This window comes from Phoenix dactylifera, chromosome 3, assembly GCF_051530095.1.
Source record: "Phoenix dactylifera cultivar Ajwa chromosome 3, Ajwa_hap1_PhDact_Kaust_v1.1, whole genome shotgun sequence".
Lineage (NCBI taxonomy): Eukaryota > Viridiplantae > Streptophyta > Magnoliopsida > Arecales > Arecaceae > Phoenix > Phoenix dactylifera.
In genome coordinates this window covers 685,810-810,949 of record NC_143192.1, presented here as the reverse complement: position 1 = coordinate 810,949, position 125,140 = coordinate 685,810, and the positions used below count along the sequence as shown (strand labels likewise).

General features: G+C 39.9%; 7 protein-coding genes, 1 long non-coding RNA gene and 1 pseudogene across 22 annotated transcripts; 3 read left to right on the top strand and 6 right to left on the bottom strand.

Annotated features, from left to right (window-relative positions):
- Positions 1-16,359: 16,359 nt before the first annotated feature.
- LOC103720458 (aspartic proteinase CDR1-like) lies at positions 16,360-18,222 on the bottom strand. The gene has a single exon (XM_008810164.4). It carries the CDS (start codon positions 17,644-17,646, stop codon positions 16,360-16,362), a length of 1,287 nt encoding a protein of 428 aa, XP_008808386.3. The 5' UTR covers positions 17,647-18,222.
- A 2,566-nt stretch (positions 18,223-20,788) lies between these two features.
- On the bottom strand, positions 20,789-22,069 carry LOC120104501 (aspartic proteinase CDR1 pseudogene; annotated as a pseudogene).
- Positions 22,070-25,828: 3,759 nt separating this feature from the next.
- On the bottom strand, positions 25,829-26,494 carry LOC149767853 (uncharacterized). Its single transcript, XM_089929355.1, has one exon. It carries the CDS (start codon positions 26,492-26,494, stop codon positions 25,829-25,831), a length of 666 nt encoding a protein of 221 aa, XP_089785481.1.
- Positions 26,495-33,880: 7,386 nt separating this feature from the next.
- LOC103720456 (maltose excess protein 1-like, chloroplastic) lies at positions 33,881-41,255 on the bottom strand. Of its 4 annotated transcripts, none has more exons than XM_039123917.3 (10): positions 40,948-41,255; positions 40,711-40,866; positions 40,324-40,614; positions 40,150-40,239; positions 36,517-36,618; positions 36,317-36,435; positions 34,904-34,966; positions 34,762-34,823; positions 34,190-34,277; positions 33,881-34,071 (listed from the first exon to the last, which is right to left on the bottom strand). In XM_039123917.3, exons 1-9 carry the CDS (start codon positions 41,191-41,193, stop codon positions 34,195-34,197), a joined length of 1,212 nt encoding a protein of 403 aa, XP_038979845.2. In that variant the 5' UTR covers positions 41,194-41,255; the 3' UTR covers positions 33,881-34,071; positions 34,190-34,194. The 4 variants fall into 4 exon arrangements, 2 of the variants coding, with proteins under 2 accessions (XP_038979845.2, XP_088573464.2); XM_088717338.2 differs by having other exon boundaries at positions 40,324-40,560; positions 40,948-41,228; XR_005510792.3 differs by lacking the exon at positions 36,317-36,435.
- Positions 41,256-50,034: 8,779 nt separating this feature from the next.
- LOC103720453 (xylulose 5-phosphate/phosphate translocator, chloroplastic-like) lies at positions 50,035-54,429 on the top strand. 2 transcript variants are annotated; one of them, XM_008810159.6, is made up of 2 exons: positions 50,035-51,526; positions 52,015-54,429. In XM_008810159.6, the coding sequence occupies exon 1, from the start codon at positions 50,164-50,166 to the stop codon at positions 51,484-51,486; it is 1,323 nt and encodes a 440-aa protein (XP_008808381.3). In that variant the 5' UTR covers positions 50,035-50,163; the 3' UTR covers positions 51,487-51,526; positions 52,015-54,429. The 2 variants fall into 2 exon arrangements, with proteins under 2 accessions (XP_008808381.3, XP_088573463.2); XM_088717337.2 differs by having other exon boundaries at positions 52,003-54,429.
- Positions 54,430-54,575: 146 nt separating this feature from the next.
- LOC103720452 (protein NUCLEAR FUSION DEFECTIVE 4-like) lies at positions 54,576-59,670 on the bottom strand. Of its 2 annotated transcripts, none has more exons than XM_008810158.6 (3): positions 59,080-59,670; positions 55,729-56,699; positions 54,576-55,415 (listed from the first exon to the last, which is right to left on the bottom strand). In XM_008810158.6, exons 1-3 carry the CDS (start codon positions 59,389-59,391, stop codon positions 54,920-54,922), a joined length of 1,779 nt encoding a protein of 592 aa, XP_008808380.3. In that variant the 5' UTR covers positions 59,392-59,670; the 3' UTR covers positions 54,576-54,919. The 2 variants fall into 2 exon arrangements, with proteins under 2 accessions (XP_008808380.3, XP_026665555.3); XM_026809754.4 differs by lacking the exon at positions 59,080-59,670 and adding an exon at positions 57,286-59,052.
- An 8,073-nt stretch (positions 59,671-67,743) lies between these two features.
- Positions 67,744-83,261, top strand: PUB4 (RING/U-box superfamily protein with ARM repeat domain-containing protein). Of its 6 annotated transcripts, none has more exons than XM_008810157.5 (5): positions 67,744-68,054; positions 71,679-71,959; positions 72,954-73,070; positions 73,196-75,211; positions 82,932-83,261. In XM_008810157.5, the coding sequence occupies exons 2-5, from the start codon at positions 71,684-71,686 to the stop codon at positions 82,989-82,991; spliced, it is 2,469 nt and encodes an 822-aa protein (XP_008808379.1). In that variant the 5' UTR covers positions 67,744-68,054; positions 71,679-71,683; the 3' UTR covers positions 82,992-83,261. The 6 variants fall into 6 exon arrangements, with proteins under 6 accessions (XP_008808379.1, XP_008808377.1, XP_088573462.1 ...); XM_008810155.5 differs by having other exon boundaries at positions 73,184-75,211; XM_088717336.2 differs by having other exon boundaries at positions 67,820-68,048.
- A 1,325-nt stretch (positions 83,262-84,586) lies between these two features.
- Positions 84,587-86,910, top strand: LOC148714176 (uncharacterized). 4 transcript variants are annotated; one of them, XR_016399715.1, is made up of 3 exons: positions 84,587-84,942; positions 85,737-86,231; positions 86,358-86,910. It is a non-coding gene; the product is annotated as an uncharacterized LOC148714176 (long non-coding RNA). The 4 variants fall into 4 exon arrangements; XR_016399716.1 differs by lacking the exon at positions 84,587-84,942 and adding an exon at positions 84,986-85,206; XR_016399717.1 differs by lacking the exon at positions 84,587-84,942 and adding an exon at positions 85,220-85,479.
- Positions 86,911-89,834: 2,924 nt separating this feature from the next.
- LOC103720449 (coniferyl alcohol acyltransferase-like) lies at positions 89,835-91,815 on the bottom strand. 2 transcript variants are annotated; one of them, XM_039123914.3, is made up of 2 exons: positions 90,149-91,815; positions 89,835-90,048 (listed from the first exon to the last, which is right to left on the bottom strand). In XM_039123914.3, the coding sequence occupies exon 1, from the start codon at positions 91,670-91,672 to the stop codon at positions 90,200-90,202; it is 1,473 nt and encodes a 490-aa protein (XP_038979842.2). In that variant the 5' UTR covers positions 91,673-91,815; the 3' UTR covers positions 89,835-90,048; positions 90,149-90,199. The 2 variants fall into 2 exon arrangements, with proteins under 2 accessions (XP_038979842.2, XP_088573457.2); XM_088717331.2 differs by having other exon boundaries at positions 90,221-91,668.
- Between the last annotated feature and the right edge of the window lie 33,325 nt (positions 91,816-125,140).

Genomic DNA, 125,140 nt, shown 5'->3' with positions numbered 1-125,140 from the left:
GTTGTTCTTTTCTCTACGCATGGAAGTTCGATTTCAAAGCTAAGCCGATCATAAGGCCATGGAAAGCAAGCCCCAGTCTTCATCCCTCCAGCTCTACTTGCGGCATAATCTCGAGCGCGTCGTTCCATCATCTGCTGCTGCTGCTGTAAGAAATCCCGCAGCAGATCACAGATGCTGCTAGTGGTTGCTCTCGACTTGTCCGTTGCTCGTTGGCCGTTGCTGCTGCCCTTTGTCAGTTTTCCACTTTCTGGTCTTTGTGAGCTGGTCGACGTAGCTGTGTTTTTACCATCCTCGTTATCATTGTCAGAAAATCATCGGAGGATCTGTCCCTGTGTAGCCTCTTCTGTTCCTTCTTTGACTGGGAGGCTCCAGACTCAGACTCAAAAACTTGATGCTTTCTTAATTGCAACGTTCAGTAAAGACCACATGCAGTTCTTCGAAGAAAGGGCGTTGTTTCGGCGGAGCTGATGGTGCGGGACCTTCGGAGTCTGGTTAAACTACAACAACCGGTCGAGGTATTTCCCATAGTGGAGGGGCTTATGACCCTCTGCTTCAAGTCCAGGAGGACCAGGCTGCAGCAATGGCGGCTGGCCCGTGGTTGGTGGCGGGCCTGGAGACATGGCAGCCCGGCTTCATCCCTGGCACCCATACCGTGAGCCGGACGGTCATATGGATTCGATTGCCATGTCTCCCCATCGAGTTTTGGGACAGAGTCCATACTCGAAATAGCAGTGGTAGCGGAGCGGCTCATGGAGCTCGACGGTGTTTTCAGCGAACGACGGCGGGTTGGATATGCAAGGGTGAAGGTGGAGGTCGACACCCTTCAGCCCTTGTCACCTGGGACCTTTGACCAGGGAGGGGATACGAGGTACTGGCAGGCTTTCATCTACGAAGACCTGCCAGCCTTCTGCTATCGATGTGCTCGGATCGGGCTTCAGTTGGGGAACTGCCGATTCCATGGCCTTGAGACAAAGATGGAGAAGCAGGGGGCTCCGGGATGGCGAAGGGCTCAGGCGTGCCATCTGGGGATCCGAAGGCTGGTGGAGCGGAGCCGGAGGGCTGGCCGATATTCGGCCCATGGATGGCCACTGCTCAAGCGCGGCGCAACAGGGGGCATCATGAGGAAGACGAACGAGTTCCTCCCTGAGTCGACTCAGGGGCTGAACCACTTGCACTCAGGACCGAGTCCAGCAAAGAAAGGGCCAATTGCACCCGAGTCTCTGTCGATTGCGCCTGAGTCTCTGCCGGATTCTGAGGGTTGGTAGATGAAAGACTAGATGCCCTATAAGCCAATCATTTGATGGGTTTCTCTTTATAATCCTCCAAATCATGTACTTTGACACTCGATATATATCAATAAAGGCATTGTGTTTCATCATTTGCTGCTTATCTATTTTATTATTGGATGATGAACCCCATAAATTAGGACATTGGTTTTAGGGTTATGATGAGATCATACCAGTGAGACCTAAAATCCTAATTTAGAATATTTCCAGTCAAATTGGTATATTGAGTCGGGGATCAATATTACCGGAAAGACTGGCACATCTTATGTATGCTCAATGTAGAGGGTGATTGATCTCACAATCACTTGTGTGAGACACTAATACAAAGATGTGGGTGCTCATTAGAGGAATGAGTTCACTGAAATGACCAGCCATGAGAACATCTTATGGATTCTTACTTAATTATCAAAAGATGGTTCTCATAGTGGGAGTTGTGCAAGTGATCCTTAGACCTGAGATCACCATGGTACCTTGTGCACTTAAAGCTATATTTTGGTTTACCCTCATTCACGACATTGCGTTGTGTACGGGATATTCTGGATATGGTGGATTTTGTACGAAGGTTGTGAGTAGGTCAACAAGGAATCAGTCACTTCTAGTAAGAGAAGGTAACATCCTACTTACTCTAATCTTATGATGATTCAAGAAGCCTTTGATCAAAGCAAAATGAATATTAGAAAGAGTTTCTAATGTTTCATTGTTTGAATTATCATATAAAAGATTGAGAGAGACATGAATAAGTGATTGAGTTTGATTTTGATCCATACTCGAGCACTTATTCAGGATGTAGTATGACTGAGGGATTGAATTGCACAGTAACTTTCCACTGAAGGGTATGTTTGGATTTGTCCAATACATTCCTCATCTTCCGGGTAGACATGATACGTTGCTAGACGTCAATCATGTCTTGTGGGTTGATCGGATCAAAGAGTTTGATTAGATCAAAGCATCAGAAAGGTTCTGATTGCTAAGTCAGGTTTAGCACTAAATTGAACCTAAATTGGATTAGAGGTATTCTAATCAGGTTAGGTCAACTTGCACCTGCACCTACTGCTGGCTAAGATAAGGAACCCAATGGGTCACACACAAGGGAATTGATCAAGGGTCTAATTGGATTAGATCATGTTTGCAAGATGAACATGCTAGCACGTGTTGCAAACCCTAGCTCCTGATTCAAATTAAATTCGAATATGATTCTTAGATTTGGTTGATCTAATATGATTAGATCATGACCTAATATGGGTTAGCCAAGAGTTGAAACCCATTTGACTTTAATTAGACCTGATTTGATTAGGTTTAATGTTTTCTTTAAGTTGGTTAAACCCAATTGGATTGGGTTTGATAGGGCCTTCACTTCTGGACCATTGGATCGCTTCCTGGATGAAGGATCTGGTCCACTGGTTGGCGCCTTCATCTGGACCATTGGATGGCTTTCTGGATGAAGGATCTGGTCCACTGGTTAGCGCCTGAATCTGGACCACTGGATGGCTCTCTGGATGAAAGATCTGGACCGTTGCTCAGCGCCTGAATCTGGACCACTGGATGGCTCTCTGGATGAAAGATCTGGACCGTTGCTCAGCGCCTGAATCTGGACCATCGGTGATGGCATCTTACTTCTGGACCATTGGATGGCACCCTGGATGATGATGTCTTGATCTGGACCATTAGATGGCACCTAGATCTGGACCATTGGCTTTGGTTCACTGCATTTGGGCCCTTGGATCATCAGGATTTAAGAGGGAGATGTGAGAAAGAAGTTGATACACCCTTCTCCTTAGCACCCCATCATGATGGGATGTATCTCTTCGCACATGCCTCATCATGATGAGGTGTGTGGATGGGATGCATCCCTTTATGATGCATCCCTCCATCTCTTATAAATAAGGAGGTCCTTTGGGGTTCTAAAGATCATCCAAGAAAAAGCCTCTCCTTCTCTCTCCCTTATCCCTTCTTTCTTACAAGTCTCTCTCTTTTGTCCTAACCCAAGACAAGAGGGTCTTCTTTAGGAAAAAAAGGCTAGTGAATGTTTTAGAGGTAGAAAGGAAGAAGTGAAGAAAAATCAGCCAATTAAATCCTTTGGAAGGATTGAACAATTAGAATCAAGTTTGGTGGAGCTAGAGTCTTGAACCCATTCCTGTGTGGATCAACATCGGAGGGTGAACATTTGGGCACCTTAGGACATCTTCAGATATATTGGATATAGCGTGATAGGTATTCTTCTATACCAAGATTATATTTTCTACATTATTTGGTTATACTATTAAGGCGATCTTGGCTTATTAGGGTTTCATATAATGGGTTTTATAAGAAAATTTTATAATCCCGTATCTTCCGCTGCGCCCTAGGGCACTGGGAAACCCTAACAGTGGTATCAGAGCCACCCTTAATCAGTTTAACCAAATGATAATACATGCTATTATCTTGATGCTATGAGATAGCTAGGTTGTTTGTATGCATGATTAGTTTATGCTATGAGGAAGTGTTATATTAATGTTGTAGCATAGTATAATTTCTAGTGCTAAATTATAGAATGTGCAATGAGACCAATATAGTAGTATGAAAACTTTGGGCTGACCCATTCTGGAACAATCGACTCAGTTGGTGTCTAGGAAGGAAGCCACAGGTGGTTACTTAATTAGGACCTCACTCTCTGAGTGAGGGGTGCCTCCCACCTGCTTTCCTGGCCAATTATTTGATTGTCCTTTATGGTTGAGCTTAATGTTAGTAAGATACTACTATTTGAAAGCCCTCACTAAATTCATAATTAAGTCGTAGTGTTAATTGCTTTAAGCTGAGCCATTCTGAATCAATTGACTAAGTTGGTGTCTAGGAAAGAGGCTACAGGTGGTTATTTAATTAGGACCTTACTAAGTAAGGAGAGCCTCCCATCTGCTTACCGGCCAACTATTTGATTGACCTCCATGGAAAAGCTAATTGCTGATATAACACTATAAAGGTCCTTCCTTCATGCTTAGATATTATTATGTCAATATCCACGCTAGCTTGTTGTGATTCCCACAAGGCTAGTATTAGGGATTGATATTGTAATATCTTGGTGCATATGATGCATATGGCATATTTTAATATGTTGCCTTGTTGTGATTCCCACAAGGGCAGCATTATTCAAATATGACTGGATAAAAATGAAGGGTTTGACTTAACTAGACACAATAGTTTGTTGTGATTCCCACAAGACTATATGTGTGCTAGAGGACAGAATAAAGTTGAGAAATGCATGGGATGCAATTGGAAAGAGTTTCCTACCTTTGAACTTATAAGGGCTTGTTGTGATTCCCACAAGGTCTTTTATAAGGAATTTGGATCTCAACCCCACTAAGAAAATTAGTATTTTCTCGTTCATCATACTTGAGGGTTATGATATTCGATAAAAATAGTGGAAGTAACAATTAGATAAAAGTCCTTGTCTGATTGAATACATGTCATCATGATTGGTCTGCTTATATTAGTGTTCTTTGTAATTATAGATTAATTCTGCAAAAATGGCATCTTCACTCTCACTTAGAGGTATCTTAGATACAAACAAATTGACTGGTCCCAACTATGTAGATTGGTTGAGAAATTTAAAGATTGTTCTCACACAAGAAAAACTTTCCTACATTCTTGAAACCCCGGACTTAGGGTCAGCAGGGGAAGATGCAACTGAGGAGGAATTGGCCACATATCGTATGTGGAAAAATGACAGTTTGACTGTCAAATGTATCATGCTTGCTTCTATGAATAATGAATTGCAGAGGCAGCATGATAGCATGGATACTCACTCCATACTCCTTAACTTAAAGGAGTTATATAGTGAGCAGAGCAGAACTGCTAGATATGAGATATCTAAACAGTTGTTCCGTGCTAGAATGATCGATGGATCGTCTGTGCAAGACCACTGTTTAAAGGTTATAGACTTAATCACTCGATTAAGTCAACTTGGTTTTGCTATGGACAGTGAGCTCAGTCAGGATTTGATCCTGCAATCACTACCCGACTCATTCTCGCAGTTTGTCGTGAATTATCACATGAACAAACTGAATTCCTCCCTGCCTGAGCTTCTGAATATGCTGAAAACAGCAGAGTCTCACATCAAGAAGGACAAGGGTCCGATCCTTCTTGTTGGTGAGAGCTCAAAGAAGAAGTCGGGCAATAAGGGTTCAAAGAAAAAACTAAATCCTAAGAGTCACATCAAAAAGAAGAAGGGAAAGAAAATCTCTGGATCCGGTACCTGTTTCCACTGTGGCAAGACGGGGCATTGGAAAAGGAACTGCAAGACCTTTCTTGCAAGTGTGAAGCCTGATGTAAGTGTTGCATCAAAAGGTATGTTTTTATTACATGCCAATATGATATTAAGTTCTTCTGATTCTAATTCATGGGTATTGGATACCGGTTGTGGTTCTCACATAAGCAAATCTTTGCATGGACTGCAGAAAATTAGAAGACTGAACAAAGGTGACTTCGAGCTATATGGCGCTGGAGGAGAATCCATCCAGGCTGAAGCTGTTGGCACCTACATACTGGAGCTACCCTCCGGAAAGTTCTTGAAGCTAGAAGACTGTTATTTTATGCCAAAAATCATTAGAAATGTAATTTCAATTCCTTTGTTGCTTAAGAAAGGATTCGAAATAAATGGAAAGAGCAATGGTTGCTCTATTTCTTTATCTAATGAGTATTATTGTCATGGCACTATGAAAAATGGTCTTTTAGTATTATGTCTTAATAATGTTATGTTTCATATTGGCAAAGATAATAAAAGAAAAAGAGAAAATATTAATAATACCCTCCTCTGGCATTACCGATTAGGTCATATTAGTGAGACAAGGTTACATAAGTTGTATAAAGATAAATTCTTTGACCCTTATGATTTTGAATCATTAGGAACTTGTGAATCTTGTCTTATGGGTAAAATGACCAAGTCTCCATTCTCGGGACATGGAGAAAGGGCAAGTGAGTTGTTAGAACTCGTACACACTGATGTGTGCGGTCCTATGTCAACTCAAGCTAGAGATGGATACTCTTACTTCATCACATTTACTGATGACTTATCAAGGTTCGGTTTTGTGTATCTAATGAAACATAAATCCGAAGCCTTTGATAAATTTAAAGAGTATCAAAGTATGGTCGAAAAACAAACTGAAAAGTGTATTAAAATCCTTCGATCTGATCGAGGAGGAGAATACCTTTCTAGTGAATTTTTAGACTATCTTAAATTAAAGGGTATACTCTCTGAATGGACACCTCCATATACGCCACAATTAAATGGTGTAGCTGAAAGAAGGAATCGTACCTTATTAGATATGGTACGGTCCATGATGTGCTTCACAAATCTTCCAATTTCCTTCTGGGGACATGCCCTAGAAACTGCTGCATTAGTATTAAATAGAGTACCATCTAAGTCTGTATCTAGCACTCCATATGAGATATGGAAAGGAAAGAAACCTAATCTTAAGTATCTTAAGATATGGGGTTGTCATGCTTATGTCAAAAGAAATTTTGCACATAAGCTAAGTGCTAGATCGGACAAATGTATATTTGTAGGTTATCCTAAAGATAGTTTAGGATATATCTTGTATAATCCTACCGAACAAAAGGTATTTGTTCTTAGGCATGCCACTTTCTTGGAAAAAGAGTTTTTTTTTAGAAAAGGGCAAGGATAGGAGAATTGAACTTGATGAAGTTCAAGACCTACAAGGTGAGACACATAATAATCCTCAACCAGATATACCCATGGAAGAGGTACAGCCACTACACACTACTCCTTTTCGAAGGTCAGAAAGAGTGCGAAATGCACCTGAGAGGTATAGATTTATTATTGAGAATGATGAAGCCCACATCGTTGATAACGATGACCCTCTGACCTATTCGGAAGCTGTCAAGAGTAGGGACTCTGACAAATGGTTGGACGCCATGAAATCCGAGATAGATTCTATGTATACAAACTAAGTGTGGACTTTGGTTGATGCACCTGAGGGAGTGATTCCAATAGGGTGCAAATGGGTATACAAGAAGAAGATAGGAGCTGATGGCCAAGTAGAAACCTACAAGGCCAGGCTAGTGGCAAAAGATTTCAGGCAAAAACAAGGCATTGATTATGATGAAACTTTTTCGCCAGTAGCTATGCTCAAATCTATTCGGATTATGCTTGCTATAGCTGCATACTATGATTATGAGATCTGGCAGATGGATGTCAAAACTGCCTTCCTTAATGGTCACCTTGAGGAAGAGGTCTATATGACACAGCCAGAGGGATTTGTCTCAAGAGGGAGAGCAAATCAAGTATGTAGGCTTAAAAAATCCATTTATGGATTAAAGCAGGCATCTAGAAGTTGGAACATCCATTTTGACATGATAGTCAAAGAGTTTGGCTTCATTAAAAATATAGATGAACCTTGTGTGTACAAGAAGACTAGTGGGAGTGCTATTGTCTTCTTGATATTATATGTGGACGATATATTGGTCATTGGAAATGATGTTCCAATAATGCAATCGATCAAGACTTGGCTATCAAAGAAATTTTCCATGAAAGACTTGGGTGAAGCATCCTATATACTTGGTATAAGGATCTATAGAGATAGATCTAAAAGGATGCTAGGTTTGTCCCAGTCTAGGTACATAGATAATGTGCTGAAGAGGTTCAGCATGGATGGAAGTAAGAAAGGTTTCTTACCCATAGGACATGGCATACAACTCTCTAGGAAGATGTCTCCTAAGACATCTGAAGAGAGGAATAGAATGAGTTCTATTCCCTATGCTTCAGCAGTAGGGTCGATCATGTATGCTATGTTATGTACCAGGCCTGATATAGCTTATGCCTTAGGTATGGTAAGTAGATTTCAGGCAGATCCCGGGGAGGATCATTGGAAAATTGTGAAAAGCATTCTCAAATACTTGAGAAGGACTAGAGATGTTTTTCTGATTTATGGAGGATCAGAATTGAAACTAGAAGGCTATTCAGATTCTAGCTTTCAATCTGATCCAGATGATAGCAAGTCAATCTCTGGATATATCTTCACTTTGAATGGTGGAGCTGTGAGTTGGAAAAGTTCTAAACAGCAAACTGTAGCTGACTCAACTACTGAGGCAGAATACATAGCTGTTAGTGAAGCTGCTAAGGAAGCAGTCTGGATGAAGAAGTTCATCACAGAGCTGGGTGTAGTTCCTGAGATTGCCGGACCAGTCCCAGTTTATTGCGATAACACTGGAGCAGTTGCACAGGCTAAGGAACCAAGGTCTCATCATAGATCCAAGCACATTTTGAGACGCTTCCACCTTGTTCGAGAGATAATCGAAAGACAAGACATCAAGATTGAACGAGTAGACACAAAGAACAATATAGCAGACCCATTTACTAAAGCTCTACCACAGCAGCAATTCAATCGTCACCTCGATTGTATGGGGTTAAAATATAAGGGCGATTGGCTTTAGTGCAAGTGGGAGATTGAAAGACTAGATGCCCTATAAGCCAATCATTTGATGGGTTTCTCTTTATAATCCTCCAAATCATGTACTTTGACACTCGATATATATCAATAAAGGCATTGTGTTTCATCATTTGCTGCTTATCTATTTTATTATTGGACGATGAACCCCATAAATTAGGACATTGGTTTTAGGGTTATGATGAGATCATACCAGTGAGACCTAAAATCCTAATTTAGAATATTCCCAGTCAAATTGGTATATTGAGTCGGGGATCAATATTACCGGAAAGACTGGCACATCTTATGTATGCTCAATGTAGAGGGTGATTGATCTCACAATCACTTGTGTGAGACACTAATACAAAGATGTGGGTGCTCATTAGAGGAATGAGTTCACTGAAATGACCAGCCATGAGAACATCTTATGGATTCTTACTTAATTATCAAAAGATGGTTCTCATAGTGGGAGTTGTGCAAGTGATCCTTAGACCTGAGATCACCATGGTACCTTGTGCACTTGAAGCTATGTTTTGGTTTACCCTCATTCACGACATTGCGTTGTGTACGGGATATTCTGGATATGGTGGATTTTGTACGAAGGTTGTGAGTAGGTCAACAAGGAATCAGTCACTTCTAGTAAGAGAAGGTAACATCCTACTTACTCTAATCTTATGATGATTCAAGAAGCCTTTGATCAAAGCAAAATGAATATTAGAAAGAGTTTCTAATGTTTCATTGTTTGAATTATCATATAAAAGATTGAGAGAGACATGAATAAGTGATTGAGTTTGATATTGATCCATACTCGAGCACTTATTCAGGATGTAATATGACTGAGGGATTGAATTGCACAGTAACTTTCCACTGAAGGGTATGTTTGGATTTGTCCAATACATTCTTCATCTTCCGGCTAGACGTCAATCATGTCTTGTGGGTTGATCGGATCAAAGAGTTTGATTAGATCAAAGCATCAGAAAGGTTCTGATTGCTAAGTCAGGTTTAGCACTAAATTGAACCTAAATTGGATTAGAGGTATTCTAATCAGGTTAGGTCAACTTGCAGCTGCACCTACTGCTGGCTAAGATAAGGAACCCAATGGGTCACACACAAGGGAATTGATCAAGGGTCTAATTGGATTAGATCATGTTTGCAAGATGAACATGCTAGCACGTGTTGCAAACCCTAGCTCCTGATTCAAATTAAATTCGAATATGATTCTTAGATTTGGTTGATCTAATATGATTAGATCATGACCTAATATGGGTTAGCCAAGAGTTGAAACCCATTTGACTTTAATTAGACCTGATTTGATTAGGTTTAATGTTTTCTTTAAGTTGGTTAAACCCAATTGGATTGGGTTTGATAGGGCCTTCACTTCTGGACCATTGGATCGCTTCCTGGATGAAGGATCTGGTCCACTGGTTGGCGCCTTCATCTGGACCATTGGATGGCTTTCTGGATGAAGGATCTGGTCCACTGGTTAGCGCCTGAATCTGAACCACTGGATGGCTCTCTGGATGAAAGATCTGGACCATTGCTCAGCGCCTGAATCTGGACCACTGGATGGCTCTCTGGATGAAAGATCTGGACCGTTGCTCAGCGCCTGAATCTGGACCATCGGTGATGGCATCTTACTTCTGGACCATTGGATGGCACCCTGGATGATGATGTCTTGATCTGGACCATTAGATGGCACCTAGATCTGGACCATTGGCTTTGGTTCACTGCATTTGGGCCCTTGGATCATCAGGATTTAAGAGGGAGATGTGAGAAAGAAGTTGATACACCCTTCTCCTTAGCACCCCATCATGATGGGATGCATCTCTTGGCACATGCCTCATCATGATGAGGTGTGTGGATGGGATGCATCCCTTTATGATGCATCCCTCCATCTCTTATAAATAAGGAGGTCCCTTGGGGTTCTAAAGATCATCCAAGAAAAAGCCTCTCCTTCTCTCTCCCTTATCCCTTCTTTCTTACAAGTCTCTCTCTTTTGTCCTAACCCAGGACAAGAGGGTCTTCTTTAGGATAAAAAGGCTAGTGAATGTTTTAGAGGTAGAAAGGAAGAAGTGAAGGAAAATCAGCCAATTAAATCCTTTGGAAGGATTGAACAATTAGAATCAAGTTTTGGTGGAGCTAGAGTCTTGAACCCATTCCTGTGTGGATCAACATCGGAGGGTGAACATTTGGGCACCTTAGGACATCTTCAGATATATTTGATATAGCGTGATAGGTATTCTTCTATACCAAGATTATATTTTCTACATTATTTGGTTATACTATTAAGGCGATCTTGGCTTATTAGGGTTTCATATAATGGGTTTTATAAGAAAATTTTATAATCCCGTATCTTCCGCTGCGCCCTAGGGCACTGGGAAACCCTAACAATAGAATCCCAAGAAGCTTACCCAGCATAACTCGCTGGAGAAGAGTACCGAGGCCGGTGACTCGGCCCCGAGTCTGGTGGAGGCCACTGTGACTCACCCAGAGTCGACACCGAGTCAAAACCAACCTAGTGGAAGCCAAGCCCAGGACCAAGGCCTAGGTCCAGGCCCAAGCCGGGCGATGGATCAAGCGGTGGGGCCGCAGGAGCTGGGCCAGGTTTGCTGAAGCAGGCCAGAAGCCCGACAAGGAGGAAACCGATGGCAGTCGGGCCAGCCTGCTGGGGACCCCCCCCCCCTCATGCCGGGTAAGGGCCCGACACACCCGTTGGGCGACTGGCTAAGGTTCCAAAGTTGGAGCCTCTCACCGGTAATTGGGGGCGGCCTCCAGGCTTTCGGAGGTGATGCACGGGGAGGCGGAGCCGGCCGAGAGCGAGCGTTCATTGCCCCCACCTCTCAGCGTGGGCTGGCAGGCCACATGGACACTGCCATGAATGGGCCTCCCCGGCGGGAGGTGACGAGCCCAGACACGGCCAAGGAAAGGGAGAGGCTAGACCCCACCATGGTGGAGGCGTGCGGGGAGGAGTCTGGCTTGGTGCAAGGCCCTGGGGCTACGAGACTCGAGAGGGTGCCCCGGGAAGAAGGCCAGGTGGGTGTCACGGGCAATGGCTCTGGTGTGCCCTCTCACGAGCCGTCGCATGAGGCCGTGGCCCAACAACTTAGGCGGGCGCTAGAGGGGCCAGCGTGAGGGAGAGGAGGATAAGGGAGTGGCTGGGGCGAAGCAGGACCAGGAGGGTGCAGCCCGGGCCATCACCCCCCAAATCATGATAAAAAGATCCTCTAATGGAACTGTCGAGGAGCTAGAAAACCATCTTTTAGACCAGCTTTCTGTAGGCTGGTGCATTTGCACGACCCCGAGATTTATGTCATGTTTGAAACCCAATTGTTGGAGGCTAGTTTGCAGTGGGTGAGGTGGTCCATCTCGAGATCCTGGGGGAGCTATGCATTGGAGTCACAAGGCCTATCAGGGGGCATTATTGTGTTATGGAGGTTAGGAGGCTGCAGCATCGACATATTCTACAAATGTAGTCAGCAGGTGGTTCTGGTGATCTCTGAGGAGAATGGGTCTCCTTGGGTCCTACTGGCTACTTATTCTAGTATGGACTATAGGGAGAGAAGAACTCTATGAGAAGACGTCACCAATCTCATCCAGCTGGGGCACCCGGTGATGATGGCGGGGGACTTCAACTGCATTGACGACCTGGAGGAGAAGTGGGGTGGGGGTGGGGGGTGGAAGGCTTTTAGCAACAAGATCGAGATCAGGGAGTTCCAGGACTTCATCCTATCCAATGGGCTTGCTGATCTCGGTTTCACCGGTCCAAGATCCACTTAGTGCAACAATAGGCTGGGGCAGGTGCATGTTTGGGAGAGGATCGATAGGGCCTTCGCTTCGACCAACTGGATCCAGAGGTTTCTGGACTTCTAGGTGCGCCACCTACTCGAGATTGCTTTAGATCACTGCCCTATCTTGGTGAGTACCTCACATGTCTTTTCGATTCATAATTCTTTTTGTTTTGAGAAGGTTTGGCTTTCCTACCCGCGGTCATAGAAAGTGGCGAGGGAGGCGTGGTGGACGCTAGTTCAGGAAGATGTGATGTACAGAGTGACTCGCAAGTTGGAGCTGACCAGGCGCCGGCTGCTCAGATGGAATAGGACGGAGGTAGGGAACACTTCAGGATGGTGGAGGAAACTAAAGGCTCCATTGCTAGACTCCAGGCTCTAGAGGACCACGGGGGCAGCCTTTCACATGTAGAGCAGAGGGAACTAAGGGGATTGCTGGTCAAGCATCACTCCCTACTCAGGAAGCAGGAGGTTTTATGGAGATAGAAATCCAGAGTTCAGTAGATTATGGAGGGTGACTAGGACACAAAATTCTTCCACCAGTCGACCATCATCCGGCGGCAGAGGAATCAGGGACATCAATGGATAGGTGATAGAGGACCCAGATACTATCAAGAGGACCATGGAGCAATTTTTTCGAGCCAGGTGGACAAAGTCAGTGGGTGGGGCAGGTGGAGATTGTGAGTCGGGCCCAGTGTCGAGGGTGTCTGGGGACGAGAACACAGCTCTGGTCATGCCGGTGTTAGATGTGGAGGTCCAAAAAGCCCTTTGGTCTTTGGGCGAGGATAAGGCCCGGTGCTCGGATGGCTTCCCACCAGTTTTTTTTGGAGAAACTGGCACATCATTAGGCAGGAGGTGACGACGGCTATCTAGCAGCTCTTTTCATCGGCGATGATGCCCGTTGAGTGGAAGAGGACCTTCATCACCTTGATACTGAAGAGGCAGGATCCGATAGAGCCGAGCCACTACCGGCCGATCAACTTGTGCACCACCTTGTACAAGATTGTAGCGAAGGTCCTAGTCCAAAGGATGAGGGGTATCCTACCGATACTCATTTGCCCTAAGCAAGGTGCTTTTATTGGGGGGCGGTCCATCTTAGACAACGTTCTCATTGCTCACGAGTTCATGTTGGATCTTCAGTGGGTGCCGGGATGCAGGAACCTGATGGGTGTCAAGCTCGATATGGAGAGAGCATACGACAGGATGCAGTGGGACTTCGTGGCTTGCTGCTTGGAGGGATTTGGCTTTCACCCAGTGTAGATCAGGTAGATTTAGGGATGTATTCTGACCCCATCTTTTGCTTTACTGATAAACGGCTATCTCTCGTAGTACTTTAAGTCATCGGTGGGGTTGAGGCAGGGATGCCCTTTGTCCCCACTTCTGTTCATCATCTGCGTAGATTCCTTTCTAGAGTGCTCCGGCAAGCATCGATGATGCAGGAGGTGGAGGCTTATAGTTCAGTGGCAAGCTCGGCCTAGATATCACACCTCCTGTTTGCTGAGGAGTTCTTTTACTCTTCTAAAAATGATGGCATCCAATTGACGGCATGTTATAGTCTGCAGTTAGTTTACTTCTAGGTCATTCTAGTAAGGTGATCACTGGCACATGTAGTTGCAAGTATATTTTTAGTGTGATTTTAGAGGTAGTTTCTTTCAGAGCCGCCAAATCATTAGCATATCCTAATGATCGCATATTGTAGTTAGGAGTTAGTCTCTTGCAAGGCTTTTCCCTAGCCAATCATGGCCATAGTCTTAAAGACTAAAAGAGGGAGCAGATGATTTACCTATATTGATTTGGAAATTCTTTCTTTATTAATTGCATTACATATTTTAAAATTTATGGTGATAAACATATTTTACATCATGTATTTATCAAAATATTTTGGTTCTAATTGAAAATCTTATATTTTGAAAATTGATACTTTGAGCATATTATGCTTGATCCATCTGTAGGTAAAGATGACTTCTAAGCTCTAGCTCAATCATCTCTTCTTATATTTTTCAGATGCTGAAAAATAGATTGGATATGGACTATAGGTTGTGCTAAAAGGAAATCAGGGGCTAGTCGACCTTATATGTACTTTGCTTAAGTTAATGAATTGATAAGATAGTTGTATGTTTTTATTTTATAAGATTCTCTAAACATCATTCTAAATTTTGTTATGGTATAAATATTCTTGCTGTAGTAATATCACTACATTAAATTTGAGCTGATATTAAAGTATATGAAAAAAATGCATGCCTTATATATCCTATTGCAATTTAACCCCGAGGAAGTATGGTAGTCTACCACATGTTTGGTCCATGCCTACAAGTCGGGGTGTGACAGCTTTATTGGATGGTGGAGAAAGAGGAAGGTAAAAAGAGTGAGGGAAAGTTGTTACAGGGGTAATCAAATTTAGTTTTTTTTCTTCCTTACAAAAATAAAAAGAAAACATATCTATAGATGTTGTGCAAAGATCTTTAGTTCATCCATGTGATCAAAATGAAAAGGCTCAGGTGTTGGTGCTGGAACAATGTGTCATTTTTGTGGGAAGAACTTAGTCAAAATTAGGAGGGAGCTAATAAACTAATATTTAATGAACTTGAAAGGGGAAGGACACCCGTTTGGGGGAAGAGGGGGAGGGGAAATGGAATGGCCCCTATAAAAAGAGAGTAGGCTATTACCCATACCTACCCTATACTTGCCTCAGGCAGGATGGGTAGAGTCTTGGGGTGGGACAAGGCAAGTAGAGTTAGACGAGGCTTGTTGGACAGACTTGGTATGGTGAGGCTAAAGAAGCCAATTGTTTGTTTTGCTTCAAGGGGAAGATTATGAAGAGTTATATATATGTAGGTCGAATTTAAGGTAGATTTTTCGATTATCCGTAGCCGGTAAAACCTACTCCATTAAACTTGGGTCGGGTACTCGATGGGGTAGTGTAAATTGCGACCCCTAGTAGAAGAATATCTTCTTTGGGGTGCTGGCCAAAATGTGATGTGCGCACAGGCTACATGCAGCAAGTGGTAGGAGAATCCTTGTCTTTTACGTAGGATTTAGATGGTTTGGATGGTTGCTCAGGTGTTTGACACATGCTACAGCTCAGCTCGATAGATAAATTTCAGTTCGATCCTGCCACTGAGTAAACTACGTACCCTCCTTCTTTCTTATATCTACTAGATTGGCCTTTATAGACGGACACACGTATATTCTCGGGCTAAAAAGAGAATGAGGATTTTTTATTAAAAACATATTTAATTCTCAATTTTGTAGAAAAAGTTTAAATTCTTTCTTAGAAAATGATAAATATTTAAGAGTTTGAAAACTCTAACCATGGATGTAAGTACAAAATAACTGATATCCATAGTTAATTATGAAATATTCACAACACATCTGTTTAAACTATCACATCTCGTACTTAGACTCGGGAATAGAATCATCCAAGAACCCCAAACTAAATATTTTCTTGCAGAAATAATTAATCTGACTATTTTTTTTTGCAAAATTGATTACTAAGTGAATTTTTTATGCAAAATCTAAGAAAAAGGAAAAATCATTTATATATTTTGGAAAAGAAATTTATATATGTTTCCTGATGTTGGATAGAGCTCGATGCTCGGTTCATGGTAAAATATATTCCCACATAATTTTAATCATATATTCCGAACCCAAGTAATGCATGGGCTAGAGAGTACCAAAATGAGTGATCTTTTTCTAGACATTTTTAGTGGTATAGATATAGAAAGAATTAAAATGAGTGAACTCTATTTGTTTTACATAGAAATTTATTATGAAATATTTCCGTGCAGATTAATAGATTGAAAGACAAAAATCCATAAACTAGTGAACGTAGACACTGAAGGGAAAACATCGATAGCTAATAAGAACCCTTCAGAACTTGGTGCAATCCGCGGGAGCAAAGGAGAGCTTCTGGTTCTCGAGATCATAGCCAATGTTGAAGTTCTGCTGAGCAATGTTGCCAATGATCCCAAGCTCCTCGGTCGGCACGATAGCAAGGCACACAGTATTCTCGTGATACAGAATGAACGTATTGACGGAGCTCAATGTCAAAGCCGCCCCCTCGAACTGGAACGTGATATCCGGGAGTTGTACTTCCCGGCTTTTGCTGACATCGAAGCACAGGTTGAACAACCCTTGGGGATCTTTTACCGTCGGGAGATCGATGATGTTCGTCAACTTATCCTCCAATGATTGCACCAGGCTTGAATCGAGCATCGTCAGGGTCGTGCCTGAGTCGACTATAACATCCCCGCTATTCACCGGGATGCTATCGCCGTCGACGGTAAGGCTTTGGAGAGAAACGGTGTAGAAAGTGTTTTGCCGACCCGGGATAATAGGAGTGGATACCATATGCCGGCCCGAGACTACCGCGTCGGCACCAAAGCTGATCTTGCTCGAGACGGATTTTTCGGAGTGAGGAACCAAGCAGTAGGAGAATTTCTTGTCAATGACGGAGCCCAGCTGGGAAACCAGAGACAAAGGACCGCCGCCGAGGCCGACAAGCCCGGCGGTTGCGTTGCTGAAGCTCCCTTGGCTATCATGCGAGCATCCGAACGCCACCTTGGGGATTTTGACGGGGCGGCCGCCGGCGACGTCGAAGGTGAAGGTCTCGGATGCAAGATTGCCGGAAGTGTGCGATCCATCTCCGTAGCTGTAGGTGTACTGGCACGTGGAGCTGTCGCTCGAGCAGCTCGGACGGGGGAGATTGGCGCAGGCGTCCGCCTGGCATGAGATGTCGCGGTAGGTGGAAGATTTTGTGGGATCGAAGAGGGGGGAATCCTGCGGGTAGCAGCCTTCGCAGGGCTCGCAGTCGGTCCAGGTAAGGTCGCTGCCGGTGTCGGCGATGGCGAAGAACTTGTTGGCCGGCGTGCCGATGTTGACCTCCATGAGGTAGGCCGCGATGTCAGAGACGACCGGGGACTGGTAAGTGCCATCGGAGGCAGCCAGGGAGAAGGCACGGCGGAGGTGGTCGGCGCGGGCAATGGATTGGCGGGCGTTCTCGAGGACCCGGTCGGATAGAGTTTTCGAAGGGTCGTAGAGTGGGGACTTTGGAGAGTCACGGTGGATGAGCTCGACGGTGAAGCCTCCCTTGGCCGAGGCCAGGAGAGGGAGGAAGAGGAGGAGGAGCGAGGAGAGAGCAAGAGAAGAGGAAGCCATTGTCTGATTTCTGGATGTGTTGGCGGAGCTGGTGAAGTGGTGGAGTATTTAAAGCCGGGGAAAATGAAGGGGTGTGCTCCGTGTGGAGGGATATCAGAAGGTGAAAGGATTCGCCGGAGATCGATGCACAGGCATGAATGCAGTGAAGCTGGACATTCTTCGGTCAGCCTGCATGGACCTTCTATCTTCGGCAACGTTCCATTCTGGGCCTGACATGGTAATGGGATTGTTCCTAATATGACGATTTGATTTTATTATTTCTTTCCTGTACATGTATGCCGACTTGATCTGACGTACGTCTGTACGATGTAAATAGGCACTTGATCTGCCGTCTGTTCGCCTCGTGGGGAAGGGGCAAACTTGGAGCGAGGGAAACCTGGAAAATCCAGGTCCTATTTGGTATTTATTTTCGGTAAATCAATATTTTTTATATTTGTTGTCCAGAGGAAAATCCGTTGATTTTTTCCCATAATTAAATTTCCTTCATTTGGGAGAAAGAGAAGTGAAGAAAAGCTATTACACAAAGACATTAAAGACGTTACCATGACTTACCTATATTGATTAAAAACATTAAAGGCTAAAAGAAGGAGGAGATGATTTACCTATATTGATTTGAAAATTCTTTCTTCATTAATTGCATTACATATTTTAAAATTTATGATCATAAAAAATAAATTTTAAAATATAGGATCAAGCATTAAATGATTTACTTGGGCATGAATTGAATTATTATTGCATCAAAATTCATGTTGATTTAATCACTTTTCATGTTTGCAATCTAATATGGCTATGATCACATGGGTTCAAAATAAAGTCTCTTTCCAAACCTCCAGTGCAATCACTGGCACATACCAATTGACGGCATATTATAGTCTGGAGTTAGTTTACTTTCAGTTATTCTAGTAGGGTGAGATGGCTGACACTTGTAGTTGCAAGTATATTTTTAGCGTGATTTTAGAGGTAGTTTCCTTCAGGGCTGCTAAATCATTAGCATATGCTAATGATCGCATATTGTAGTTAGGAGTTCGTCTCTTGCAAGGCTTTCCACTAGCTGATCATAGCCATAGTAAAGGCTAAAAGAGGGAGCAGATGATTTACCTATATTGATTTGAAAATTCTTTCTTAATTAATTGCATTACATATTTTAAAATTTATGATCATAAACATATTTTACATCATGTATTTATCAAAATATTTTGGTTATAATTGAAAATCTTATATTTTGAAAATTGATGCTTTGAGCATATTATGCTTGATCCATCTAGAGGTAAAGATGACTTCTAAGCTCTAGCTCAATCATCTCTTCGTATATTTTTTAGATGCCGAAGAATAGATTGGATATGGACTATAGGCTGAGCTGAAAGGAAATTAGAAACTAGTTGACCTTATATGTGCCTTGTTGTAGTAATATCACTACATTGATTTTGAGTTGATATTTATATGTATGATAAATGCATGCCTTGTATATCCTATTGCAATTTAACCCTGAGGAAGTACGGCCACCTACCACATGTTCGGTCCATGCCTACAGGTCGGGGTGTGACAACTTTATTGGATGGTGGAGATAGAGGAAGGTTAAAGGAGTGAGGGAAAGTTGTTACAAGAGTAATCAAATTTAGTTTTTTGCTTTCTTACAAAAATAAAAAAGAAAACATAACTATGGATGTTGAGCAAAGATCTTTAGTTCATCCGTGTGATCAAAATGAAAAGGCTCAGGTGTTGGTGTGTCATTTTTGTAGGAAGAGCTTAGTCAAATTTAAGAGGAAGCTAATAAACTAATGTTTAATAAACTTGAAAGGAAAAGGACACTCATTTGGGGGGAGGGAGGGAAAATGGAATGGCCCCAATAAAAAGAGAGGCGAATAGAGATGGCAACGGATCAGATGTGGATCGGATAGGCCATTACCTATACCTGCCCAGTACTTGCCTCGGGGCCAGGCAGGGTGGGTAGAGTCTCAGGGTGGGACAAGGCGAGCAGAGTTAGACGAGGCTTGTTAGACAGACTTGGTATGGTGAGGCTAAAGAAGCCAATTGTTTATTTTGCTTCAAGGAGAAGATTATAAAGAGTTATATATATGTAGGTCGAGTTTAAGATAGATTTTTTGATTATCCGTAGCCGCCCTAAATCCGCTAGGATGGGGTAAAACCTACCCCATTAAGCTTGGGTCGGGTTGGGTCGGGTACCCGATAGGGCAGTGTAAATTGCCACCCCTAGTAGAAGAATATCTTCTTTGGGGTGCTGGCCAATATATGATGTGTGCATAGGCTACATACAGCAAATGGTTGGAGAATCCTTGTCTTTTATATAGAATTTAGATGGTTTGAACGGCTGCTCAGGTGTTTGACATATGCTACAGCTCAGCCCGATAGATAAATTTCAGATCGATCCTGCCATTGGCTATAAACTATCCTCCTTGTTTCTTGTATCTACGAGATTGGCCTCTATAGACAGACACACATATATTCTCGGGCTAAAAAGAGAATAAGGATTTTTTATTAAAAACATATTTAATTTTAATTTTCTAGAAAAAGTTTAATTTCTTTCTTAGAAAATGATAAATATTTAAGAGTTTGCAAACCCTATCCATGGACGTAAGTATAAAATAAGTGATATGCATAGTTAATTATTAAATATGCACAAGACATCTATTTAAACTTTTGCATCTCGTACTTAGACTCCGGAATAGAATTATCCAAGAACCCTAACTATATATTTTCTTGCAGATAAAATAAATCTGATTTGTTTTTTTTTGCAAACTTGATTACAAAGTGAATTTTTTATGCAAAATTTAAAAAAAAAAGGAAAAATCCTTTATATATTTTGGACAAGAAATTTATATATGTTTCCTGATGTTGGATAGAGCTCATTCGGATCATAGTAAAATATATTCCCACATAATTTTAATTCCGTACCCAAGCAATGGGTGGGCCGAAGAGTACCAAAATGAGTGATCTTTCTTCTAGACATTTTTAGTGGTATAGATATAGAAAGAATTAAAATGAGTGAACTCTATTTGTTTTACATAGAAATTTATTATGAAATATTTCGGTGCAGATTAATAGATTAAATGGAAAGACAAAAGTCCATAAACTAGTGAACGGAGACACTGAAGGGAAAACATCGATAGCTAATAAGAACCCTTCAGAACTTGGTGCAATCCGCGGGGGAAAAGGAGAGCTTCTGGTTCTCGAGATCATAGCCAATGTTGAAGTTCTGCTGAGCAATGTTGCCAATGATCCCAAGCTCCTCGGTCGGCACGATAGCAAGGCACGCAGTATTCTCGTCATACGGAATGAACGTATTGACGGAGCTCAATGTCAAAGCCGCCCCGTCGAACTGGAACGTGATATCCGGGAATTGTACTTTCCGGCTTTTGCTGACATCGAAGCACAGGTTGAACACCCCTTCGGGATCTTTTACCGTCGGGAGATCGATGATCTTCGTCAACTTATCCTCCAATGATCGCACCAGTCTTGGATCGAGCATCGTCAGGGTCGTGCCTGAGTCGACTATAACATCCCCGCTATTCACCAGGATACTATCGCCGTCGACGGTAAGGCTCTGGAGAGAAACGGTGTAGAAAGTGTCGTTAAGACCCTGGATAAGAGGAGTGGATACCACATTCCGGCCCGAGACTACCGCGTCGGCACCAAAGCTGATCTTGCTCGAGACGGATTTTTCGGAGTAAGGAACCAAGCAGTAGGAGAATTTCTTGTCAATGACGGAGCCCAGCTGGGAAACCAGAGACAAAGAACCGCGGGCGAGGCCGACAAGCCCGGCGGTTGCGTTGCTGAAGCTCCCTTGGCTATCATGCGAGCATCCGAACGCCACTTTGGGGATTTTGACGGGGCGGCCGCCGGCAACGTCGAAGGTGAAGGTCTCGGATGCAAGATTGCCGGAAGTGTGCGATCCATCTTCGTAGCCGTAGGCGTACTGGCACGTGGAGCTGTCGTTTGAGCAGCTCGCATGGGGTAGATTGGCGCAGGCGTTCGCCCGGCATGAGATGTCGCGGTAGGTGGAAGATTTTGTGGGATCGAAGAGGGGGGAAACCTGCGGGTAGCAGCCTTCGCAGGGCTCGCAGTCGGTCCAGGTAAGGTCGCTGCCGGTGTCGGCGATGGCGAAGAACTTGTTGGCCGGCGTGCCGACGTTGACCTCCATGAGGTAGTCCGCGGTGTCAGAGACGACCGGGGACTGGTAAGTGCCATCGGAGGCAGCCAGGGAGAAGGCACGGCGGAGGTGGTCGGCGCGGGCGATGGAGCGGCGGGCGTTCTCGAGGACCAGGTCGGATAGAGTTTTCGAAGGGTCGTAGAGTGGGGACTTTGGAGAGTCGCGGTGGATGAGCTCGACGCTGAAGCCTCCCTTGGCCGAGGCCAGGAGAGGGAGGAGGAGGAGGGAGGAGAGAGCAAGAGAAGAGGAAGCCATTGTCTGATGATTTCTGGATGTGTTTGCGGAGCTGGTGAAGTGGTGGAGTATTTATAGCTGGGGAAAATGAAGGGGTGTGCTCTGTGTGGAGGGATATCAGAAGGTGAAAGGATTCGCTGGAGATCGATGCACGGGCTGCATGCAGTGAAGCTGGACATTCTTCGGTCAGCCTGCATGAACCTTCTATCTTCGGCAACGTTCCATTCTTGGCCTGATATGGTAATGGGATTGTTCTTAATATGACGATTTGATTTTATTATTTCTTTTCTTTTTTTTTTGGTAAATGCGGCATTTATATAGCTCTAACTTGAGTACATCCTGCCAGAAAGTAAAAAGTATAAAAGAGAGGGAATATCTCCTATAGCTGTCCATAGAAAATCTCTGGAGTGCCGAGCGACGAAGGAGGTGACCCAGTCTGCTGCTCTGTTCGCCTCCCGAAACAAATGTACTGCCTGCAGCCCACCCATCTCCTGAACCAGCCTGCGAGTCTCTCTGATAAGAGGATGGCCATCCCCATATCTATCCACACCTCGGATCCAGTCAATCACCACAGAAGAGTCCCCCTCGAGATACACCCTCTCGGCTCCAAGGGTCCTCCTCGCATATGTCAGCCCCTCCCATGCAGCCCGAAGCTCTGCCCCTACAACAGTAATCACAGGAGTGCGCCGGCCTCCGGCTGCTACTAGTCTGCCAAAAAAATCTCTGATCACGAATCCGATACCTCCAGATACACCATCCACCGATATACCACCATCGAAATTCACTTTGAGATGACCAAAGGGTGGGGGCACCCAAGAAACAAGGGCGAACCTGGGCGCTATAACAGCAGAAAGAGTGCCCCAGATGTCCCTGGCCATCTCAGAAGAGAACAACGTGGTAGCTGCGGTGACCTCCCTCGCCTGCAATACAGCTCTCTCCACCACCAGCCTCGGAAGCGACCGCCTGCCCTCAAATATGCCAGCATTCCTGTCCAACCAGATGTGGTAGGCCAGATATGCTCTGAGGATCCCCCCTCCCAAAGTCTGGGACTCCACATAGAAACACTCAGCAAATGGATCATATCCTATACCGACTCCACCACTTGGGATAAGGGAGCAGGTGATCTACTCCATATCTCTCTCGCCCTAGGACACTGCAAAGGAGCATGATCAATAGTCTCCTCAGTCTCCGTACACACCCCACAGAACTGGGTGACCCGCACTCCTCGCCGAACTAGCAAGCTTCTGGTTGGTAGGCATCCCCATGCCACCTTCCAGATGAAAAGCGCCACGCGCGGGTGAATCCGCATCCTCCAAATCCATCCTCCCTCAATCTGCCGAACCGGCTCCCTACTGTACAAAGCGTGGAGATCCCTAGCTCGTATCCGCGTCCGGCCTGATGACCTCCAAACTAACCTGTCAGGCTCCTTCCGGGCTGGTACCGGAAGGGCCAGAACCAACTCTGCCAGCTGCTCCCCAAACACCTTCCGAATCAGCCCAGTCCTCCATCGACCCCCAGCAGAGTCCATCAAGTCACATACTCTGTATCCACTCAACCTTGTCGAATCCACCATGATCGGCAGCCGGCTGATCGGCTGCTCAGTCACCCAGCTATCCTCCAAAACATCGATAGATCGCCCGTCCCCGATGGCCCATCTAATCTCCGGAAGCACCAACATGGCTCTGGCACACATCTCCCTCCAAACCGGTGAGTGGTGACGGCCAGCCCGTATCCCGGGCAACAAAGGACCATACTTGGCCCTCATCAATGAGGACCACATGCTGTCGGGCTCCAGCATAAATCTAGCTACATGCCGTGCCGCTAAAACCTCCCGCCTTACCACCAATGACTACACCCCCAAACCTCCCAATCTGGTCGGCTGACACACAACCTCCCATGCCAATAAGTGAATCCCACCTCTACCCCTACTCCTCCCCCAGATGAAGTTCCTAAAGAGCTGCTCAAGAGTCCTCAGAAATGTCACTGGAATGAGAGAGTTGGATAGAAAGTAAGTAGGGATCGAAGTAAGGACTGACTGAACCAAAGTAATCCTCCCCATCATCGATAATGTATGCATCTGCCATCCCTCCAATCTATGTCTGATACTAAGCTCCAAAGAGGAGCAGTTTCTGCTGCGTAGTCGCTGACCTGAAAGAGGAATCCCCAAGTATCTCAAAGTACCATCCTGCTCACCTACCCCCAAAATCTCCAAAATAGAATTCTTCACTGCCAATGTAGCCTTCGGGCTAAAGCAGATAGCTGATTTTGACAAATTGATACTCTGACTCGACACTGCACAATAGTCCCGAAGTATCCTACTGATGACTCCTGCGGCCTGTCAAGACGACCGGGCTAGCAATAAGCAATCATCGGCGAATAGCATGTGAGAGATCGGAGTAGCCCCCTCCACTGGCCTATAGACCTCTAACTCACTCATAGACACAGCAAATCAAATAGCTCTCGAGAGTGCATCTGCACAGATAATGAAAAGCAGGGGGGAGAGAGGACATCCCTGTCGCAATCCTCTAGATGACTCAAAGAAATGGGACGGCATGCCATTCACCAAAATAGCAAAAGAGGGGCCCCGAACACATTCCATGACCCAGCTAATCCATCTCACAGGAAAACCAAACCCCTGCAAGGACTGCTCCACAAAATTCCATCTCATCCTGTCGTAGGCTCTCTCTATATCAAGCTTGATCCCCATCAAGCTCCTCCTCCTTGGGGCCCTACGAAGATCAAACATAAACTCCTGTGCAATAAGCACGTTGTCAGTGATACTCCGCCCTCCCACAAAAGCCCCCTGCTCTGGACTAATCAGCCTCGGGAGAATGTCCCTCAACCTAACGGCAAGTATCTTTGATGTAGCCTTGTACATGGTCATCCACAGGCTAATCGGGCGAAAGTGCCCCGGCTCGGTAGCATCCTGCCGCTTCGATATCAATGTGATAAACGTCCTCTGCCAGTCAGCAGACAATGTAGCTGTGCTGAAAAACTGCTGTATGGCTGTCGTCATGTCCTGTCCCACAATCGACCAATATCTCCGAAAGAACAACGGAGGAAAGCCGTCCGGCCCTGGAGCTTTGTCCCCCTTAAGGGACCAGACCGTCTCCCTAATCTCCCTCTCCGATACTGGCTTGATCAGTGCTGCAATCTCCTCCTCCGTCACCCCTGCCAGAGGCATCGGAATATCTACTGGGCCCACACCCCCTGTCTCCTCGATCCACCTAGCCCTGAAAAAGCTCTCCAAAATCCTCGATATCATATCCGGATCCTCCAACAACTGCCCATCCTCACCTCTGATGGCTCTAATCCTGTTCTGATGCCTCCTGATCAATGTCGCCTGATGGAAAAATCTGGTATTCCGATCCTCCTCCAAAATCCACTGTACCCTCGACTTCTGTCTCCAGAGTATCTCCTGCTGTCTGAGAAGAGAATCATGCAACGCCAAATGTGATCTGAGCTCCCCCATCTCCTCCTCCGATAAACCTCTACTCTGGGCCTCCTAGGACTGAAGTCTGGTAATAGCCTCCTCTGAATCCTCAATCCTCCTGAAAATATTCCCCACCTCCTCGTGGTTCCACCTCCTCAATCGTCTTCTTGTCAGTTTCAGTCTCCGGGACATCCGGTACATAGCATCCCCCCTGACCGGTACACTCCATGCCTCCCTGACCATCTCCCAAGATCGCGGATAGCAAAGCCAAAGCTTCTCAAATCTAAAAGGAGAACATACATGAATAAATGCCTCAGTACTCACCAATAATGGATAATGGTCCGACGCTATCCTCGGCAAATGTCTGACATGATGCTCTGGGAAGCACTGAACCCACCCACCAGTAGCACAAGCTCTGTCCAGTCTCTCCCATACTCGGTACATCCCTGCTGATTATTGCACCAAGTGAACCGCGGACCCGAAAAGCCCAAATCAACCAATCCATTCGAGTCGAGAAAATCTTGAAACTCCTTAATTTTCCTTTTGTAAGTGAAGGGATTCCCTCCCATCTTCTCCTGGGCACTGACAATGCAGTTAAAATCACCTGCCATCAACATAGGTTGACCCTGCCTGATCAGTTGAGAAGCCTCCTCCCACAAAATCCTCCTCTCCCTAAACTCGGTACTAGCATACACAGCTGCAAGGACCCATGGATTGCCGCTACCCTCCAAGATTACCATAATCACCTCTTGAGTACAAACATTAAAAATGTCAACTCTGCATTTGCTCTGAGCCCAAGTGACAATAATACCTCCCGAGAGGCCTTGAGATTCCACTGCATAGAACCCCCAAGACCTCGGCACTGCCCTCCTTGCCTTTTGTAGGCTCCTCCCCGATAACCGGGTCTCTAGTAAAACAAAAATATCCGGGTTATGCTGATGCACCAATCTGCGGAAAGCCGGGGCAAAGGAAGGTTTTTCCGCTCCATGGCAATTCCATAGGATAACTTTCATGATACACTCGATGAGGCTGCACGGTCCACTCCCCCAAGACCGCTACCAACATCTACCTTCACGCTCCTCTCCCCTTCAATCTACATGACATTAGGATTTAACCCCTTAGCTGAATCCATCATTTGAAGCAACAATTGGAGATGCCTCCCTTCACTATTCAATAGTGCCAAACGGCACGCCATGTCAACAGACCCCTCCTCACGGCCCTCTGCTTCCCCCCGCTGCCCACTGCCAACTCCAGCACAGCCAGACTCCCCTATCTGCACAAGACCCTTCATTGATGAAACTCGCTTCACTGTTCCTTGTGCCGAATGGCACACTACAGGGTCAAGGGGCTTTGATGGGCGCTGGTTAGCACCTTCAACCTCCGCACCGACCTCCCCAGACCCACCATCAGTGCCACCATTATTTGGGCGTGCTAGCCGGCACGCCTTGCTCTTTGTCCTCCCATCAAGGCCTGAGCCGTCCCCCACTCCTAGCCCATCATCCCCTACACCCAGCGATGGCAACCTCCCATGTCCGGTCATAGGCTCATCAACCTCACCGGAATCCTGCCTCGTCACCGTCCGCTTCCGCCAGTCCGCCGCTACCGGCACTGCCCGAGCCACACCCCTCCAAGGTTTCTTGGGTGTCCACGGCTGCCGGTTCCTCTGATTATCTCCAGTCTGGAGATCAGCTGTTGCCGCCATAGGTGGTGCCGAACTTCAGCTCCGCCGGCGATCCCCATCCCCCCTACACGCCGAACGGGAGGCTGCCAAATCCTGCACCCCTGGAAGCACAAACTTGGATGAGGACGAAGATGCCGGGCCGTCTAGAGTCTGGGTCGACCGAGTCTTAGGGAGGCCGAATCCACTAGGCCTCTTGAACGGGCTTGGACCCGGTCCGTAGGGCGCCCTTTCCTTAAAAGCACTTGGGCCTGGCCCGTTGGGCCCCTTCGTCGGACCGTCTGTAAGGCTCCGCCCAGTGGGCTCCTACGGCTGGACCTCCACTGGGCCCTTCCCCTCCCTGCTCGAATGGAGGACCATCATCCCAACTGTCCGCCCTCCCAATGGGATGCCGTTTGAAGCCAAGCCTCCGCCCGATATGTCGCCCGCCTTCGCCATCTCCGACGACCTCCGCCGGGCCACTTTGGATAGATATTGCCACCCCTCCGAGTCCGGCGTAGCGATGGGCAGACTCACCCCCTTTCTGGTTGGAACAGGGGGGCCCTGTGCCGAGCCGGAACTGGACGGGACCGCTGGCTTCTCCTTCCGGCTGTCCACCTTGGGCATCCTCCCTTGTCCGAGGCAGTGAGTGGCCAACCAAGGGCCATACAGCAAAGGTTCCTCCTTCCCAAACTCCGTTCCTCCCACTGGAATGGTAGCCTTCAGTAGGTTTGTTCTTTCTCCATCATTCCCTTCTCTGTGGCTTCCTCCTATCTCCTCCTCACCCACCGCGGCAGAGTTTGAAGCGCAGTTGACCCTTCCATGGCCAACCTGCCCACATCTGAAACAATACTCTGGCAGATTTTCATACACGAATGCCTGCCAGAATTTTCCCCCACAATCCTCCGAACTGCCATTGACGAACATGCCTGGCTTCAAGGGAGCGCTAATGTCCAGCTCTATCTTCACCCTTGCGAAGCCCCACTTCTTCCCCTGATCCGTGGCGCCGTCCAGGGCCAACGGTCTCCCTGCCTTCGCTGCCAAGCGGAGTATTATCTCCTTCTCCCAGTAATCTAGTGGCAAACGAGGGAGTATTATTTCTTTCGGGTACATGTATGACGACTTGATCTGACGTCTATCCGCCTCGTGGAGAAGGGGCAAACTCGAAGGAGCGAGGGAAACCTGGAAAATCCAGGTTCTATTTGGTATTTGTTTGCTGTAAATCAATATTTGTTATATTTGTGGTCTAGAGGAAAATCAGTTGATTTTTTTTACATAATTGATCTTCGATTGTTTCCTTCATTTGGGAGAAAGGGAAGCGAAGGGAAGCTATTCCACAAAGACATTAAAAACATTACTATGATTGCTATGCAAAGATGGAAAGATATATCCATATGTCATTAATTACAGTATATCTCATATTTCCATAGCAAGTGACGACATTTTCTAATCGTTCGAAAATTCCCATAAAGTAATTTTCAAAGTTAAATTCAAATGCAGATTCAGCCGTCAAAACTCAAAACCAAACGTTCAATTCCCACTGGCTTGGATGTGGATGCAGATGTTGCATAATTATGTCCAGCCCATTAATTTTGTACGCAATTATAATCTAACTTGAAATTACAATTATGTAAATTCGAGCTAGAAATAAAATAATGACACATCGTGCATTAAATACACAGGATACCAGAGTATTGCAAAACTTGAGTACAGGCTTTTTGTAGGATCACTACAGCAAAAATTAGTTTTTCCGACTCTTTTCTGCCGACGCAAGAAAGAAGCGTCGGCAATTTTCTGAGCATACAAAAATTTGCCGACACTTTTTAGTAGCGCCGGTGGAGATGAAACTAAGACGATGCTAGGTAGCGTCGTGAAAAGCAAATTGTAAGATAACGCTTCTGAGCATCGTCGGAGGCCAAAAAAAAGCGTCAGTAGAATCCTACTCACTAAACATCCTACTTAACACTAATTTTTCTCTTACAACTTTGGGCCAGACGACACTTAAAAGCATCGTCGGACGCCAACCTAGGCCTAGATGACGGGTGAAGCCTATGGTGTATGACCACACTTATAAGCATCGTCGGACACCATCCTACTTGCCCCCCTTATAAAATGCCACGACCCTAGAATCCTGGAAACCCTAGGTGGAAGCTCCCCAACCCCCCTCTTCCTTCTTCTCTCTGTCTTGGTGAGAAAATCCCTAGATATAGCCGTCTACGGGCTCTGGATTTGTCTAGGTAAAAATTTCACCAGATTTGTCTTGCACTCGGGATCCCCTTCCCGTGTTCGGTGTCTTCATTTTTCCGACCTAGGTTTTTGATTCTCGAGTCATCTTTCTCTATTTGTTTGATCGATTCGAGTATTAGAGGTTTTGGAGTTATATGTTCTGGTTTTAGAGTTATATGTCATGCATGTCTGAATTCTTTTCAAGAAGCTCTACTATTTTTTTGGCCGACGCCCTCCCAACCGATCCCCGAGAAATTCCAAGATCTCTGTTCTCTTTGGTTCCACATTCGAGGGATAGGCACTCGTGGTTCAGAAAACGATCCAAGAATCTTATGAGATGGCGAAGCCCGAAGATATTTGAGACTATGAACTTCTCGCATGCACTAATGTCAAGCTAGAAAATATTTGAGGCTATGAACTTCTCGCATGCACTAATGTCGGCCCAAAGCATTTTTCAGAAAATTTAGATGAATCCCCTTTAATTTCCCATGTTAAAACATAGGAGATTTTCTCCATCTATATCTCTCACTTTTATATGTATGGCATGTTAAAGCACCTCCTTTAGTTTCAATTCAATCATGTATTATAAGTATGCCACCTTATTAATTGGACCCTCTTAGCCTAAATCCAATATATGTATATAAAAGATCAAATAAAATGTTCCTATTAAAAGTGAAGCATCTATCAATGTCAACATAATGGCAAAATATATTCAAAATATATAGCTACCAAATTCGATGGGCGATAAAACCAATTTAAAATAGCAACTGCATTTGTACTACATTTTCGGAGAACACTTCAGATTTTAAGTGTGGAGTAGTCCACTTAACCGAGAAGGCTCAACTATATGGTCCCCTCGTCAAAACTAATGCACTTTTAACAAGATATGCAATTGCATAGATATCTATATATTCTAGAGTACGTAGAATTGGATTTTGGATGAGTGCTTAGCATCTAGTATAGACTTCCTATCAGACCCCCTCCATCCGTTTCTAGTTAATTACGTTTAAAAATGAGAAAACAAGCATACCTGACAGTCCTTAGAGCTTGATACAATCAGTAGGAGCAAAGTGAAGTTTCTTCTCCACCAGGTCATAGCCAACATGAAAGTTCTGCTGCACCTTGTTGCCCAAGATCATCATTTGATGGTCGACCGTTCACGCTCACCATGTTCAGCTTGCTCAATTTCACCGTCGCTCCTGTGAATTGGAATGTGATATCCGGGAAGTCTGCCTCTAGATGTCCTCTGATATCGTAGTATAGATCGAAGAACCCATCCACATCTTTCACTCGGCGGTAGGGCACCATCCCCAGCAACCTAGTTGTCAGCTGCTTCAGTGTCTTCGACCGGAGGAACGTCAAAGTGGTGCCGGAATCTACTATCACATTTCCCGTAAACAGGAATAGCTTGTCATCACTAACACCGAGAGCCTCAAGAACGACAGTGTAGAAATTATTGCCCCATACTGGTTGGGCACGAGAGGCGTGGATACTGCATGCGGATTGGACACCGCAGCGTTGGATCCAAGAGTTAGCAGGCTCGTTGAGGAGGATCCCTCGGAGTACGGAACCAAGCAGCCGAGCAGCTTCGTGAGGGTGAGAAGATCGGCATCCCATCAAAAGGGATGAAAGCATTTAGTAGATTTTCTAGGATCGATTGTGCGGAAAGGTCAATTATATCTACTTAACTATCTAAGTAGAATGATATGTTTCCTCCGTATAAGGTTGAGCTACTACGACTTGTACAAGTAGAGAATTGTCAATGATATTGTATGTTAATTTGCTAGCTATTATAATTATGTAATTTGATTTAATATTTATAATATTATTTACTTTGGTATAAAGTAAGTTTGTGCTCCCTCCAAAGTGCCATGACTGGGTGCTGAAGTCCCTTAACCACAATGAAAACAATTAGAGAAAAAGTTGAAGATGGATTACAAGAAAGAGGGTGTGACAGAAGAGGAGGTTGCTCGTAATTGTCCTTCTAATGTATACCCTCATCAGTGGAGGGAGCTTGTTCACTACTGATTTTTCGAGAGAGAACAGGTTGTGCATGAGTCCAATATCTTAAATTTTATTTATTATTAATGTAGATTGCAAATATACAGATCGAATATATTATATTGTTTACTTTTTTTAATAGACATATTTCGATATTGGTAGAGCTGCACAAGCATCTCAGGCGGTTTCTCGCACATTTGACTCCAAAAGTTATACGAGGCGTAGAGATGAATTCATATGTTCTTTAAAACTGTCATATTTCAAACTCTTTGCTAGATTTATTTATTTTATATTGAAATATCTATGCTTCTTAATGAAACTATATATTATATATCATATACCATGCACCATATTCGGAGAAATTCAGATATGAAAATAGATACGGACAAATATTATCTGGTCTACTTTCACACCTATAGAATAGCATTTGGAAAAAGGTCCTAAATTCGAGATACTTATGGGACCTACAACCTGTTTCAGCACTAAAACGATCTTGAAGTTTAAATTATTTACTGCACCAGCTAATGCATATAATTGGACACAACCAGTTGCCGGTGGACAAATCCAAGCCATTTCTATTGAATCGGACAGTCGGGAATATATGAAGCATTAAAAGAACTAACATACCCTTTGGAGCACTGTAGCAAAACCCATCCTCTTTTTGATATAGATTGAGCTCAAGTCTCCTGTTTAATTATATGCAGTGCATTGGATATATGATTTCTCTGCAACAATAAGTGGTGGATGGTTTCCCCTAATGTTTCTTGGCCTTCAGAAACAAGTTCGGTTAAGCATATATGTAGTATTATCCATGTGATGGTAGCATTTAATTATAAAATTCGGTTAGGTAGCTGATTTTGTTAGTCAATTTTTGCAAGCATAAGGATGCAATATCTTTGCTTCATATAATAACATCTTTTTTGCTCAATGGATATCCATTTGCTTCGAATATAGAAAATTGAGGTGATTAGATTTGCATGGATGCAAACCTTAAATTCCGTACATGATATAGAAATTAAATAATATAGAACGGATACCAGAAAATTATCCCATTTGTTCTAGCATGATAAAATCATGAAGTTTATAATGGCAACTCCAACTAACCAATGGCATTAAATTATGTCATTTCTTTTAAAAGATTAATGTATGCAGTTCCCCCATGGCTCAATCACAATTCATGCCTTTTGATTAGAAGCACAACCAGGGAAAAATAGCCTTAGAGCTTGATATGATCAATGAGAGGAAAAAAATAACTCTTTTCTACTACATCATATCCAATATGAAAATTTTGTACAGTATGTTTCCTAAGATCATCATTTGGTGGCTGATCATGACCATGATTGCAAGGCACAAAATACGCTCAATGAACTGAAATGTGATATTTGGGAACTCAACATATAAATTGATATTGAAGCATAGATCAAAGAACTCATCTGTGCCTTTCACTTGTGGAAAGGCCACCTTGGCCAACAACCAAGCTATCAATTATTCCATCCCTTCGATGGAAGAGTTTGTTTGGATATTTCTATAGAATTGGGCTGAAAATTCCATAGAAACCAAACATGTTGGCTCATCTAACTTAGCTTTTCTAATAACCTATTCAAATTCAATCCATATCCTAACCTTTAGACTAAATGAAGGAATAAAGATCTATGAAGATTTTTTTTATTCCCACAAGATTTGGCTAAGTATAGCTTGGTTGATACAGAGCTATGCTTAAATGAACGGACAAATCTACGAATCTTACAAGATTCACATCCCAATCATATAGAAATAACCAATCAAACCCTAAGAACTCATTTAGTTCACGAAAAAAAGAAGGGAAGGTATGGTCAAACAAAAAACAAAAAAATACTTCTTGTTTGGTTAGATTTCAAAGGAAAGGTAGAAAAGTAGCATTCCCATGAAAATAAAATTCTCATATTTTATGGAAAAGAAAAACTCATGAAGGGCATAAAAAACCTACTTTCTCACCAGTTGAAAATTGGAATCTTTTTTTTCAGAAGTACCCTTCAGCCATCAAAACCCATGGGTAAAATCTCTCCATTTATTCAGAATATAATAAATATTTCATACAACATTCCTAGAAAAGTAGATGCTCAACCAAACATAAGCCACTCTACAATGTGTCACTTTCTCATGATCAACCAAACATGTCAAAACCATTTTCTCAGACATCATATTCCTAAGAATCATCTTTGCAGAAAAAATATTCCAATAAGAAAAAATTCTTTCGGCCAACCAAAGAAGTCCTAAATGGGAGTGGCTCATCATCACCCACAAGGAAAGCCTCAAAAGCTATGCAGTGAAAGTATCAGCATATCCACCCTACCCAAGAGGTGTGATACTGCATACGAATCAGAAACTACAGGATTGGCAATGAGGGTTCTTCGGCTTGTTGATGAGCTCCCCGAATAGAAATCAAATTCAACAATAACCACTAGGATGTCTAATAGATAGTCAAAATACGTACAAAAAACAAAAAGGGACAATACCAGCTCCATGAAGAGTGCACTGTTCGAAAATAACCATTCATAAGGTCATAGCAAATTATTAAATTACTATATTACAAAATTTTATATCAGCTGTTCACAATATTCATGCTGAAGGCAAGCAGTTACATTGGTAAATAACTGCCACAGAAGCAAACTCACTCGACATAGGGTCTCCAACATCTTTGGCTCCATGCAGCTTTCCACAAAGCAACTATAGAATGGAATAAGGCCAGAATGTCAACCTGAAGTACTGGACCACAATCTGGCAAAAATAATGGCCAACAAACAATAATCCATGTAATGTTGCAGTAATACGCCATGGGCAGTACCTGTATCATGGTCCAAATACTAATTCCTTTAAGGTAGTCATTGGCGAATTGTAACCGTAGGCTACCGTATCCCTCCAGAGAGCCATTCCTGATTGAAAATGGTAGACTCAAATCAAATAATACACAGCACAACCAATAATAGAAAAGAATTACAAGATGTTTTAGCCATAATCAGTTGTCCTGCGATCAAAGCACTTCCAAGTTCTAACAAGAGTAATACATATCACAGCAGCACAGACCCAGTTTTGTTAATTATTGATCGCATTTGTCAGTGATGTTTCAGGGTGGAAAGCCAACAAAGGGGTGTCGCAGCATTCTAATCAAGGGATACTACAAGTTGACATACTCCTCTCAATCGTTCAAATTTTGAAGTGAAGGTTAAGCAGCCTTCAAAGAAAAGCTATACCAAAGCAACATTTCACCAAATCTCTGTTTTCATGAATCAGCAAGACTTAAAACAACATAACTAATGGTCATGCGCGATACACTAAATTGAGTTTGGGGATAATGAACTAAAAATGTGTTAATAGATACCATGAAAGCATAATGAGGTTAGGAGTAGAGAAAGAAACCTAGCCATGTAAACAAGCCAAGCGTTGCTGAGAAGAAAAATTCCCTGCTGATACTATTGAAACTGGAATGATGGATCAAAAATATAGAGTTAGTAATCAATCAGTCGCATTCTTTCAAAGCTATTAAACAAAGACAACCTACCAGTACGTGCAGGCCAAGTTTCCCCAACCAAGAAGAAAGGTTGCCCAAGCTGAACCAGTAAACCTGCAATCCAAATTATTACTAAATCACAAAACTTCAAAATAAATTGCTTATCAAATTTAAACCGAAGAAGAAATTAAAACATATATATATTCTCTCTATTTCTCTTATTCAACATATGTCAGAACAGCCTTACTAAATATTCTATATTCCGTCCCTCAAAATCTACTTTGTTGAAAAGCTTATAAAATCTGCTTTTGTGTTTATCCAAGACCACCAAAGGATACAACCCTTTGTCTAATACATAGCAATTTGTTCAGCAACCATAACGTACCCCCTTTATAATATTTTCCTTTCCTTCCCATTGAAACCCTGTCCAAGACCAGGGGAATTTTGTCCTGCCTGCATGAGCTTAAACTACAAAATAATATGGTAGGCCATCTTACCTGCCAATTGGCCTTCTAGGTTTCGAGGCAGGACCTCTCTATCTAAAAGTTGTCATGGCCAGGGATTCAGGACCAACTCTTTGAGGGTTTCTGTCAAGTTTCCAGTCAGTCATGAAATTCTGTTTGATTCTTAAGCAGCCCTCTTGAGTTGGATTTTGCTCCATAGCACTCATTTAATGGGAATGGGCTTGGACAATGATAGTGGTAATGACAAGGATGATATATTTTCCCTATCAAGAAATAACTTTTTCCCTAAGTGCATTGATTACTTTTCAAATTAAGGCTGACACTCTACCCTTCTCCAAAAATCTGAGTCTCTTTTCATAATTAGTGATACAATCATGAAACAAGTAATAGGTTTCTGACTAACCTACAAAATTGTAAAGCCTGTTGAGGTGATTGAATATGTGGAGGGCAGCCAGAGAAAGATATCAGAGGCAAAGTCACTGTGACAGCATAAGACTTTTAATAACAAATATAAGATAGACTCTGACATACCAAGAAAGTTAATATTATCTTTCAAGTATCATGGCAACTACATTGGACTGAAAAATCCTACTACGAGGAATAACCTGAACTTGCTAGAATAGTTCATAAAAAAACTGCAATCAGAGTGAAATTATCAAACAAAGTATAAGCTCTGAAACAAATTTGTAATCAAATAGAAGAATTATGTAATTGTTTGCATATTGTCAGCAACATATAACCAAAGTAAGTTGGTCAACAAGCCTGTTCTCATGGTCTAAAAGAACACCATTATCAAAAAACTAAAGGATGCAAAGATCTGAATTATTAAAAGGAACATATGAATCACAAGCACACAAGTATCTCAATTAAACAAATGCTTATTTTGGGTCTTTGACATCTATATGTCAAAAAAATCACTTGTATATACTTCGTAAAACACTGAACTAAGTCTAATAACTGGAGATACAATAGGAAGCAAAGACTCAAGAAGATGGAATACCACATCAGATCACGAATAAATAAAGCTCGTGGAATCATAAGACCATTTCCAATCATTGCAAGCAACATTGTGAAAGCTGATAAACCTTTAATGTTATCTGGGTGCAGATAATTTGTCCACTGCATAAACAGCTTCAAGGTTAACGTTCCAAGTAACAGGTGGTGGAATATTAAAGAAATCAAACTAGAGCATCTCCGTACCATTTGTGCTACCGGCATCCACATGAAAAGCAGAGTTGCAGTCCATCCAGATATTGAACCAACAAATTTTATCCCTCCATCAGAAAGTTTCCCAGTCCGTGCCTGCATGTGTTAGTAACACAATCAAAAGGGGCACATGAACTTTAAAACTTAAAAACTAATTTTAGAAACTTCTTGATGGAACAATAAAAGAATCACAGTACATAAAGTAGTATTATATTCAAGCAAGGATTCAAGTTCCGGCGGGACGTTCTGTGGGACACCGTGATGGGGCACCATCCCATGTATCGGGACAGGACCGTCCCGCCATCATCCCAGCATTCTGATCAGCACATCTTGCAACATCCCCTGTCCCAAGTATCAGGACGAGGCGAGATGGCGGCGCATCCCGTTCCATAAAAAAACCGGGATAGCCCCATTTCACAGGATTTAAAACCTTGGATTCAAACAATATAACTTCATTAACAATTCTTATATTGAATAATTAGAATACCTATTTTAAAGCATAATCAAATACCGAAGATAGGAATAAACAGTAAAGAATGAGAAAAAGTCAGTGCTTCATATAATAGGTTTCTTTTCTTTCTAAGCCATAACATCAAACATTCAACCACAGAACATTTTCTGGATGGTTGATATGGGGTCCTGCAAGCTAAAACTGGTAATCAACATTTATCCATACCAATCCCTGCCATGAATGAGTTGTATCACCATTAAAAATTAAAAAGACCCGAAAGTATCAGATACACTGACCACTGTCTAGCCAAAAATTTCATCACACTCATGTTGGAAAAAAAAAGTTACATGTAAGTAATGTACCAGTTCATAGAAGCATTAGAATATTAGCAAATCCAAAAAATCACACAATTGTAAAGGAGGTAAATCAAAATAAAATTAAAGGATATAGAACATTAGCTTTAAACAAAATTGTTGCTGCGTCATATGGATGTTAAGCATTAAAGAAACAGCTCTTCATAAGTTTAGCTAACCAGAAGGATAAAATTGAGTAGGGATATTGCATTGTTCATGGGTTAACTTTCTTTGGAAGCACCGAGCAGCATATAAGCTGATACAAAATAAATTTCAAACAATGAACTTATTTAAAAAAAGGTGGTCTACTGCATTGATCACAGGCTTTATTGATGACCCTCAGGTTCTCTTCTTTTTTACTTTTTCCCTTGTTGTTTGAAGCTCTAAGCATCCCTATTAATAAAAGTAATGACCAAGAGAAAGCAGAATATCAAAAACACATAAAGCCAAGCCCATGAAGGATACATGCAATCTCAAATCATTAACTTTCTCCCGACCTGGCACACAAGACAAGGGACAACTATCTAAAACTTCTGACTGTCTTGACTGAGGAAAGGACTATTCTAATCAATTAGTGAATTATCATTTGCAATGATGTGAGAAGAAATGTCAAACTTCCACAGACTCAACAACATAGAAAATAGATCATACTGAACCTTCTCCAACATATTTAAATAAAAGGCACAACAGACTAGATAAAAGAGCAAATTAATTAAAAGAAGAACCAAATAGCTTTGTACTAATCTTATCTAAACCAAGTTAGCCTAAAATACATCGTTGTGGCAAGCGAGAATCTGATCAAACCCATAATGAATAGGAAATGCAAAAGAGAGTTTATCTCTTGGGTGAAGAAATTATGCCTAGACCAAATGACTTTATAGTGATTACTGGCAGTTTACAGACCTAATCAGGAATATTATGGATCTTCCCAAAAAACATTTAGGAAACTGATAGCTTACATAGATAAACTGATAGCCTCCCTAGATAAACTGATAGCCTCTCAAACTAGCAAAACTCGTAACTCTATAGGGCCCCGCATAAAACATATAAAACTCCATCAAAACCTCTTCAAAACACAATCCTAGTGCATTTAAAAAAATTTTAAACTGACCTAGGCTATGAAGCATGGACAAGGATATGAGTTACAAATACACCAACATAAAATTTGAAAAAATGTGATAAAAATACAGCTAGGGTATATGACTCAGTATATAAGTATTTGCTACATATCTGTGTGAACAAATATCCATAAGGCATAGTGGGCTGTCAAAATATAACATAATTCATCAATAAACTCATGACTTCCACAAACTCATGACTTCATCAATAATCAAATCTATACACCCTAGTTCGTAGTCCATACTCCATACTATAGTATGGGCATCACAAAGCTCAAATTAATAGTTCATTAGCAATAAGCTAACGTTCATAAAAAAAAAAAAAAAAGAAAGGAAAAACAAAACCTCCACCTCATTGCCAGAGATATCTAACAACATCTCAAATGTATCCAAGAAGTACGTTAAGCATTTTTTCTTTGTTCAAAAATAGGATACTTGGCATAAGTATCGGGCACAGATCCCAAAAGTATCCAAAGAGTAAAGAAATTTAGTACAAATACGGGCATGGCATGGAAATTGAAGAATTCATGCTTCCTAAAACCTAGGCCTAGATTAGGAGCTGTAGAGAATATTCCTCCACAAAATAGAATCACAGTCTCACCACACAAATGGTTTCAAGTTTGTGTATGAAAATCATTACAAAATAGATCATACTGAATCTTCTCCCAAAAGGTTTAAATAAAAGGCACAACACACTAGATAAAAGAGCAAATTAATTAGAAGAAGAACCAAATAGCTTGGAACTAATCAAATCTAATCAAGTTTAGCCTAAAATGCATCATTGTGGCAAGCAAGAATCTGATCAAACCCATGATGAACAGGAGATGCAAATGGGAGCTTTATCTCTTGGGTGAAGAAATTATGCCTAGACTAGATGAATTTATAGTGATTAGTGGCAGTTTATGGACCTAATCAGGTACATTATGGATCTTCTCAAAAAACATTTAGGAAACTGATAGCCTCCCTAGATAAATACACTTCTGGGACATCTTCAAGGACAATATAGATCTGTTCCAGGAAATTCACAAGTGGATCAAAAGCCTTAATTTCTTATTCAATATGATGTTAAATCCAAAGAAAGGTTTTATCAAAATTACAAAAATTCAACCTTTCAACACATCAAACATTTTGCCGACATAATTCTGAGAAGTCCCAGGCAATAAACAAAAGTTAGAATGACCTGGCATCACTTATACCGTAAAAACAACAAATACTGAAATGGTACCATCAGGAGCAAGAATACCAAAGAAGAAGACTGTCAAGGTTTAACGTGTAACTAATAAATTTTGTTAGGGCATTAATAGTGTGATGGAACTTCCTCTTCGAAGATCAAGAACCTTTTGGGTTTTTCTTTGATGATGTTAAACTTAAAGGATTTTCTAGTTTTGCATCCGTAATAGTTTATGATATCCATACAAGAATCTTTCCCTACATAAAAAAACCTTCCAACCAGATATCTACAATAGATAAAAAGGATGTTTTGCTATCCGCTATACATAGTCAGGTTGACCACTATGGGTGCTGATAAGTTATCAGCTTACAACATCAACGACCTGTCACGATACAACTATCCTTAATAACCTACTAATGACATACTCTTCACCAAAGTTTGCTTATTATCAAGTTCCAGACCAAGTAATATATCAAGTTCCAAAGCAAGTAATAAGTAAAAGTGAAAAAGGGAACTCCTGGATTTACAACTTACCATAATAACAGCCGCAACTGCTATAGTACCAGAAAACAACCCAGGGAAGATGCTGTTTGGGACATAGGGAAGAAACGTAGACCACATAACCTGCAAATCCACAATGCACGGGATCAAGGGAAGAAGAATTGAACTGCATTAACCCCGTTCAGAACCACAGGCTTCGATGTTCACCTGAGGGAGAACGGCGACACCTCCAATGGTAATGAAGTCCTCCCAGATACGCCAGATCCCGTCATGAAGCCAGCCAAAGTAATTGAAGAAGTTGAGAACAAGACCAGAGGCAACGACAGCCGACGTCACCGCAAACTGAGGCAGGGGCATGGCCTCCGCCATCGCAAGCTGCGCGATCACCACGTAGGTCGACAGAACTCCCAATGTCTGAACGAGAACGGCCTCCGTCTCCTTCTTCTTCGCAAAGTAGGACAATAACGAGAGATTTCCCAACAACCCAGTCAGCATCCCCTGGCACAGTTCTCCAATTTTTCGAACTCTGTTCTCAAGAACTTAAGCAAGAAAAGAAGGATCTTTGTGGAGAGGAGGAAGGTAGAAGTCACTCACGAGCCAGGGGACGGCGAAGAGGGCGGCTTTGTTGCCGGCGAGGAGGTTTCGGGCGTTGAGGACAATCTGGGGAAGCTGAAGGAGGAGAAAGGGGACGTTGGCGGCGCCGGCGAACTTGGCGGTTAGCGAGTCCCATTGCCGGAATCCAGAGGAGCCCTAGAAGGAGAAGATTTCGACAAGATAAATAACACTTTTCGAAGGTGGAAGGGCGGGAGAAGACGGCATTGGGTCTTATACCTCAACGGAAGGGCGGTTCGGGGAGTCGGAGACGGCGGAGGGCGGCGAGCGGCGGAGGAGGAGGAGAGGGGCGGGGGGAAGGAAGGTTTTTACGGGTTTAGGAAGATCGTGGTGGGATTTCAGGAGCCGTAGAGAGCGGAGGGAGGACAAGAAGCAAGGCTGAGAGGGACGGAGGGAGGGCGGCAGTGGACGGACGCCCGGTGGCCAGAGGCGCAGCGGCCGTGGCGCCACCGCTGCGAAGGCCATCTGGCGTCCCCAGAAAGAGAGAGAGAGAGGTGCCGAGGAGTTTTTGGAGGAGTGATGGACGGATCTCGAGGTGGCACGTGGATAGAGGATCTAAGTGGTTGGGCTAAGGAGAGACACGTAAATGGGAGAGATTATGGGTTGGACCAGGTCCACCAGTCAGCTGGTGGACCAGTCCAACCTGGATGCAGCGTGCACAAAAACAAATAAATAGAAAAACAAAGTACAATACAGTTACTTTCCCTCTCTCTTTCTTTTTTTTTTTTTTTTTTTCTTTTTTAAGTACAATGGCGGTTTGTACCGATCGGGTGTAAGTATGACTAACAATGCAGTTACTTTCATATTGCTTCATAATTGCAATAGTCCACTAACTCAACGGCAGCGGATCTGATCTAATTAAAAATTATACCATGAAGGAAGATGAATGAAGCGACTCAAACCCACTCAGACCAACAGTAATAATATGTGAATGATATACATACATGTAGGATGTGCATAGTTTGAGGCAATTTGGTTTGGTGTTATTTTTGAAATTGACTTATTTTAAGTTATTTTTTAAAAATTGAAATTGAAATCAAATCATTAATATACAAAAATCGATCCAAACAAAACTGAAAAATTTATTGGAACATTTTAAGCTGGGAAAGGAGCTTAGAAGAGACTCTTCGGTTCTATTCAATTAGACAGAACTGGAGGGCGATCTGGGAGATGGGTAGAGATATAAGTCGATCGAGCAGGGCGAGAGGCGGATCCGGTAATATTGTTGCTCGCAGAAATCGAGCTCTTCGCATTTGAAAAAAAAAAATGTAAATTGTGATCCAAATCTTTGATTGAAGGAAGGAATCCATTAGCAATAACCCTAATGGTGATCTAATGAACGCATAATCCGAAACAAATTCCTTCTGCCAAAGAAAGCAAACCTGAAATTTATAAAGTTGAATAAAGAAAACAACAATGGCGACTATCAATTCCAAGTTCATAGAAAAAATCAAAACCCTAATGGAGCAAAATCATCAAAATGGCAAATTGAAGAGATGGAAATCAAATCAAAAGGGACTATGTTGTGCTATTTTCTCATAACAAGAAAAAATAGAAAAATGCTAAGATTGGGAGCACAGGTAGAGACTAACATGGAGAACAAAGAGAGATGTTACAAATCCTAAGATCATCCTTGAATAGGAGAGAGGCGCTTCCCTCTGCCTCTTTGCATGGCGAAGGAGGGGAGAGAACTTGCTTTCTTTGGCTAAATTTCCTAGTAGGGGAGGAGAGAAGAGAGACAAAAAATTAGGTAAAGAGGTGAGGGATGGAGCAAGTCAAGACTCCACTCTGGTAAGGGAAAGGCAAAGGATGGCTTCAAGTGATAAAGCGGTGGTAGAGCCCACAATTTAGGGGCAACTAGGGCTTTTGAGCACTTGAACAGGTAAAGCCAATACTAAACCAAAGAATTGACTTAAAGATACATATTTATATGGGTTGATTCGATTTAAGTTGGTTGTCTTGAAACTTAAATTAAAACCAAACCGATGTTTCTAGTTCAAAAAATTTCCAAACTAAACCCAAACCAAATGTTAAAAAACCTGACCCAAACTATATTGAAATGACCAATTTAGGTCAGTTTGCAGTTTCTTTGCACACCCCGACATATATGTATGTAATGTATATAAGAGGTTGGCTTAGCTAATGGATCTCCACTCAAATCCGATCATATTTAAATTAGATGATGAGATACCACATTGTTTATTTAAGCTATTGGATATAATTAACTAGCTCTAAATTTTTTAACATAAAAAACCATGTGATTTAAAGATCCTTAACCTATATATCAAGTAGTCAAAAAGACATAAATTATTTCATGCTACTTAAATTATTCAATTTTTGACCACTTGATATATAGGCTAAAGGTCACCAAATTATATGATTTTTTATATGTAAGTAATTTAAAGATAGTAGATCATATTCAATGATTCAGATCATCAATGTGGGGCTGCTATCATCAAATCTAGATCATGCTATTGGATCCTAGGTCAGAATACTTGTTTAAGATCATGACTTTCCATTTCGTATTAGATCCTTCTATCAGTATCGATACATGTATCAATTGTCATCGTGTCATGCTATTTTGTAGCACCGATAAAGGGAGAGTTGGAGAGGGAGGAGAGGGAGAAAAAGATAGAGAAAGAGAGAAGGAGGGAAGGAGAGGGAGAGGGAGGAAGGGAGAGGAAGGGGGAGAGAGAGGGGTCAAGAGAGATGGTGGGTAATTGCAACGTCGTCACCTCGAAGACTTATCAACTGCCATTCCTTAGAATTATCCAATATATTCCTTAAAAATTTCTTAATTGTTCATTTTCATGAAACATTATCAAATCCAGGTAGGCATACAATCATTTTAATGGAATTCGTCTAGAAACTGACAAGACCTACTCTAAAGGCCAAACCATAAATCTCTCTGCAAAATTGATTTAGATGTAATTGACAAGTTTTCAGAAAAACGTGCATATTTAAAAAAATGAATAAGACTTCCTGGTTCTGATTATAATGACACAATTTGGTTGGGTTCTAGTCATTATTAGCTCCTTACCTCAATGGAGCTAAAATGCCACATTAATCTATTGTCAGTTAATCAGCAAACAAGTTCAGTGCCAACTATAGGGCCATCTTATTGCCTTCAATATTTTGTAAAATTCCAACTATTAACAGCCATATTTTTTTGCTCATGTTCCACAGGCTATCTTAATGAGTTCTATTAGCCTCATTTAGCTGAGCTCTATCCTATATTTCTTTTATGAAGTAGCTTTGCAATTTGTTGCACCCAAAACCTATAAGTCCTATGGAATATGGAAGAGAACAAAGGGGATTAAATTACAGGGAAGGTGTAGTGTCAGTTGGGGTCTCTTTTCAACCTTCAAGGGTCCTCTAGGTCTTTCACGTGAATTGCTTCAAGAAGGTTAGTTCCTAAGACCATTTTCTGTCAATTCTTTTTCTGCTTCTTTTTCCAGCATATATCATACTCATCTTTAGAAAAAAAATACTGGTATTAAAGTGGGCACTTGCAATATTTCTTATCCTTCAGTTTTTTTCCCATGTGAAATTTTGTGACTTTCAGAAAGCTTTATTTATTTTATTTCAACAAAAGGTTGAAATTACATTCTATGTTAGTGATGCCAAATAAGTATTTAATGTTACTCTTTGGAACAGACTAACCGCTCGTCATTGGCCAATTTTATCCAATTGACCTACTCAACACTTTGCAAATATAAGGTTTACTAGTTAAAATCTTCATCACATCAATTTTATTACATTCACCTTAGTCTATGATGCATTGCTTAAAATTTGCCTCAATGTCCAAGACTTTATAATTTGGATCTCTCAAATACATCCCTTTGGATGCTCTTCTCTATTCTTCCTCCCCAAGGATTGATTCATAATTCACCACCTATGTTGTCAACTAAAAAAGATCTGAGAATTCTTGCCCGGCAAATTTTCTCCTTAATTCCAAATTTAGGTAGTTCTATGCAATCTTGACATATTTGACCTCGCAGAGTAAGGTGTAACATCCATTCATGGCTCTTTTGGATCTAGCCATGTAACTTTTGACGGACTTCTTAAGTTAGCAAGATCAACTACCGATACCACGAGCTCTATTCAATAAAACTAGGAATGTTGGCTCTCTGGTTTTTGCCAAGTAAAAACAAAGTTGATGATAAATTCACATACCACGAGAATGCCGATCCAGTTAGGGTATCAACAAACAACTTGAGCTTGAGGAAATCATTGTTTCCTGCTTTGCCATATTGGACAGAGAACCAATCTACGTGATCCATAGTAGAAAGATTGTCTTCTCCCAAGAACCTTAAGAATTCAAGGATTTTGTATCCCCTAGGAAATTCATAAGCTTGGTTATACTAAACTAGATAGAGTTTTTTTTATAAATTAGCCACATTACTGGCCGATAGGCACAGCCTAGCTGGTCCCATATCAGGTTAGCCAGTTGGGTTATATTTTGTAGGAAGTTGACTTAAATTAGAACAACATTATGGCATTGAATAGGTTGAATTGCTGGACCTAGAACTAACTGATAAAACAGGCTTCAATAGATGTTGTGAACTCCAAAATTCGCCTGAGATTGCCCTCAGCCTAAGGATTCGGCATACATTGATAGTTTGGAGGTTCTAAAGTTAGCCTAACGTTGATTGATGCATTAGCAATAGTTTGCCAGGATTGATTTGTAATATCCATATTTGCTGGCAAAACATCATCTCTATTATCTTGATCTTTAAGCCTTAAGGATTCGCCAGCATAGAATTTAGCCTTTTCCTTCTCATAAGTCATATATTTTTGAAAGTCAAGTTTCTCTAGTGTCCTAATACTTCCATATTGTAGATGAGAATCGCCAACTTGTTCATCACATAGGGTTGCTATTAGCCACATTTATAGCAAAGTTGACTGGCATATTTTGTGGTGTCCGATATTGATCGAGATATAAATCAAGCATAATGGAGACAAGTTCCTCAACTTACTTTGTAATCACTATTGAGGAAGACTCATGCTGCGCCTCAAATGGGCTCACCATAATAGCCACTTGGCTTGTAACCATCTCTAATATCTCGTTGGCTTTTCCATATGAAATATGAATTGCGAGATAATATTATGTTAAGGATAGGCCAAGACTAAGCTAAACCCACTTGAGGGAATTTGACTATCGAGGCCATCATCCCTTAAATGGCTTGAGCCAGTTTGTCCATTAGAAACCTCCACTCTAGGTTGAGCCCACAGACTCTATTCGAATAACTTGATCTGGGGTGTGTGGAGTTTATCAGTAGTGTGTGAGTCGAACTTCTCATAGAGCTTGATAGCTGAGCATCACTCCTCTTTTTTGATGGTATCATGTAGCTACTTGTATCCCATTGGGTGTGCCAAAAATGGTTTCTCCACTAGATCTCTCCTCTTAGTGCAGGAGAGAGGGAACCAATGAAAAGCTAGACTAGATATCATGTCCTAAGTGTCAAGACCAGAAAGAATAGATGGCAATGGGTTCCACTACCTTAACCTTCAAGGACTTTCACTATTGAGGTACTTCCTTTTTAGGAAAAGAGAATGGTAACTATAATATAGGCTACTAGGGAGAAAAAACAAAACCTAAATGATAAATAGCAATAATGAAAATAATTGAAAAAGGTAAAAATTGAATTGCCGATTATTCATTGGTGAAGGATCTTTCATGAGATTGCAAATTAGTATTTATACATTCTTTCTTTAACCACTAGATAGTTGTCTCTCTTCTATTATTCTTGATTAACACCACTATAACCACTTTCTTTGGATAGTTGTTGCAGTCTATTTTGATCTCAAAAACTATTTATCTTCACTTCTCACATCTTGTCTTCTCGTTAACCATTTCAACAAATCGGATTTTCATCCTGTATCAGGTTGATGACTTCTCTTAGAAACATGAACAACATAGAAGATAACTAGCTTTTAATTTAAGGCAACCTCTCTTTACTCACAATCGGCCTAAGTTGCACCACAGTTCATCTATAGGACAGCCTATGCCTTTGAATGGCTCACTACATAGCCTAGTCTAAGTAGTACTCTTTATATGCCACTCGGTCTATCTAAGGTGATGCCATGTGGTAACTCGATCAACCTACAAACCTGTATAATTTTCTAGTCTATCCCTTAACTATCATTGAGCCTCTTAAAGCCTTGCCATATGGCATCATCTTAGCCAGTCTTCATATCTTTTATCAAGATGTGGTGTAAGCAAGCCTATTATCCAACACTTTGATGTTGTTAATAAGAGTAAAACATTTCTTATTTAATTGATACTGCCATGTGGCTATTATCTAACCAATCATTAGGCTTCCACTATACCTTAGGATGTGGTGTAAACATAGAGACACGATCAAACATATTGAATTCAACGATGCCATAACTTGAAATGTTCTGAAAACCATTATTTTGCAAAATTGTCATAGTTAATAATCAATTATTCTCAAAAGCAATTGCATGAGATCTTTTATAAAAGAATGTCTGACATGGTCCACGACTCTAATAGGCCATCAAAATCATATGGCTAAGAATCTAATAGTATTATACTCAATGGTCATATGAGAATGCTAGAATAATGGGGGACTTAATTGCAAGAGGTAACTTGTGTAGAAATAAGAAGATTGAGTGGTCTTATTTTATTCGCCAAGAGATTCGATAAAGCAAATTGGCTCATGAAGTTAATATCTAAGTAGACCTGAAGAGGTGGGTATTTAGTGAGGAGATAATATCTAAGTGGACCTGAAGATGTGTGTATTTAGTGAGGAGTTGACCTATCCTGGTAAAGTATCTAGCATATGCCATCAATTTCTAAATTAATTGGAAAAGAATCCCAAATTATTATTCTCTCACAGATTAGATGAAGAAAGATCCAAACTTAATTGGAGAAGGGATTGTACGAGGAAAATAGTTTGGATACAGAAGTTGAACTAGTTAAGAAATATTGAACTTGAGCAAACTCTCTCACCACTTGAATAGGATCCAATTGGAGGCTGACTAACCAAGGTAGGTGGTCGGCACCATTGCCAAGATAAGCACCATGTAGATGGAGGCAGCCTCCCTAGTAGTCAGCTCCATGTATGACTCTAGAGAGGGGCCTCCAAGTAAGGACACCACTTCACCATCCTCGTCTCCCCTTTGTATCAAAGTCGGACTAGGATTTTGGGACATCCATGTAAAGAAAGACCTAGGACCTCCCCTCGTCTGTAAAAGGAGGGGCATCCAAGCTAAGCCTCCATATACCACATATACAGAGAGTGGTGCAAGCTATGGTTTCCCATCTCCATTAGATTGAGTGTGAGAGAACGGGAGAAGAATTATGGGACAAGCTTTTCTTATAGAGTATCCCCTTGGCTTGTGGTTCTTGCGACTCAAAGCAAGCTAAAACTGTAGATCAATATGTGGATTGAAATAGCTAAGGATAGTGATTCTCAGAAGGTTATGTACTTTCGTGATCTTAGTATCTGCTGACAGATATATTTCTTTTATATTATATGTGTAATCCATGTATAAATGATGATTTATTGAAAAAAGTGATCATATTCCATATTTTGTATTCTATTACGCTGCATAAAATCATACTAGATGGACCATGATACCTTTTATTATCACCCTTCGTGGCTTAGTGGCAGCTACAATGGATTTGCTAGGTATGGATGAGGATGCTTGATGGGCATAAGTTCACATGAATTTAATACTTTTTTTTTATAGTAAGAGAGCATAGCACATATGCAAACAAAAGAGTTTACAGCGTATTACAACATCAGAGTATACATGCAACGAGCTCCCTGTTGGAGTTTCAATTAAAAAAATTAAATTTTCTTATTTTTTAAACTTTAGTTGTTTTAAATGCTTTAAAATATTTTTTTTTGTGAGACATCTTTTTTAGAAGAATTGTGACTCTTTAAAACAGAACGTTGGTTTTCAAAAAAATACAATATTCTTGAAACAGCACGTATCTTTGGAACCAACGCAACACTTTGGTCTTCTGGATAGAGTCTAATTTCTCCATGATTAATCACAAAACAATTCAATCCCTCTCTCTCTTACTGGTACTCTAACTCTCAAAAGTTTCTTCCACGAACAGAGAGTTCTTCCACCCTTCAACTTTCTGTTTTCTATCTTTTTTTTCTTTATTGGACATTTGAAGGAGTTGATCGGGTCAAGCCTCTATAGCGATCATGCTCATTAGAAGAGGATCAAGCTGAGCTAGGTTGTTGTACCTTAGAGACGAAATCGCCGCAAACCTACACGTAGGAGGCGATCACGTTTTTAGGACAGTGTATATCACATGTCTTGATTCAGGCAAGCTCTTTTTAATATTTTAATTTTATTCTAGTAGATTATTCCTTTATAACACTTCTATAAAATAAAGATATAGTAATTTTTAAGCAAAATATTTCTAATACTCTCAACGGTTAACAGTCTATTACTCTGGATATAAGACAACCCATAGAGATCGGTAGACAGCCAGCTAGGACCAAAGAACAAATTTTATGGCTTTAAAGTCGTTGCAACCGTTTACATTGGAATCAACCAAGTTTGTCATCTAATGGATTAGATGCTGAAGAAAGTGACAATGCAATAGCTAATTCATCTGATTTGTGAGAGAGATTCATAAATACATGAGAGGCATTTAGCCAATGACAATTAATTGTCATTAATTCACGAAAAAGAATGCTATATAAGAGAAATAATAACCCCATTATATAGCATTTTGGCTGATTATTTAGGCAAAACAATATTTATAATTTGAAATATTAACACTATCTTTTTCTTAATTAAATAAACAATTTGTTTGTTTAGATTATGGGTTTGCTATTTAGCCTTGCAAATGTCCGACATTAATACTTAATTTCGGGGCTAAAGTTAGGAAATGATGGTAAATATTTTCATTAAAACACAAAGTAACAGTTTTGGAAGGGGTGTCCGTAGCGGTACAATTATTTGATTATATAAGCTTCGGCAAAGCCTTTATTGCATCTTGCACCTTTCAGGAACTTGAGGTCCATCGAATGGACGGTCCAGATGGAGAGTACTTATAATCAGCCAATAAGATCTGATCTCCCGCCGTTATTCAATAGAAGCTAAATTAGAGAGTTTATTTTAGCTACCACGTTATTGAGTTCGCTGGTCTCGCATGTCCTCCCTTGATCTAAACCGTCAAATTTCCGTGATTTCAATAAAGCATCATCATCCGTCCATCCAATCATCCATCATCAGAACCCAGGTTTCCATGCCTGGCTCGCGTTCGATGCCTCGCGGAACAGCTAGTCCCGAGCTAAAAGGAGCGACATCTGATTTGATTGCCCAGAATCCTTCCTGGTTTCTCTTTCTCCGTCCATCCCTCCCTCGCCGTTCTCTCTCTCTTCCGTTTCCGAGCCATAACGTCGAACAGGTATCGGGCAAAAAGTAGAAGGCAACAAGATGCTATCCCTGCAACTTCCCTTTTCATCATGCCCTCTTCTCCGGCACACCAAAACCCAATCCCCCGTCCACGGATCCCGCATCCTGAGACCTCATTTCCCCCCTCGCACCACCCTCGGCTGTCTCCGCGCTCCCACCCGTTTGCGCCCCTCTGTCCTCCTCCAAACACCCACCCACCGATCCCCCATTCTAATCCCCAGAGCCGCAGCCGCAGCAGCAGCAGATGGAGACCCCGATGCTCCACCAGGAAAGGAGAAGCAAGAAGAAGGCATCAGAGAGCTGAAAGATGGAGAGGACTCCATCCCAGATCTAAATGAAGATGACTCCACCGGTAAATCCATGGCGGAGAACGAACGCAAATCCAAAACCACCACCCCGAATAGCAGTACCTCATATCTGGCCGTGGTGTTCGGCCTGTGGTACTTCCAGAACGTCGTCTTCAACATCTACAACAAGAAGGTCCTCAACATCTTCCCCTACCCCTGGCTTCTGGCTTCCTTCCAGCTATTCGTAGGCTCCCTCTGGATGGCCTTCCTCTGGGCCTCCCGCCTCCAGCCCTTCCCCAGAGTCTCCAAGAGATTCTTCGCCGCCCTCCTCGGCCCCGCCCTCTTCCACACCATCGGCCATATCTCCGCCTGCGTCTCCTTCTCCAAGGTCGCCGTCTCCTTCACCCACGTCATCAAGGCATCCGAGCCCGTCTTCTCCGTCGTCTTCTCCGCCTTCCTCGGCCGCTTCTACCCCATCCAAGTCTGGCTCTCCGTCCTCCCCATCGTCGCCGGCTGCTCCCTCGCCGCGGTCACCGAGGTCTCCTTCAACGCCCAGGGCCTCTGGACCGCCCTCATCTCCAACGTCGGCTTCGTCCTCCGCAACATCTACTCCAAGCAGAGCCTCCAAGATTTCTCCCACATCAATGGCCTCAATCTCTACGGCTGGATCAGCATCGTCTCCCTTCTTTACCTCTTCCCCGTCGCCGTCTTCGTCGAGGGGTCTCGGTGGCCGGGCGGCTTCCAGCGGGCGCTCGCGGCCGTGCCGTCGCCGTGGACGTTCTACTGGTGGGTGCTCCTCTCAGGAATTTTCTACCACCTCTACAACCAGTCGTCTTACCAGGCGCTCGACAAGATCAGTCCGTTGACGTTCTCGGTCGGGAACACCATGAAGCGGGTGGTGGTCATCATCGCCTCGGTGCTGGTCTTCAGGAATCCAATTCGGCCGCTGAATGCTCTTGGGTCGGCCATCGCGATCTTGGGGACTTTCTTGTATTCACAGGCCACGACGATGGGGAAGAAGGAGAACAAAGCGGTTCCTGAGAAGAAGACTAGCTGATCGGCAAATGCTGCCCATTGAGGAGTCTGGCTCTACTCTGGTGACAACACCATCTCTTTTACCTCCTTTTCTTATTGTTATTCTTTTGTTTCTCATGCCTTTTTCTGCAACCTAGCCATGACAATAAGATGGTTTTTGATCAAATGTGAAAAGAGAGAGGGATACCCAATGTGATTGTGGGGATCTCATCTCTCTTTTCCTGTTTCCTTAGTTTTTTAATGTATTCGAATATTCGGATACTATTGGTTTTTTGAATATTCGGATATTGCCTTAATTTTTTTATTTAAAAAAAAAGAAGTCTATAGCCTCATGCTTTGACAGTGATTTTTTTTTTCTTCTGTTCAGATATTATTCTATTATGTTGTTCGAAAAAGAGTAGAAATGATTTATGCTTCTAGACTAGACGATTCGAGTTAACAATAGATAATATAATCAATATTTCCTTATCCATCTTTAATAACACCAATGCTTATCCAATGCAACCTTGAGCACAATTTGATGATACTTCATGCCAAGATCTTGCTACAGCTGCCAAGCATATATCTGATGCATAAAGAACAAAACTCTGTGGTGCGCTTGAACCATGTTTCGCTGCCTTGGTTGACATATGGCCCTCTGGAGCACAACTTGGAATTATCTTGGTTGTAAAATTTCTTTTTCTGGGAGATATATTTGGTATCTTACATTTTCCCTCTCTAAAATCCAATGGACAAGGTCAAATTAAGTACTTTACCATGTCCTGTTATGTTGTCAAATTTTTTTCTCTGTTAGTCATACTTTTGTTGCTGCAGATTGGCGAATATGATGAGATTATAGAGTAGAGGACTATTAGAGAACCAATGGCAATAAAATATGAACTGTTGAGCTGCACACTTAGCAGTACCTGATTTCTTGTGCAGTCAATAATTAAAAATATTATAGATAGCTAAGAGAAGCAACAAGAGGAAATGCAAGATTGAAAATTTTTAGAGAAGACAAATAATCATTTCGAGTAAAGGATAAAGATTCTACTGATACTGTGAGCATTCATATTTTGGTTTAGCAAATGTGTGTATGTGTGTGTGTGTGAGAGAGAGAGAGAGAGAGGTGCTGCAGATAGCTTTGACTGTTGAGGAAGCTTGACGAGAAGGGGTTCGGTGGAAATGAATGGAGAAGGGCGATGATTTAAACCATTTTGTTCTGATGTTTTCGAGGTTAAACTTGAGGCTGTCAAGAACCTACAGCCTTCTTTTTCCTCCTTTTTTGCAAGTGTTAATTCTACCCCATAGGCATGAGACTGGATTCGTACTGAGGCCTAATATAATGAAGGCAGGTAGCATGGTTTTTGCTTTCAGATCTAGGGTAATGCATGCATATGTTTTTGGAAAAAAAGGGAAATATAAAGAGTGCTTGGTCTCAAGAATGTGTTGTTAAGAGAACTACATCTGACAAATTAACAGTTGTTTGTGAGGTTCTTATATGCAACCAAGACAATGTTCTTGTCAGTTATTGATGGAAAAGAGTAAGGAATTCTCTCTTGCTGGACATAACAAAACTACTGTAAGTAATAGATGAGGTTACCTTAAGATGAATATGGTAAAGGTCAACAACACCTATGGATGTGGCTGATATACTAGTTGAAATTGGAGGACAAGTTAAAAGTGTTACAGCAAGAAAGAGGGCAAAATAGGGATGTACGGCACATCAATGATGAGTAGTAAATTTAATTATATAAAGGAAACTCAGGATGTAGCAAATAGATTCTAGAAATTAGTTGAATGGTGATCTGGAGATGCAAAATGAATCCATGGTATAAATGATGGCTGATTAGCAGATGTGAAGGTTAGGTTTTGCAGAAGGCAGAGTTTTCAATACTGAATAGCTAGGAGTTCTAACGAATGTATAAGGAGTCATCACCTGTGAGATTGAAGTCGTCAACGTGGAAAAAGATAAAAAGTATATAAAATGTTATCAAATTATGACTAATTCACCCAGTTTCATCATACTTGAGACTTGTACCATAGACCTGTTTGTTGATTCAACAATCAGTCATCATCTATAAGCTTCCTCCTATTAAGGAGTAATTAGCTTTATTTTTGAGAAGTTTCTTTTTTTTGAAAAAATGAAGTTGGATCCTTCACTTGTGACTATTAAGCTGTTTCGTCAATACATTGGTCAATCCAACATACATTTTTTTCCCACCAACATAAATCTGATAAATTGAGAAAGCATTTTTTGGTCCCAGAGAGATGACCACTCATTAAAGAGTTGTAGTCCTCGGAGATAATAGATGCAGTGGAGGAATGCTTGTTCGAAAAAATTGTGACCTTTCTTTCTCATCAACAAGCCCCAAGAGCAACATGAGCACCACAGGTTGCAGAGCTTTTGTAAAATTCCTTCTTCACCAAAGAAGGCATAGGAAATCAAAACTCAATTGAGGATGAAATACTCCAAGTGATGTGCAAATAGCTTTTCAGATTGATGGGGAGAAATAGCAAATGGAAAAAGGTGCTTTTACCATGGCCGGGGCTTTTTGACAAAAGGATGCAGCCACCCATATTTTTTCCCAGTTTTCTTTGCAGCATATCTCTTGTATTAAGTTTTTTTTTTTCCAGCATAGCCACATGAAACACTTACTCTTTAGCGGGGCACAAAGTTTCCATAAAGAGCTCGCGAATTTGCTTCTAATTCCTCTGGTGTTTAAGAATTGATATAGGGAGGCAGTAGAGAAAGGATCCATTGCTGTTTAAATTCCACACCACCTGATCCTCTTCCTAGGATAAAGAAACTATATAGCTTATGGGATAAAAGATGATTGAATTGTGTCTCAGCCTCTCTAGAGTGATGAAGTGGCAATCTAATTTTCTATGAACTTGTTCTTGCATTGAAGTACTTTGCAACCGATCCATTTTTTTCCGGCGACTAACCTTATATAACAAAAAGAAATTAACCTGGAGAGAAGCATCACAAATCCAATTATCTTCCCAGAACCAACCTTAAAGCGAACTCCATCCCAAAACCACTGTAGAGTATTGATGACATCTCATCAAAGTTTAGGCCTTCCAACTTAGCGAAAGCTTGACTTTTTTATGGTATGCGAATTGCACTTGTTTTCTCCAAACACCTAGGTTATAATTAAGAAATCTCCATCCCTATTTTATTAAGAAAATGGGAAGCAGAGTTCTCTTTTGGCGCACAATTAGCTGGCTGTGCTAATCACCCTTCATATGTTGAAATCTAGTGTCTCCTAATGTTTAGAAAACGGTCCATTTAATCAGAAGTTGGATCCGTTTTGCCTTTACTCCATTTACAATATATATCCTTTCCATGCGTCATAATTTAGGGCAGCGCAATCTGGCTTCAGACAAGAACACCTACACTTGGTGCTTCTTGCCCCCTTGGTCTGTGAACCTCTCTAGTAAACACTAGCACCTCTCTCGAGCTGCATCCCTTCTCATCGGAAATCCTCGCCACCCCTGCTCTGCGGCATTGGCTGGCCATGCTCAGCCTGGTCGTACGCCGTCCTGGTCCTCAAAAACAAGAACACACTAGAGAGCAGCCCGACCAAAGTGATGCAACCCCACCCCAAGAAAGTCTTAGCATAGCATTTCCTCCCCATGCACACCACCATGCCATCGCCAAGCTGCACCCCCCTGAAGCTTGAATTCCCATTGGCATCATACACCAAGGCAGCAAGCAAGCCATAGAGCAGAGATCCCAGAGGGATGTTGGTGATGAGGATGTTGTGATTGACCCCGACGCTGTTGGGCCCGAAGAGCTCCGACGTGACCGCCACCGCGGCCGCGAAGATGAACCCCGAGCTCAGTCCCACCAACGCCGTGCCTGCAAGCAGAGCATGACCGTCGCCCGCCTCCGCCAGCAGAAAGAAGGCCAGCGGCATCGGCACCAATGCTATCGCCAACCATCCCGTTCGAGCAAAGTACACCTTCCTGCGAAAACAAATCTCATCAGCCTGTTTGATGCTGCTGCTATTTGTTCCCTAGAACTACCGTCTGCTACGAGCTAGGCATGTGTTACTTACTTAAGACCGATATGTTTGATGAAATTTAATTAGGAAGAACGCTAACGCTAATATATATATAGTTAGCCGTCTGTAACTTTGGAAGTGTCAGGTACAAGAAGCTTTTAATTAGTACACTCCAAAATGGAGTTCCATTCGTAGAGTTGGCAGCATATATAAGGTTGCATCTACGAAAGCTTGAGTTATTAATTAAAGGGATGCGAGGGAAGAGAGATACGAACCCGCGAAGGAAGTCAGGGGCGGCGGAGAGCAAACGGCCAAAGAAGGAGCATGCGGAGTAGACGGTGACGAACAATGTGGTCTTGGACTCCCTTCCCAGGGACTGGGCAATCTGGCCCAAGTTGTTGCAGTAAACGAGCCCCACCGTTGCGCCGCAGAAGTAGGCCACGTAGTATAACCAGAAATCGATCCGGGTGATGAGCCTTTTGGCGCTGTGCTCCTCGCCGATCGCCGCCAGCCGGTTCTTCTCCATCACCCCTTCGCAGCACCGCCACCGCTGCGACCACCATCGCCGCGTCTCCTCCTCTCCAACGACGACCCTATCATTGCTGCTGCTGCTGCTGCTGCTGCTGCTGCTGCTATCATTCTCATGGATGTTGCTGTTTGTGTTGGTGCCACGGATAAGCTCCTTGCGAAGATCCAAGTCCTCGATGCGGCTGAATGGAGAGTAGTGGACATCGTCGGCGCCCGAGCGAGAGTAGATGGTCCGCCGAACCCAATGGCGAGCGCAGACGATGCCTGGAATGCAGAGGGGGACGAGGAGGAGGATGATCGCACCGGCGAGGAGGAGGCGGGCAAGGACGGGCCGGTTCGAGGAGACGGAGTTGAGGAGGAGGAGGTAGAGGCCTGTGAGGAAGGAGAGCACATTGAGGAGGAGGAAGACGTGGAAGTCGCGGCGGGTGGCGTCGGGAGGCAGGAGGAGGAGGTGGGTGGGGGGCTGGCGGAGGATGGGGAGGAGGGCGGCGGCAGAAGCGAGGACAGGGAGGGTGGCGTTGAGGAGGAGGTAGGTGGAGGAAGAACCATCCAAGGCATTGGATGCGAGGGTGTACAGGGCGGCGCTGACGCCGTTGAAGCTGATGGTCAGGGAGAGCGCGAGGGAGCGGTTCACCGGGAAGTTGCGGATGCACAGCACGAAGCACACGGTGTTGAACCAGCAGATGCTGCATCCGGCCAGCAAGCATAGCAGAAACACCTGCAAACCCATGCATGCAATTGCTTCATTTCAAAACATATATATATATATATATATATATATATATATATACCTACTTTCTCATGCCAATTAGTGTCATACTTTGTCATGCATGCCAATGAGAGGAGGGGAGGAATAAAAGATGGGAGAAGCAAAACCATAGACAAGCTCGGGCACCGAGATAATTTATTAGTGTCATACTTCTTAAAGTTATAATATCTTCCTGTCCCAGTCCCACCTTAATCCCACAGGCATATGTATGTGTATGTCATGGGACCGGGGTTGTATTTATCTTTTGCATGAAAGAAAATTTTGCCTTCCTTAATTTATGAGGAATCCATCGTTGGATCACCCACCACACAGATCTCAAAATGCTCCGAACTACATCATTCATCTGGCTGCATGAATTTCAAAGCGGCCGGTGGAAGATCTAATTAATGGTGGAAGGAAGGCACAGAAAGGATACACCTTCGACCAATAGGTAGATAGATATGTATCAAACCATCATCTTATAATTACCATATTATGACCATCCATTTGGACCATCTAACCTCCACCTTGCCTATGATAATGATAAACGCCTTACCTTTATCATGCATGATACCAGATGCAAGGGGAATTAATATTAAGGTTGGTGCTCGTTAGCTCCTAAGCTACCGTCGAGATGGTCCAAACAGTTGGTACCGATCCTTAATTCGCAAGAGAAAGAGTGAGTCACAAGATTGCAGTGCAGGTCATTTGATGCTTGACCGAACCAAGTGCCAGGTGCCTAACCCATGCGTCATATCCTCAAACATCTCGAGTGCCAAAAAAAAATGTGCCTTCCATCTTAAGTCTCAGCAACAAGTCTCTCTCGCATTTTATCAGGTAGTGCGACTGGCAGTTGGTTGCCGTGGTTCCGAACGAGTCTTTTCGGACGCTCCTACCCGTCAAACAGAATGGAATCAAGCGGACGTCGAACTCGAAGTCCATCAGCAGGCGCTTCCCAGCGGCGTGGCCGGCAACGTATCCATGCATTGATTCCAAGACCAAAACTATCCTTAATAATATCAAGTCTCAACGGCGTCAGCTCATTTAGACCCTCGCTAAGTTTTCAATGGCTGTAACCCATTTTGGGAACAAATCCGACCGTTGATGCTGATCGGACGGATGCAAAAAAGGAAGCTCGTCCATCTCCTATATCGATCTAGGGATTCACGAACGTCATGGTGACCAGAGGATGACATGACTGATGGGGTCCGCGTGTATCCATTCTCCCCACAGGTACCAAGATTGAGGGAATCCCATGATCGCATGGTGGATAAGCCGCCCACGTGGCAGTACAATAACCAAATTCCGGCGTCGCTAACAATCCGGTGGCGGTATCTAACTGATGTTACATATAACACCTTGACTATCTACACTATTACTTGTGGATCCCGGGCTTCCAAATTTACCACCTAGTTACATGATTTTTTTTCCTCTTTTTTTTTTCCGTTTCTCGAAACATGGAAGCTCTACTTAGGAAATATGACACAAGCAAATAAATAACACCCATACATAAATGAGAGAAGATAAGTAAATGGATAGATTGAGAATACTATGATGCCACCTCTTTGAAAAATGCAGCATAGTTATGTCTATCTATCGATAGAACTAAGGTATCACAACACAAATTGCTATGCCCTAACATGCTAGATTTTTATTAATTTAAAATTTTGTTATAAATATTTTTAAAAATATTTATTAACCCTTTTATTGTATCATTCATATTTGATATTCCGGTGATAATTTATTCACTAAGAGATTAAAACATCCATCAACTTAAACTTTCTCACCTTTCAACTTGGGTACGAAGAACCTCTGATGAGAACACATAAACAATGTTGTCTTTTAAGGAGCCCTAGAGAATTATATCAGTACAAAGTGCCCCCAATTGAGAAAAGCGAATTCATGTCGATGTAATTGTATTTATAAACTCTAATATGCAACCTCCAACAAAATCCTCCTCGTTAGTTTTAGCTTCCCACTATTATTGTTAAAGGGTACTAATTTTAGTAGATACTTCTTTAGGTTCAAGCTAACCTATTATAGCGTTGAGTGCACGCTGCATAATCACCAAGTGTTTGACCTAGTAACTTTAAAGACAGGAGTTTATATGTAAAAGCCCCCTCCAAAAAGAGAACCAAGTATAAAGAAAGGAAAAGTTGGTTTGACTTTTCACCAGACCGTGCCAGAATTGCTGGATAGAAAACTAATCCCTTCGCTTCGAAGCCCAGAAATTATAAAAATATATAATTAAGTACGAATTGGTTAACGGCTAAAAAAAATAAAATGAAATTAAAAAAAAAAAAGAACGATGGAATCTGTGAAGTAAAGTGGGAAATGGGGAGGGACTCACGGGGAGGTAGGGGAGGGAGAGGCGGCCGGTGAGGACGAGCCACTGGGCGGCGTAGGCGGCGGCGCCGATGGCGGCGGCGAGGAGGAGGACGGCGGGGAGGGGGAGGTAGAGGAGGGCGAGGCCGGAGGACCAGCCGAGGGCCTTGCCGAGGTCGGAGGCGGTGGCCAAATAGGAGAGCTGGACCTGGGAGATGCCCAAGGCGGCCTTGAGGTCCGACGAGTAGGCCGAGAAGTCGAAGTTGGTCCCCGTGAACGCCTGGATCCACACCGTCGCCACCAATATCATCCACTTCCTCGACTGCCCCCCCGCCATGTAAATATATATATATATATATTCCCGCTCTTGATTTCAATCAATTCGATTCTTCTTCTTCTTCTTCTTTGGATTGGGATTCTGTGGTTTTGGTTTTTGGGACGCGAAGCCAAACGCCGGTGGGAGGCCTCAACCGTCCCTCTCGGGCTTTAAATAGGCGTCGACGCTCTCGGCCTCTGGGCTCTGGGTTCCGGTTTGGTATCGTTGTTGCGCCGAGGGATCCAAATGTGCTGCTTTCCCGATTTCCTCCGAAGGGACTTCTGCTGACACGATAGCATTTATGGGATCCGATTGGGTCGCGTTGGTCGGTTCAAAATTTATCAACATCTATTTGAAAATTACGGGTTTTATTATGAAATACCCTCCTAAAAATTTACATTTATATAAATACCCTCATAAATTTATATTTATATTTATATCTTTATAAATACTGTTTTTTATAAATATCTCTTAGCATAACGATTGTTCTAACACCATTAATAAAAATCATATTTATTTTAATGAAAAATCAAATAGAATTATGAAATTATCTTTTTTTTATCTCCGAATTCATTGGGAATCATGATCCGCTCGCGATCGACTTCTTCCTCCCGCAATCGTCCTGCTTGCATGATCCTCTGAAACAACAGTATTTCACGGTGTAAAAAAATACTATTTCATCGTCTTCCTCGATTCAATTCTCCACCGCCATTGATCCTTCTTCCTCTCTTCCTTTTGCCGACTCTTTCCTCGCCGCTCATTGTCCAAGTCCCTCTCATCATCGGTCTTTGCCCTGTCGGAGAACTCGTCGCCGCTCCCTTCCCTTCACTAAGATATGTTCGTTGCTCCCTTCCCTTCGCCGAAGATCGAGTCTCGCCGCTACCCATCTTCTCGCTGCTTCTCAATCTTTCCTTTCCCGAATCTAGTTGCCGTCGGGAGCTCTCCATGGACTCAATCCATCTTTCAAATCTCCCCTCTCTACTTACCTATCTTGGTTGCGGAAGCTGTTCCAAAAATCAATCGATGGACTCTAAGCAAACAACTTAAAGGTATTTCAATGTCATCTTGTCCTCTTTTCCCTCTTGTTGTTGTCTGCTATTTTTTTTTCTATTTAACTGAACCTAAAAAGAAAAATACATCATTGCGAGTGTTAGAAGAATAACAATGATTGTTATAGCCTATCAATACAAGAGCAACACTTCAGATCTTGAGACTTATATTAATTTATGATATATTAATTCATCCTACTTGTATAGAAGCATAAATGCATGACTCTAATCAGTCTAATGGCTATAACAATAATTAATAAATGCAGAATTAGCTATAATATTAACTAATAAATACAAGGCTATCACATTAACTAGTGTGTCTAAATTCTTTCCATCTACTAGGATTTTTGTTTTGTATATATACCCTCCTAAATATACAAAATTACAAAAATATCCTAGTAAAGTTGTTATTTGCTTATATAGTTTCTTTTTGCATGTCTACCCATTAAGGATATTTTAATTATTTTAATTTAAAATTATTAATTTTTTAACGACGTCGTGGGTATATATGGCAAAATAAGGATAAGAAATGGTAGAAAAGTAAGATAAGTGTTTTACGAGGGTATACATGCAAATATCAATTTTGGAATAGTATTTATGCAAAATCTAATATTCAGGTATACATGCAACAAAAACCAAAATTTACATATGAATCTCATATATTTATTAAACAGATAATCTATATAATCTCTTTATTAAATAAATCAAATCAGATTAAATAGGTTTTAAATGGACTAATTGGATTTAAACAAGTTAATAGGTTGAGTGGATCAGATTAAATAGAACTAAAATAAGTTAAGTAGATTTTAAATAGGTAAAACATATACAAGAATCTGGTCATAATCCGATATAATTATTAAAAGGGTCAAAATAGGTTAAACATGTCAAAAATCTAAATTTAAACCCAACCCATTTAATAAATAGATTTAGATATGTTAATTCATTTATGGTCCAAACTCACTTATGTTAAATCAAAGCCCGCTTAAAGTAGATCATTTGTAGGTTGAATCGGTATGTGGGATCATAAATTGTTACCTTTAGAGTATTTTTGAACAATTGGATTGTTATTAAATTTGGCAGATCCAATCCAAAGTTATTTCTGAATACTTATAAATATAGGCATAATCGACCCATAATCCTATAGTTTTTATTTTAACGTAGTAGTTCCTGAAAAATGGCATTTCGTTTCACAAAAAGCTGTCAATTGACTTTTCACACGAAAGACCTAACAAATGGAGGGCACGCTGTAGTTGCAGGGTGGGTACATTCAATCACGACCATCATCGTGGCCATGGGCGGCTGTGATTCATTAACCAGCCTTTGCAATTCAACATTGTACTGGGGTGGATCCGAACCAGATTTTTATGTTGACTTAGTAGTTCATGAAAAATGACATTTAGTTCCACAAAAAAACTGTCAATTGACTTTTCGCATGAAAGTCCTAACAAATGGACAGCATGCTGCAGTTGCTGGGTCGGTACATTCAATCACGACCATCATCGTGGCCATGGGCGGCTGTGATTCGTTAACTAGCCTTTTAAATTCAACAATGAACTTGAGTGGATCCCAACCAGATTTTTATGTTAATTTAGTAGTTCATAAAAAAATGACATTTAGTTCCACAAAAAACTGTCAGTTGACTTTTAACATGAAAGACCTAATAAATGCTTAGCATGCTGCAGTTGCGGGTGTCACTCCTTAAAGCCAGAGGATAACAGATGTTGCATACTTATACAGTGGACCATAAAAGCATGTAACGTTAATGATCATAATAAAAAAATAATAATTACTAAATATTTATTTAATCAAAAACTTATCTAAATTATACTTACAATAGTTCTATAGTGGAATAAGTCAACATTTGCATATTATTAACATAAATCAAATAAATTACTCTAACTAATCTGATTAAAACTCTAATAATTGAAAGTATCTTCAAAAGAATTAGCACACTCTCCTAGCCTCGAACAATCATGTATCCATATCTAAAAAATAGAGAAAATATAATAATAAGTGACACTAGCCCAGTAGGCAACATAACACCCTAAAGTCGGGTTAAGCATGCTAAATAATTAGTTAAAAGCACAAAATATTAATTAGAAAATAAATTATTTCTTGAATAATACATATTTCTTTTTAAAGTATATTATTATTATTATAAACTAATACTATAAACCCAACATCAGGCTATGGTTACGTAACTCAGTGACATGGGTCAGAATGTACAAAGTGGTAAATATCACTATTATTAACCACCAGTGGTATATTGTCTAAATACCAATATTTTAATCATTGGCCGTGTGGTGTCAAAACCAGTTTTTCAAATATTACAAGTCGACAGAGCCAACGAATAATCTCTATTTGCAGGGCAAGATCATAGCCATGCTGAGAATACATACATATAAAACATATTTCATAAATTGCCTAGTCATATTTTTCAAAATTCATAACATAACACATAATATAACTTAAAATAATTATTATCATAATAATAACATATCTAACCTATTTAACTAAGCATAAAATATATATCATAATCAAATTTAATAAACTAATTATTATTTTACTAAAAATTCAAAAAACACATTTTGAAGTATTAGGTTACTTAGCTCTTGTCGCTTCAAAATTTCACTCTAGTTAGACGGGTCAAGTTCACCTGCTTTAGTATTATTAAAATATAATTGCTTTTTATCAATATCTTAAAAGCCAAACAAAATCAAAATTAAAATACTATTCGAGATACAGCCTCATGCCAAATCAGATCGATTAGGTGGCAGTGTCCGACTGCCCAGGTGGGTCCAAACAAAGAGAATTCAACTAGTCAGGTAAAAGGTCAATAGTGGCCAAATTTTAAAAGATCTAGCTGGGGCTAAAGTAATAGATTGGTCTACCACCCAAGAACTGGGGCGGTTCAAGGTCTTCAAACTAGGTCAACTTGGATCCGAGCAATAAGAAAAGCAAGACTTACACTAGGATCCCTGAGAAAGAAGAAGAAAAGAGAGAATCTCAGATCGAATTCAGTCAGGGGCTTGGGTTTGGTTTGTCGATGGTAGAGGCCATTACAACATCTAAACTATGGGCCAAGAAGAAGGTAGCAGCAAGGGAAGTAAATCTCTTTTTTTTGAATTAATACATAATAATAAAATAAGAAGGAAATAAGAAATGAAAAGAAGAACAACAAAACGAGAAGGAAGAGAAGGAAAGAAAGAGGAGAGGAGCCAAGGAAGGATGGTGGCGGCCAGACCTGGGTTGTCGACGGCCAACCGTCGCTAGCAGGCGGCGGCCGACAAGAAAGGAAAAACTAAGATCATTTTCGGTTTTAGTTTGGCCCGAAACAAAGGAAGGAAACAACTCGATTGGCTTCGATCGAAGGAACAGAGGGAAGAGAGCTTACCCACGGGTGGCGGAGATGAAGGATCTTGGCCGAGGAGCTTGGTTTGGCGAGCTAGTGGCAGCGGTGCTCGAAAAAAAGAGAAGATGTCTCAAAATACAGAAAACGGGGCTCATTGAAGAAGGAGCTTCGGACGGGCACTAGGCCGGGGTGGCACACCGGCCACTGAGGAAGGAGAAAAAAGAGAGAGGAGAGGGCTCGGTGGAGATCATTTTACAAGTTTGTTACTTGTTATGAAAGGAGATCATTTTTTATTATGGATATTGAAGTTGTGATAACTTTTCAGGTCTAGTATAATCTTTAGAGCTCTGCCCTAAAGAGTGTCTGACTATGCCACATGCCCAAACTCGGATCGCATGACACATACGTAAATCAATTTTTTGTCTGATTCCACTTTGATTTTGTTTTTAAGTGAACATACAACAAATATGATCTTCCATGCTTGATCATATCACACAACTTATGCATGATGGGTAAAAACCATGAAGCTCTAACTAATAATAATGTAATCACAAATAAATTTATATAATGATGGTGAGAGAGGTGGTCGGAAGGAGCCGGGTCGCGCGGGAGGGGGAAGGGCGCGCGATCGGGAGAAACAGGGATGCGCCACCTGTTCTCTGTTTTTGGCTTTTTGTGCGCGCGTGGGGGCGGTGGAACCCGTCCTCTGTTTCAGATTAGGAAAAAGGTACGGCCTTTGCAGGTGGACCCGAGGGCAGCTGGGCCGGGCCCAGATAGTACATCGGGTCACGTGTGCCCTCCAATGATTTGCGGCTATGAGCCATTTAGTACCGTGTTTATTTGTACTGACTCACACGTACCGATCCAGCCCATGGCCTGCTCAACTAAACCCACCTTTTCGCATGGGCTGGGCCAATAACTTCATGGATTGCATCCAACTTCGGTCGCAAATTTTTGGCCTAAATTTGAATTAGACTAAGCTTGGGCCAGTGGTTTGTGCATCCAGTCCGGCCTGACATGATATTTATATAATATGTGTATATGATGGATAGTGAATCACATATATGGTATAAATATAATACTAGTTTTGCAGCATTATCCCTATTGTTAGATTTTTTACTGATTAGCGTAAATAAGTAATTATTATGAATATAAGATGATACTATTATCCTTTGCACAAATATCCTTGAAAAGAAGCAATATATTCAGTTTATATTATAAAAAGTCGCATTCTTGAATATATTTTCTTAGAGGTATTATTATGAAAGAATAATAAAACTATTTTTATGCTTAAAATTGTTATTTAGTGACACTATCAGCTAAGAAACTACTTAGAATAATGATTTGGAAGGAGTTTATATGTACATATTAAGTTTGGAGGATATATATGTAAAAAACAATATTTGAAAATATAAACATATGCAAAAGCTCCATATATTTTTGAACCTATGATATGGTTGCTCCGAAGCCTCTCCACACTTTAGTTGGTTAGACAATAATCTATTTGAACCATGTACCTCGTGTAAAATCATAATGCTATGAGACAACTGAGGTCCTAGCTATCCAGTATTAATTTAACCATATGATTTTGCAATGAAATATTGAGCATATGTTATATTCATAATTTTTTAAATAAAAATAAATGACAGTCGCCGCAAAATGAAATTCTATAATGTTCATAATCTTCGGTTTATAAAATATCTAGAAGTTAACTCATATTTGAATGAGAGAACCAAGAGAAGCGCACTTACTAAGTGGAAGGGCATTTATTTTCATTATTCTTTTAGATCAGAGTAGAGCCAACCGCAAGCTGGGCCTCATGTTTAAACTATATTTATTTTTAGTCGGACTTCAAGTTGGGCTTATTTACCTAACGTGGCTCGTGATCAACTCTACATCAAAGAGGACCTTTAACAACCGGTTGGCTACGGGTGGCGCTTTTTCTAGGGCAAGAAGGTAGTTAACGATTAGGTTGCAACCCTGGGCTCCGTAGACCAAGCTAAAGCTCATGCAACCAGAACTTTGTTGATCGGGTCGAAACAAGGACTAACATCATTCTAAATTGAACCCTTGCTCTCTTGTGTCTTAGTCTTGGGCAAGAGATGGATGATGCCATCCAAGCAGACACTCGATCCTCCTATCATTGATTCCGGTGGAGTGGTCAAAACTTCTCGAACTTTCTTGCATGCAGGTCGGCGCTCCAAGCGACGACCATTTGAAACATTCCAACGATCGATAATTTCTTATGTTTCAAAGCCTCTCCAAAATTTCCTATGCGAATTTAAAAGAGAAACGGAAATATATTTGCTCTTGTTCGCTGGTTTGGTCAACGATCTTCAAGCTTACCGAGAAGAATAAAATATATGATCTCAAAAAAGTCGGCTATGGAGTTCGCTGGTTCAGCGTCTTGACTCTTCAACGATTCCCATGTCAAAGTCCTTATCCAGTGGCTTAGATTCATACCAACATCCCGCGCATGTGAACACACCACAAGTGTCTTGAAAGAATGCTTGCCCCCAGTCATCTCCTACTTGGTCCGGTAAATGGATCCCTTGATTAATTTATGGATACTGCTAGTGCGCTTATTTCCGACTTCTCGCCACCAACTCATTTTTGCCGATGGATGGTGTGGACTTACCAAATCGAGACCATCGAGAAATTATATCCTCTACCGCTTGCACCATATGACTGTGCACCATGCCAATCATATCATTTTATTCTTTCTCGTAGACCCTATCCTAATTCCTAGGGGTGACAATCGGGTCAAGTTAGATGCAGATTGGAATTGGATGCAGATCGGATCTAAAATTCAACAACTCCAGCCCAACCTGTATATTAAATAGATCAAAATTTCAAATCTGAATCCAGGTTGTTTATTAAATAGGTAAGCCGACTTGACCTACATAACCCATTTATTAAACAGGTTAAACTGGTTTAACGTGTTAGACGGAAGGTTAAATGGATTTAAACAGATTAAGCGGGTTGGGTTAAATAGGTTAGAAACAGGTTAAGTAGGTTTCAATTTAATCAAATAGGTTATAAACATGTTAAACGGGTCAGGTCATAATTCGACCCTATTATTAAATGGGTTAAACAGATCAAAGCTTTAAACATGAACCTAACTCATTTAATAAATAGATTTAGACGGACTGACTTATTTACAACTTAAATCTATTTATGTCAAATCCAAATATGCTTAAAGCGGGTCATTCGCAGGATAGATTGACATGCATAAACATGCATCCGACCTTTTCTAAGTTTTGATAAACAAAACTAAGCTATTAATAATACTTCCATCATGACTATTTTCTGGATTTGTCGGAAGTTTCTTTCCAGGAATTAAATTTTCATCAATGTAATGGATGAAATGCAGTAACTTTGAATGATGCAAAAGTAAAACAATTAATATTTATGCTTTTTTTAAAAAAAATTGAAGGGCTGTAGGCAACTAGCTAGATAATGGAGTTTATCCTTCAAAATTGAAGGCGAGATTCAATCTTAAGTTTCTTGGTCCAACAGCCAAGAACTTCACCTATTTGATAAAAATCTAAATTCCAATTAGAAAAATTTAGTGGCTCATGTTATTATGTTTGAAAATCTTGATTTCTCTAAATATACAATAAATCATGGTATCATCTTTAGTTAATTAAACATGCTTTATTAATAATAATTAATAAAATAGAGGTGTAAATGAGTTGAGCCGAGCCAACCAGCAAGCTGCTCGAGCTTGGCTCAGTATATATATATAAAAGTTGCTTGAGCTGGTTTGAGCTCGAGCGAGCTTGACTTCAACCATTCAAGCTCGACTCACATAATATCAAGTCGAGCTCTTACCAACCCAAGCTGAGCTTCCCTAATATTTTTGCAATTGGCTCATTCAAGTCCTAATTAAGCCAAGCTAGGACCTGATCATTTGTATCCCACAACGATATCTAGTCCTAAGCTTGATATATATTGAGCTCGACTAAATGCCAGGGTGGCGGATTCACACCGAAAGAAGTCGGGGTAAGAATATCATCGTCGGTGTGCGTTAACCGAGTCTCTCTCCACCCCTTTCCGCTTAAAAATAGGAGAAGGTGAAAATCGAAGCTGACGAAAAAATTCCCCCACTCCCCTCCTTCCTTCCATTGAAAGCCCAGATCCTTCTACCAAAAAAAATAAAAATAAATAATAAAAGCCCCAAATCCAACACCCCCTCCTTCCCTCCCTCTTTGAAGGAACGCCGGCGAAGTTGCCTTCGGCGGCGGCGGCGACGGCGGCGACGGCGAAGCAGAAAGGTGAAGGTTAGAGCCCTCATCCCCTTCGTTCCCTTTTGCATTTCTCGTCTTCGTTTCGTTTCATTTCGATCTCTCCTTAATCCGGAACATATTCGTTCGGATCCATTATTAATGGGTTCCTTCTCTCATCTACCTATTCAATCTTTGGTGCCAATTGTTTTGCCTTTGTCGATTGGTGCGGGAAGCCGATTGTTAGGGTTCCGTCTCGCTTCTATATCAATTTTAGCCGCGAAATTGTTGTAAAGGTATCGTTTTGAGACGTAGCAGGATTATTTATGGTTTGGGGTGATTCTAGGGCTTTGCGTTCGTTTGGGCTGTGGGAAATTAATCAGATTTTTATATTTTTTTTTCCTGACTTTTTGACTGGGGAAATGGTTTAGCTGGAGGGTCAGGGTGCTTTTCTCGTTCATTTGAATTGAAACCTTGAAATCGTTATGAAAGAATGATTTTTGGGGGTGTCGAGCCCTCTTCTTGATGGTTTCGTTGGATATATAGGGTCTCTGGTTCGTCTTAGGCTAACTTGATGGGATTTTGTTGATTTTTTTCTTTTAAATTTTGAATGGCAAGTAGTTTGCTTACACGCCAGGATATGGGATTTCTGGTAGAATTAGCTACGCGTTGATATTGGAATTATGGTTGTGCTTAGAATTTGTGAGGGTGTTAGCATTGGTAGAGTAGGGTTTTGGTCCCTTTGCTGTTGGGAGGGCGTCTTGAAAATTTTGATGTCTGTATCCAAATCTGTTCGTTTGTGCGGTCCTGCGGTTCATATTTGATTATATGAGATTTTGTACTTATTGGCCTGTTGGCATTTTGTAGTCTATATTCGTCGCTATTGTAGTGATAATTGATTCATAAGTCATGGTCTTATTCAAAACTTTGATCTATATGAATTGAAATTTGATGACCATAAGTGGCGGTCAATCAAGGATATGAGATAGGTATGTGCAACTGAAATTTGAGAAGATTTAAATGTTAATTTACAAACACCAAACTCTGTTATTCTGATAGAAACATTTTTCAGATGCATTACCGAACACTTTGACAAGATATAAAATGGGTGTGTTCGCTTGATATACCATAATGCAATAAGGGGAAAAGGCACAATATGATATTCATCTAAGAAGATAATCTCCAGAGTTAATGGCCTCGATTAGAAATTAAGCACTCAGATATTAGAACTCTACACATAACCCCTAATTTTATCTTTTCTATATATTTCAAACACGAAATAAAGACAAGGAATATCATTTATAACCCCTAGGCCTTGACACGCCAAAATAAGACATGATGCTTTGGAGAAGCTTATCTTTTCAGCTTATTTTGACTATAAGTGATGCTCTTGGTTCTTGTATTTCAATGATAGTTTGAAAATCTGTGGCACAAATTTGATTGTTAATTCCTCCTGGTTATATATGTGGACTACCACTTGATACTTTGTCCATTGGTAGGATGTATTTTTAAGTGCATGTGCACATATAGACACACACAGGGAGAGAGAAAGAGTGCAAATATTTGGAAGTCGGATCAAGAGCGGTTTAGGACAAAGAATGAGCATTGGAGGGTTCAAGTGGGATAGTGATGGGGGGGCAAGCATGTGGAAAGCATTGCAAAGATGAGTTATAAAGTTTCCATGATCTAAAATTACATCCTTAAGCCTGTTAAACTATTTCAACCATTTGACCTCTTCAAAAATCAGCTTTCTTAAGTTTTATACTTTTAAAGGTTTTGAGATAGATGACATTCGAATGGACAAGTGCGTTATTCTATAAACCTTTCCATGATATCATAATGAGAGTTAGAGAGGGAGCAAATGGGAAGAACTGCTCGCAAAACATTTTTTGCAAGCATTAAAAAAAGTGCAAGATGTGGAGAGCATAGGAATTGCTGTTTAATAATCGCAGTGAGACAAAAGATTATAATTTTGCATCAATATATCCAATAGATATTAAAAAAGGTAACACTAACAGCTATGTGAAGGAACAATTTTGATGCTTGGCTAAAATAATCAGATCTTTACCCGCATAATTAAGCATCCGAACTCTGGAAATGGATGTCAGGGAACTTGAAGCTTTCCACTGTAAACCTTGATCTTGTATGGTTTTTTAGTCTACTAATTTAAGGATTGATTCCTGTGTCATCAATAACCTACAATGATGTGATTGGATATTGATTATGGTACAAGATTGTGTAATGCATAATATGAGGATGACTGCAAATCTGAGAACAATTTTCAGATGTACATTGAGCATACCCCCCCCCCCCCCAAAAAAAAAAAAAAAAACACCACAAATGGGGTTGAGCACTTGATGAGTGCAACCCTATTCTTTTCCCTCTAGCATATGCTCGATGGTCACACAACTAACGATTTGCCAAATGCCAACCAAATGCTTTTCTTCCCTTTCTTAAGGATAGGAAGTTAGGAGAGAAATCACTTCTTTTCTTGAAGTTCAGCACTTGATGAGTGAAATCTTATTCTTTCCCCCTAGAATATGTTCAATGGTTGAGCAACTAACCATTTGCGGTGCCAGCAAAATGCTTTTTCTCTTTTCCTTATGGGTATAGATTTAGGAGAAATCACTTCTTTTTCTTGAACTCGGAATAAGAATTTTTCATACTTTATGAAGGATAATGATCCATGAAAAATTTGTGATAAAAATTGCTTCAAAAAGAAAATATTAATTTTTAATCAATAAAAATTCCTAATAACAATCCCACTGAAAGCTAAAGTGGTGAATGGTTCAGGAATTACAAAAGATCATTGATATCGTAGTTAAAAACAATCAAGAATGGTAAATCATTATCATGTTGTAGCTCACCAGAAAATTTATACAACATGGAAAGAACAAACTTATAGGTTATATATATTTATCAGCTTTGTGACAAATCCAGCTTATAGTTGCTTGAGCCTTGAAGCCTTGAACCAGCAGTGGATGGGCAAGTGCATTGGGGGGAAAAAGCAGGGAAGTGGATGTCTAAGAAATTTTTAATATGAGAGAGTCTAGGAAATGTTTGCATTGAATAGTGGTGCAAAACTAGCCAAATGACTACTTCTACCAGCTTTATATAACAAATGTTATTAACAATTAGGAAATCTAAAAGTAACAACTGAACTTGAAAGACAATAAATTCACTGAGGATGCCAACCCATAGTCCACCATATAAATACTCAAGAGAACAAGTAAATACACTATCTGATGCGTTATAAACGTATATGATGGTTGCTTAAGAGAAATTGTATATTAGTTCTTAACTCTTTTTTGATAGATGGGAAATTACTCTTCATTAGATGCTGTTTTTACCATTTAGGTTGATGAAACCAAACATACATGACTGTCAATTTTGTGAGGCTCTTGATTGTACATTTTATAACAATTTTTTTGTCATTTGCCTCAGATTCATTTCACTTTCCAGTTCAGTGTGAGTAGCAGAATTCATGGCATCAGACACGAATTACAAAAAATAAATAACTTCTTTTGGTATACTAAATTACTCAAACTTGTTGTGCAGATGTCCTTTTGTAAGAATTTCCTGGAGCTGGAAGTTCTTATTTTGTTCCAAGAGGGAGTTACAAGTTTCTATACAGATGCATGACTGTTTTGAAGTATACTCATGTTTTTGCTTTTGCAACAGGTGTAATGGAGATATCATTGCTAAAGACACTGCTCAGTAGCATTGCACGCTTTGATCTTTTGTCATCTAGTAACTCTATAAAATCCGAGCTGGTTCAAAGATACTTCCAGAAAATTGATGAAATCTTGGAGTGTTTGAAACCTGTGCTTGATCAAGCTGTGGCTTCTGAGATATCATCAGATGGGAATCTAATTAAGCTGTTGGAAGAACTTGATGGTGTTGTCAATGAAGCCAGAGAACTTATTGGGAGCTGGCACCCTACCATGAGTAAAGTTTATTTTGTATGTCACCTTGACCTGGTTTTGGAAACTTAGCCTATTTTTTCTGGAAGAAATCATTTGCTGCTGTTATTAAAAAATGTGTCTTACCAATAACTTTTTGGACTGTTATCTTTTCGATGTCTCTCTTTGCATGAAAGGTAAGTTCTGTGCACATAATAAGCTGATTTCTTCATTGTATTTGTTCAGAACAATTCATTTAATGTTATTGTTGTCACCATTCAACTGGAAATGTTTTTTCCTGGATTACACAGTGAAATTTTAGCCAGATTCTGCCCCCAGGTTTTAGTTTTGATTCATATCAACTCCAAGCTTGACATGTCTGCAGCAATGTTGGAAATGTAAAATATTTAGTTTGTTAATTTAGAGCTCGCTATTTATGAACGCCTTCTTCCTCTAAACAAAGCTAACATCATTATAACTTGCTAGATAACAATTTTAACTTGTAAGAGGACAGTACTGGATTGCGTATCTAACCTCTGCAATTGGAGAGTAAGCTATTTAAACGTGGGCTGGAAGAATGTGGAACTGGATTATAGAGTAATTTTTGAAGCCATTCGTTTTTACTAAATAAAATATTAAAACATGAGAAACACCTTCTGCAAAATGTAAGGATTGTTAAAACTTCTAAGGTCATTAAGGACTGAAGGTTATATGCTCATATTTTGTTTTTCTGCTGGTGTTTTTGGAGAAAGACTTCTTGTTTTTAAGTTCAACTATTTATATACTTTTACAGCGCTCTAGGCAGCTTGATCCTCTATCATCAAGTAGCCCCCACCCGATCAGATCCTCCATAAGTGATATATGATGTTAAGTTACTTTATCAGTAATGTCAATACCTTTCGTTTCATGCATTAATGACACATCACTATCAATTGGCTTTCATATGCTAAATTCAATGAGATATGTGTGTAATGAAGAGCATGTTGCTATGGTAATGCCCAAAGAATCATCAATGCTGTTATTTTCTAACTGGAATTTGAATTGCTGTTCCCAGGTCTTGCAGATTGAATCCATAATAACAAATATTCAAAAATATGCTATTGAAGTATGCCAACTACTTAATTCTCTGCTTCCATCTGTGATAGTTACTTCTACTTCAACATCTATCGAGGTAATGAGACACATATGAAACTTGAACTGCTCTTTATTCTTCCATCTCATCGTGATATATTTAGCTCCGTTGTCTGTTTTTTGATTGAGGTTTCTTTGGACCAACCATTTCAGCATTGTGTGCAGAAAACTCAGCATATGCATAATGACCAGATATCAGATGTCATCAAAGAGGCCTTAAGAGATCAGAGGGAGAAGATTACTCCTAGGCCTGAGCATTTGGATAAAATTTCAAACTCTTTGAGCTTGTCATCTAATCAAGAATTGCTGATGGAGGCTGTTGCCCTTGAGAAGCTTAAAGTGAAGGTTGGCAATGGCGAAAACCAAGTAGAACAGATTGATCATATGATTGCACTTGTCACTCATATGCATGAGTGCCTGGTTAAAATAAAACAGGTGCACAGCATTAATGGGGTGCTGATTCCTGCTGATTTTTGCTGCCCACTTTCCCTAGAACTGATGTCTGACCCGGTGATTGTGGCATCTGGCCAAACATATGAGCGGGCTTTTATTAGAAAATGGCTTGATCAAGGTTTCAATGTTTGCCCCAAGACGCATCAAACACTCGGTCACACTAATTTGATTCCCAACTATACTGTCAAGGCATTAATAGCCAACTGGTGTGAATCAAATGACATCAAGCTTCCGCATCCCGTAAAACTCGTGAATATGAATCACCCTTCATCTTTTCTTAGCCCCATTGATTCAAGTAGTAATGATTGCCATGTTCCTCATTCTGGTCATTCTCCAAGGACTAGCCATCCAAGATCACCAGAATCTGACAGGTGTATAGTGAGTTCACATAAGGATTCGCACTCGTCCAATGGAGTCCTCAAAGACAGTTCTCTGCACGAGAAGCCTTTGTCTTCTCAACATAGTTCCCTACCTGTGGCAGCACCTTTGCAAATTGCAAATGGGTGTGATGCAAATATTGCAAGATTATCACCTAGCTTGGGAGAGAGGCATGTTGATTCTGGTGGCCAAACTGCTAACGAACCCGAACAGGATTCTCAAGCCTCCGTAGTTGATGAGCAGTTACAGGGCCATAACCGAAGTGTCTCAGCCTCAAGTGCTGTTTCAAGTAATGATTATCTTCCAGGTACTGGAGATGCAAATGTGGTGTCACAAGTTTCCAGTGATCTTACACATGACAGCAGTGATACCTCAGGAGAAGTTACACGAGAGACTCCGGTTTCCTCCACTCCTCAGAGAGAACCAGAATTCCCTCCAAGGTTGGGTGAGGCTCGTTCTAGAAGCCAAACCATTTCTCGACGGTCATCTATCCCCAGGATCATAACATCTTCATCTATGGATTCCAGGCCTGACCTATCTGGTGTTGAGACCCAAGTTCGAAAACTGATTGAGGATTTGAAAAGTGATTCAGTTGATGTGCAGAGAGCTGCTACAGAAGAGCTGCGCTTTCTTGCTAAACACAACATGGAAAATAGAATTGTAATTGCAAAATGTGGAGCTATAAGCTCGTTAGTTGATCTGCTTCGTTCAACGGACCCTAAGACTCAGGAGAATGCTGTAACAGCACTTCTGAACTTATCGATCAATGACAACAACAAGACTATCATTGCAAATGCTGGTGCCATTGATCCTCTTATCCATGTTCTTGAGGCAGGGAATCCTGAAGCAAGAGAGAACTCTGCTGCAACCTTATTTAGCCTTTCAGTAATTGAAGACAATAAGGTTAGGATTGGACGATCTGGTGCTATCGGACCTCTGGTTGAATTATTAGGAAATGGGACTCCTCGAGGAAAGAAAGATGCTGCAACAGCATTGTTTAATTTATCGATATTTCATGAGAACAAGGCTCGTATAGTGCAGGCTGGGGCTGTGAAGCACTTAGTAGAGCTGATGGACCCAGCTGCTGGCATGGTTGATAAGGCTGTGGCTGTTTTGGCAAACCTTGCGACTATAGCAGAAGGGAGGGGAGCAATTGGTCATTTAGGTGGAATCCCTGCCCTTGTGGAGGTTGTTGAATTGGGATCTGCAAGAGGGAAAGAAAATGCTGCTGCAGCTTTGCTTCAACTCTGTATAAATAGCAATAGATTTTGTACTCAAGTTCTCCAAGAAGGTGCCGTGCCACCACTAGTAGCATTATCACAGTCAGGGACACCACGAGCTAAAGAAAAGGTATTTTCATTTCATCATCATTTATTTTTTTGTGTTTGTATGTACATAAGCATGTTTTATGTTTTTTGATAGGCGCCTCTTCTGTTTATATTTCCAAAATTTTCATCATTTTAGATTTATGAATCGGAGATTAGTTCTCATATATAAATTTTCTCAATATTCGGCCACATGTAAGTGGTAGTATTGTTGCTGTTCTATGATCTCTTTGATTAATGCAACCTTTATTTTTTTAATGTCTTTCAATTTCCCTTCCTCCTTTATTTCCATACTTCTGGTATAGAAGTTTCTGGAATTCATAAGTGGTATCAAAGTATTGGTGTCTTTTATTCTTTGATCATTCCAACTTTCCATTAGTTTTAAAAATATATTTGGATAGCTCTTTGGAACCATTACTACTTATGATCTATACTTTTTATATATTTTTTGTAGTTTTGTTTGGCATACTTTTTTAAAGGCAATCTGGTTGAAGATATATCATTATTACATATGAATATGTGGTTGTAGAGTTTTTGCTCTTAAAATAAGAGGAATCTTACAAAGACATACCACTTCTATTCTTTAACTTAGTGACAGTTTGATTGTTGAACTATATCAAAATTAAGCTATCAAATGGCACATGCACAGATGCACTGCATGTGCACAAAATTTCCTAGTACATCAAATTATGTGCATTGGGTGTAAGGCAGTATACGTTTGAGAAGGGAGTGAGGTTTATTGAAGATGGTAAGATTATTTTCGTTCTTTAGAAGCCACTGGAAAGGACACCTGGAGGACTGAACTAGAGGAACCATATATTTACCACTTATATTTCAGATGACTGAAGTAGCAAGCACTGAAATTGCTGTTAAATGAGAAGAAAGTTTAGGAAAATGAGGAATTCAATTATGGCTAGTACTCGATTTTATTTGGTTAACAAAATTTATTTAGTGAGAGCTTGAAATAAGGAAAATATAGTATTTGTAAGAAGAAAGGTTGTTTCCGAAATCGGGTGGATTGCCTTACAGGACATAGGGGTAAAATATGAAGATATAGGTAAGGAGGATTGAATATTGATGTTGAAGGCATGGAATAGGGCATCGTGTTGTGCTTGTATCAGCATGGGTATGTATGTCAGTCCATATAGGCTCATGCTAGTATGTGGTAGTGCAGCATGAATTGGCAGGGACCCATTTTGATTGCCACAAGCCCATATACATGGTTGGGCAAGTGGCCATCAAAATTCAGCACTGCATGCCCATACCATGCGAAGCTATGTTTGGCATGGGCACAACAAATAATACTTTAATCCTTGATTGAAAGATGACAATAATAGTCAAGGATCGATTCTTTTAATCTTTTCATCAGGAACATATGTTATAGTGACCAGTGAAAAATTTAGTGACGAGAATCTATGTATGGTTTTTTTAACTTGGAAAGCATATATCGCAAGGATTAAATACTACCAGTTTGGTATGGTACCATGAGCACTATACCATTACGATATATTCGGGTCGGCAGAACCGTCCCGAACCAGATGATTTCGATTGTTCCGAGCCGTACCGGCGGCCCACCGGTACAGTTTCGGCGGCCCACCTGTATAGTACTGGTAATGGAAATGAAAACCATTGCCGGAGGTAGAGAAGGAGAAGGAAAAAAGAGAGCGAGCGGGGGAGGGAGGGAGAGGGAGAGGGAGAGGGAGGGAGGCCGGCGGAGAGGCAGCAAGGGGAAGTCGTGGTCGTTCCCCTGTTTCGTTCGAAATATGGGTCCGGCCGCTCTTTTAATTTCGTGATTTTTAAGTGAAGTCGGCAAGACGGCCACGGCTTCCCCTTGCTGCCTCGGCGCCGGCCTCCGGTTGCCTCCACCGGCCCTCCACCGCTCTCCATCGGCCTCCTCTGGCCTCCCTCCCTCCCCCTCTCTCTCTCTTTTCCTCTCTCACTCTCCCTCTTCCCCGCCTCTTCTACTGTGTCGATACAGTCCCAACATGGCACGACGCGGGTCCATACCGATTTGTCCCATCAGAGAACCGGTACAGTGCCTGGTATTGGTTCTGCCGATGTTGTGATAGACAAATGATTCTAGTATGGGTGCAGAACACTGATTCCCTCTTAAATGGTCCATAATGGTTGTGTACCTGCAATATGTACCAACCATACAAGTTGCATGCTGGTTGCTTTTTGATATTGTTGATACTATCTTGTTGCATCCTGAGCATACTGATATCATACTGTTCTGGGACAAAACCAGTATGGGGATAGGTATAAAACCCTTGATATATAATATGTTTTGTTGTAGTTGTTTGATTTCCAACAGAGGTGATGTTTGTAGATTAAAGATGTGGAGTAATGGGTAGCTTTGGCAACTCCAATAAATATTCTATAGCAGTGAGCCTACTTTAAGATTTAGGGGTTCTTTGGATGCTCTTTCAGGCTATACATGGAATGTTCCCTTTATGGTTAAGAGAGGGAATAGCTCAGCAGGGTAAGGAGAGGGTTTTTTGCCTGACTGAGAAACCTTGCGGCTCCCAAATCCCTAAAGTTTAGGGATAAGGTAAACTGGCTTTCTGATGGAATAAATTATCTTAAAAGCTAAGTGATTGCAAGAGCTTGGCCGTCTCCCTCCACCAGGCCAACACTAATAATATTTTCATTGAGATTGTGGCAGCTGCTGACCTAAGCTATCAACAGATTGGAAATCCACTCATCCAAACAATCCTTTAGCATCTTTGGCCAAGGATCTAAAAATCATGTCAGTGCTATGCTTTCCAGTTTGTCATGGATGTATTCTTTTATTTTGTGATGTGTGGTGCCAGTGATTGGGACAGACTGCATGGTGGTGTCCCAAGTAGAAGCACATGGCTAGCATCATCCTAGTGCTGTGTTCCGGTAAGATGCTAACATGACATGTACCTTGCCATGCTAAGCCGCACCTTTTTTTTATGGCCTGCTAAGATGTTGGAACTCACTGTCTGGATGACAAGGGTTGACATTGAAAGGGACAAAAAAGAGGAATTTAAGAGAATTGATTGGCTTGTTTTTGTTCTTCCCCAACCAAATTTCTCAGATATAACAGATTCTTATCCAAGGTGATTTACTTTATCCAAAAAAGATGGGATTTGGTGTTGATGGGCTGCAAGATTTCTGCAAAACATTTTCCTTGTGTCTGCAAGATTGTCTACATCTCGTATTGCACCTATATGCATATTGTGCTGTATGTTATTTGTAAGGGATATGATATCAGTTTATGATTAGATTGTGAAGTGTTACATAATTAAAGTTTGCAGCAGCCGTATAACTGTTTGGTTGGGATTTTGAAATATTGTGTAGGGATCTCATGGATCTTATTTTTTTTTTAAAAAAAAATTCTTTGAGAGAGGGGGGGGCAGGGTGCTGTAGGAGTAATAACATCCTAGTCAAATACACAAATGGATTTTGATTGGGTAGCCTGGAGAAATGCTGTTCTTATTTTTGGAAAGGCCTTAGTAATAATGTAATGGGAGTTGAACAAGTATTTAGTGGTCTGAAGGGTCTGACAAGGAATACATGTAGACCCTCATACAAAGATGTAAAATCTGGAAATAGATTTGAATACTTACATCTTCCTCTTTCTGAATACACTATCCTTGTTGTTTGTCTAATATTATGTATATACCAAGTCTGACAAATTGTTTTAGATTCACTTTGTGTTTCCTCGATAGGAGAAATTCAATGCTGCATTAGCTTGCTACCCTTTTATAATCTGATCATAGTCATCTAATAGAATATCACAGATAAAGAAATCATGGAGAAAGGTAGGAAGAAGGGAGGGAAGATGCAGAAGAAAGGATGGTGCATGCTGTATGTTTCTTTTTGTTAATGAATAAATAATGCGACCATTCATAGTGTCTGAATGACAGAGGTTCCATTTTTACTTGGCGAATGTCTATTTTAAGGCTGTTACATTCATCTTTGGGCTATAAAGTATTCCCGAAGTTCTTCTTTTAGGCCCAGATACATATTGAAACATATATTACCAGGGTGGAATCATTGGATTTAATTTCCATGTTACATCCTTCTCCTTATAGGATTATTAGCTAAAGAAGGGCTGTAAGTTACATGTTGACATGTTGATCATTTGTTCAAGTTGAACTTTTTTGTTGGAAAGAATTTTGCTGATAATGTAGATTGTGATGTTGAAGATATGATCTCTTATCACGTACAAAGTTCATGGCGTTGAGATACATACACATTGTTTATTGGAAATAGATCGCCTATACTTTTGTCATGGACTATGCAAATACTTTAAGGGGGAACAAGCTGAAAAAAGGAGAAGGAAGACCATCAATTAATTTTTTAGAATCATTGGAAGAGCTAGAAAAAATTTTGATTGTGATTCCGTTAGTAATACATGGAAGGACATAATATGAAAATATGCCTGCTTTTTGCTGAAATTAGAGGCATCACTATAAATGGCATCTACTAGATTTGTTGCCCGAAAGTTAAGTTCTCACTTCATTTATTCGATATTTGAAGCTGTCCTTCCAAATCAGGCTCAATATAGGATGTCCTGAAGGCTTTCAAAGGCAAGTTCTGCGGCTTTTAAAGAACTTGTGTTGGTGAACTAATTTGTCGGTGAGCATCATCTCATGCATTTTTGGTGCTAATTCCAAGCCAGGCTCTGTGACACATGTGGGTGGATTTGGCCAAGTGGTGAAGAAGATTAAAGCCCTATTTTTCTTTTTTATTCAGAGAGTAGACAACACATTCGACATGCTCAACGGTGTCTCACATCATTTTCGAAGAAAGATAATGCTTATGTTTGTCCAATCTGAATGAATGACTCAAAGATAGCTTTCATGAAAAAAAACGCTTCTATTGATTTTTGTAATGCCTTATGACCTTCTTGATATGCTTACTTTGGTCATGTGATTCATGAACCAAGTGCTGAAGTCGGTCCTCTACTTTGAAGATATTACATTTTGATGAGTGCGCATTTGTGGAAAAGTGTTACTAGGTGTGTTCCTTGACAGTTTAAAGGAAAACATGGTTTATAAGATCTTGAGTCACCTGGTTCAGGACATTACTTAAAATAACAGTGTCCAAGGATTCTGAGAAGGCAAGATGTATATAACAATGATTAGATTGTTGAGGTAGATGACTAATGACTTTTGCAAGGATGAGCTGAAAAACCAATATATGAGGGTTAAATCAAATGCGCCAGTCTTTACTTGTTTGGAGGCTTTAATTAGTAACATGCCATCTGTATGATAAAGCAATAAATCTCATTTGATTTGTTTGGTTGTTCTCTAATCTTTCTTCTAATTTTATGCAATAACTTTCACTTTCTTTCTAGCCTTACCAGTTAGAGTGCTTACAGTTGCTCCTAATCCCATGCACCAAGCTCCTCTCTCTCTCTCTCTCTATAAGTTCATAAGTCCACTGAAAAGAAGGAAATTAAAAGTGCTCGAAATATCCTCCTGTTTCCTTCTAGAGGATAAACTAAATAGGAAGGAGAACTAGAACCTTTCATCCAAGCCAGAATTTTTAGAAATTATATAGCGATTAATTGTTGTAGGCATGCATTTGGGTTTTAAAGAGACCAAACATGATTTGCAACAATGCTTGAATGCTCTCTCTCTCTCTCTCCCCCTCCCTCCCTCCCTCCCTCTCGCCGTCAAAATTGTCATAGGATCTTAGACATTAGCATCAAACAAGGTAATGCAAATGCTCACAATTCCTACCTTGTTTCTTCTTCTTAGATTTGTTTGATGAACAATAAATCTTTTGATTGAATTAATTATTCAATTAATGATCCAATCAAGGAGAAGAAGGGATTTTTTTCAACATGCTCAACTCAAATCTACCAAAATAAAATAATAAAGAATATTAAGAATTTTTGAAAGCAGCCATAGAATTGTCACATAGATCCTTTATTTATATGAGCGAGTTTTGCCTTTTCAAAATCCAGGGCAAAGTTCTATTCTAATTAAAAGAGGTTACCGTTTCTACTAAATAGCAAATGACTGGTATAAATAATCATGAAAAAATTAAAATTTTACTAGAGCTAGATCTCATCAATTTAGCTTTTTATTGTGTCACCCAATTCTTTTCTGGAAGATATACCCGGTCATAGTCTTTCCCAAAATGGAAGCTTATACTTTGACTAACACATTTTGAGGCCTAAACATCGTCAAACCTTATTGTTAGCAGGGTGTGATGAACCCTTGGGGGGTGGTCGCACTCCAAGAGATCTTCAAAAGTTACTCAATTTCAAATAAAAGTGCACTGAAATCAGACATCATCGAGGGAAGTTATGGCCGCCGGAAGTTTTGATCCGCAATTCAGTCTTTATGGTGAATTTTACTCTTGAAACCTATCTAGAGCTACCCGAGGTAGCCAAAATGGTGCACAATAGGTTTTATGATTTTATGATCCTTCTGTATCAATTACACATATTAATAACCATTATTTATTTTGACTTTCAATTAAGCATAGATATAATTAAAAAATAAATGCTTTTTTAATAATTAAATAATCAAATTGGATCTCCACTGCATGAAATTATTATGACTTCTCCTAGTGAAAGGCTTCATATGGTGAAGTTTACATTATATTGTCCTACAAATCTCCATGGCAAATTATATTTTTTGGGCAAAAAGTTCAATATTATTTTTAATGTTTTTAATGTTGCCTTGCTTCAGTAAAATCCTGGTTTTGTCTGGTCATGTTTAATGTGGGTCTTGAGGAGGTGATAATAAAGAGAGTTTTGAAAGGATGGAATAGAGGAGAGTAAGATCTGGGCAAACTGGATGGAATTGTATAAAAAGGTTCAGGAACTCCTGCATAGACAAACGAGACAGACATCCCTTGATTCATATATATATAGAGAGAGAGGCATACTTGTATGCATATTCATTTGTTATCAAAATGTTGCATATTACTTTTACTTCTTTTTATTCAGAAGAAAACATGCTGCTAGTGTAAATTATCACTTGTTGTTCATGGCTATGCTTAACGTTCCTTTGGTTGTTAACGTAGAGGCTCAGAAATGAAGAAAAGTTACATGGAAGAGGGAAAAAGGGTGCAAATTGGAAAATTCTTTGCAAAGTAGAAATTTTCAGTTTCATGGTCTTTGGACTTTTAGGAGATTAGTTGCACAACCAAGCCCCAGTATTATAAAATCATGATTTGTTATTTTAAAAATCATATAAAGTCAGGAAATGATGGTTTCATCTGCATCCAAACTTATGCCATGTTGTTTTTGTTTATTGACGGATGTTTTTTTTATTTTGTTTGCTTTTTGGTTTGTAGGATTACTACTAAATGTTTCTGCCTTATGCTCAAAGGGAATTTTATGAATGGTTTACTCAAGTGGACCTTTGCATGCTGTATTGCAGTAATTTATGCCATTGGGATGATTTTGGGATGAATTTTGTATTTGATACTTGTGTGAGGTTAATATTAAAATATATTCAGATTGTTATATGATACGGATTGAATTTGCTCTACGCCATCATAGCAACTGGGTTCTTATTATGAAACTGGCATACAGTATCATCTGGTGCACGTTGGTTTAAAAAGCTTAAGAGTTAAGATTAAAAAATTGCAATTTATTTTGTTATGCAATAATTTCATTTTAAAGAAAGGGTGTGAAAATAATTTCTGTTGCTTATTTATTTATTCCTTCCATCTGCATTAAGTCTAATTAATTGATTAAATTGGTCGACGGCAACCCTAAGATGTGAATCTTGCTTCCTGTTTTGCAGGCACAGAATCTTCTTGGCATTTTCCGAAATCAGCGGCATGGTAAAGCAGGGAGGGGATGATCCTGGCATACATATTACCAATCTATATTTGGCTTTTAGTTTTATGTACTTATCAATTGGGTCTTATTTAACTGTCTTAAGCGGAAGTGTGCAACTGTTTTGAAGCTTTCCTACGTTAAGTCGGTCAGATAAGTGTTCTAGGGATGTTTCTTTGTAAGAGTGACTAATCTGTAAAGTGGTCAATTTGAAGTCCATTGATTCTTTGTTTGTCTTGATACTGCTGTATATGCCTTTTTCTATAATATATAATCTTTTCGTGCCGTTTGTAAACTTCAGCATCCATCGACCTTTCCCTCAAGTCTAATTAATATGTTTTTAGACTGAAATGCACATTATTGGTGACAATTACTAGGAATAGCTTTATCTCTACTTAGACTGCAGCAGAACTCTCACTGCAGTCTAAATGACCCAATCTGGGAATCAGTGTGCAGGCAGTCATAAGCAGCAGTTGTCACACTATAAGATTTTTGTATTGTATCTTCTCTTCTATTTTTGCAGCGTAGTTGTTTATACTCATGCTCGAGATTGTCATGAGCGGCATTAATCCTTTGATACAAATATTTATAATACTCCTTATCTTCAAAATTAAAATCTTCAATTTCAATGTTAAACTTCCTCTTTCAATTTGTTTATTGCAAATCCGGCAGCAATTTCATCCGACTCATTTTGATCTTTTTAGAAACATCCCCAGATCCTAACAATTTTAGATGACACATCCTCACATCCTAGCGCTATGTCTGTATAAGACCCGAGACAACCATTAGCTCTGACCTTCATCTCATAAACTGGTCTAGAAAGACTTAATTTATTAGTGATTTTTTGCAACATGACCTCTAATGAAATTTTCACCGTTACCATCTCTGTGATTTTAGTTAAACTGAAAAATAGCTATCAAATGACAACCAAGCATCTAAAGGAAAAAAAACATATTTAATCACAAATTTTGTTGCATCGAGATGATATCTAACTCAAAATATACAATAAATAGAAAAAAAATGACTTATCAAAATTCTATATATTTGAGATTTGTGCAACCATTTTATACATCTATGTTTAAATAAACTATTAACAATTGAAATCTAAAATGAGTAGGGAAATACAACTTTCAATTCCGACTTCTAACAATTTTTGTTGCATATAGATGATATCTAATTCAAAAGAATAAGTATTAAATCATATCAACATTAAATATTAAATATACAATAAATAAAAAAAATGCAATAGCTAAATCCTATAGCACTCCGAGATTTGTACAACAACTATATACATCTATATTTAAACAAATTATTAATGACTGAATTTTCAAATAAGAGGCAAAATAGAGTTTCTAATTCTAAATTCAAGCGCAATAACTAAATTCTATACAGTTGAGATTTGTGCAACCATTTTATGCATTTATGTTTAAATAAACTATTAACAATCGAAATTTAAAATGAGTAGGAAAATACAAGGTTCAATTCCAAATTATAACAATTTTTGTTGCATGTAAATGATATCTAACTCAAAAGAATCAGTACTAAATCACATTAATACTAAATCGTAAGTATACAATGAATAAATAAAAATTGCAATAGCTAAATTCTATAGCTCCAAGATTTGTGTGGGAACTATATACATTTATATTTAAACAAATTATTAAAAACTAAATTTTCAAATAAGAAGAAAAATACATTTTTCAAATCTAAATTTAATTATTTCCCTCACACTCACCCTTTTCTCATCCATATAACTTTGAGATCGACGCTGATATTTCCAGCCACCCTTGCTCTCTTCTCATCTCTCTCCTCTTCACAATCATACACACCCCACCCCTCTCCCATCAAAATGCTTTGAGATCCGCCTAAACTCCGGCAACGTCGGCTTTCACGGAGGTCCGCGCATCATCGGTGGAGCAGAGTCCACCACCGCCCAAATCGGCCCCCTCCACCGGATCGCTCTAAGTTTCGTACCGGTATTTTTCTCTACCTCAGCTTCTTCTCATCTCCCTCCACACGATCCTACCGCCCAATCTCCCACTCTCAACCAAATCATTTTGAGATTCGTGCTGATATTTTCTTCACCCCTTCCTCTCCCCACATCTGCCAATTTGCTCTTAGCATTGAATCACTTTGAGATCCATGTCGATACAACCTAACCCTTCGAGCTCTCTAGAACATTCCAAAGAGCTCCGCTTTCTTCCCTCACCCACCCCTGGATTGCTTTGAGAGCCGTGCTGGTATTTTCCACTGCCGGCTCACTTTGAGATCTGTTCTCTCTCTCTCTAGCTCTTCTTATATCGGCTATGGCAACGCTCTGAAGTCCGTACCTATATGTTGACTCCTTGCCGTTGAATTGCCCTCTGGAATTCCAGAGAGCTCCAGCTCATTTCTTCTCTCACCCTCTCCTCGATCGTATCCCATACACCAACACTCTGAGGCCCGTATCGATACATTGATTCGCCCCCACCATCAGATCGCTTTGAGATCTCTGTCGGTACAAGTTAAAATCTGTGAGCTCTCTAGAATTCCAGGCAACTTCCAGAGAGCTCTAGCGCATTCCCTCTCTCATCCTCTCCTCATCTCCCTCCTCCAACCCCTACCCACTGCTATCTCTTGACGCTGCTCCAGCTCATTCCCTCTCTCGTCCTATGCTCATCTCCCTCCTCCAAATCCTACCCCCTGCTACAGTGCCACCACTTCCTCCCTCCTCCCCTTCCTTTATCGTGCCCACAACACAGGAAGTTAATGACTATCGAATCTTTTGCAGAAATCCCCCAATGTTTCAGCCTAGGCAAGGAAGAAGAAGAGGAAAAAACTTATATTTTAGATCAACGGTGTCCTCCTTTTATCAGACGATGACACGAGAAGAGGACGGTTGCAGGTCTCCTGCAGCAACCCTTCAATATTTTGATGAGAAAGGGACACGGAAGAGAAGAAATAAGTTGTGGTCACAACGCTTTATAGGTAGCAACATAACGGAGCAGTGATCTCCACACCTCACCGTGGCCAGGATGACGGAGTGACCGTGCCTGCAGCAGGCATGGCAACGTGACCACAGACATCCACCTGCAAACGAGATGGCACGGTCATGCATGCCTGCAAACTAATCTCCTCTATTTTTTATGCTTTTTTTTTTCTTGCTTCATTAAGACGTACGTACAGCTACAGTCGTCATCTGCCTCAGCTACGGTGAGGCGAGGTAACCGCAGACATCCGCTTGCTGGCGTGATGCCACAATCATGCTTGCCTGTAGATTGATTCCGTTCGTTTTTCTTTTCTCTACCTTTTGTTTTTTTCTTATTTCAGTAGACTACGTTTCATAGTTCATTCACTAAGACAGTACTGTTTCCTTTATTTTTTTCGTTCTCTGCCTCTTTTTTTTTTTTAGTGGGCTACACATGACTATGGAGGAGGGAAGGCGATTCACGGTTCATTCATTAAGACAGGTAGTGTTTCCTCCATTTTTTTTTCTTCTGGTTTTTGTTTTTTTTCTTGTTTCAATGGGCTACATACTCCGGAGGCAAGGTAGACGGTTCACATTTCATTCAGACAAGTATGGAGGAGGGAGGGCAATCCACGGTTCATTCATTAAGATAGGCACTGTTCTCTTCTTTTTTTGTTCAAGGTATGGTGCAGAGTGATCTCTTTCGGTGTGACAGAATGCTAAACTCCGAACTTTTCAAACTAGTTGGATGGCGCCAAGTGGATGTCTCTGACGCCGACATCTGGGCGAACTTCAATGTGACACTTGTTGTTCCGGAAGACCACGGGCTCTCCTTTAATGTATTGTATAGATTTTGGCATGTTTATGCTCTTATTTCCAATCGCAGCCAGCAAAGGGGATAATTGTTTTTTTTTTTTTTTTCCCTCCTATGCCTGCTACTATTCGACTTTCAACTGTGGATTGCTCTGCCTGTTATAATAACGATTATTGGCATCGCTATCATGGCAGTTTTCATTGGTGTAGGATTCGATGGACCGGCCAATCACTGTCTTACCAACAAGAAATTAGCTCAATAATTGTTGCCCACTTGTATTTAAGAATATAATCACCATGATATTCCAAACTTATGTCCAAATCACAGTGAGGTTTGAATTGGTTGAAGAACAAATGATAATCACATTGATTTTCAAATATCTTTTGCAATATAGATCATGTTCAATGGTTTAGATCTCCATCATTAATTAATTTTGATTCGTTGATCGTATAAATATATGATTATATAAAATACAATAGAATATAGTAATAATATATCAAAATATAATGATTTTGTGGGGGGAGACGGGGGTGGTAGGTTTGGTGGGGAGAAGTTAATTAGTCAAACCATGGCGAGCAGCCGCAAACCAAAAAATTGACGTCATGCATGAAGCGCAAAGAGTCGTACGTCCTTCGGTCATCTTGAATCTTAGCATGGATAATCTTTGTAAGACGAAGGATTGGTCATGCTCCAACCATTTAGGTTAGGCGACATTTTGACATGTCTACAACGTCAGAACTTTTATGGTCGAAAACAATATGGTAATGGCTCGAGTCATATATTGACTGAGTGGACATGCAATCTGTTCATGCATGGAATTGAAGAAACTTTTTTTTTTTTTTTTTTGTAACGAACGCTCATCCTACTCTCTAGGAAATTATAAAGTCTTTAAAGCCATAAGACAAGTTAAACATGGAAAAGTACACGCCTGGAACAATAAGAAAGGGTGATCCAGAGCATATCTACTCTTGAAGATTGCAGCTTATCATCCTTTCCTACCCTCAAATTCCTTGGCCTGCACTGACTGAACTGGAGTCTGCATGTCATGCATATATCTCACGTCCGTCTTCTTGTTGCACACCCAAAAATGTAATGGAGACTTGCTCAAAATTACAAACCTACAAATGTAATGTAAGGCTTGACCATGGCCATGATCGCGGCGGAGATCACCGGGCACCAAATTTCAGCCCAACTATCTAGGCTAGCTGATAAAAGTTGATAAAATTAAAGATCTTAGCGGAAATGATATATTCATATCAACCAATACTTTCAATCATTTTTCACTTAAATAATTTTTTAACTATCAAATCTTCCAATGGATAGCTCAAATAGTTTTTAATCACAAATTTATTATAAAGAACGTGATTCCAATGTCTTGGCTCCTAAATATTGACCGAGTTTTCGAAAACTATAATTTTTTTAAAAAATTATACTTTAAATCAACTGAAATAAATTGAGATTTTGATTCATCTAGTTGATAACTCATGAGATATGATGGTTTAAAAACCATGAGAAAAGAATAATGGAAACTTTGTGACGAAGTCAGACATGCACTCTGAGCCACGTTTTCTAGTCCACCTAAATAAAACTTTGTTTTATCTGGTTCCGGATAGGATTAGAGCTGTCCTCCAATGGAGGTGTCATCCATCATCAACGGAAACCATATATAGACTTCTTAACAACCGCCGGGCAACCTAACCTCTGTATCCATTCTTTTTTAACCAAAAGATTAAAAAACGCAATTAATTTATGCTTAGAAATAATAAAATAACGCAGGTACAACCAATGGAGATCTTGCCAAACTTTTGAACAAATTCTTATAATTTTGAGTTAAATATTGGATCCAAGTACACATGCTGATCAAGAGACGCTGAATTGTCGCAGCACACAAAGCAATCAATAATTATTTTCCATTCGGTACCAAAAAAAAAAAAAATTATTTTTTTTTACTTATCCAGTAGAACCCAAGTTGCATGGTAGCGGAATGGACTTCTTGAAAGCTAGCTGAGAAGACTTTATCGAACCACCCAAGTTTTGGATGGGATTATCTCTCCAATTGCAACCAACCACTCCTCATGATTTAAATGCGCGACAAAGTTGCGAGATTACTGGAATACAAATATCTCCTGTATTTTAATTATAGAATATTCTAATAAATAGTATAAATAATATTTAAGTGCTTCTAATTGGTACGTCTTTAAACTTGCTATAGCTCATTAAAAGATCCAACCAATTAAAATATGCCACGACGCTAATATATGTTGAATCGGGAGCGGCTATTGGGTAGATCCAAGCGTCATACCGTTGAGCTTGCATATTAGGAGCTTCACATAGTTAGCTACATCCTAACTAGGGTACACAACAATTATTGAGATTCCTCTGATGTAATAGATCAACAATGTTCCGTGTGCCATTAGCAATCTCTAGTGCATGGGAAGCTCATTTCTTTCTTTCTTTTTTAATGATAACAAAAAGAAAAGAAGAATAAAAGAAGAGAAAGCTAAGGCTTCACCAATTTCGTTAGGATAATAGAGAGAAAAATAATGAAAGAAGGGCCAGATTTTGAGGAAATTAACGGCAATCAATTAGGAAATTTGGAGAAGTAAACTATCTTGAATGGAGCGTAGATGGTACAACTCCTCTACCACTTCCTATAGCATTGACTTACTCTATTTGCTAGCAAATCAAATATTATTATCATTATATTCTCCTTAAGAAAGTAGTAATAGATACATTCTTTTCTCTAGAAAGAAGCAATAGGTATATTTAAAACAAAAAAACATACAGTGTTGGAGGAAATTAAAACCTCAAATGCTTATTCGTTGCATCCGTAGGTATTAGTTTGCAGAGGCAGCCTCCCGAGATGTATATTAGCCATCCTACAGGTGTTCATGTATCAGTGGAAGCCAAACTAGTGGAAAAGGTGGGAGCATTTTCTCATGATAGAAAGGGAAGAGCTCTCGTTTGCTTCCTATTCAAGTGAAACTTTTCTTTTCTTTCTTTGTTTTTTTTTTCGTTTGTTTGGTGTGTAGGGCCAGGAAGAGTGCGTCAAGCAGTCGTGGGATCGACGTTATCCATCGCGGTGACAAGATACAATGGCCGAAAAGTGAAAACAACTCCTGAACTCACTTCTTAACCAAAACGAGTAGGATGGCAAGATTAATTACACACTTCGACGACAATAAAATAATACAAATGTTTGTCCCCAAACATTCCAAACAAAGCTTTATATTTTTAGGTTACAGAACGACTCAAAGTTCACACGCAGGACGCCTTCAATCATTGCTCTTCTCCTTGGAGTGACTACAAATCCTCTTCAATCTGCAGTTGCAGAAAATTTCTACGATTAGGATGCATGCATGAATAATTTTTATCGATCATGCAGCGAGCATGCTTCCAAACTATAAAATTTATGCGCAACCTAATTAAGTTGTAGAGATCTGCTTGCATCCATCGATATCGATCTCGATCATTACAATCGACTGAGCCAGACCTGATGAGATGCAGGCTCGACCACGCCCAAACCCTCGGCGGTGGCAGGCTTGAACACACGGTCCGGATCTGACTCGAGCACGACGGCTAACTGAGACCATATGTAGGCGTTCATGTACAAGGAGCCGTCGCCCTTAGGGCTCGCTAGCACGATCACAAAAGCCGAACCCAATCTCCCCCAAGGCAGATCGGGTATTGCTAGGGCTGCCTGACCGAGCCCAAAGTCCAGGTTCATGTTCATATGGTGGAAGGAGCTCACCACTAGGGCCGGGCTACCGAGCCCGACCTGAACCCGGTTCGCCCTCTTCCCCACCTTGTGGCCTTCCACCCAGTCTATCATCTCCTGGAAGTGGTCCTCGGCGTTGTCCGCCACCTCCTTCACCGCCGCCGACACCATGCCGGCGACCTGCGAGTAGGAGCCGTTCACGAGCTCCGCCACGCCGGCTTCTTTCGTCGCGAACGTGATAACGTTCCCCATGTAATCCTTCATGGCCTCGGTGTACTTGGGGCCTAGCCGCTGCCGGGCATCGACCAGCCACGCCATGCGGCAGCCGACGTCGGAGTCCCCGACGGCCTTCGCGAGGGATTTCCAGAGATACGCCGAGAAGGCCTCCATTCGGGTGGCGCTGCGGCCCTCCCGGCTGGCCAGCTCGCGCAGGCGGTCGATGTGCTTCCCGTCGACGTGGTAGAGCCGCTTGACGAAGGCGCCGGCGGAGAGCGAGTTGATGAGATCGTCGGGGGTCAAGCATGCAAGGGAGCGGTCCGTCTCCGGGGAGTAGCTGGGCGGCGAGCGGGGCCGGAAGATGGACCGGTCGTGGTTGGGAATTCTCGAGAGCTCGCCGGTCCGGACATACTCGGTCCAGAGGGTGGGAAGGAAAGACAAGCCATGGCCGTCGGAGAGGAGGTGGGTGCCGCCCCACACGATGGAGAAGCCGCCGCAGGCGAAGCCCACAACCTGGATAGAGAGCGGGATTTCCTCCTCGTACGGCAGCTCGATTCGTTCCAAGGATTTGGACTTGTCGTGGAAATTGACGTCCGCAAGGCGGATGTCGGCGCGGGCGACGACGAGCTCGGCCCCCTCGTTGTTGCAGTAGACCTCCGGGACGCCGTTCCTGTCGGGCCTGATTCGACCGGTGAAGGGGAAGAAGTAGTTGAGGAAGGTGGGGAGGGTGCGCCGGAGGGTGGCGGCGACCGAGGAGTAGTCGCCGCCGGAGGGAGGCTTCGGATAGATGGTGAGGAACGGGCTGGGGATGTTGCTAGGGAGGTGGTCGAGGTTGGAGGGGTAGAGGACGTAGGGTTGGATTGTGGTGTCGGAGGCTTTGATGAGGGTTTTGCTGATGATTTTGACCTGGAAACTGCTGGAATCGCCGGCCGAAGCCATTTCAAGAGGAGAGATGGATCCAAAGGGTTGTGAAGTTGATTGAGAAGGCAATGGCAATGGAGGCTTGGGCATGGGGTTCGCTCAGCTTTTATACTGATATAGGTGGTCCTGGTGCATGGTATGAGTATGAGAGAGAAACGCCATATGATAATATATAGCTGTAAGGTTTCAGACAGCAAAGAGCTTTCTCATCTCATCTCTTCTCTTCTAGTTGTGGAATGGGTCGCAAACATTTGAACGGATATGGTGGGGTCTGCCGGCGAAGCAATGTCGATCAGGAGGAGTAGGTGGATCACTTGTTTTATTTATTTAGCTGACGTTCTTCTTTGGTTATCTTTTATTTCGGTGCTTCATCTCTGTCCTCTGAACAACCACACTTATCTAGGGGATATTTGAAAACTACTCAGCGTCAACTTGTGCTATATTAAATTATTGATTACCGTTCTAACTGTGATCCTACCGCAGCCAAGGAAGGACCAAGTCCACTCAGTAGGGTGCGTTTACTTGCTCTTTCCGGCAGACGTACAAGGGGTTCGGTGGACACATTTTTTTTAAAAAAAAACAATAATAGGTAGGGACGTCGCATCGCGATTTGAGATTTTTTTTTTTTTTTTGGTTTGTTCGGATACAAATTTAAGTTCTATTTTCAGATGAAAAGGTGGCAACCAATTAATTGAACTTAGACCGGTGAGATAGGCTAACTTTTTTTCAAGTCATATACAAGTACAATTTGCTATGCTGGATTCATAATAAATCAAGGATAGCAAGTTGTTTGACATTGAGCATACAGTATTCCATTAAAGAATTTGAGTATTAACTGACAAATAATTGTCACGATGAGAACATTAGTGCAAAATAAAACTATTCGCAATTACAGGATCATATACACAATATAAAAACTTGAGAGAGAGAGAGAGAGAGAGATATAAGTAATTCCTTTTTTAAAACAAAAAAAAATCCAGTTAGTTGTCAAGGATCCGAGTTCCCGGCCGGCCTGGATTGTTCTCTTCCAATCTTTTTCATTATTTTATTTTTTTCTAACCCAACAACTTGCCAACTCAAAAAATTAAGAGAATCTTGAGAGGTTCCTGCTGGTGGGATTCCCTACTAATCCAGGTTTTTTCTATTCCACGAGTGAGTGCAGCGTTAGTTGGATTATGCCTTAGATGTTACTCTTTTTGGATGAGTGATGCGGCTGGGCAGCTCGATATTTTTCTATTTGCAGTCCAAACTTCAGTTGGTAGAGTTGGTGGGAGAGAGGCATTGGCTCTCTTGGTCAGACTTTACATCTCTCACAGTATTTTTGGATAGCTGCTTACAGGCTTTAGGTGCAGCGTGCCTCCAAGTCAAACTAATGCTTGTTTAATATTCTGTTATGGCCAACTTACCTGTAAAGTAACAAGGAGAACATTTTGGATGGAGAACTAAGACATAGGCTATCCCTTCTCTTCTTTTGGTACGTGCATACATGCATTAAAAATGAGAGAAGCCTGGCTCGGTCAGACTGCCCAACTCCAAGTTGGAGGACCGGCACATCATCCGGCTAGACTATATATACGCCTGAAGAAGTCAAATTAAATGGCAAAGTATAGTTTTTATATGATATAACAGTAGAAATATCAAGCTTTGGAAATATGATGGGATGCTTCCAACTCAGTTTCCTGTGATGGCATGTATATCATGATCCAACCACCTCATGAATCAAACAACCCCTTGAATTGACTCGATATTCTGTTCTACATTAGCTTGAGGAAATAAAAGAATATGAGTGGGTGGAGATAGCTTGACACTGTTTTTTGATAGAATGTGAGGTGAGACGTTTCCTAATTTTGTCGTACTATATATATATATATATATATATTCTCTTATTCAATACTCTAGGAGAACTTTTCGTACACGAGCTGGTGTCCTTTTTCATATATAATTGAACTTGCGGGACCAGTTTGGTCACCTACCGTTGTCGACTCATTAGTTTGAAAAAGCATTGTGGTTTAGTTATTTGGTAGTTTGGTTCAAATCGTGGATCCATTCCACTGGATCGTTCTTTAGCTAATTAAAGTCTAGTTTTAAGCTTTATTATAGCCATTTGGCAGAAGCTTTCTTTCTTTCTCAAGTCAACTGCTTTTTTTGGTGAAAAGTAGGAGGGAAGGGGGAGAGGCAGAATCCCACCCGCGTAGCAGCCTTCACTGGCCCCCCTTCCACAAGAAAATATTCAATGCGGGTCACAAGTTTCCGCGTGCTCTCTCCAATCCGTGGAAAATTCCACTGGGCCATCCACATGTGAGTACGTCACCCCAGCGCTACCTCACTACTGATGGAAGGAAAGCATATCCACACAGAGCTATCCGGACGTGGGGCATACGGTTCTCTGATTTAATCGACGCTCGTGCGTTTCGAACCCGGACAACTCGGGTGGAGTCCAAACCTCCTTACCACCAGGCTACCACCTTAGTGGCTCAAATCAACAGCTTTGTGCACAACAGTTTTCACATCAATCCAGTCCAGATTGTTTTTTTTTTTGGATAAAATCAAATTTATTAGACCAACCTAGTAAAAATACATCCGTATATCGAAAAATACATTCAGGTAAATATTTGCGATAGATCTTTAAATGCATGCTTTCATTTCCTCCATATATAAAATGAGACGCAGACGGGAAAAACTAACACTACACCAAAATATCCCTCTGCTAGTATCAAATCTATGTCATCGTCAAAATATGATGCAATAAAACCCATCATTAATCCTGATTCTCCAACCCAGAGGGAGTAATAATTAATTATATACTTAAGATACCTACCTATGTATAGATTTGTATACTTAATTACCTACCAGATTACGTTGGAATAGTATCATACATTTTAGTCAACGTGCACGCCATATTAGTGCCAGATCAAAAAAAAATATTTGTGGACTTGTTCCATATTATGTTGAAGGCTTCAATTTTTACGGGCCCAAGTTTGGACTCACTCTGGTGCTAGATGCTTTCTTCTTTTTTTTTTTCTTTTTTTTTTCTTTTTTTTTTTTTTTTTTTTTACTACATTGGCAATTTATACACAACGAATGTGGGTGCAGCCCATAAAGTCAGAAAATAGAAAAAATTGCAAAGGAGATGGAACATAGACGTGGTTCTTCTAAATAAAATCTTCAGAATAATGAGCTGCATAGGATATATCAAATCCACAGCACTGTTGGCATCTCTATAAATATGAGTAGCTTGATGAGAGGCGTACTCATCTAAAAGATGAAGGATGTCGTGAAGAAATCGCATCCCACCAGCAGCATGTTCGGAATTCTGGATCTTCTCAATCATCATGGGGGAGTCTTTTCATCGCTCCACGTGTGCGCTCTTTTTCTGAAGACAGCAATTTTTTTAAGCGTGTGTGTGTATATATATATATATGCACACACGCACCTTAGAGATCATTTTCGTTGGTGGCTACTTATCATCAGAAGTCATCCAGAAAAAGTCCGCATTCTAAAATTAAAAGTTTGCCGGACCGCGTGGCCATGTACACGCAAGAATCATATAATAAAAAGTTAAACTAGGTTTTATATTAGACATTAATCGAGCTTACATATTATACCTTGACTTGGTAAATGCGATTGGAGGCTTGCTTCTGAGGTCAAGCTAGAAAAAAAAAAAAAAACATTTTTTGTAATTTTATGCAGGAGAATGTCCGGATCCACTCTTTCGTTTTCTGCGAACGTTGCACTATATTGCGTGTTACTGCCTCCATCCTCTTCCTGCTTGTCGGAGTTCACCTCCTAAAGTTCGGAGGCTCACCACTTTCCGACGGGGCTGTTGGTTATGCCTTGTTGCCTGCCCTACGCCTCGTCTCTATCGGTATCGTCGTCTCGCCGGCGAACTCCCTTGGCAGCATCGCCGAGAAGTTCCGCTACCCTCTAAGGCTTTCACCGTCACCGCCTCCACCAAACTCCATCGCTTTCACTGTCACAGCTGCCTCCACCACCACCAAGCATTCTCGCCAACCAAGCCAAATGGAGCCCCCCCCCCCAAAAAAAAAGAACGATGGGTCCATTAGAAGGCTAGAGTTTTTTTTTTTAACAAAAAAATTGATAGCTTCTGTACTAGTTTTATATAATACGCTCAATCAATGAATAGTCAAGATCACTTTTTCTATACAATAAAATATCACATATGTTCATATTATAGGAAAACTCAATATTTTATTCTGTATGGCACAAGGAAATTGCTATGATTCATGAGATAAATGAAAAATATGGTAGGGTAAAGCGTAATCCTTGTCTAACATGTGGCAATGGAGCCTCTTTTGGGACCATTGTTAGGCAGAGGAGCAGTTTAACAAGGTAACAACCAATTACATGTACATCAATGATACAAATTGAACTATATAATATGATCTCGTGTTTGACAAAAATGAGATCGATTGGCAGATCATGACTTTGTCGATGCAATTTTAGTGATTCATGCATACCGTGTCGGTTGAGTAGAATATTATTAGGTTGGTGTATCGAAATCACCTCTTGGCCCATTTATGTCATCTATGTTGGCTTAGTTTGAAGTAGGGTCATACTAAGATTCCCCACAAAGATAAGCTTTGCAAAAGAATGCTTAATAGAATATTATTTAGTAAAACCAAAGCTCCAATTAAGCAAGTAGAAGAGGCTCTTTTGTTAGCAGGAAGAGAAGAGAGTTTTGGATAATACTCTCCTATTTCCTCTTGCTGAAGTTCTCTTGTGATCCAAGGCTATTGGACATGCATCCAAAAAGTGTTTTAGAGTTGGATTGTCATCATTGAAGGTGTTAGCCTAGCAAGATAGATTAAGAGATGCCATATTATAGTGGTGGCATTCCTAAGCTTGTATTGGAAGCAATCTCTTGACCAATATAATCCGTAACATTAAAGTGGATTCTAGACTTCTTTATGCCCTAAACATAGTCTCGTTGAAACATAAAAAATTATTTATATAGTATATTCTTCTTGTACTTGTGCGCTCTCTTTCCGTACTTCTCTGCATAATTGTGCACATCTTGGGTTAGGTTATCTTATTTCTTAGGTATATATTTGCTTCTATAGATATTTGAAAGACCCTTATCCGTCATCATGTATTGTATGTTTTAATATAGAAAAGATTATTTCTATAAAGTTTACCTATCTTGATCAGATACAAGCAAGATGTATTTTTGGCATATGCATTTATGGACAATACTACATGTGCCCTGGATTGCAATCAACCTGAGATATGTGTTTGTCCATGCATTCGAAACTAAGAAACCTAAAATATTTTATTATGTCCTTCGCTCTTTAAAATATGTGGGCCTCACAAAATCTTTAGTTACTAAAATTATATTGAAACATAGATAGAAGGAGATGCATCATAAATGGAGAATTAAGAGAGTTTGCATCATATAGTAGAATAGATGAGCTCGACCGGCAAAATTATATCTTCTTGAATCGAAATATTCATACCATATCAGGTGAGCAAGATATGTGAAGAAATGGTGCACGGATTATGTCTAACTTCTCTTTCGTTTTGACCTACTCTATGATATTCATTGGCAACTTATCTCCAATTGGATTTTTTTTTTATTAGATTTTGTTCCATTAATGATGTGGCCCTAGAATCTACCTTCATTAGATTATAAAATTAATCGAATCATAACATCCTAAGTTCAAGATTTTGCTAGCCTTAATAACAACGATCGATTTTCCTAAATTGGGTTAGTAAATCTACAATGGGGTCAAGATTGTGAATATGTTGAAATAATGGTAGGATTAAGCAGAATTTTTTTTAATAAAAAAAGCTCTTTAGTTTTATAAAATTCTATCTAAAATACAAGGATTTTTTGCATGGATATCTTTCTAAATATCAAATTTTGTGTGAATACCCTTTCAAAATTAATATATGCATGTGTACCTTCGTAAAACTCTGTTATTGTGCAAATACCCCTTAATATAATGGTTGTTCTAACGGTGTTAAAAAAAATCATATTTATATTAATTAAAAATAAAATAAAAATTTGAAATGACATTATTATCCTTACTATTCCCTTCCCCCCCCACCCCACACCAGCAACCCACCCCCTCCCCCCGGTGCCCGGCTTCCTCCCCGCCCTCTGCGTATCGGGATCCCAAGAAGAAGAAGAAGACAGGAGCTCCACACAGCTGTGCTATGCTTCAGAATCTCTTGGGCCCAGAAGAGAGAGAGAGAGGACTGTTGGTTCACAGAATCCAAAGGAACCTCGGCCCGTCAGGATAGTAAGGATAGTAACGCCATTTCAAATTTTTATTTTATTTTTAAATTTTTATTTTATTTTTAATTAATATAAATATGATTTTTTTAACACTGTTAGAACAACCGTTATATTAGGAGTATTTGTACAATAACAGAGTTTTACGAGGGTATACATGCAAATATCAATTTTGAAAGGGTATTCACGCAAAATTCGATATTTAGAAGGGTATCCATGCAAAAAACCCAAAATCCATATAAGGTACTCAAGAGGTAGATAGATATAAGTAATCTAGATAGGAATACTACTTGCTCGCTAATCAACTAGTTTGCTTCTATGAGTATAAAATGAAATTTACATAGAAATGGATATTTGTTATAGAATCGTTCAAGAGAAATAATAAGATCCACTGGATCATATATGATCGAGGTGTATTCAACTGTTATTCATATCACACATCACCCTCATTTTTATTAAAAATATATTTAAAGCATGAAACAATTATGATTTGTTATCCAATCAGTGTTCCACATTGTCCTATAATGAAGGAAAATGATTGTTTTCTCTTCTTAATTAGATAGAGATTGCCTATAGGAATTGTTATCTAGCTGAGCTGAGCTCATAACACATCTATACTATATATAAATATGAGAATTTTGGGATAATAAAATATTCCTTCTTGATCCTGTATGTCACTTTTTGTATCGAGAACACCCTTCCCATTAAACTTAAAAACTATATTAATTATCTCACTAACTTTTTCTTACATGCTAACTATTATATGTTTTCTTCTTTCCAATCGAATTGAACACTTTTCATAAAACTCTCAACTAGAATATTGGACTCAATCTCTTTTTCTGATTTGACTCCTATATAAATTGAACTTTTAAATTGATTGGACTCTATCACTTAGTCTCTCTTCTCTCTTCCTTCTGACACCAATTGCATGTGCCTGATTACTACTAGATTTTGAAGAAAGAGTTTGTGAAGAGCAAGGAGAAATTTGTGATTCAATGTAATGGAATATCTTATGACAAGCTTATAAACTAAAAAAAAATAATTAATGATTTGGTAAATATTTTATTTTCTCTCTTTTAATTGTATAGACTCATACTCCACTTATGTTGGAAGTATGATGACACATGTATCTGTTATTGACTTCACATAAAGCTTATAGCTTAGTGACTGGTAGATAACCATATATCTCTTTAGGGGCCTATTATTTTGATATTTCTTTCCTTGGTATATTTCATATAAAGATTGTTGATTGGTAGTAGTCTTTTAATTTATAACTTATATTAGAATGATAAATAATTATTCATCCATTTAGTGATCTAATAAAAAATTTTCTTAATATACTCAACATGAGACTATATATTCTTTGCGGTCTCTATAAAATTAGTAGCTATAAATAACACCATTCATTTGTGAAACCTATTAATTACCTTTTCACATTGTACTTGATGAGGAGGGTACAAACAATTTTTCATCTCTACAAAAGATTTAGAGAACAATAAATAACTACATTCGGTTAAGGATCTCCAAATAGATTTTCTCGAGTATACTTTATAACAAAGGTCTAGATTATCTGCAGACTTTACATTAGTATTATTATAACTTAGGGATGATGAATAACTATATCTTCACTTAATAACTATTAAAAGTTTTTTCTCATCATACTCCATATAGAGATTTCGAACAATTCGCAATATATACACAAGAATTATAAGTAAGAGACTACTAAAATGTAATACACAAAAACTTTGGCACCTATTAATAATTTTTTTTCAGCATACTCTATTATATAAAGGTTCCAAATATTCATAATCTTTATGTGGGACTTGAACCTTTAGGGAACGATAGTCATTTTTTGTCAACTAGGTCCGCCATTAATAGAAAGCCTATAGAAGATTAGATATAGCTTTCCTCCATTATTTCTAAGCTTAGTTCCACACCGGAGAATATAGAGAAAAACATATATTTTTGCAAGTCTATATATGAGATTTTGTCTTGCCTTAATCCATATAATCTATAATCTCTATAAATAGTTATTTTTTTGGGTACAATACAAATAGTTATTTATAGATAACTAAACATTGAATTAGGGGGTCTACTAGTGTTTTTTTGTCTCTCCCTTTTCTTCAATATATAATCCATAGAGAAGCTGAAAGTTTCCACAAATTGGAGCCTCAATATGATACTCGTGATATATCATGGGATTGATAAATAAATATATGCAAGTCACGGATAAGGTGGAGGAAATAATTTTTTATTTCAATATCATATTTGGTGAAATAATTTGTGCAGAAGGTGGAGGAAAACAGAGGGTGGTGCTAATTGGAAATAAGGCGGACACTTTTAAAGGATAAGGTTGTAAAGTTAGTCCAAGCACAACCAAGTTGTTCAGAGTATAGTCATATTATGTAGATTAATGGAAATAAAGCCCATCACCCTATATAACTAGTGGTGCTATGAAATGCTATAGACTGGTTGTTATCTTTCTTTTGTTAGGCGTCATCTTTATATGCACAAGAAAGTATTTGACATTTGATAGCCATGTAGTAATGAGACTGGATTGGGGAAGATAGTATCACTGCTATCCATGGATTTGAGCACCAGGTATGATAATATCTTGGTGAGGTTCTGGTATTTTGTATGTTGGTAACATTCATGCTGCATGAATAGGTTAATTCCTATCATATTGGTGAGGTATTGACATTGCTAGTAGTACCAAAACATCAAACATTACTGTTAGATGAACAATTCGGCCATAGAAGTGATGATGTTCACTTGTGTTTAAGATAGTATGAAAACAAAGAGGATAGACATACAGAGTTTGAAATAAATATTTAAACACGGACATAATTGCTTGAATTACAATTTTTTAGTAGTTAGTAGTTTGAATACATTACAGTATTCATGACTGACTGTTGAAATGGTTGGAAGATATTGTTATGAGATTACTTTGAAAAGAGTAATTCTTGTTTTTATATATGCAAAACATAGTATTAAGGTTGCACTGAAGGAAGGATTTTTTTTTAAAAAAAATAAAATAAATCCAACCAAGAAAGGATAAAGTGATATGAAGTATTCTAGAGAATACGGTCATGTATTTATGCGAGCCAAAGAACATAAAGCCTTGGTAAGATAAGGGGCTCAGGTATGGATTGAGTGCACCAAATGAAACAATTTGTCTTTTTAAACCAAAAAGTCATATATACTTCTTATCTTGTATATAGTGTAAACAGATAGATTTTAGTAGGCCTGCTTGAAAGATGGCCCAAGTCAAATTGTTTTGCTCTGGAAGTCTAAGAAGATATGATACCCAGAACCTTGTTGGGATTCAAAGGAGTTTAATCCCTCTCTAATCCAACACGAGACTAGTCTTAGCCCATATCTTGTGCTAGATGCATCCGTTGATTGGTTCAAAGTACATAGGGATGGATTCATGTTAATATTATAAACTATTCAAGAATTTTCTAATCTATGGAATGCAAAGAGGCTTGCATACAAGTGCATGGAGATGCTCGTGTCAGAGCTTGTTTTGAAGTTACATATGACAAACCTTGTTTTTTTATAATTACTTAGATTCATTTAGATAGACCATTCCTAGCCTACGTATACTCCTTCAGTTATGTTTTAGCTCCATTCAGTGGCATGGTATTGCTATAATACATCCTATATTCTTGATTCGCATGTGTTACTTTGTACTTATTTTTATTGGTTGTCTTTGTGTGGTGCTCTAGTTTTTTTTTTTTTTTTCTTTATAATTTTTGTTATGACTATTGTTTGCTTGTGGTAGATCTACTCTTTAGGGCTGGTTTGGTTCGCATGAAGAATTTTTTCTCATTGAAATATTTTTTTTGGAAAGTTGATGCATGGACATATGATGCTTGAAAGTGGTTTTTGCATGTTTGATTGATCATGAAAAAGTGACGCATTATAGAATGACCTATATCTGATTGAATATCTACTTTTCAGAAAAAAGTTATGCAAAATGTCTGTTATACCTTTAATAAAGAAAAATTTTTTATCCCATCTATCTAAAAGCTTGAGGGCATTTTTGAAAAAAAAAACCTCAATTTCCAACTAGTAGGAATTGGACTTTTCTATATCCTACATGGGTTTTTCTTTTTCATAAAATATGGAAATCTTATTCTTATGAAAAAGCTACTGATGACCCAAAGATTGATTCATAGATTGATTTTGATGATCACAACACCTTGAAGTATAGATACTAATGTTTATGTTGCAAGGAGAAAGATATTTATTTTGCAAGGAACATAGCAAGTTGGAAGAACACAAGAAGGCCTCCAAAAGCACTCAAGAAAAGTTAGAAGAAAGCTACAATTCATTGGCCCAACTTTAAAGTTCAAAAGATTCAAATTGGAGGAGCAAATTCAAAGGAAAATTCAAAAGAATAGTCTTCGAGTCGACTCCTGAGGAATTCGAGTCGACTCCAATGGTTGCCGAGTCGACTCCAAAGAAAGCGAGAGTCGACTCTCAGTGGTACACAAGGGAAAACTCAGAGAAGCAGTTTTTGGACACTGAGATTCGAGTCGACTCCCACAAAGTCCGAGTCGACTCCAAAGACAGAACAACCCCAAGACAGAAGACGGTATTTTCGTCTCTGAGAGGCGAGTCGACTCCAAGACAAGTCGAGTCGACTCCAAGGCAGCGCGGCTCCAAAATACAGAGGATCAGTTTTCCGACTCTGAGATTCGAGTCGACTCCCAGACAGCTCGAGTCGACTCCAAGGCAGCGCTACACTAAGATGGCAGAAGACCAACTTTCGGAAACTGAGAGCCGAGTCGACTCCAAGGAAGTTCGAGTCGACTCCAAGACTGGATGAGCCAAAAGACAGAGAATCGGGAGTTCGGGCTCTGAGATTCGAGTCGACTCCCAGGACAGTCGAGTCGACTCGAGTGGACAAAATTCAAATTTGGATCCACGGACTACATAGGATGAGCCGACTCCAAAATTGCCAGGTCAGCGCCAGAAGTTGGCGAGTCGACTCCGGGTTAAGTCGAGTCGACTCCCAGTCAAGACGGCAACTTTAATTCAAACTTGGAACAGTTGCCGAGTCGACTCCGGAAAAGCTCGAGTCGACTCCTGCTACAGCCGAGCCGACTCCTGATCGCGCGAGTCGACTCCAAACCCAACGGTCATATTGTCAGGAGCTGCAGACTGGTTCCAACGGCTCTATTTTTGGCTCTAACGGCTATATTCTTGTTTCCACGTTATCAAAAGCTATAAAAACAAGAAGAGAGCTAGGAGAGAACGGATGGAAGTAGGAGAACACATTTAGGGAAGAGATTCCAAGGGAAATCTCCCATAAGCACAATAAGGGCCATTCAAAGTGAAATAGAGAGAAGAAGAGCTTCCAAGTGTATTCCAAAGCTTCCTCACCATCCGTGTGCTGCCGCGGTGATCCTCTACTTCGTGCCAAATCAGAAGAGGGTCAAGTAAAGAAGAAGTCGAGCTCCTCCATCTTCAAAACTCGTTTGAGGGCTTCTCTTTACTTTATTTGTTTACATTGTTATATTTGCTTGTTTAAGAAGCTTTGATTTGTTTTTATTCTTTGTTTTAATATCTTGTAACTTGATTCAATCAAGGGATTGAATCAAGGGGTTAAAGGTTTGTTGGTAAGCCAAAGGGAAAACCAACGGGGTTTAAGGTTTGTTGGTGAGCCAAGGGGAAAACCAACGGGGTTTAGGTTTGTTGGTGAGCCGAGGGTAAAACCAACGTGTAAGGGTTTGATTGTGAGCCCGGGAAAACAATCGGAGTGGTTCTAGTCGGTGAGCCTGGGAAAACCGACCGAGTTCGTTGTGCGCTCGTAAAACAACAAGTTGGGTTGTGAGCTTGTAAAACAACCGGCTGTAATCTGTAGGATTATAGTGAAATTCCCAAGAGGTCTTGGGGAGTGGATGTAGGTGCTGGGATGCACCGAACCACTATATTTTTGTTGTGTTTGTGATGCTCTTTGTTGACTGACCTCCTCACTCACTTACTTAGATATTAAGCTTGCTTAACTCTTCTTCGTGCATCCTTTAGTTGCAAGCATAATCAATTTACTCAATCATTAAATTGAATAGCATACTAGGGCAAAATTAGACTAATCTTTTATTGAACCCACTGCTTAATAGTTGATTAGATTAGAATCATACTCTTGCTAAGGTTAAGCTTCACTAAGCATCCATACAACTTAGCATAATTAATCTAAAAGATTAGAAGTAGTTTAAAAGTTTTAAAAGACCCAATTCACCCCCCCTCTTGGGTTGTCACCTTGGGCAACAAGTGGTATCAGAGCAGGTGCTCAAATATTATTTGTAGTCTTAACCGACTAGAGCCAAAGATCATGACAACTCAAATAGATAGTTTTCTAGGAGAAGGACAATCAATTGATACACCTCCACTGTTTAATGGTATAAACTACCCACATTGGAAAATACGCATGCGCATTTTCATTCAATCACAAAACTACTATCTATGGAAAATCATAATAAATGACCTTCACACACTCTCTCATATTAATGAGAAGGACTTAGCACAATTAAATGCTAATGCTATGAACATATTATATTGTGCTATTCAAGAAACAAAGTTTAATGAAATTTCTGCATGCTTATCTGCTAAGGAGATCTGGGATACTTTAGAAAATATTTATGATAAATCTCAGATTAGCTCTCATATGCTTCAATTATATACTAACAATGAGACTGCAGAAAAGGGTGATGAATCTTCCTCAATCGAGTCGACTCCAAGTAGCTCAGAGTCGACTCCCAAGTTAGTCGAGTCGACTCCAATAAGGTCCGAGTCGACTCCGAGGCAAATCAACTTCCTAAAGACAAAGAAAAAGAGGAAGCAAGAAGAAAGGAAGAAAGAGATAAAAAGGAAGAAAGCCTTGACCAAGAAAGAGTCAAGCCAAAAAATAAAGGTTAGGAGCAACAATGATGATATTAGCTCCAAGAAACTACAAGAGGTAACTGACTTGTGCTTTATGGCACAAGAAGACAAGGTAAAATCTGAATCTACTCTTACCTCAAATGATTTTCAAGAAGAATTCTCTTATGATGAATTATTAAATGCTTTTCATGAGTTGTATAGTGATTGTAGAAAATTATCTGTAAAGAATAAAAATCTTAAGAAACTAAATTCTGAAAATGAAAGCTTAAGGTCATTTTCAGAAGAATTGATTCAGAAAAATCATAGCTTAATTAAAGAAAATCAAAACTTAAGTAAAGAAATTAACCAATTAAGATGTTTTATTAACAAATTCACTGTGAGTTTAGAAAGATTAAAAATGATGTTTGAAAGCCAACATGCTGATTTTGATAAATCAAAATTTAGCTTGACTCCTTCACTTAGCCATAAATCTCTAGAGAAAAAGGTTATCAATTTACCAAGCAAACCATTAAATAAGATAACTTATTTCAAAAATGAAAAGGATGGGAATAACAACTTTACCTATCGTTCTAGTATAATTAAATCAAATGGTAAAGTTATTACTATTAAACAGATATGGGTTCCAAAAGGAACCATATGTCCTAACTCTCAAGGACTCAAGCAAGCTTGGGTACCCAAAATGAGAAAATGAGGATGTACACATAGGTGTACCAAGGTACCTATGGAACATAAAGAAACTTAAAAAGTTATTAACAAAAAAATAATAATGAAATCAGTAATTCTTGCATCTCATCATTATTTGTGCTTTAGTATTTGATATGATTTGCTAGTAGTGATCAATTTTGTGATATAGAAAATACTTTTGGAAATATAATCAAATCTCTTCATTTTTTAGTATACTTTACTCACTATTGGATAAGATGCTAAATGATTAATCAATTTATTAAGAATAACTCTATGAATTCTCTATATGCTTGATTGAGAGTTATTATCCATGGCATTATTGTTTATTGATCATAGATATGATAATGTGTACTTGGTATGCTTTTGAATATATGCACTATGAATACCAAGAAACCATCCTTGGCATATAAAATCAACTAATGCTAGTATGTACTTAATCTCAAAAGACCTTGCCATAGGCTTACTTAGATTATCTACTTAAAGGTCAAAGTTTTGCTATGCATGCTAACTAAGGAAACAAACAAAAATCAATTTCTAAATTGTTGTTTCCATCACTAAGTTTTCAAAAGCTTACATTGGATTTGTTCTTGGCAAATAAAATTAAAATATTTTCTGTATTTGCTAAATCATGTAAAAATGTTTCAAATGATAAAGGTTTCCAAACTGTGAAGATAAAGAGTATCATGGCACAATGTTGAAAACCAAAATCCTGATAAAGTTTATACAGAAATTAATTATTTCAGCACCAAGGACACCTTAAGTAAAATAGGGTTAATAGAATTCTTGAAGAAATGAAAAAGACAATTGTGTATGATAGTCATCTACTTAAATAATTTTTTTAAAAAAAAAAAGCTATCATCACTGCTTGTCATACATATGATTTCTATTAGATCTATTTTTTGATGAAAACTCCTTTTGATCTTCTGAAAAAATGGAAAATGAACCATTGCATATCTTTCACATTTTTCAGTCGTACATGTTATGCTTAATATGCTCTTATGAAAATAATGCCAAATCTGATAGAGATATGTCTACCCTTGGATATCATTCATCAAGCAATGCATATAGAGTATTCAATAAAAAGTTTTTAGGTGCAAAAATATCAAGGTATCTTATTCTTTATGAGACTACTGATTTATTATCAAAATACTAAAATTAAATTATATATGTATATGGTTAATCTTTTACATATAACAATCTAAAAACTTGTTAATAATTATAACCAAATTGAGTTTTTCAGAAATACATTTAATGAAGAAAAATTGTTTGCTTAGAAGATGAAATAGATCTTGATTCTTGCATGATTAGAAGTAAAGATCACCATTATTATTTGCTTGCTTTATGAGCTTTATATTCTATCAAATGAGTGTGTAGAATGGACTCCTATATGCTTACTTTATTAAAGAAGATATATGTTAAATAACCACCATATTTGAAAACACTCATTACAAATATGATAAAGCAATATATAATTTGGAACAAGCATCAAAAGCATAATATAAAAGCTTAAGTAACCTTTTTGATAGAAAGTAATAGTGATAAATCTACACATCAAAAAGAAGAATTTGTGATATCTTATTTGCTCAAAATATGCATTGATGACATCATTTTTGGTTCTACTAATGAAGAGTTATATGAAGATTTTACTGAGCTCATGTAAGGTGAGTTTGAAATATGATGAATGAATTAACATCTTCTCTCAAACTCCAAATTAAGACAAACAGGAAAGGGGATCTTCATTGACCAACGTTAGTCCACAAGAAAACTCTTATAGAAGATTGGCATGAAGAAGGTATATCTATGACCCCATCTTGTAGAATTTGAAAAGGATGAGCAAAGTAGATCTATTGTGTTAAAGCTGTATTGAAGCATGATAGAATAATTATTTTACAGCTAGTAGACCAGATTGTATGCTCATTATGTGACCTTGTGCAAGACTTCAATCTAACTTTAATTAATCATATTTTATTGATAACAAATAAATCATAATCTGAATTTTGATAGAAACAAATGTGTTGCCCAAAGATGGTCACCCAAGAGGGGGGTGAATTGGGTGTTTTAAAAAACTTTTTGACTAATTTAAGATTAAACCACACAAATATATAAACTAAAGCAAGGATAAAGGGATAAGAGAAGACAACCACAAGCACACGGTTTTATAGTGGTTCGGAGCCTTCACTGCTCCTACATCCACTCCCCAAAGCGCCTTTGGGTATTTTCACTATAATCCAAGATTACAGTACGGTAGTTTTGCGAGTTCACTACCCAACTCGTTGTTTTACACCGGGCTCACAACAAACCCTAAACCCCCAATTTCTCTTAGGCTTGGGACGCCTTTCCCTTGTTCCAAGTCCCTTGACTTGAACAAGCACCACGATAAAAGAGTGTACAAAAGAATATAAAAGCTCTAGAAAGCAAATATAGCACTTATGAACAATGAAACCCGGAAGAATCTTTTTGCCGTTGGAAGCGTGGGAGATGTTGATTCTTCCAAGGTAGACCGCGTAGGGTTGAGTGTGAGCTTTGATTCCCGAGCGCGCGAGAGTGGTTGAGCTTGAAATCACTTGGGAGACTTGAAAGTACTTGATTTCCTTCCTTGGATGCACTCACTCCCTTGAGCTTTTCTTTCAAACTTCTCTCTTGAATGATTTTGCTTTGGGTTGGTGAAGAGTTTTTTTGAGAACCACTTAAGAGGTCCCTTTTATAGCCCAAAAAGCAAATATAGCCGTTAGAGACAAAAAGAGAAGGATTTGAAATTCAAAATCAAACCTGAAAAGCTGTCAGTCGCGTCCCAGGCGCTCCGGGGACGTCTCCGCTACAGCGAGAGACGTCTCACCTACAGGATTTTACTTTTTACTTTATCTGGGGTCGACTCGGCACTTTACGGGGACGTCTCGCCTTGTCTGTGCTTTTTGAGTGGGGACGACTCCGCTTCTTTGGGGACGACTCCGCTTCTTTGTCTCCGAAAAACTTGCCCTCTGGAATTCCCTGAGAGAGTCGTCTCCGCTCTTTCAGGGGACGTCTCCGCTTGTGTCCACTTTATGCGTGGGGACGACTCCGCTATCTCAGAGTCGACTCCGCTTCCTTATCACCGCAAAAACCATTCTCTGGAAAACCCTGAGAGAGCCGTCTCCGCCATCTTGGGGACGTCTCGGGGAGTCTCCTTTTTGCTTGCGGGGACGACTCCGCGTACAGCGGGGACGTCTCGGCAGGTGCCGGGGACGACTCCAAGTGTGCCAGTTCTTCCTGTTTGTGCCAGAGACGTCTCTGAAACTATCAGGAGACGTCTCGGCTGTCCCTGAACTTTTTCTTTAGCTCAAAATATTCTTCAATAAATTCATAAAAATTGTGGGAACTTGCCTAGACATTTCTTAACAATTTTCTAAGTAAAACACATGAATTCCTCAATCGAATTGTTAAGATATAATGGAATTTTACTCTAGTGTTTTGTATTCATCAAAATCCATTAGGGGGTCAACAATCTCCCCCTTTTTGATGATGACAAAACACTGAGTATATGCAAAATTTGAAATTTAAACATATACACAGTATTGATCAGATATACAAGTATAATGTTTTGATTTGAACTAGATACGATGTGCATCACTTAAATTTCCTTGTGCATAGGATTGATCTTTATAGTTCTTAAATGATTTTATCATATGAACTGAATTTGAATCAAGTTAGAATGATATATTGATGCTGAAGATAATTTAAAAACTAGATTCTTTTTGACTCCCCCTTTCTTTTCCAGAAGGGCAATTATCTTAAAATTAATATTCTTCAATAACCATATTCAATATTCATTCTATACCCCCCTTTCAATATCCATATTTTTCAATATTCATATTTCAATATTCTATTCCCCCTTACAATATTCTACTCCCCCTTTTTGTCATCAACAATGAAGGGGACAAATGATACTCAAGGTGTGACATTCATATTACTCCCCCTTTGTTTGTGGAATTCATTTCATACTCATCGTTTAGTTTAACATAGTTATCACAAGATGTGCTCCCCCTGTTTCTTTGTATCACACAATCAAACACATACACAGAATTGGCAATGTACACAAGATTTTAAAAAGAAATTGTATTCATTCATATGTCATTGTAAGTCTTTGAAGTTAGTACATAAGAGTATTGATTTCAAGTACAAAAGGAAGAGTCATAACAAGTATTGATTTCTAGTACAAAAGTGTTTCACAATGGCCTAGGATTTACAAAAAGAAGATCCTATAGGATATCCATCATCGGCGTCGTTGCTCATGGGGCATTGTACTTTGTGCATAAGCCTTACAGGCTGCATCTATGAAGCCATTGATAGAATCCATGAGAGTCTTAAAGTGATCTCCCTGTGACTTGTGGAAACCTGCCACAAGTGCTTCAAACTCTAAGGTTGCCATCTCAATTCTGCCTCTAAGTTGGGCAACTAGGGTGCCCACATTGCCATCTGGCTTTGTCAACTCTTTGAGACTCTCGGAAATGGCCTTCAAGCTGTCTTTGAGCTCTATCGATCTGAATGTTTGGGTGGCACCTACCCCAACTATTTGCTGCTCTGTGGCTTCAATTTGAGCTCTAATTTCCTTCAGCTCTTGTCTGATGGGGGCCAGCTCTGCAGTCATCATGGATCTCATCTCCTCCCTCATCTGCTGACAAATAACAGATGCTAAAGTGTGCATCTGCTCCTCTGATAGGAAGGAGGTCCCACTGACTGGAGGAGGTTGTGGCATGGATGTGGAAGGTCCAGCTGAGCTGGAGGGAATATCAGGGATGTCCATGTGGCTAGGTGGAGGAGAGTGATGGTCAGGCTCATGATGTGGGATTTCAGGCTCTATGGTTTGTGCTTTTCTTTTTGGAACCTTGACCCACGACCCATCTATCTTGTGAAATTCCATTCTTCTCATTGAGCCCTCATTGTAATAATCGGTGTTTCTTAGGGCCTTTGCAGGTTCATTTGGTGGAATGGGAACCTTGAAGTGTTTAAATATTAAGGTAAAGATCATGCCATAGGGTATACTAAACCTAGAATACCTATGACATTGGGCAATGTAATTTAGCATGAGTCTAGGGAGGTTTAGGGGGATTCCTAGTAGGATATGGTGCATTATGACTAAATCACGCTCCGAAACAAAATCGAAGCGACCGGTTTTGGGGAATAGGACCCGATTGACAATGCTTAAAAGAAGTCTCATTTCTGCATTTAGGTCCTGGGAGTAGACAACATCAAGAGGGCCGCAGTCCTCTCTTCCTAGAATCAAGTTTAGGGCTATTTCCCTTTGGGGATGTGAGGTCGGTGCCTCACCGTCCTTAGGAATTTGTAGGACAGTGGATAGGACATCCTCATTAATTTCTACCAATGTTCCTCGGACATATGCAGTGTACCCTAAGTCCCCTAAGGCCATATCACTAAACATTTCTCTAACAAGGCCGGGGTAGGTCGAGATTTTGAGGGTGCAAAGGTGCTCCCACCCTTGGGCTCGGAGTCTCTCTCCAATAGAGAACCCCTCATGATCTAGAAAGAAAAAATCGATGTGCCTGCCAGTCGTGACTGTGCGATTTGCACAGGAAATCGTCGTGGTCGGCGGAGCAACCGGAGGAGAAGGCGCGGAGGGTTCTTCCCGCCGTTCCTCACCGTCGCCCGCTACTCTAGGTCGCCTCCCACGGGTTGTCCTAGCTTTCTTTGGTGCCATGGATGCTAGGGTTTGCGATTTAGGGCAAATGGAAGCTAGGTTTTGAAGTGGAGAGCAAGTGGAGGCTAGGGCTTTCCGTTTTGGTCGGGAATGAGGGAGAAAGCTCGAGTCGGCTCGAGCGATTTCGACCTATTTAAAAAGCCCTCATTCGGTCCCCGAGACGTCTCCGCCACTAAGGCGAGACGTCTCCCCCTGGGGGGACGTCTCTGCGACTTGCCAGAGACGTCTCCGGCACAAAAAATTTCAGACTGCAGTTCCAGATTTTTGTTTAATCACCCTAATCAATCGTGATTTCTTTTGATAGACACAGAGTGAATTTGTTTGTGATCCTCCCCCTTAATAATACATCCTATAATGATTTGATAATGACTTTTAGATTATTAAGATTGAAATGAGGAATGTTTGACCAAATTTCGAATACCCATGTTATAGGCTCTGAAAATATCTCTATGAAGAGTCCAAGGGAGGGTAACCATCCTCCGGAAAGTCAAACAGTTCGTCATTTAGTTTAGATGAATTCATGTTTTCACATATGTTTGCCTTGAGGTGGGTTACTAGTTCGAGTAGCAAAGTAAAGCAATACAAGTTCACTTCATTTGCTAGGATCATACAAGCTCAACGCATTCCTTAAGAAATTGAATCTATCTTTACAAAGGGGCTTTGTAAAGATATCAGCTAATTGATTTTCAGTACATACATATTCAATCATCACATCATTTTTCATCACATGATCCCTAATAAAATGATGCCTAATCTCTATATGCTTTGACTTAGAGTGTTGAACAGGATTTTTTGTTAAGTTGATTGCACTTGTATTGTCACACTTAATTGGTATATTGTCCATTTTAATACCGAAGTCTTCAAGCTGTTGCTTAATCCAAAGAACTTGGGCACAACAGCTTCCAGCTGCAATGTACTCAGCTTCAGCTGTGGACAAGGCAACTGAATTTTGTTTCTTGCTAAACCAAGAAACCAAATTGGCACCCAAGAATTGACATGTCCCACTTGTGCTTTTTCTGTCGAGTTTGCACCCGGCAAAATCAGCATCGGAATAAGCAATTAAGTTTATGTCAGACTGTTTAGAGTACCATAAGCCTACATTAGATGTCCCTACTAGATATCTAAATATTCTTTTAACAGCTTGCAAGTGTGATTCCTTAGGACATGCTTGGTATCTAGCACACATACAAACACTGAATAATATATCTGGTCTACTCGCAGTAAGGTAAAGTAAAGAGCCTATCATACCTCTGTACAATTTGCAGTCTATACTTTTACCTTTTTCATCCTTATCAAGCTTGCAACTTGAGCCCATGGGTGTGCTGATTTCTTTTGCATCCTTCATCTTGAATTTCTCCAACATTTCTTTGATATACTTGGACTGACTGATGAATATGCCTTCCTCTGATTGTTTTATTTGCAGCCCAAGGAAGAAGTTGAGCTCACCCATCATGCTCATTTCAAATTCTCCCTGCATAAGCTTGGCAAACTCTTGACAAAGACTATCATTAGTAGCACCAAAAATTATATCATCCACATAAATTTGTACAAGCAATAAGTCATTTCCTTTTCTTTTAATAAAGAGGGTTTTGTCTACATTTCCTCTCTTAAATTTGTTTTCAATTAGGAAATTACTTAATCTTTCATACCATGCCCTAGGAGCTTGCTTAAGTCCATACAATGCTTTATGCAATTTATACACATAATCTGGATGTAAGTGATTTTCAAAACCTGGAGGTTGTCCTACATAAACTTCCTCCATTATATAACCATTTAGAAATGCACTTTTTACATCCATTTGATAGAGTTTAAAGTCCATGAAGCATGCATATGCCAAAAGTAATCTAATAGCTTCTAATCTAGCAACAGGAGCAAAAGTTTCATCAAAATCTATTCCTTCCTCCTGATTATATCCTTTGGCCACTAGCCTAGCTTTGTTTCTTATTACTATTCCATCTTCATCTAGTTTATTTCTATACACCCACTTGGTGCCTATAATTGAAACATTTGGGGGTCTTTTCATTAGAGTCCAAACTTCATTTCTTTCAAATTGGTTTAATTCCTCTTGTATAGCGTTCATCCAATTATCATCTTTTTCAGCTTCTTCTAGTGATTTAGGCTCTATTTGTGAAACGAAAGCAAGATAATTACTAGTGTTTCTTAGAGAAGATCTAGTTCTTATACCTTGTGAAGGATCACCAAGGATTAGATCCTTTGGATGACCATGTGCATACCTCCATTCTTTAGGAAGATCTTGATTGTTTGATGGAGGTTGATCTTCTTCATCTTGCTGATTTGTATCTTCCTTAACCTCATCCTCATGTTGTTTGTCTTGTATGGAGAATTCCTTGATTCGGTCTTCAAGTATACCTGCATCAACATCTTCTTCTTTTCTAGAAGAATCTCCATTAGTTTCATCAAAAACAACATGAATGGATTCTTCAACAACGAGAGTTCTCTTGTTGAAGACCCTGTATGCTCTACTAGATGAGGAATAACCTAAGAAGATCCCCTCATCTGATTTGGCACTAAATTTACTGAGATTGTCCTTTCCATTGTTCAAAATAAAACATCGACAACCAAAAACATGAAAATAACTTATATTTGGTTTTTTGCCTTTTATCAATTCATATGGTGTTTTCTTTAAGATAGATCTAACTAAAGCACGATTTAAGATATAACATGAGGTACTTATTGCTTCAGCCCAAAAATACTTTGGTAGATCCGATTCGCACAACATGGTACGAGCCATATCTGCGAGTGTGCGATTCTTCCTTTCTACCACCCCATTTTGTTGGGGTGTCCTAGGTGCCGAGAAATTGTGATTGATACCATTTTCGTCACAAAACTTTTCAAAGTGTTGATTTTCAAACTCGGTACCATGATCACTCCTAATTGCTTTTAGCTTAAGATTGAGTTCATTTGAAACTTTATTATGAAACTTGATAAAAGCGGGAAAGGACTCATCTTTGTGTGCAAGGAATGAAACCCATGTAAAACGTGAAAAATCATCAACAATGACAAGACCAAATTTCTTACCCCCTAGACTAGCAGTTCTAGTGGGTCCAAACAAATCCATGTGAATTAGTTCTAAGGGTTTTGACGTTGAGACTATGTTCTTAGACTTAAAAGAACTTCTTGTTTGTTTTCCTAATTGACATGCCGCACAAATTTTATTCTTTTCAAAGTCTATTTTCGGTAGTCCTTTGACTAGATCCTTTGTAATCAATTTAGAAATTAAATCCATGCTAGCATGCCCTAACCTACGATGCCATAACCAACTAGTCTCATTGACTTTAGGATTCATGGCTACAAGACATTGGCCATCCTTCATGGTGAGATTATCAAGATCTACCATGTAAACATTTCCATGCCTATGTCCTGTGAGTATGATCTCATTATCAATTGGACTACTAATTATGCATAGTGACGATTCAAATGATACTTTAAAGCCCTTGTCACAAAATTGACTTATACTTAATAAATTATGTTTCAGTCCATTAACTAACAATACATTATCAATAAATGAGGAGGATGATATGGAGATTTTACCGACACCAATGATTCGGCCTTTAGCATTGTCTCCAAATGTGACTACTCCTCCTTCTTTTGATTCCAAGGTGACGAAGAGACTCTTGTCACCGGTCATATGCCTTGAGCAACCGCTATCAAGATACCACATTCTCTTTTTATTTTCGGCTGCAAGGCATACCTGCAAAATGATCATGTGAAGCTCTTAGGTACCCAAGTTTTCTTGGGTCCTTCGTGGTTAGTGTGGTTGGTTCCCTTAGGCACCCATACTTTAGTTATGTTTTTGGCTTTCACAAATGTACTCTTGTTAGTTTGGATTTTTCTTTGAATACAAGAGTAGACTTTATGTCCAGTCTTTCCACAATGAAAGCATGTAGGTTTTTCAGTTTTTACATCTTTCGCTTTTACAAAGAAATTCTTTAGATACTTTTGTTGTTTATTAGTTTTATAACCTAATCCGGCTTTATTAAAAACGGCTCTTTGATTTGAAAGAATGAGATTTAATTTTTCAGAACTTTGTGTGAATTTTTCAACAATTGGTTTGTACTTATGTACCTCATTCTTAAGATTCAAATTTTCTTTGACTAGTTCTTCCTTATCTTTTTTAAGAGATTCAACATTTTGTGCAAGTGAGGTATTAATATCGAATAGGGATTTTAATTTTAGATTTAATTCCTTAATTACTGTTTTTCCCTTTTCATTTTCAATACTAAGTTTTGAATTCTTAATTTCTAGGTTAGTAGTATTAATATTTTTAACGCTCTCCTTTTCAATTAATAGGTTTTCAATGTCTTCCTTTAGTTTTTGATTGAAGGCTTTTAATTCTTTATTTTTTGCTCCTAACATACTACAATCACCCATAAGTTCTTGAAAAGCTTCATACAATTCTTCTAAAGTAAAATTTATGGTTGGGTTTTGACATACCTCGTCGTCCTCGAACGCCATGAAGCATAAATTGGCGGTCTCTTCCTTCTCTTCCTCGGAGGATGATGTGTCACTATCATCCCATGTTGCCTTCAATGCCTTCTTCTTCTTCTTTCCAAAATACTTGTTTTGTTGAGGGCATTCGGAACGAATGTGTCCCGGTCTCTTGCAATCATAGCATATGATTGGATCTCTTTCTTTTTCCTTTTCTTTTTCCCAATCATTTCTACCTCCAAATTTCTTTCTTGGGAAGGGTTTCTTCCTTCTCATGAATTTCTTAAACTTCCTAACTATCAACCCCAAGTCCTCATCTTGGCTTTCTTCTTCACTCCCACTGCTCTCTTCTTCACACACACTTGAGGTAGCCTTGAGTGCGATTGTCTTTTTCTTCGGCAACTCTTCTTCATGTTGCTTCATCGTGAGCTCATGCGTCATCAATGAGCCCAAGAGTTGCTCTAGCCCCAAGGTGTTGAGGTCTTTGGCTTCTACGATCGCCGTGACCTTTGCTTCCCATGCTTTTGGCAAAGACCTGAGAATTTTACTCACAAGTTCCGGGTTAGTGTAGGATTTACCCAAGCTTTTTAAACCATTAATTATATCCGTAAAGCGTGTAAACATGCATGTGATGGTTTCATTGGGTTCCATCTTAAACAACTCATATTTGTGAACTAGAATGTTCACTTTGGACTCCTTGACTTGATTTGTACCCTCGTGGGTAACTTCAAGCTTATTCCATATTTTCTTAGCGGAACTACATGTGGAGACTCTATTAAACTCATTTGCATCTAAAGAACAAAATAATGAGTTCATGGCTCTAGAATTGAGTTGAGCCATCCTATCATCATTCTCATCCCAATCCTCTTCAGGTTTGGGAACTCGAATGCCATTAACTATGTGTGATGGTTCTTGTGGTCCCTTGACTATAACCCTCCACAAGGCATAGTCTTGTGCTTGAATGAAGATTTTCATTCTAGTCTTCCAATAGGTATAATTTGTCCCATTGAAGAGTGGAGGTCTATTGGTTGCTTGCCCCTCGGCAGGAACATTGTTAAAGGGTGTTCCCATCTAGATCTTTGGCTAAGACGGTTAGGTCTTTCAAGAAATATAAGAGCACCTGCTCTGATACCACTTGTTGCCCAAAGATGGTCACCCAAGAGGGGGGTGAATTGGGTGTTTTAAAAAACTTTTTGACTAATTTAAGATTAAACCACACAAATATATAAACTAAAGCAAGGATAAAGGGATAAGAGAAGACAACCACAAGCACACGGTTTTATAGTGGTTCGGAGCCTTCACTGCTCCTACATCCACTCCCCAAAGCGCCTTTGGGTATTTCCACTATAATCCAAGATTACAGTACGGTAGTTTTGCGAGTTCACTACCCAACTCGTTGTTTTACACCGGGCTCACAACAAACCCTAAACCCCCAATTTCTCTTAGGCTTGGGACGCCTTTCCCTTGTTCCAAGTCCCTTGACTTGAACAAGCACCACGATAAAAGAGTGTACAAAAGAATATAAAAGCTCTAGAAAGCAAATATAGCACTTATGAACAATGAAACCCGGAAGAATCTTTTTGCCGTTGGAAGCGTGGGAGATGTTGATTCTTCCAAGGTAGACCGCGTAGGGTTGAGTGTGAGCTTTGATTCCCGAGCGCGCGAGAGTGGTTGAGCTTGAAATCACTTGGGAGACTTGAAAGTACTTGATTTCCTTCCTTGGATGCACTCACTCCCTTGAGCTTTTCTTTCAAACTTCTCTCTTGAATGATTTTGCTTTGGGTTGGTGAAGAGTTTTTTTGAGAACCACTTAAGAGGTCCCTTTTATAGCCCAAAAAGCAAATATAGCCGTTAGAGACAAAAAGAGAAGGATTTGAAATTCAAAATCAAACCTGAAAAGCTGTCAGTCGCGTCCCAGGCGCTCCGGGGACGTCTCCGCTACAGCGAGAGACGTCTCACCTACAGGATTTTACTTTTTACTTTATCTGGGGTCGACTCGGCACTTTACGGGGACGTCTCGCCTTGTCTGTGCTTTTTGAGTGGGGACGACTCCGCTTCTTTGGGGACGACTCCGCTTCTTTGTCTCCGAAAAACTTGCCCTCTGGAATTCCCTGAGAGAGTCGTCTCCGCTCTTTCAGGGGACGTCTCCGCTTGTGTCCACTTTATGCGTGGGGACGACTCCGCTATCTCAGAGTCGACTCCGCTTCCTTATCACCGCAAAAACCATTCTCTGGAAAACCCTGAGAGAGCCGTCTCCGCCATCTTGGGGACGTCTCGGGGAGTCTCCTTTTTGCTTGCGGGGACGACTCCGCGTACAGCGGGGACGTCTCGGCAGGTGCCGGGGACGACTCCAAGTGTGCCAGTTCTTCCTGTTTGTGCCAGAGACGTCTCTGAAACTATCAGGAGACGTCTCGGCTGTCCCTGAACTTTTTCTTTAGCTCAAAATATTCTTCAATAAATTCATAAAAATTGTGGGAACTTGCCTAGACATTTCTTAACAATTTTCTAAGTAAAACACATGAATTCCTCAATCGAATTGTTAAGATATAATGGAATTTTACTCTAGTGTTTTGTATTCATCAAAATCCATTAGGGGGTCAACAAAATGTTTAAGATAAATTGATTAAAACATAGTTAACATATCTTATTGATAATTATCTTAAGCAAATAGAATCTAAACTAAATTGACTTAAACTATCTTGGTTAATGAATCTATCTCTTTAGTTCAAATGATATGTGCTTGCTTATATTTAGGCAATCTCTTGAGTAAAGTGACTCAACATGCAACTATTGTCATATCTTATATTGAGTCATCTAGTTAAAAAAATATATATGTTGGATGAATGCTTTGTATCTTAAAGAAACTAATGACCTTCCTTCAAGAAAGAAAAATGAGAAATTTCAACTTGAAGGATATCTTCATGTAAGATACACTAAACATTCACATGCAAACAAGAGAGAGGATCTTCTTCAGCCAAAAGTTCACACATAAGAAATCTAGTTTGGCTTGAAGAACATATAATGAATAGGTAATTTAGATACCTTTCTCACAAATTAGTTGAGCAAAGTCAGTAACTTAAATCTTATTATGGCATGATTAAATTCTTTAATTATTAATTTTTGATATCATGTCTATATGTGTATTGACTGACTTATACTTTTAGAAATTATTTCATGGTTTGCCCAAACTAAAATATATCTTTGCCTATGTCATAACCATGAAATACACAAGTATATGCTTAAAATGTTGATGTAAAATAACTTGTGAGAAGTTATGAAACCTTGAGCATAATGAAAATATTATTTGCATGATATACATATATATGATACGTAAGATTAATTCTCTATTCTGCTCTCTCATGAAAATTACTTGAGAATAACAAAAAGAGAGAGAGATAAAGAAAAGAAAATGGATATTATTCAAGAGAAGTAAAATCCAAGTAGAGGCAAACACTTCAACCTTAAGGAAAAGCAAAACAAACTTAATATATTCGACACATTTGTGAGACTTGTGTGAGCATTCTTTTGGAAGGGATAAAATCCATAATTAATTACACTTAAACAGGGAGGTTTTGAAGTAAACATTTTAACCTTTCTATATTGCTCATCATAGGGATGGTGCCAATGGGGAGGCTAGTGGTAGTACCCGGCACTATTTGACCCAACTATTCGGTATAGGGCATATTAGGGACGGCACAAGAGGGAGGCTAGTGGTAGTACCTCGTGCCCCTTCCCAACTCCACCGGATAGGGAGCAAATAGAGTATAGAGCATAAGAAAGTTATAAATGAAAAACAAAGTAAATGAAAGTAGAATTAAGTCAAATTTTTAATCACTTGAAAACACACTTTAAGGATGAAATCATTGCAAGATTATATTTAAATAGGGGGAGTTTATTTGAAAAGAATTGATTTTGATCCTTGACATTCTTGTACTTAGTATTTTAATGCATGACTTAACACATGGTATATTTTGCATATGGTATGATGTCTTGATTTATGGATTCTCAATATTTTGTAATGTTTCATACTTGGACAATTTGATTGAATGTTTGAATTGCTACATAACATCTTTTGTTTAGTTTTATTGAAAAGAAATTTCAGATTTGTCATTCACAATCATTGTTAAAATCTGAAAGCTAAATAAAATTGTAGAAAGGAGAAGAGAAGAACATCTCTATTTAGGAAAAATAAATTGATATTGATCTATCTTTCTACTTGCCTAACTTTGATATATAATGTCCTAATACTTGTTAAAATATCCTTTATTTTGTATCGAAACTCAAAATTAAACACAAAGATTCTGAAAGTGCTTTAATGTTATTGAAATATGTATTTTTCAATCGTAACAATTTAAGATGAGCCACATTGTGAAAGATACATATCTCATATTATGACTTAGAAAGCTTCTATTGAAAATCCTATGTAATTCAGAATCCGATTTTGTATAAAAGTTTAAACTACATATGATTACTAAATAAAATGTTAATGTAAGAAAAACAGAATTTATTTTGATTGCTCCGATACGCATCCGAAACATATCATTTCTTACCTTCAAAGTATAATAATTTTGATTCAAATGATGTGTCTTACGATGATCTTGATTGCAAGTAAATATTTTTAAAATATATGACTTTATTTTAATATTTAAAAAAATTTATTGAGCTTCATGTATACATTGCTGAAGAACTGTGATTAAGAAATTGAGTTCTATAAATACACATACCTCAATGATCATCTATATGTTTTTCTCTCCTACATTCTTAGAAACTATTATCAGAATATATATATATAGAGTGAATACTATAAATTTTGAATAATTCTAGATCACTCTACATTCTCGATAACATAGAATTTCAGTTTTATTCACGTTTATTATTAAATTCTGAAATTCAACCAAAGAAAAGAATGATTAAAGAAGAATGCATCTTTTGAGGGGGAGCTTTAGATATTCAGTATCTTATCCTAAAGAAACTTTAATTTTATGGATTGATTTTGATGAACCTCCTTATATTGCAAGACATGCTTTATTCTATAAAGGCTGTCTTATCTCAAACCTTGAGTCTTATGAAAATGAGCTGAAACTTATAGAAAATATATTTTTGAGATTGACAATTTTATTGAACATTATCTTCAAATTCTAAACTCTTAAATGGAATGATCAATAGAGGGGGAGAAAGAAAATTTCAGAAGGAGAGGTCTCACGGAACTTAATTACATAAATCTATAGGAGAGGGAAAGAATACTAAATGAAAAGTGATCCTAATACTCTCCAATATGTATCATCTGAAATTTAAATATGAAAATCTTTATGATACACCTTGAGGCATGTTATTTGGTTAATATATCTTCTGCACAAATCATGAACCAAATTGCAATTCAAATAGTTGATCTTAAGAGCCTCTAATTTAATGAAAAAAGGGGAGAATAACGTGTTAAATTTTCTTGAGTATCTCGTAGAAAATCTATTTTGGAATTCACTAATGAGTCCTAATTGGCTTGCTCTTTAGAACTTCAATATTGTGCCAATTCATATTTTTATATATGTATCAAATCGTGCTTATTTTCTAAAGGAATAAAAAAAAGTCCTTAAAAGAGCTCTAAGATATATCATAAATTGCATGAATTCATATTTTGGTATTTGTGCCCCAATGCTCTTATTATCATAAAAAGAACTTTGAAGTCATGATCCAACATGATGATATGTTTTTCAAGTATATAAGTTTTGATCTTTTACTCTGAAAATCAATTAAATTGCTCTCATGTTGATAAAATACTTAATAGATTGGGCAAAAGTTCTTCAATGAACAAGCTTTCATACTTATTATTAAAGAGAGGTTAGATTTCCACTCATGTTTTTGGTTATTAATTGTGGTACTTCTTGAATTAACCTAAGGAAGATTCCACCTACACTTGATTAGAAAACTATCTGTGGTATCAAATTAGAAAATCTCTTGAATTCACACTCGATGTGTTCTGCTCTGATCTTTGTACTTAATGTTTCACTATCTTTTTGATGTTGTCAAAAAGGGGGAGAAATATCTAAGTATATGCTTATAATGCTTTGTGATAATCAGCTTGAACTGAAATATATTGATTGTGTTAAGCTGATTAAATCTAAAGCATTATCATGAAGTATGTTTTGTTTTAAATATACATGTTATCTACTTCATGCAACTTTGCTATGTATTACTTCTAGAAAACAATATCTTTTATATTGCATATACTCCAAGTTTTGTCATCATCAAAAAGGGGGAGATTGATGACCCAAAGATTGATTCATAGATTGATTTTGATGATCACAACACCTTGAAGTATAGATACTAATGTTTATGTTGCAAGGAGAAAGATATTTATTTTGCAAGGAACATAGCAAGTTGGAAGAACACAAGAAGGCCTCCAAAAGCACTCAAGAAAAGTTAGAAGAAAGCTACAATTCATTGGCCCAACTTTAAAGTTCAAAAGATTCAAATTGGAGGAGCAAATTCAAAGGAAAATTCAAAAGAATAGTCTTCGAGTCGACTCCTGAGGAATTCGAGTCGACTCCAAAGAAAGCGAGAGTCGACTCTCAGTGGTACACAAGGGAAAACTCAGAGAAGCAGTTTTTGGACACTGAGATTCGAGTCGACTCCCACAAAGTCCGAGTCGACTCCAAAGACAGAACAACCCCAAGACAGAAGACGGTATTTTCGTCTCTGAGAGGCGAGTCGACTCCAAGACAAGTCGAGTCGACTCCAAGGCAGCGCGGCTCCAAAATACAGAGGATCAGTTTTCCGACTCTGAGATTCGAGTCGACTCCCATACAGCTCGAGTCGACTCCAAGGCAGCGCTACACTAAGATGGCAGAAGACCAACTTTCGGAAACTGAGAGCCGAGTCGACTCCAAGGAAGTTCGAGTCGACTCCAAGACTGGATGAGCCAAAAGACAGAGAATCGGAAGTTCGGGCTCTGAGATTCGAGTCGACTCCCAGGACAGTCGAGTCGACTCGAGTGGACAAAATTCAAATTTGGATCCACGGACTACAGAGGATGAGCCGACTCCAAAATTGCCAGGTCAGCGCCAGAAGTTGGCGAGTCGACTCCGGGTTAAGTCGAGTCGACTCCCAGTCAAGACGGCAACTTTAATTCAAACTTGGAACAGTTGCCGAGTCGACTCCGGAAAAGCTCGAGTCGACTCCTGCTACAGCCGAGCCGACTCCTGATCGCGCGAGTCGACTCCAAACCCAACGGTCATATTGTCAGGAGCTGCAGACTGGTTCCAACGGCTCTATTTTTGGCTCTAACGGCTATATTCTTGTTTCCACGTTATCAAAAGCTATAAAAACAAGAAGAGAGCTAGGAGAGAACGGATGGAAGTAGGAGAACACATTTAGGAAAGAGATTCCAAGGGAAATCTCCCATAAGCACAATAAGGGCCATTCAAAGTGAAATAGAGAGAAGAAGAGCTTCCAAGTGTATTCCAAAGCTTCCTCACCATCCGTGTGCTGCCGCGGTGATCCTCTATTTCGTGCCAAATCAGAAGAGGGTCAAGTAAAGAAGAAGTCGAGCTCCTCCATCTTCAAAACTCGTTTGAGGGCTTCTCTTTACTTTATTTGTTTACATTGTTATATTTGCTTGTTTAAGAAGCTTTGATTTGTTTTTATTCTTTGTTTTAATATCTTGTAACTTGATTCAATCAAGGGATTGAATCAAGGGGTTAAAGGTTTGTTGGTAAGCCAAAGGGAAAACCAACGGGGTTTAAGGTTTGTTGGTGAGCCAAGGGGAAAACCAACGGGGTTTAGGTTTGTTGGTGAGCCGAGGGTAAAACCAACGTGTAAGGGTTTGATTGTGAGCCCGGAAAAACAATCGGAGTGGTTCTAGTCGGTGAGCCTGGGAAAACCGACCGAGTTCGTTGTGCGCTCGTAAAACAACAAGTTGGGTTGTGAGCTTGTAAAACAACCGGCTGTAATCTGTAGGATTATAGTGGAATTCCCAAGAGGTCTTGGGGAGTGGATGTAGGTGCTGGGATGCACCGAACCACTATATTTTTGTTGTGTTTGTGATGCTCTTTGTTGACTGACCTCCTCACTCACTTACTTAGATATTAAGCTTGCTTAACTCTTCTTCGTGCATCCTTTAGTTGCAAGCATAATCAATTTACTCAATCATTAAATTGAATAGCATACTAGGGCAAAATTAGACTAATCTTTTATTGAACCCACTGCTTAATAGTTGATTAGATTAGAATCATACTCTTGCTAAGGTTAAGCTTCACTAAGCATCCATACAACTTAGCATAATTAATCTAAAAGATTAGAAGTAATTTAAAAGTTTTAAAAGACCCAATTCACCCCCCCCTCTTGGGTTGTCACCTTGGGCAACAGCTACTTTCTCGTTTCTCTTATTTGAAAACTCCAACCAAATATGAGGTATTTATCTATTTTTCTCTTGAGCACACTATCCCCTCTCCTCTTCCTGCAAACCAAATGAGCTCTTATGAATAATAACGAAGAAGATGTAGGGCAAATTGATGTGTTAACATGGACACATGAGCTTTATCTTGTGATTTGAGAATGAGTGGTTTGCAATCTGAAGAAAATTGTAAGCTTCTACCTTCCCAAACAAAACATTAGCAATCGAGTCTCCTTGTAGCTGCACAATCAGACCTTCTACAAACTGTGTGGTTTTACAATCTCATACTAACAAGGCATTACATGTTGCATCCTATTTCTAGAAAATTTTACCATTTTGCCTAGTTTCCTATTTTCATTTTTGTACATTGTGAATATTTTAAATTGTCATATGTCAATAGATTATCATTGAGGTGATCAATATTAAAGACCAACCAAGAAGCTTGTTAGAGTCCAACCCAAAAGCTTAAGATAATAGGTGGATAAGCGCATGGGTATCTAATTAAGCACCACCAAGGATGGGCTCATAAGTATAAAAGCACCACTAAGATCCCTTTCCCATCCAATGTGAGATTATTAGTACCCTCTATAGTCAATAGCTTTGTGTATCATACATAATGCAAGCTATAGAATTGAAATTAGAGATAGCATAAATAGGATAAAACAATGCAAGATGCTTGAATATTAAAAATCAACATTGTCCATGAATGTTGAGACATGTTAATATTTAGTGAAAAATAATCCCTTATATATTGCATCACATATTATGACATGTTAAAGATGACTTCACTATAATGCCCTAAAGTTCCTCTTTGTATGATTTGACTTCAAAGAACTACTTTCTTTTCTCATTTTACCATCAAATGGGGAAAGTACATTCGTCAGTTGCATAACTTGTGTTAGTAGTAATTTGTCTATTTCTTTTCACAAAATCTACTATAGATTTCATATACTCTTCTAGATCAAATCTTGAGACTAAAATTGGTTTCTCGGCAAAATTCAAAGTTTTGTTTGCTAATACTTGCAGGCTGAGGAGTAAAAGGAGGAATCTGCCCGAGAAAAGGCTTGCATCTACTTAGCTAATTAGTGAGGTAATAACTTACCAAGGCAATGATCAGTAGCTAGTTTGAGAGGATGATCAATTGCATCAGGATTGAGACACGACCAAGACTCCTAAGGGAGGCAGCAATAAGAAATTTTT

Excerpts from the sequence above, each read along its gene's own strand:
- LOC103720458 (XM_008810164.4), bottom strand. The coding sequence starts at position 17,646 with ATGGCTTCCTCTTCTCTTGCTCTCTCCTCGCTCCTCCTCCTCTTCCTC.
- LOC149767853 (XM_089929355.1), bottom strand. The coding sequence starts at position 26,494 with ATGAAAGTTATCCTATGGAATTGCCATGGAGCGGAAAAACCTTCCTTT.
- LOC103720456 (XM_039123917.3), bottom strand. The coding sequence starts at position 41,193 with ATGGCCTTCGCAGCGGTGGCGCCACGGCCGCTGCGCCTCTGGCCACCG. Across the intron at positions 36,436-36,516 it reads GGATGCCGGTAGCACAAATG|TGGACAAATTATCTGCACCC; the intron begins GTACGGAGATGC and ends CTGTTTATGCAG. Across the intron at positions 34,278-34,761 it reads TGGCTTGTTTACATGGCTAG|GAATGGCTCTCTGGAGGGAT; the intron begins GTTTCTTTCTCT and ends ATTTTCAATCAG.
- LOC103720453 (XM_008810159.6), top strand. The coding sequence starts at position 50,164 with ATGCTATCCCTGCAACTTCCCTTTTCATCATGCCCTCTTCTCCGGCAC.
- LOC103720452 (XM_008810158.6), bottom strand. The coding sequence starts at position 59,391 with ATGGCGGGGGGGCAGTCGAGGAAGTGGATGATATTGGTGGCGACGGTG. Across the intron at positions 56,700-59,079 it reads TCTCCCTCCCCTACCTCCCC|GTGTTTCTGCTATGCTTGCT; the intron begins GTGAGTCCCTCC and ends ATGGGTTTGCAG. Across the intron at positions 55,416-55,728 it reads GCCCCTGACTTCCTTCGCGG|GAAGGTGTACTTTGCTCGAA; the intron begins GTTCGTATCTCT and ends TTGTTTTCGCAG.
- PUB4 (XM_088717333.1), top strand. The coding sequence starts at position 71,636 with ATGACTGTTTTGAAGTATACTCATGTTTTTGCTTTTGCAACAGGTGTA. Across the intron at positions 73,071-73,183 it reads CTACTTCAACATCTATCGAG|CATTGTGTGCAGAAAACTCA; the intron begins GTAATGAGACAC and ends CAACCATTTCAG. Across the intron at positions 75,212-82,931 it reads CACCACGAGCTAAAGAAAAG|GCACAGAATCTTCTTGGCAT; the intron begins GTATTTTCATTT and ends CCTGTTTTGCAG.
- LOC103720449 (XM_039123914.3), bottom strand. The coding sequence starts at position 91,672 with ATGCCCAAGCCTCCATTGCCATTGCCTTCTCAATCAACTTCACAACCC.